This window comes from Lepidothrix coronata, unplaced genomic scaffold, assembly GCF_001604755.1.
Source record: "Lepidothrix coronata isolate B3197 unplaced genomic scaffold, Lepidothrix_coronata-1.0 Scaffold310, whole genome shotgun sequence".
Classification (NCBI taxonomy): Eukaryota; Metazoa; Chordata; class Aves; order Passeriformes; family Pipridae; genus Lepidothrix; species Lepidothrix coronata.
The window spans coordinates 212049-354108 of NW_016690490.1; the positions used below are offsets into that span (position 1 = coordinate 212049).

Sequence of the window (142060 nt, forward strand, 5' to 3'; positions counted from 1 at the left end):
AGAATCTGACTTTGAAGTCGTAAAGAACTGCTGTTGCTGGTGTTCAAATAATGCTGAATTGCTGAGGGCTAAAGCAGAGAAGAAATAAAACCGTGTTTTTCTAAAACATCTCTCGCACTCTAGTTATCTCAAAGGGCTTTATGAAGTAATGTCAAGTAAAGGTGCACCTTTAAGCATACCAGCCATTCCATGCACAAATGTACCTTTGAATGCAGAAAATGTTGGCATTAGAGCTATCTACTCATTTAGTAGGGCTATTATGTATGTTTAATGATCACTTGCAGCACCATGAGAAATGTCCAGTAATGGTCACCGATTAAAACCATTAAGGAAAGATAAACTATGTGTATATATTAAATTCCTCCTTGGGCTGATGCTAGGTAAAAAAATGCAGCCAAGTAGATTTAAAATGAATGTGTGAATCTTTGCTACATATTCCAGTAAAGCTGCTAAACTTACAAAGTATGTAATTTGTTGGCTATTAAGTTATGTATGTATGCTAAAATTCTCCAATTACAAACTATAGTTGAATTTAAGTTTGAGCAAGAGATCTGTCTAATGCTAGCTGGCACACAGTTGATTACTACTGATCACTCCAGCTTCACTGATGCTCAGCAACAGGATGTTGCCATTTAGGAAACACAAATTCATTTCTAAGCTTTAAGCAGAAGGCAGTACGTGGGCCATATAGGATTTTCCAATCTGCATCTGTCCAGAATAGATATGATTAAGTGCATTTTTGTTTAGCTATTGATTTATTCACCTGGCTTCCTCAAATGTCAGATATATGTATGTTTCTTGTCCAAGAAAAATAGGGCTCTTTGGAGTATTGATTGCAGCAGTGGAGTCTGCAGAACACCTGCAGGTTTGGTGCACATTAAAGACATTGGACTGTTCTTTAATAAACTGTAGTGGGTTGACCTTGGCTGGATGTCAGGTGCCCACCCAGCCACTCTATCACTACCCTTCCCAGCAGGACAGGGGAGAGAGTAAGATGGAAAACAACTCATGGATTGGGATGACAGTTTAGTTGAAGCAAAAGCAAAGCGGAAGCTTGCACACGTGAAAGCAAAGCAAAAGATTACAAGATTTATTCTCTACTTCCCAGCAGCAGCAATGGTCAGCCACTCCCGAGCAGCAGGGCTTCAGCACGCATGATGGTTCCTCAGCAGGCAGCCATTGGAGACAATGAGTGCCTGCCTTCCTGCTCCTTGCCTTAGCTTTTGTATCTGAGCTTATGTCATATGGTATGGAATATCCCTTTGGTCAGTTTGGATCAGCTGGCCTGCTTGTGTCCCCTCCCAGGATCTTGCCCTTGATTGAGGAAGGAATGTCACAGTGCTGATACTGTGCTCAGCAATAGCCAAACACTGGTGTGTTATCAACACCCTACAAGGGCCCTATGAGGCCCTTTCCCTTGAGAATTTTTTCCTTCTCTGAGAACTTGGAAGGCAAAACCTTCCAGGTTATATCTTTCCCAATCTGCAAAACATTCCCTGATAATAAAAAACAAATGTTATTTGCCAAGACTCTTTGGATTTGTGATTTTCATAAACTCCAGCAGTTCTGGACTTCTTTTTCTGAAATGTGTGCTGGAGCCACAGCACTCTTACTGCAGATACTTTCCACCTCTGTGCAGTGGCACCTCTGAGTTTTGCTAGTGTCTTTGCCTATTAAGAACTCCTTTACCTTTCTTTGATTTCTTTTTGGGTCTACACTTTCTTCATATTTACTCTGGACTCTTGTTTTCATTATTTTCTCTTCATAACATACGTCTCTGGGACGTCTCCTAAATCTCATCATCAGTCTTCTTTTTCTCATGTCAAATAGAGAGATTTAACATGGAAATCTCATATACAGTTACTTCAAACACTCAGACTAGATGATCTGTCAAGTTTTGGGTGGGATGGATATGCCACGAAAGTACCTATTTATCTTTTACTGAAAAAAATACATAAAAAGTAGGTCGGATTCAGATATTTAAAGCAGGGTGAGATGCATTCCATGTTACAAGACTTCTCAGTTGCCAATGAAGTCAAAGACAAATTCTGAGTAATTTCAGTACTGAAAGATAAGGCCTAGAAAATTTTATGTCCTGTTAACAATGGTACCTGAGATGATGGTCAATGAATGCCTTCTTTTCTAGCTCAGCAGCTACTTCAGAAGACAAGTGACAATTAGTTATTACTGTCTGAAAGTAGTTTGGTAGTCTTGGAAAAATAAGAAATCCACTTGGCTCTTAATCTATGTTCTCAGAGATGGCTTCATGATAGATGTCACTCACTGAATGGTCCCAGAGACTATAATACTCTTTCTCTTCTGGAGAGAATATCTTTGGAGCTTAATCTAACTATGATAGAACAAGCGTATCAAAGAAATACTTTAAGGAGCTCATCAGCTCTGAACTGGAAGTAACTATGTAGGGAACAAGGTCTTAGGAACAGATTGTTTAACTAAAGTTAAAGCTCAACATTTTCACACTAAGAATGAGATTAAAAGCATGCAAGCAAAGAAACAAGGAGAGTAATATACATCTGATGTGACTTAAAATTTGTCAATACTAATAATGGCTAAATTGAGACAGGATGCTTTCCTAATTTGGCCCCAGAAATTATGATGACCTCTATATATACAGAAAACAAGAGTAAATGATCACAGCACTTTCTTCTGACTTTAAAAACTATGCCATATTGACAAGGTTATAAAGTTGGGTTGTACCATCACCATCCTGCAGAACTCTTTTTTTTCTGAACTCTCGATAACAGTTTCACAGCCACAACAGTTTGCTCAGTGTAGAGCCTCAAATAAGTGTTAGAAGAAGATGTGAGTTTTTATAGAAAACAAAAAACTGGATTCATCTGCTGTTGTTAACTAGGCATTTGAAACTAAGACTAAAACGCACTAAGACACTATCCTTTTTCCCTAGTATTCCAAATCACAGCAGAACTCTTGGACTTCAGAATTCCTTTTTCAGCAGGACATGATGTATAACATTCTGGAAGACATTATAGAAATGCAAACTTTGCCTGATCTTACCTGAAAAAATATAAAAATAATATTCAGAAACTCCTGACAGGTAATTTACATTTTGTATGTTGGATACACTACAGTAACTATTATATTTTGCAGGCTAATTCTGTAGTGGAAGTTTAGTCTTTTTACATTTCATCCGCTGTCACAAGTGATTAAATGACAGATAAAAAATTTACTTGATAATAATTGAGTGTGTTATCTGCTTTCAAAGGCTCACAGTTCCAAAACTGAGAAAGACTGAAAAAGGAGAAATGTATAGTGTCTCATTATACTTTATCTTTCAGGTAGCTAAATATTGTGACTAAAAGTCAGATTAGACAGCTTCATCTAGTGTCATGTTTTACAGAAGTGGAAAGACAAGTCACAGACGTGACAAAGCTTTCTTCAGTACAGACTATTGAAAAAAAATGCTTTAGTAGATCTGCTTGTAATTTTTCACGCTGTGTCCTGCTTTGGCACTGAACCATATGAAATCTACAAAAGCAACACCTGCAGCTCTCTAAATCACAGCCATTTGGAAAGCTGATGTCTACATATAACATTCTCACATTCAATCAACCTAAATATGTTAACAGTTAGGTGATTTATGGTGAATCCCTGAAGACATACGCTTGGGAAAAGATTTTCTTTGTCTCAAGATGTCTTTCTCTCTGAAGAACCTGTCATACCAGTCAGACTTTCAAACTCTGCACTATAAACACTGTGTTGTAGTGCTGAGCAACTTCCTGGAAGTTACTAAATGCTTTCAACTCATATTATCTTGTAGAAATTGAAGGAAGTTGACTATTTACAGGAAGAGCTGAGACCTTTAAAGAATAAAGTGCAAATTAATTCTATTAGCTTACATGTTTGTAGTTACTTTTAGGTATATTTTGACATTTTCTATTTTTATTTCTTGACATAAAAGTATACTTGACTAGCAAACACTTTGCTGTCACTTCCTTTAAGATTCTCACACCAGCCATCAGCTTCTTCTGTTGCTGTTGATGTTAGAAGACAAAATGTTTTGGAGGAACTTATGTGTAAAAAGCTTTAGTTCTAAAAGTTAATGTGAAGCTCCATGTATTTCAGCAGATAATTTACCTTCCTTATGCATATAAATGTACTAATGCTGTGAGCTCTTTTATATTTTTCCAAAATCATAGCAGCCAGATATCCAAAGGACCAGTTCGGTTGTGGACTTTTCTCTGAACAATCAACCTGTTTCCAGACCAGAGTTGTTGACTCCTCAATGATCTGTTGAAAGATTCAGTAGCTTTTGGCACATAGATACTTACAGCATGTCCTTTATTCTTTCTGGCATATAACAGAGTCTTCTGCTTCCTCCTGCTTCCCTGATTATCACCTTACAGTGACTGGGGAAGTAAAATAATATAATTAAAGAGAGTGTGGGTATCTCCAGGTATCATTAGAAAATCACATGGCAGTATATCATTCAGCTTTGTGCTTAGCGTGTTTAGCAGAAATATGGGTTCTGTGCTTTTTTGACATAGGTGTCACTATAATTCTTTGTGATGGGTCTTCACATTTGATGACATTGCAAAAGCAGAGTGGAATAGATTCAACCTTGAAATAAACTGCGATCTGTGAGAATAATTAAACAGTAGAGTGCTTTAACAAGGAAGTGGTAGATCATTGTAACTTAGGTTTTTTCAAAGTAGGAGTTAATATCTTTTTTACAAAATATGCTTAGATCATCTGGAAGAAACCTACAGCCCCTGTGGCTGAAGTTATCAGCTGGAGACACTGCAGTTGCTTTTGGTCTCAGGAACCATGAATCTGTGAAGCGTTTCCATTCTTTGTGGATCATGGCATAGTGAGCAAAATTGTGTCCACAGTCCTTGCTTTGCTCATATTACTTGCAGTTCTGTAATAGACCAATGTCTGTAATTAAATGTCATATCTCAGCGCTTCAGATGATTTTCTGAAGTGATTAGGAAGTCTTCTCTTCCTTGCCTCTCACTTGCCTGGGCAAAACTGGACAGTTATACTTTTATATATCTTTTCCTCCACCAAAACCATCAAAAGTGAGATGCTGGATAGCGTGGACTGGTGGCTAGAGGGGGTGAAGATTTTGGACTGGCTAGTGGAACGTCTTATTCACAAGCCAACTTTTGGCCTAGGAAGAGAGATCAGTCAGGCTTGGACCGTAAGGTGGATGTATGTGTTTATGTCAGATGGGAAGGGCTGGGGATTTATGCTTACAGCTGGGTGGAACTGTGGAGTAGATTCTGGCTGTGGATCAGCTGGTTCCAGAAATATCATTCATGATGGCACTATAAAACATTTCCATACATAACATGATAAGAAGAGAATGTTTTGTTCCTGTTTACCTGTCACTGAAAAGAAGTTTGTAACTTGACTGTAAAGACCTTCCCAGCTACTACATTTCTTGAAAGCTTAAGCAGTGTGAGGGTTAAGAGTGTGAGGGTTATATTGCCATACAAACTGAACTAGGCAGTAAAGACCTGTCCCTTATAAAACTATGTAAATTTAATTCCACCCCCAAACCTTTTTATTTATTAATATCAAACTTGGAGATTTTAGGAGAAGCACAAGGAACGACCTTGTATAAGCAGTTCTTTCTGGGCTCAATTCCAAAGTCTTTCTCCACATTCTATCTGTGGATATAGTATCTAACATTATATCCGTGGCCATTCTTAATAATTCAGTCCTGTGGATCCCAGAGGCCATGTTCATAACTTTTATTTCTTTCCCTCAAAGTTCTATACTTGTAATGCAGAGATACATATTGCAGTTCTTTTATTTCAGTGTTTTGAGAAGTGAAAGGAGGAGATACTCTTACTCCCTTCTTCAGTCTAATAACTTCCAAGAGCAGGTGCTACTCAGCATGAGGGACAACAGGAGCAATCTCACCAAGCTGAGGTGGGCATGAAATTCTGTTTTGAGACTGGACCCACATGGAAGCCCACACTCAGAGGTGGGGATATTTGAAATAGTACATTCCTAATGGCTTGAGATTTGGAATTCTAGCTTTGGATCTTTTCCCAGTGGAGATAAACATGATTATGCACCCTAGCAGTTCAAATAATCTCTAGTTACGTATGGATTCACTGCTATATATGTTTCATACTTCCTCTCATATAAAATAATAGGGATTAGTTCTCTTCACCTCCATCTATGTAACTGGCTTTTTTTCCTATAAAATTCAATAAGAAGAAAAAATCCAATGCATTTATACTCACAGAAAACCAGTCATGCAAAGCATTCATTTATGAAAGAGAGATGGTTACACTGAGTCAATACTAGTACAATTACCTACTTGAACATGCTCAGCTACACAATGCATTACCTAATTCTGCCTTTTGAGATTCTTGCTGGTTTTTTTTTCTTTTCCTGTAAGGTTCTCTTTCTGTATTCTCTTATCTTGTGTTTTCAAGAACCACCAGTAGCTGGAAATGTAGAAGTACACCCTGTTGTCATGGAAAACCTGACTTACCTAGACAGATACCTTACCATCACTGTAAACAAAAAAACAGATGCATGATTTGCAAGCTGTATTTACAGCTCTGACACACAGTAGTCTATTTGGTAGAGCTGGCTGGAAAATATTTTTTTCAGTCTGTGAAAATCCTGAAATAACCTTTTCTTATTCCAAATGAGACAGAAGTTTTCCTTATTCCAAGTGGGACAAAAGTTTCTTCTTTTTCTGATGGGCAGGGAGATGAGTGGGATGAGAATTGTCTCTGTTAAATTTTTAAATTAAAAAAAAATTATTCTAGATGACTTCCCATGTTTTACCTTACTGTATTCCAAATTTTTTGTTTCAATTTAATTTTTTTGTATGAGCTTCATCACTAAATGGCATACAGTATTGAAGTCAAACATTTCTAATTTGGAGAATACCTAAAGAGGAAGGTTTTCACTATTTCCTAATAGAAATTGCTTTGAAATTGATAATTTCACATAAACTCCCCACCTCTGTAGAAATGGTGCTTTCAAAGCAAAATTTGGAAATTGATTATATTAAAAAGTGTGACAAGTCTAGTTTGTCAGTGATTCTTTAAGGTGAAGACTTTTGGTTTGAACTCATTTCTGTGACCCTCTGAAATTAATGAGAATATTCTTCTAATGTCCACTGATTGTATTAATCATTTTTTCATAAATGTTATGTGTCAAGATCATTAAAAAAATACCCTAACAACTGGAAATAGGCTTCACTTCATCTTAGAGACCTACTGAAGCCTGCCATATCTTAACATTGTTCTCCAGCAGTGGAACAGGAGCTGATTTAAATGACTGCACAACCCTCTCTGCATCCAAGGAGTGTGGAGTTGCCTGGTTCTTCCCCTTTAGTTGTAGTTAGAGGAAAATGCTCCACTGTGCTACACCTGTATGGTTGCACTTGATCCTCCAAAAATTTACATTACCCCAGAGTATTGCACTGATCACAGTTTGAAGTCACTTCAGAAGGCACCAGAATCCAATGGTGATCCACATCAGAGAAATGAGTGGTAAAGATGCTCCTTTACCACAGCAATTCACCTTTGAGTACTGTTATGAACAAATTTAAGACTGTGTCGTACATTGCCTGCCTAGCATTCATCTTAAACTTTCAATAACATACTTACTAAATTAAAGCTCATATACTCCCTGGAGAACAGATAAGAAACCCCATCCTGTCTCTAGTGCTCACCTTAATCACTAAGTTACAAGCCATACTCTCTCAGGTCCCTGTTAATATCAGTTATTCTACATATAATGGAATAGCTTCAGCAAAGGTGGAGACATTCAGAGGGCTCTCTAACTTTGACATTATGGCACTTCCAAGGGAAAACAAGCTCAAACCTCTAAGGCAAAAGAAGCAATTGGGGCACTTCTGTCCCGGGCTGGATTCAAACTTGAATCCTTATCAGTGAGCTGTTAGGTAAAACACTTATCAGGAGCATCCAGCAGGCACAGCAGAGCTTAGCCTTGAACCTAATCTAAAGCAGTGTGTAGCAGTACAGTCATCACAAGATCATGGCTCATATTAGTATGCCTTCCTCTGGTGTTAATCGTTATTTAGAAATAATCACTGCAGTGGTTTGTGTTTTATTCATGCAGAAGGAATAAGGGTAGATCAGCCCTAACACTTTCTGTGTCGCGAGGGGAATGTGAAGCAGTAGCTCTTTAGGAAAGCATACTGCCGGAATTCTGCATCGGCTCAATCACTCTGCAGTTCACCATGGTGAAATGGTTGTTTTTGTCAAGCTTGTCAGCAATGTGCATCATTCAGTTGACAACACAGAAAGCTGGGGCTGGCTCATGCACAGCAATTTCCAGATGATGAGTGGGATCAATTGATACATCCACTTTAGGAGATACAGTAGGAATATTCTCAGTTTGAGCAAGGCTACACTGCTTGAGTATCTCCTTCATTGAAAACAGAGATGTTGCCTGCATACAAGACAGGGCATGATTAGCAGGAGGGAAAAGAAAGAGAAGTAATATGTCTTTTGGAGGGAATTGTTTCATTTATTTTTTCTTGATCTTTTTGAAGGAGATTTTTTTTCTTTTATTGTCATGTATCCCATTTGAAGCCAATGGGAGTCTATGCTTCCACCCTTTCCCCTTTTTCCACATAAACTGCATAGCCTGCACAGCTATGGGTGTAACTTAACAGTTGTGCACAGACTGTGTTTCTTCTCTAAAGAAGAGGTCCCATTACTTTGCAAATATAGAATTAAAGACCTAGGAATTAATGACTCTTTTTGAGTGTAAAAGAAGTGCAGCTGGACATAGGAGGGGATCAATCCCTATAAGGTTACAGGATACCAAGAGTAAAATAACAGGAATGATGGATCAGATGCCTAGCAGGAAGCTTCGCTCCGTTGCTTAGATTCTGAGCCTTCTGGAGCACAGCAGGTTGTTTAGGGTTTTTGTGATGTTGCATGATATAGTATAAATAAGAGCAATTCGTGGTTCAGTACTGCTCTTCGAGATAGTACCTAATCTTTTTTGGTGCAGGGAAACAATGAGCTCTTGGCTTTTTTTTTTAATTTTTTTTTTTTTTTTATATGATGTGCGTAGAAGGAATTCTTCATGTTTTATATATTCAGTTGCTGCTAGTTTTTTTCTGCCACTGGCATTCAGTCTTCTTTGTTGTTGCTACATTTGCCACAGGTCTAAATGCATCATAACAATGCAATACATATTAGCAAAAATATAGTGGTCTGTCGCTATATAACTTGCTGCTATAGCTGCTGCAAGAACAGTTTTCTCTTCCTGTTTCTGCTCTGGGAAGAAACCATTCACCAGGCCCAAGGGATTGTCCCAGATGTTGTAGCTGATGTCATCTTCCATTTGGTACAGCCCTTCCACTCTTGTATCTTCCCATTGGGACAACTCTTTGACTCTCACATCTTCTACTTTATACAGAGTTATGTGCCACCAGTAGCCTTGCAATCCTGCAGTATTAATCAAACCATCCAAACAAAGGGCTTATTTTGTTTCTAGTACAGATACAGATCCTTAATTACTCCAGTATTGTTTTAACTACCTCAGCAAATTCTTAGCTGTTTTGTTGCACTTCATTGCATATTACATATTTCCAGTTGGAGACTTGACAGGAGGCAGAAGCAATCAAACCATATTGTCTTGCATAACAGTAGGGAAACTGCCATGTCTCTCATGCGAAAGATTAATCATACACTGTGTGCTGTCTTTGTAAAACAAAAACATGTCTCGCTTAAACAGCTTAAAAGTTACGTCCTGTGTGATGCTGTCAGTGTAGGGACCAAAAGTCAGAGATCTAAAGGAGTCTAATCTTTAAGAAGCAGCTTTTTATTTTCCTTGTAAATCATACCGTAAATTCCTGCAGTTGATCTCAGAGCACGATGTTTACATGAGACTTGGTGCAGATAAGAAGGGAAGGGACAAACTGTTGCTGGGCGGATTAGTGGCGAAAGCCACAATACCACAGGTGGAGAAGGAATAGCCTGCTGTTGCCAGGCGAGGGAGCTGTTTAGGTGCAAGCTTGAATTTTAGATCCAGACATTATCTCTGGAATATAAGGAGCCAGACTGCATTACTGCTGCCCTAAAATACCTGTGAGGACCAGGCACTTAATTGCTATGTCTGACAACAGCTTGGAAAAACCTACATGGGTGCTGTCTCCCTCTTCACTGTGTTTAATCTGAGGAGGTAGGGATACGTCCAGAATTATTAACTGGAAAAAACAGGAGGAGCAGCGAGACTTTAAGAACAGGCAACAAAAGTTTGTTTGGAAGTCCTATTCACAGATCCACTAAGAAATACTTTGGAAATACATGAAGTCATTCTAGAGACTGATTTTCAGTCCACGAGTATAACTACTCCATATTGCATTTACTGCGATCCATCTTGTCATAAAGATCTGAATTGAAGGTAATGCAGCACAGAAGCACTGGATTTTATTAATCTCACCAAAGCACAGGGAAATGGCTAAACATAAAAAAAAATTGCAGGTGGTGGGGAGAAGGCAAATAGAAAGTCCCTGGTGCAGGGATTTATCCTATACTTGCAGGGAATGTATAAACTTCATTAAAAAATTCAAAGCCTGCTTGGCGTGGATCCTAGCTGTGTAGTGGTTTGTTTAGTGATGATGGAAAGCTCACTCTACAATAATTCCTAATGGTTTATTGCAAAATGTTCTGTAATGATGACGTGCTTGAGCTGTTAATTGATTATGAAATGCCTTGAGAGCTTTATGAAAAGCATAAAATAAAATTATTGTTGGATTATGCTGCTCATTAACTTTAAAGAAAATAAATGTGCTGTAATTCCAACTGGCCTGTAAATCTGTTTTGTTTGTCTTCTTTCTTTTTCCTGGTAATATCAATGTTTATTGCTTGTTTGAATGGAAGTACATGCACGGAGATTAAGGGGCCTGAACCAATCTTACTGAAGTCAACCTGAATTGTTCCCATTGACTAGAGAAGGAGTTGGAGGAGTCCTTGTTTGGTCTGTCCAAGTCCAAAATGAAAGTCTATGGAAGACCAGCCATGAGACTCTCTGAAGAGAGGGGATGTGAAAATTCTTGTTTCTCAACTGGGAGATTTACTTCATCCTACAGCTGTTTCAAGTGCCTAGACATCTTTTGTTGTCAAAATAAATTCTGCATAAATGGCAGGTATAGGAAATTGGGACCACGTTTGCAGTGATAAAGCTGTGCCCATTCATTTGGAGACTACTGCAGTACTTCTGCAAACCTCTGTCTTACAGCACTTTACATTTTGTTTTGTAAGGAACTGGGAAGGTAAATCCTGTGAGTAAGCTTAACTTGGCAGCAAGCATTTTCCTCTGTTCCTGGTCCGTGCTTTTGAAAGCTGCAAGGTCAACTAAGAGAGTGCAATTCTGAAGGATTCCAAAGGCTATTCCATTGGTTAAGCATGGGCCTGATCCTGCCATATCCCTGATTGACTTGCCAATTTATATTATGACAAGTGTCTTTCAGAAAGCAAGCTTAACAGGAGGCTGAGTGCTTTAGGTGTGGGTGAATGTAACCCTAGGGAAGGTTATTCATGCTGCAGATCTGGTCATACACTGACACTGAAAAAGAACAGTCTCTCTCCCTGTGTCTCTGTGACCAGAGTAGGGAAGAAGGCAGAGAATGGACAGAAAGTGGAATGGGGACATAACCCTCCCAATCCTCGTAAGATTACAAATCCAAGTGTAAATCATAGATTTCCCCCAGAAAGACTATATCTCGTTATCTGTATCTCTGCTTTTAGCATCTAACCCTCATTGTGTTTTACTAGTGCAATAATTAAAAAATAAAAGGGGATATGCCTTACCCTAAATAAGCAAACATCAGCCAGTGAAATAGAATTCACTTCCATGGTTATTTGATAATACATTCTGTGAACCAGAAAATTCATACGTTTCTAATGTATTGTACAGGAAGGATGTTATTACTGTTTAAAAAGGAAAAGTTTTCCCCAGAAAATATGTTAAAACTTGTCAGCATCTCTCATGCTTTCAATTGCTGCCATGGGAGACAGACAAAAATCACCCTGATGATAAACTGTACCACAAAAAAGGCATCTCTGAGGCATCTCCATACCTTTTTAAATTAAATGTTGCCTTTGATTTTTGAGATTAGTAGAGTTTTCTCAACCTCTGAGTCTTTGTAAATTTTTGGAAATGGACTACAGCCTCTAGAGTTCAGCTAAAATCTGAATGGATTTAATTTTCTGCCTCAAAGTTGGTCTTGCAAAGACTTTTACATTATTGATATTCTTATACTCTTACATTTGGAAGGAGTTCCATGTGAAAAAAAAACCAGTTTGGAAGAAATAAATGTTTTATTTGCTATTTAGATTTTCAGATTTTAAATATTTTATTATTTTAAATTTTCAGAAGATTATCAAACCCTATTGGAATATTAGTTTTAATTTCAGCAGACCAAATTCTATAAGAATTTGCATTTGTGTACTGTCAGTGATAACACTGAATTGGATAATGAAATTTAGCCTCCTTGTTGGTTTCTGACCCAGAAAGCTTTTCAGAAAGTTTTTCAGTCTGCAGATCTGATATTATTTCATCTGGAATACTCAAAATTTATTTACTGTTATCTTCTGACTTGATATCAAGGGGAATTTGAATTCTTAGGGTACCACTCAGACATGATAAGAGGACACTGGCCAGTGCATAAGGGCGAATCCGAGCAAGGAGATTAATGAGTGGGACTTTAACATTGTTCTGAGTGGAGCTTATGCATGAAGCTTGGTAGTGATGCTCTCTGTAAGGCTGAATTTCAAATTCAGTTCCCAGATTTTCAGCAAATCTATTATAAATGGGAGCTAAAAATTTTTATAATGGATATATTAGAATTAACTAGGAGAGATGAAAGTTGTATTTGTAAGTGTCTTCAAGTTATACTGCTTCAGAATTAATGCTGTTGCCACCACTTACTTGGGAGTGAACACATGTGTTGCAAAAATATTTTCTATTTTATCAGAAATAGTGTAGACCCCTAAATTCTGCAGAGCATTTTGTCTAGAGAAGTCAGCAGACTCCCATGTTACTCCAGACCTCAAATGCTGACAGGTACCACTAGATCTGGAATAACTGTAAGTTGAAAGTGAATTCTTGGTATGCATACTGATGCCTAAAAGACTGAGGGAAAAAAAACTCCAGGCCCAATTAGGTAGGAAATAAGATAAGAAAGCGGAAAGCTTTAATGAGCCTCCATGCTCCGGGAATGCAAACCGTCGCATGTGCATTTCGACTCAGGTGTTACAATTTTTATAATGATGTCCATCCAATCCCCGCTTGTCCATCCCTCGGTTCTGCCCTGTTCCGCCCCTTGGCACACCCCTTTGGGAATTGAGTCTGGGGGAGTTTGGAACCCCTCTTTCATCACCTTCCTCTTCATCAAAGCACATGCAGCCCTTGGAGGCCATTGTCCATGTTTACATGCCTGGGCAGGTTTTAGGGTGTTTTCTGCAAATCTACATTGAAAGAAGACTAAACAACTAACGGATTTAACAGAATTGATATGGGAAGGGGTTTGATATGTACAACCGTTAGGCTACTGCCGTTATTTCTACTGGAAAATACTGATAGAAGATACAACATCATGAGAAACACACTACAGCTACATTTAAAAATCTACATTCACTACGTAACTACTTCTAAAGTTTATAGAAATTTTAAAAATCAAAAAACTCTAAGGCAACAATATGTAAATCAAAGTAACTGATATCCCATTGTTCTTTTGCTTTCAATTAAAAAAAAAAATAAAAAGAGGAGAGAAAGAAAAACTAAGAACGCCTCCCAAATATAATTAAGTATTTGCATAAAAAAGACTTCTAACTTACCTTCTTTGCTCATTGGCAGCCTTTGGAAGCCCATTATTGTTTTCTGCTGTTAAATTTACCAGAAAAAAACACACTTTTGGACAAGTAGGCGTTAATAAAAAAAAATTTATTGTTGTTAATTTATTTCCATAGGATGCAGACCTTTGTAGACACAAGAATTATTTCTCGACAGAAGTAGGAGAAAAATGTAAGATTCTGCGGTGGTGTGAGGGTTTTTTAAACATCCTAGATAAAGGTTTATAGATGCTGTTTCAGTAGAAAGTCTTATTATAATAGCAAAGGAAACATGGGTATCTTCAGTTTCTTATCCTGAGTGTGCAGCTTTGTGACTAGATAACTGTGAGCAAATGACTTATTCTTTTGAGGACTTAGTTAGTCTTATTTCTACCAGTGTAATTCTGGAAAAATTCCACAGAAGTCAATGGAGTTACAATACTAATCCAGTGTTGCTTCCTCATCTGTAAAAGAGGTTAATGACATTATCCTCTCTTGGGGAATATGTCAAGGATGTTTAGTTAATGTTGACTCTGTAAAATGCTAATTAATTTTTACTGCAAAATTTGTACTGTACAGGTGAAAGAAACAGCGCACAAGGTACTCACGCTTAACCCACTCTGCTAAAGACACATCATGATATATTGGCTTTCATTATAACATCTCAAACAACTTTCCCATTATCACTTTCATTAGTGAGGGAAGACTGCTCTATTCTATTAGGAAAGCAACCAGATGCATGTAAATAAATTAACACCAAAAGGTTACCAACCGTAGCATGTGCATATGTCCTACACTGTGCAGCTTTGCTTATGTACAGGTCAAAAGAGAGCATTATAAGTTTAAAATAAGAAGTTTTGATTCTGCTAAGTAATTTGTTGTTACATATAGACTGAGAGAGAATAAAATATACTAAGACAAAACGATGGACAGATAAATAATTATTGCCTGAAGTGATCTGCAGCTTTCAGGCAATTCTTTTAACATGTTTCTATCTCATTATTTATGTATATAAATGAGAAATGTCTTTGTAAGAAGTAGCAAGGATACCAGGCATGAAATCTTTGGTATGTGTCTATCCAATGCCAGCAGGAACATAACTATAATTCTTAGTAACTCAGAATTAGCAATTTATGAAGTGATCATGGGACACTGTCACAAAGCAAGTAGAAGCATGTAAAACTGCAATAACAATAATTTCCACTCCTGTTCTGAAGTTCACGCTGGTAAGTCTTGATACATTTTTCAAAAATGGGTGCATTATTCCCATTTTGCAGATATGGAAAGTGATCACACTAGGACAGGTGCCATGCCTAAACAAAACAGCTGGTGAACGAGGTGTGAGGAAGCCACGCAGCTGAGTGCAGAGAAGAAAAGGGCAGGAGCGGGGGGTCCCATTTCCAGCAGCAGCCATCCCATGGATCTGCTCCCAATACTGCTCTCACGTTTGGAAAGAGAAACTTGGCCTACCAGCTCCCATCATCTATCCACTGACATTAGATTAAAGGTAGAAGACAGAAAGATACCACATAAAATAGTATCAGCTTGTTAGAGAACTCTTCCTTGTGAATGACTGTCTCAAGTGTTTGGATCTCCTGTTTTGTTCCAGATGCCACTCTTCTCAACAGCGTGTTAACACTGACTTTTTGCATTCCACCTTCAACTATCAACTTACCAACCTGCTTTGTTATCCCCTCTACTAGTGCTGCAATGATGAGGAGGCTAATTGAAGTCCTTTCGTGTTCTAATCTTTCCAGGGGCTCAGCTGTGATCTTTTGAATTACAGTACACAGCTTTCCACTGTGAACCAGGTCAGGTTTCTGTTCAGCTTGCAAGGACTGGTGAAATCAGACAGTAATGGTTAAAGCTTCCTTCTGTCCTAGCCAGCATGACTGTGTCCAGTGAGATAATTTTTCAAGAGAAAAACATTGCTAAACCAGTTCTATATAAACCAAGAATGTTTTTACACTGAACTCTTGAGCTGGCAGTGTAGCTAGAGTAGCTTGGGCACCACCTGACAAGTATTTACACAAGATTTCAAGCTGGCTTGTTCAATTCATGCTATGATAGCTATGTTGCTACTGGTTCCTCAGTCATCGTGCTACATAGCTTTGTTTTAACAACATGACATGAGAATATGCTAAACTTACCTTTCTCGCCAAAACATTTGCAAGAAAAAAACAAAGACATTACCACATTGGAAATCATACACTGAGAAAACATTTTATTTCCAAAATTAGGCTTTTGTATATTCACATGCTAAAAGGAAGAGACAGTATTTCCTATAAAATTTTAATTTAAGAAAAAAAATAATCAAGTAACTTTTTCCATAGCCTCTATAAATTAGCAATAGCATTGGTTTGGCCAACTTGTCCTGAAAACGAGTTCATTAAATCTAATTGCACACACTGTATAGCAAAGAATCATATGAAAAAGGAACCTATGAGTTTTATGTCCAATTAGGAAAATACTCTGTGGTGTTCAGCACTGATTCCAGTGGTGGATATCTTCCAAAATACATTTAACTAAAATTGATACATTTTAAGATAGAATCAGCCCTGACAACAGGGAAATCATCTATTAGAGGCAATAACTCAAAGATCACAGCAAAATTGCTTGTTAATAGAAATCACAAACTTTGGGAAAATGTCAGTGTTTATTAAAATTTATTATCTCTGATGGCTCAGTGGAAGAGATTAGAATATTCTTAAGATCTTGTAACTTGACTGTAGTGAATCAAAATGAATGAACATATGCCTTGCAAGTTGAAAACAGGGCTCATACCCTTCCCTACAGTCAAAGGCCAAGGGAAAATGCACATTTAAATGATGTGAGGATGAGATCCAGAGTGCCTATTTATGCATCACAAAGTCTGGGCTCAGCAGAGTGACTCAAGGAACTGAGATTATGCATGTAAGGTCCATATTCTCAAAGAAAATAATTAGACGCTTTCTGGAGTAGCCCAAAATGCCACACAATGGGCTTAGTGGCTGGCTGGTATGAGATACTGAGGATAACAGGTGTCTGAGCAGTTCTCTTTCCCTGGAGCTTGGAGCTTCTTCCTGCTCAGAATATTCAGTATCGAGCCTTCCCCCCACTGCAGTGGCCTAACTGTGCAGGCTCATTCTTTCTAGGTGAATGTAATGGCTGAAGGACAAACTTAACTTGGAGTCCCTACTCATTCATTAACTTTAAATGTTCATCTCATGATTGCCTAATGTAAAATGCAATGATAGATCAGAGCACGGCAGAGAATTCAGTCTTTGCCTGACTTCCAGATCCCCTCACCTTTCTTTCTGGGACCGCCCTGTCTGCTTTCTTTTCAGTCTCATTCCCAGATTCACAGCAGCCCAGTTGGCACAGGGTGTGACCCTAAGAGACCTTCCTAGCCTGAGACAGGGCATTTGCAAGCTAAGGGTCACCTCAAATCTCCACTGCCCTGGGCAACTGCTTTGACCGCTAAGCAACAGCACTGAAGAAGCAATAGAGGCATCACTTTTAAATGGGGCAATTGGCTGTCATGTGTTACACTGAAAAAAAACACAGTCCTTGTGTGATATATATTTAAGTTTATAGTTCACCTAGTCATTTCTGTTTGCATCATGGTGGACTTCTGTTTTCACAGAGTAGGCACCTACTTTCACAGAGAAGAGCAATAAACAGAAGTCTCATTTGAAGCATCGAGAGAGCTTCCAAGTCAGGTAAGGGCATGCCATCTCCAAGAGTAGGTTTTCTGAGAAACACAGGATTTTGAAGATTAATTTCTTATGTTCTTCCCAACTTCTTGTCTCTAGGCACCGAAGGGATGTCCCTAGAATTCCTCTGAACTGCAAGGCATGAGATGTCCTAACAGTCCGGGATTTGTTTTGCACAGACACTCAGAGTGTTGGATAGAAGGAAATGGCTACTTGAGGTCTTGGCACAGGGTAACGCACGGTGAAGTAGATCTCTCAAATGGGATAGTTGGTTGTTGTCAAGATGACAACATGAGTTGCCATTGCAAGGAGTCTTTACAAGAGCTTCATGACTGGATCATGCAATCCAGCTTATTAAACCACTGTTTTGTTCAGTTCTCAGATGATCTGACTGTCCTGTGATGCTATGTGACTATTCCAGCATGTATATGATCCATTTCTACACGTTATGTTAAACTCCAGACAAAAGATCTGCTAACTGTCATAAGTATCTACAAAGGTCCTATGTGACTGTTTTTATATCTGTAGGTAGAGTTTCTACTGCCGATTTACAAATGTCTGTGTAAAGGTGGTCAGTTCTGCAGCAAGAACCATGTAAGGGTGTCTCTTGACCAGATTCTCCACTAAGAATGTTAACGAACACACGCATATAAATTGATACAGGGACAGCAGGAGCTGTCTGGGAAAATCTCTAGAACTGTCCAAAATTCCTACCTGGAGAGCTGCTGTGAAAGTCAAAATTTTAACTGTGAAGGTGGCTGAAAGTTCAGTCAATTAATTACCTTGTCTCGAGTTGGACCATTTTTTCAAATTAATCTAAATGCTTGATGCAGGTGACTACCTGTGGAGCTCCTAGACCACCCAAGGAACTCATGACTTAAGGGCTCTGGATGTGCATAAAGGTACGACACCCAGATATAGCGCAGTTGCAGATAAAGGATAAACTTGAGTTTCATACTACAACTTCAGCTCCATAATTCTTATATTTCATTAGCTCAGTGCCCAGTCTGTATGGTCAGACATGGACAGTATTCTTCAATATACTTCCCAAATGCCTTCTTTGCTGGATCAGGATTTCTCAAAACAAAACCTCATATTAAATCTCTAGTGAGGGAACCGAGTATGTTAGAATAGAGATTAAAATACCATATCCAGTATAGAAGCTAGCAAACAAGCAGGAAATTTAACTTTTCAGTAAATCTAGATATTTGTGCATCTCCCATCACTAGAGTACCTGAAGAATTAATTGCCTTTATATATTATTAGTATTAACCTCATTTTATACTTAGGTAACAGAGACTCAGATTTTTTGGGTCCCAGTCCAGTATCTTCTAGTAGCTCAGGCATTTTGGTTTTACTTCATTATTGTTTTTTCTACTAGGGTTGCTTTTACAGATAAGAAAATCAAGAACATAAAAATTGTCTGATTCTATCTCCTTCATTCTTAAACCAGTGTTCATTTACATGGAATAAAATTTAACTTTCAGCAGAGGGCTGAGTAGTATACCTACAAATACTGACAAGCGCTGATTGGCCTTGTGTGCATAGAATTTAACCTTGGTCAATCTTTTCCATCCAAAGAATATCACTGTCTGGCACTGATTCGTGCCTATTTGTTCTTTGCCATCTGCAGTGGAATAAGATGCCTGACCAGCCAATCCACCCTGTTTGAGAGAAAGTTAACAGATAATCTGCAATAGAGCTTTATTGTTTCCCCAGTATGTGTTTACTCTGCATCACAGAGAATTCTTTTGCCAAATATTAATTGAATTCTCCAACATTTGGCATATTTGCATAACTATTATGAAACAGAGTATTATCTCCCCTGGTATTATACCCATTTCCCTTAGATGGTGACTCTTTGATCCATTAATCATGTTTCCTGTATCCTCCCACAGAAACTTAATTGCTCACATCCTGCAGAACCCACTCACAAAGAAAGAAATTAGCTCTATGTAAATCTAAGGTTATTACCTTGCCTCTATAAATATAAAACAATTAAATTATCCTCTAAAAAGGACAGTGATAAAATTCCAGATGAGCATTGATCACCCAAGGAAGCAGATTGAGGCAATTTTATTGCACCAGTGGGAAAAAAGTGTTTTTGCTCTACCAAGGACATTACTGGGGCAAATGATACTGCTGTCTGTGTCTTCCTCTACTACTGCTGCTGTCCTCTTTACTGACTTCAGTCTTACTTTAATATCTGAAACAAAGGGTTAGATTCAAGAGATATCTCCAATTTTAAGGCTGACGTAGGCTTATACTAATAGGTAAATCACTTAGGCTTTACTGGAACCTCAAGGTATGATCTGAAGATGTGAGCACACCATAAGGGAATCACATAAAGTCAAAGTTGCAGCTACCTAGCACTAGCTTATAGGAAATACTGAGAAAAGAAATATATTTTAAATTCCACCTCTCAGATCTGGAGGGATAGGATTTTCAGAAAATATTTCTTTAGCCTCAAATCTCTACTAAATATAGCAACCCACGCTAAAAAGGCTGCATGAAAAACTGGAGACTTGATCTCCAATTGCCTCTTCTCTCCAATCACAGAAGAAAACAGTAACATGTTTTATACAGAACTCTGTGCAGTTGCTGTGTTGCATATACTTTGAGTACGCTAAATGTTGACATGTATTAAAAAAAAAGTAATTCCTGGATCTTGTTCAGGTTTAGATTCTGAACCATTTCAGTCCTGTCAACATTAGAACAGTTTGAGCATGTAAAGCTCAGCAAATATAAAAGCTTAGGGATCTTTGGGATTTAAAAAATTTTAACAACTTCTAGACTTCAGTAGCTTAGTGAGGCTGTTCAGGATCAGGATTCTGGGACTAAGCCCAATTTATCAGATCAAGCCCAAAGAGACTAAGCCAATATCAAAGGGACTAAAATCTATGATCTTTTAGAAAACCAAAGGCAAGACTCCAGTTTACCAAGCTAGCATCTAAGTCATCAATATCTTCCCTTCCACATTTGTTTTGCTCAGACTTGACTCTAAGTTTACCTCTTTGCAATCACTAAAGACCCTTTGTTCTTTCATTCCTCCTTGGTTTCTATAACAGTTAGCAAAATCATGACAGAAAATGCCTCCATGTCTTTAGAGAGATTGGTTTCTGTTAAAAGGATAAAATGGGAGCAATAAGAACCAGTATATCACTGCTCCATGCTCACTGATTTCTTCTAAACTCATTTGTTCACTCTAAAGCTTTTCTGAGTTTCTCCTCTTGATGCAAATTCATTCTCACTCCTTGTAAATCTTTCTTCACCCCCCCATTCCTTTTGTAAGGTTCTCTTTGAAACATATTTCATCCATAAAGCCTTTTAATGACTTCGTCTGTATAATCAGTTTCTTTCTACTAAAGAAAACATCAAAGTTAATTTGCAGTATAATTGTAATCTGGTATATCATGTGATCTGTCTGATCATATAGTCTCTTTGATTTAGACTGTGAAGGTCTTGATAAACCAGGATCCACTCTTTTACACTGTGAACATTTTTGCTGGTATTCCATAAACTATATTAAGATATTATAACAGTTATCCAAGAATAATGGCATGTATTTTCCCAACAAGAGACCCACATCCTGTATCTTATCCTGTATTTCACCCACTGTGGAGGTAAGTTGTCAGAGAGATAGCAGAAGCCAGCACTGAGGAAAGGGAGCATCTAAGATACATTTTTAGTTGCTTTATATATAAATGATTATTAGGGAAGCAAAAAGGATTCTGAGATTCTGTGACTGAACTGGTCATTAAGTTGTCAGGACCTGAACATTTACTTCTTTATGATTTCATCCAGAACCTTAAACCTCTTCTTTGGAGACCTGTAGACTTAAAGCCTTAAGCTATTCTTCAAGATGTTTTTGCATTAATTTTATTGCTTATGGCATGGTATTTGGATGCACATCTGAGAAAAACTGAAACTTGTGAAAACTTCAGTGCCTCTTGTATTAAACATAATAAACATAAGCCATCAAATGGAGGAGGCAAACAATACAAAACAAGCCAAATCATACTGGAGAAAAAGCAATCATTTTAAAATTAAAAAGAAATTAGTTTTCTCCTTTTGTCTGTACTATGTGCTGAAAATACAATGCTTACTACTAATACAGGACTTAACTAAAAAAGCATTTTTAATCGCATAAGGAGGCCTTTTTCTACAAGGTAAAATTTGAAGCCATTTGAAGCCATTAAGAGATCTTGCTGGAGTAGAATCTGTTATTTAAAGGAAATGACAGAAAATGCAGCACTGATCTATTTTCTGCTTGAAACTACCTGCAATAAAGAAAGGAATGCTCAATATAGTTTCTGAAATTGAATAAAAGTAGTTATTACAAGAAGAAACACAGGAAGGTTAGCCAAACAAGATATGGCACAGTAGTTGAGAAAAGCTGGCAAAGCCCAGCTGTAAACTCACTGGACTGAGCATAATTGGCCTATTAGTGCACATAGTTACTATGCATATCTTTTAACAACTGGAGAAAATTCTATGTGTGGTTCCCATATATTTTAGAAGGCTGAAAGCAGGTTACAAGAATTTTACCAAATTAATGTGCACACACCAAGTTTGTGTTGTAGAATTCTAGATACACTGGTATCACTGAGTAATTAGGCAGACCAGTTCTGAGGACATACAACAGCTACATAACGCTCCTTTTTGTCTGTAAAAACCTGAATCCAGCTCAGTTCTGTTGGCTTCAAGCTTTGGGAGAGTTCATTTTTTTGAGACTTTGGGAGCCCAATCAAAATGACCTTAGGCAGCACCATGGTTCATGCATGAATAATAAGTTCTTAATCACTTGTTGCTGCTCTTACCACCTCAAGGCTGGTTGTTTTCCAGAGACCCACACCATTAAGCTGGGCTAAGGATGCTGGGAGAAGTCCCAGGAGCATTCGTGAGAGAGAATGGGCATTGCTTAAGGTTGTTGTTTGTTCCCTAATAAGAGCTTCTGGACCAATGTCATAGGACAGCATGTTTTTTTTCCGTAAGACAACACCATTTATATCTAAAACCATATCTGAATTTACAGCTATTTCTTTGTCTTTCCAGGACAATAATTTTAGGATGTCCGTTGTATTAAATTTAATTACACATAATTATCCTTTTTCCAGCTACATTTTTATGCTTCATATTTTACTTCCCTTTTTTTTTAACTATAACATCTTTTTTTATTAATAGAATCTGCACGTTGAGAATTTATACAGGCACAGCTCTGAATATAGTTGCTTTGGTACTGGAAAGCGTAGCTTAGCAGCTTTTTATTACATGACACAGAGTATAATAACAAAAGCTAGCCTTCCACATCTGTCAAGAAAATTTATCTCCAAATCAGTCTCAGGCAGAGGCTATTACAGGCTGTGCTTGCACAGGCTGACCATAGTAGATTAGTCAGTCTCAAAGAGAAAGATTAACCCTTTTTCCTTCTTAGGAAACTCCATCTATTTTTGCAAAGCTTACACATAAACGCACTTAATGCAAACTCTTTAACAAAAGCACTTTGCAGTTTTGAAAATGTATAAGCTGGAGGATCACAAACATTTGTAAAACCACATCCTGTTAGTTCCTGGCAGTCATGATAACTAGACATCAGGTGTCAGGTACTAAAAAAGAGAGAACAGCATGGGAAAAGTAATCACAGATCAAAACAAAATGAACCACAGGGAAACATTTAAAACTATATGACAGTGTGGTATGCGACACTGAGGAATACTGAATGCAGAGAAAGGCCAATTCAAACTGAGAGAAGTTCTGATTTCATTCTGATACTTCAGTTATGAGCAAGAAGGAGACAAGAAGCAGAAAACTGCAGTACTGTCTAATGAGGTGTTAGAGAACTCAGGGTGGGGGGGTTTAGTGTCTGAATATGACACTTTCTCTAAAGCTCTTCCTTCAGGGGTTTTCAAGGAGAATACTTAATTCATGCAGGGTGCCAAGTCCTGCACAAGGGTGAGCTGTCAGGTGTTTGTACTGTTCCATTACTAGACCTCAGAAAACCTATAAAACCAGTGCCTCCCTGCTGAAGATGCAGAAAAGCCTACAAGGTCATCCTTCCCTTGTACAAGTGAGAGACAGGAGTGGACAGTGAAGAATTTCTAATGAAGAAAGGAGCAAGTGCTTCTGTGTGGCAGTAGGAGGTACAGGTTGCATATGCTAGACCTGCCCATGAGACAGGAAATCTTTTCTCTCAGGCCACACAAAAGCAACTCCAGCCTCACTAATCTCATATTCAGATTAAACGGTCCCACAGAGCACACCAAGGCAACGCTCCTGTGCCAAAATCTCTTGCAATGGTTCATCTGCTGATGGAATAAACATCTTGTGATAGGGAAGTACAGACAGGACTGCTCTAAAAAGCTGCTTTCTGGAATAGCACAAGGCCTGTACTGTGATTTGAGCTCCTGGCTGCACACTGCAGGCCAATTCAGCAGCAGGCTTCACAGTCATACGACCCCTCTTCAACTTCAAATGCATGAAACTGAAATGATTTCTTCCAAATCTGTGTATTCACGTAGATTCACTCTGTGAGACATTTTTTATGTATGGAAAGCATTCTGTTCCTGAAAAGAAATTCAAATTTTCCACCAGCTATCTTGGGACTGTGTAGATAACTGCTGCAAGTATAATTCTTTTTCCCCAGGAGAAATGTGACCGGTAACTGAAGCTCAGGGGAGCCAGTACCTCCAGTTTTATATATGCCTGACTAGATGCACTGATACTGCTGCATCACTATTCACCTTTTATAAAAGGAACACCGTCTACTTCACAAGGGGAAGGAATTAATGCAGGCCTGTAATACTGTAATTCAAATGAGTGTAGTAAAAAGTAGAAAACATTACAGCATTAAAATCACTGTTTTTCAATATACGTATGTAAATTACGTGGTAGCAGAAATAATTCTGCAAGACAATGACAGAAAACACCCTTGAAACAAAACTCTTAGCCAGCACATGTAGGTTTCATAATATCCCTTTTATCCAATAGTATAATTAAGGAGCACATATTTGACCTCTTTCACATTTTATAAGTAGAGGATTCTAAAATCCATAATCTCAATTACTCCCTTAATAGACTATCTTCAGTTTTTTTTATTATCCGTTGACCTGCAGGATAAAGCTATTTAGAAGAGATGTTATTGTGGAAAGCGCTGCCATAATGAAAATGTTGAAGGACAAAAAAATCCAATAAGGAGACTGAAAAACAATTTGGAAGTGCACTTCTCAAGTTTAATTTATTCAATATGCATACTGTGAAACATCTCAGTGTCTAATCAGGTATTAACTTGGTATCAGCTATTACAGTCAGGAGGTTGCAGCAAGTTGCAAGCACTTGTCAGAAAGTAAAAGTCTGTGAACAAGAAGGCAGTTTAGCAGTGAAATGCAAAAGGTGGAGAAGAAAGCACATAAAGCTGCTGTGTTACCTCTTCTTCCTACGCTCATGTCTTTTCTTTTATACTTCTGTATTTTTTTTAGCCTATTTCCTGTGTGGCCATGCATCTGCATGCACCAAACCACTACGTTTTACCAAGTAATCTCAGCCTACTGGTTTCAATCCTGCAGGGCACAATTAAGTAGGTTACTAGGAGAGTTAGCTCCTAATACAAAATTTGTTTTTTCCTTTTTCTGTAAGAAACTGCCATAGAAAGTAGCTACATTTTGCACTCAAGTTTCAGCATGAGACAACCAATTTTCTCCTTTGTGCCTGGTTGGTTATGATTAAAAGCATTTCTTCTATTTTTGCAGCAGCAGCTCAGAGCCTGGGAAGGTGCTCTATGCAAAGAAACAGTCTAGCACAGCCTCTCTTGCTTCATCTATATGTGTGGCAGAATTATTTCTCTCAATGTGAATAACATTCACATTCTTCATAAATCAAGGATATCACACAACTCCACTTTCAAATCCCAACTGCTGCAAGTCTCACACATATGATAAATGGTCTCTTCTAGCAAGAAAAGTAAAACGTGAGGAAGAATCGTAGATTCATAGAATAGTTTGGGCTGGAAAGGGCCTTAAAGACTGTCTAGTTCCAAGCACCCTGCCACAGGCAGGGATACCTCCCACTAGACTAGGTTGCTCAAAGCCCCATCCAACTTGGCCTTGAACACTTCCAGGGATGGGGCATCCACAACTTCTCTGGGCAGTCTGTTCCAGTGCCTCACCACTCTCACAGCAAAGAACTTCCTCCTATTATTATCTGATCTAAACCTACTCTCTCAGTTTGAATCCATTCCCGCTTGTCCTGTCACTATATGCTCTTGTAAAAAGTCCCTCTCCAAAGCAAAGAAGTAAGCACAAAAGCAAGCAAGTATTGCATCATACTTACAGGGAGCAGACTTAGTTATATAATGGAAATATCAGCACTAGTTACGAGGTTGACACAGCAGCAAAGATCTGCTGATTGTAGAAGTCATATGCAAGCCTAGAAGATGGGCAGAGCAGCACTGCAAGTCCAGGGGCACTGCCATGACCTAAACAGGGTCGGAAACAGGTGATCTTCAAGGTCCACTTCCAACCTTCCAACCCAAACCATTCTATAAATTCATGATACTCCTTCTACTGATGCAATGCATCGAAAAAGTGCTGAACAGGGAAGCTACACGGAGGTAACATCAGTGAGGTAGAACTAGCAGGATTCAGTATTATTATGCTCCCTCAGCACTTCAAGCGTAGCCAGTGCCCCTCCCATGCGAACACTTGGAAACTCCGACTGCGGGCTGCTGGTGCACTGCTGTGAGACAGCCGGGGTGACTAACCCTTTCACGTACGTATTGAGATTGCACGATTAGGGGAGCGAGGCATTGCCCTGACTTACATCTGTCCAGGGAAGGGGCTGACAGGAAACAAACTGCACCAGCGGGAGGTGACAAGGGTCAAGTGCCCCCTTGCCCATAACGCCCATTTTATATTCGGCGCGCGCGGCCCCGCCGCCGCCACGAGACCCCATTGGCCACGGGGGGGAGGGGGCGGGGCTCGGGTAGCTGGGGGCGGGCGGGGCAGGCAGGTGCGCATGCGCCCTTTACTCCTGGCGGCGGGCTCGGGGTCACGCGGCGGGAGCGGCGGCCGTTGGTGCCACGGCGGCCGGGAGGGCCCAGGCGGCGGCGGCGGGTACGTGCGCGCGGCTCCGCTCCCTCCCTCACTCTCCTCGCCCGCTCCCGCCTTCTCGCGGCCGCTCTCCTTTTTCCTCCTTTCGCGCTGTGCCCCCTCAGCTCTGGTGGACCCTGCTGCGGCCCCGGCGGAGGCTCCCAGTGACCGAGCAGGCTCCGAGCCTCTCGCATGCTCCGTCCCCCGCGTTGTACTGCGGCTGAGCCGGGGCGAGCGCGGCGTTTGCACTCTGCTTTGGCTCTTGTCCTTTCGGTTTTAGATCTCGGCTTCGTGTTGGTCATCCTCTACGTTTTTCCTCTCTTTGGGAGTGTGTGTGTGAGAACCTAGCTTGCTCCTTAGTTACATTGATAAACTTCTGCTTTGTGGCTCAGGCGCTGAGTGAGGGGGGGCTGGCAGGAGCCATGGTACTTCTGTCCCTGTTGATGCTGTAACAAGCTTGGGATTCATTGCTTTAATAACCTTGTACCGAGAGTATCTTATGGATAATTACTTCGGCTTTACACCTCACCTGATTTCTTTAGAGTTTTGCTCTTTTATCTGTGATATTGTATCTATGTCTAAATATACTAAGTATATATACTTATCTTAGTATATATATCTAAATATATATACTTATCTTAGTGTATTTAGACATAGATACAATATGGTACATGATACTGAAAATAAATTTTTCCAGGTGTCACATGTTGGTTAAATCGTTAGAGCGGTGTGAATTGTTCATTAGTAAAAACCTTCTGGTTTTTTAGAATTAAACAGTGGCTTTTGAAAGTCATTGTCACAACCAAAGACTTTCAAAAGTCTTTGATTTGTTTTGTGAGAGTATTTTCAGGGTTATAAATATTTAAAGATACAATAAAGTATTGGGGAGGGGGTGTGAAATTTTGGAGTAGGCTGCATATCTGATGAAGAAGTCCTTTTTTTTTTTATTTTTGTGGAGATGAAAATTATAATAGCAGGGAAAATGGAAGCAATCCGCAGAACCAGCAGATTCTGATTTCACAGTGAAATCTACAGGGAAACAGAATTTGAAATGGCTGTGTAAGACAGCTTGAATAAAAAAATTGTCAGTAAACAATTTCAGCTTTCCAGTGAAATGCTTGGCATGCAAACTGTTAGAGTTTCACAGTCTTCAAAGCAGAAAACCTTGGACTGCAGCCAAAAACATTAACAAGCTCTGTACAAGGGCTATGAGAATATTTCAGTACAAATCACCTAGGTGACCAGTCTGCTTTATTGTGTGGTGTGCTTTTCAGTAGTTTGTGGGTTTGTTTTTTAAATCTTCCCAGGAATGGGTATGGTGTTCTCTGTTCACTTTGCAAATGTGCATGGCTGGTCCACAAAGTAGAATGTGATACTATTGCAGAGTTTGGTACATAGCTCAGAATAGCTCAGAAACAGTACGTTTTGTGACTGTGACAAAGACAGTGCCAGTGTTGTTGATTATAATTAGAATCATAGAATTGTTAAAGTTGGAAAAGACCTCCAAGATCATCAAGTCCAGCTGCGAGTTGGAACAGATGTGAACAGTTGTAGCTCACACACTTGGATACCACGATAGATTTGGCAACGTTATGGTAATGCCAGTTTTTTATAGCTGGTTTACCTATGTAATTTATGCACAATTTCTGTTTTTCTTTGTGTTGTTCTCATAGAAGTTGATTATTCATGATATCCAAAGATGAAGAGGAAAGTTACAACAGCTGGGAAATTGAGGCATAGTCCTAATGAAGAAGCCATGCTTCTGAAAGAAGAATATGAAAGAAGAAGAAAACTGAGGCTACAACAAGTATGTCTGTATTTTTCCATGGTTTGTATTTCATGTGATGCTATAACAAATAATTTAGAAAAAATCAACTGAAAAATAATTTAATGTAAGCTAAATTTCAGGGTAGTAGTATTGTAGAATCATGGAATTGCTTAGGTTGAGAAAGACCTTCCAGATCATCAAGCCAACCATTAACCCAGCACTGCCAAGTCCACCACTAAAACGTGTCAGTAAAATATTTTCTGGCCAGATGGTTAATGGAACAGTAGATGAGATGGAAAACTGGAAGGAGGGTGGACTTATGTTGTGGAAAGTCTTGCTGCAAAAAGTATTGGGGTTTTTTGAGTTGCTAACAAAACATAAATGCTATTTCTACAGGTTAGAGAGCAGCAGAAGTATATTGCCTTGCAGATAAGGCAGAAGGTAAAGCAGAGGAGAGAAGAACAATTGCATCAGTTAGAGGAGGCACTGAGAGCTCAATGGCAGAAAGCACAGGATCAAAAGATGAAAGCCCTGGAAGAACTGTATTTATCAAACTTAAGAGCAATTGGTGAGGGTCACCGACAGGCCAAGGAGAATGTAAGTAAATACAGTATTAAATTATTGTGTTATGGTTTAACCCCAGCCAGTAACCAAGCATCACATAGCTCACTCCCCCACCAGTGGGGCACAGGAGAGAACTGGAAGGGGAAAAAGGTTGAAAACTTGCAGGTTGAGATAAAGACAGTTTAACTGGGAAAGCAAAAGCTGTGCACGCGGGCAAAGTAAAACAAAACAAATTAATTCACTGCTTCCCATGGGCAGGCAGGTGTTCTGCCACCTTCAGGAGAGCAGGGCCCCATTACATGTAACAGTGACTTGGGAAGACAAACACCATCACTCCAACTCTCCTCATCTTCCTTCTCCTTCCCCGAACTTTATATACTGAAATGATGTCCTGTAGTGTGGAATATCCCTTTTGTCTGTTTGTGTCAACCTGTCCCAGCTCCGTTTCTTCTCAAATTCCTTGCCAGTGTGGCAGTACAAAAAGCAGAAAAGGTCTTGGCTCTGTGCAAGCACTGCTCAGCAATGACAAAAACATCACTGTTATCAACCCTATATTCATAACAAATCCAAAACACAGCCCCATACCTCTGCCAAAACCAGCACATGTTGTCAGAGGAATTTTTTATGTTCTTAAAATTGCAAGATTGCTGTTTAGTTTTGTTTTTTTAATAGTCTTAGTTTTAGAATCCTAATACCTAAACAGACAACTTTTTTAAGAATGAAAACTTTTTAGAAATGGTTATGTAGTTTTTTGCAGATGCCTTTTCACAAGACTGCTCTACAGGCCTATCTGCTAAGGCTTTTGCTATGCAGACTTTAAAGGTTGTTTTTTTTGCATTAGGTTGTATACATATATTATAGTGTATGTTTGTGCTTGACTAAATTGCATATGGTGACTCCTTGTCTCAATTATGGCAGTAATATACTAGCTTTTTCTCTAACCTATATCTTGTCTATGGTTAAGATAATACACTTAACATTTTTTCCCTTCAATGCTCAAGTGACATGGAAAGCCTTGGTAAGAGCTTCAGAGGTCTTTGACTAGACTGCAAAATGATGTCACTTTTTATTCTGTACCTATAAAGTGGTTTCACTTTCTTTAAAATCCTGTAACTTGTGTAGGCTCTGTTTGAGAGATCATTGTGGCTGTTGGGTAGAAATTTTGTATAGATTTGGCTCTGAACTGGGTTTATAGAAGTCAGCCAGTGGTCCCACGGATTTCTTACATGAATTTTGCAAAGTAGCTTACTTCCTGAATTGGTCAGGATCTTTAACACGAGTAAAATAGCATTATGCCTTTCCATATCTGTGTCTTTAAATCAACTTCTTTGTAAAGTCCTTTCCAATGCTAGGATGGGTGAGTTTTTGAAAGACTGTGGAAGCAGTGTCATAAAAACGGAGAACTAATGATAAAGAAATGTTTCTGTTGATACATGACTGTTGCAGTTAATGACTGAAAGGTAGTAACACACTTTTTCTACACAGTCCGCATTTGCTAAGCTGTGTATGTATGTAACTATATCTATATTATCCTCTTTATCAAACTGATGCAGAGAGAAGCTGTGGTTTCTACATCAATATTTGGTTAAATTGGCTGAGGAATGTGGCAGGTTTGCTGCTGTTGGTGGTAGAGAGGAAGAGAATAAAGATGGCAGAAAAAGAAAAGTTATTATTTTTACCCTAATACAGTTAGAAAGTCGTTTCTAGGTTGTGCTTCTTACCAGCAATACGTAATTTGAAATATCACACTGACAGTATGGGAAGTGAGTAAAATCTTGTATTAAGTGCTTACAATATTTTATTGTTAAGGAACCTGACTTAGAAGCTCTGGCAAAGCAAGCAGAAGAAAGGAAACAAAGAGCAGAGACGAGACATAGAAAAGCTCTGAAAGAGCAGAAGTGCCAGAAAGAAAAAGTTCTTCATGAGCAAGCCCGGTATGCAATAGATGTTTAGTTTTATTAAGAATGCGTTTTACAGTGTCACAAGGTGAAAGGCAAAAATTTTGATGCTTGGAGCTTTTTCATACTTGAAATTTTATGGGTTAGAGAATTAATGGTCATGGACAATGCTTGTGGATTTTGATAAGAACTGTAGCTATAAAACCAAGACAAAAATGTCTGGTATACAAGCTGGCCTTATAGACTCTCCATGAGTGGGGGAGCTTTCATCCCCGTGTTGCTATTTTCAGTCAAGCTTGTTGGCTGACAGCTGTTCAGTGACATGAAGTGAAATGTTCTCAGGCCAGTTCCTGATGAAGAATTACCCACTTGAAGAAAAAGACTTATTGCATTAGTCGTGGTCTTCCTTGTTAGGATTTTTTTATTAAGCAGATTGGACCAAAATTGAGCTGGCATGAAAAATTATCTGTGTCCTCTTGGGGATAGTTGTGCTTGAGTCGATCTGAGACCTGTTGATTAAATAGTTAATTTTGTTGAGACCTGTTGATTAAATAGTTAATTTTGTCTACATTTGAGCAGTTAAAATCTGGTGAAGTGACATGGGTGCTTCCTGCAGAAGTGGAAAACAGGGATTTTGCACTGTTCTTTAGAAGGTTGCGTGTATTAACATTTTTGCATTACTTGAAATTAATTTTTAGTGGTGCCTTCCAGCGTAAGTTCTCTTGACTTTTCAGTGTGCTTTTCCTTATGTCTCAAACATTCAGTGCAGGTACATCGAAATCTGTTTGGTTTTAGGTTTGCTTTTTATTTTGTACAGTGCTCTCACTGTTGCTTGAATATTTGAATAATTTTGCTTCTTTTTTTTTTTGGTTTGTTTGTTTTGTTTTGTTTTGGTGGGATGTTTGTTTTTTTTCCCCGAAGACGAACAGATGCGCGGAAACATGCTCTGGAAGTGGAAAGGCAAAGAGCAGCCAAAGTTGCAAGCCTACCACCCCCTCCACCACGTCCTTTTGAGGTATGTATCCGTGATGCAATAGTGATCACAATTTCAGGCTACCATGTAATGTAATGATTTGTTTACTGGTCTGACTCCTCACAGCAGGATATCTAAAATTGGTATTTGCATACTGTAAGGAGAATGGTTCAGCAAAAAACAAGAGAACTAATGAATTATGTATTAACAGACTTCATACTACTAGACTTTGGTATTTTACTTCTGATCTCTTGTTAGGTGTGATTTTTATTTCTTGTCATCTGAGATCTTATTTTTGTGGTTAACGTGTCTTTTTAAACTTTTTTCATTATCTCATTTTCACTTAGTAGCCACAGTGGTATTAACTCTACAATGATCTTTCTCAGCATGTACACACCTCCTCAGCTTTCTGTCACAATGATGCAGTAATAGCTTTTGGTTTAGTTCTGTAATAAAGACATTACTACCTTTTTAGCTGCGGGGTTTTTGTTGGTTTTTTTCGTCTCCAATTTCTTTGGTTCTTGTAGGGAATGCTAAATATAGGGTAAGCTGTTTAATTTTGATAGGAAACCAGCACTCAAGGCTATTGAGGAGGCTGTAACCTTTTTAGGGGTAACTTTGTACCTCCATCATACTGCTTTGATTTTACAGAGATTCTGCATAGGTGTAGAAGCTCCTGTAGGACTGCAGATCTGTGCTGCAGAAGGAACATTATATACATTTTTCTTTGGAGTTAACTTTTAGTAAGTTTAATATAACAGAACTTCATTAATGCAGAGTTTAAGTTGCCTTGTCTGCTGCTGTGCCCTTTCAGACCATTGGGTTCAGGGATTTTCAGACCATTGGGTTCAGGGATTTTCAGACCATTGGGTTCAGGGATTTTCAGACCATTGGGTTCAGGGATATTCAGACCATTGGATTCAGGGATATTCAGACCACTGAAAAGGAAAGGAAAGGATTGAAGTATACTTATGCCTCTCACAGCCAGTGAAGTTATCAAAACTTTTCCCAGCAACATCCAGCACTATGTACAGGTTAGGGTGCGGGATGATGGAGGTTGGTATTGTATCTGGAAAAACCAATTAAGGTTTGATACTCACAGTTTGCAGAATGTTTAGAAGGAGTATCTGTATACTTTCATTTGCATCCCTCAGTACTTGCTTTCCGTAGGTCTCCTCACTGTCTGTCCAAGGATTTTCATATTATGGAAGTTGGATATGAATGAGGATTAAAGCAAGTGTTGGAGTGGTAAAGTTTGGGGTTATTTCTGGTGAATTAAGTACATGCAATATTGAAATTTAGAACATTTGGAATAAGAACCTGTATAATACAGTTCAGGTAAATTCACACACTCCTTCATGCTGCTGTTTTCCTCTACATTGTTCCAGGTGTAGAGGAACGTTCTCCTCTGCGTTGTTCCTGTTGTATCTGCTGTAGTGCAGATGAAGTCTGTATCAATCCAAACTTTGAGTCTTTATTTCCTGCATTTCAGATGTTTCTGTTGCTCAGTTTGGCATTGTTGGAAAAGCATGAGGTGCTGCAGCATTGCTTTCTAGAAACTTTTGCAGTTTAGGATGTGTTTTATGTTGCATTCTATTTTAAAAAACCCCACAGGTAGTCACTGCAGATAACCTCCATATTTGTAGATGATGTAACAGCTAAAATGATATGGTAGTTACTATTTAATACTTTTTATCTAGCAACATCAGTAATGCATCTCTGCTTCTGTTTTATAAACACAGAATTTTCTCCTTGTTCTTTAGTCTTTTTTCACAAGGGTAGCATTAGACTTTGTTTTAGGGTTTCCCCAGGTTCTGGTACAATTGAATTTGTGATTGTGTTGGATGACAGGTCTGGGTCAGTACTCTGTTTAAGTATTGCAAAATCATAACTGCCTTTCCTAAAATCAATGTGAAAAAATTAATGCATTTCCACCTATGAGCAAATGTCATTTACTTGCCTTTTCAACAAATGTGATTTTTAACTGGTTTTAGCAGAGTTTGCAAACATCTGGATTTTCTACAATGTGTGGGTTTTGTTTCTTTTATGAAGTTCATGCTCTGATAAGGGCAAATTGAATCAGTAATTCTGCAGACATCTTGAGTTTTTGTTGAGGAAAGAGGCTGCTCTGTTTCAATATATCACAGTGTGTCAATTTGTTTCATTTAAAGACTGGCTGACTGTGAGCCTTTTTCCTAGTTATTGTATCTGTATGGATTTTAATCCTTTTGTGGTAGGCTTGTGTTGCTGGGAGGGCACAGGGTGAAGAATAAAGTTGTTTTCTTCAAAGAGTTGTTGGGTGCCATGTACTTCATGGGGTAAAATGTTAAGTAATTGAAAGATGAGAAATTTTATTCCTGTTTCTCTTTTGAGAGAGAGAAAACAAAAGATATTGACTGTTAGTTTGGGGGAGGTAAATCTGGGGCTTTATCTTGTAGATGCATTACTGAAAAGGCAGTGAATTTGAATTGCTTAACTTTACTCTAAAATTTTGTGAATTGCAGCAAATTACAGGGTCATCTGCATAACCACACTTGTTTTCTTGAATCAATTTGCATAAGGAGCTTATTGAATATAACTATAATCATAATCTGATGCTTTGTTGCAAGAAAATTGACTAAAATTTTATAAAATGGAGCTAGGGCCGTGCTGTTCATTGGATGATTACTTGGAATATAAGAAACACTTACTGAAGATACTCCTATTATTGTTACTTTGCCCAGTTACAAAAGAAGTATTTTTACTCTATTGCCATAAACAATTTTAGTTCTCAGAAAGATGGATTTCAGGAATTGAGGCCATATTTATTTAGACCAAATGAGGAGTTACTTAACTGAAGTTAAACTGTAAATACCACTTTATTAACAAGTGTCACAGAGTTCTTGTAAACTTTTTTCTTTAATATGATCTACTAGATTTTTATGTAATGAAAATAAACCCTAAAAAGTGTCACTATACTCTTATGGAGTATTCATAGCATTTGTAGAGTTGGGGTTGTGGCTTTTATTTTGGTTTTTTTCCCCCCCATTTCATGATACATTGCTGCTCCAGTTTTGCCAGATTTAAGTATGAGATTCCTTGCTTTTTGGGGGCAGTAGGGGGATAGGGGAAAGGAGGGAGGAGTTACAAAACCTTGATGCAGAGTATGGTATTTTATTCAGCCTCAGTTGCTTTTGACATTAACTAGAAAACTGTAGCCTCCAACATAATTCTCATGTCTTCTTAGCTTTTGAATAAAATTCTGAAGATTTGATTGATTACATGTAATTATTAATTATTGATTTGTTAATTTTACATTTTTAAAATAATTCAGAAGACCGGTTTAATTGTACGTTCTGAAAGTAACACAGTGCAGGGCGAGCAGGTGGTGATCTGGCTAATGAGGTTTAGGCATGGGACTTCTCTGTTTTCAGAGCTATAATCAGTATCTACAAGTGTTTTGCTTAATGTAGAACTGCTAAAATTCTATGTCTTTTATTGATTAAGAAAGTTAGCAACTATTTTTTTTCCTGCTAGAATAACATGCATTTACTTAAGGACCATAAAATAAGTTACTGAAGTTCTGCTGTCAAGGCTAAAACTAGTTTCAGCAGTTGAGGGCCCCTCACTCCATGAAAGACATTGAGGTGGTGGAGCATGTTCAGAGAAGGGCAACAGAGCTGGTGAATGGTCTGGAGCACAAGTCTGATGAGGAGCAGCTGAGGGAGCTGGGGGTGTTTAGCCTAGAGAAAAGGAGTCGCAGGGGGACCTTCTTGCTCTCTACAACTACCTCAAGGGAGGTTGTAGCCAGGTGGGAGTTGGGTTTTTCCCCCAGGTAGCAAGTGACAGGACAAGAGAAAATAGCCTCAAGTTGCACCAGGGGAAGTTTAGACTGAATATTAGGAAAAATTCCTTTACAGAAAAAGTTGTCAACCACTGTAAGAGGCTGCTCAGGCAAGTGGTAGAGTTCCTGGAGATACTTAAAAGCTGTGGTGCTCAGGGACATGGTTTGGTGGACTTGGCAGTGCTAGTTGGACTTTATGATCTTCAAGGTTCATTCCAACCTCAATGATTCTGTGATTCTTTGATTTTAATTTAAAGACTTCACTTTCTATAGTCTTTTTAAAATAGTAAGTGATAATCAATATTAAAATTTGTATGCCTAATCTTATGCAGAGATAAGTTTAAGATATTCCTGAGACTTAATGCTGCTCTTTGTGTATGTGCATTTGTTTACAGTCATGTTAGTTTTAAAACACTCAGGCTATGAAACTTGCTGTTTTAGTTAATGTGGACCAGAATCTCTTTTAGGGAAAAATCTGAGGAAGAGGAAGCTGAGAGAAAATTAATGGAGGGGATGTTAAAGAAGTACAATGGCAGGTCTGTATCAGGGCTTAATTAGATGTTGATACTTTTGGTCTGTGTTTGGCCAAGCCACCTGTGAGAGTTTATCTTTTTCCTGCCAAGTTATGAGAAAACAAGCACTGATAAATGGGAACTTCCTCCTTGAAGGAAGAGTTTGGTACAAGCTACAGTTAATTGGTGTCTTATTATTGGCTGACCGCCTTCCAGGGGCATTTGAAGGAGAAAGTGAAGAGGAGGAGGAGGATGAAGTAAGCCCCTAGACTCATTTAGAAAAGACCCCCTGAGGTATAGCACAAAAGCACGGGGGAATTCCAAAGTACACACGCATGCGCAGTAGAGGTACCACTGACATAATATTGGGAGGGACTGAAGGCCTCTAGTTGGGCGGTGCTGGCCACACCTGCCCAGGTAGACGTCACCAATTAATTGTATAAAAAGCAGATAGCTCATGCTGGGAGGGAGAAGTAAGCTTCACATCAAAGGACAATGTTACCTTTTGTGGGGACACCCGCCATCTCATGAGCCTGCCGACACTCCAAGGATGCAACTTCTGGTATGGATAGTTTTAGGCATTCTGGGGTCAGTAAGATAACTTCATAAGCAACTTCTGGGTGACTGAGGGAGTCGTAATGAGGGCTTATTTTTCTCCTTCTTCCTCTCTCCTGGGTTTTTTCGTTTTGTTGGCCACCTCTTGATGATAAATATTGTTTTTTGTTGACCTTTCAATGGTCTTTGGTTTCAATCTCGGCATCCTTCAGAACTCTCCCTGGAACACAGGTCCTACAGAATACTAAGAATACCTAACCTAGCTACCTAAGTACTGAGAACATCAGGCTGAAGCCAAAGAAGAGGGAGTGTCTCACACATCGTTCAGACTTTCAGAAAAGAGTTGAAATGTGTACCCAAAATATTAAAAAAAAACCAGCAACTTAGCATTGTATCAATTGACACTTTGCAGTGAAGTTACAGAAAATGCTCTTTGGTCAGCTGATAATTGGACATAATGGTTCTGTGTTTCCTAGAGCAAGTCTGTACTTGGGAACTGTTACTTTGCTGTTAGGTGTAATTATATTGTGGATCAGTGGTTGCCCTGCTCTTAGGTGAGTGTGACAGGTGTTGTAAGTGGGATTTTAGTGCATTAAACTCAAATGCTTTTAAGTTAGTGCTGTTGGAACGTGACACTGATGAATGTCTGTTTGTGTGGAGGAGTTTGCCTAAGACTTTTAAATGCTCTCAGTTGTTAAAGCCCTCTATATCTACCTTGTGCTGATGTGGTTTATTAATTATTACATGTATAAGTTTTAAACAAAAATATTTTCAGGAGAGAATTCGGGGGTGTGAATTTCTTTTAATAATAATATAACTTTACAGATCATGTATTTTCTGTTTAATTGCTTTGCTAGAGATACTGTTCTGTGATACAGCTGTAGTTGTACTTTTCTTCCTAGACAGTGAAAAAGGTTCCTCTGGTGAAGCCCTATGGTTCTGGCAACTTTTCTGTTACACGTTACCATATTACTGGAGCTTATGTGGACAGAGAAGTGGACGAAGAGCAGGTGATTAACTCCAAGTGTTTGTGCTACAGGCTTCCTTATACGTTGCTCTACATTGCATAATGTCTGGATATCAGCTATTTGGTTTTCTAGAACTTGTTTAAAGGTATGAAGTTATATAAAGCAGCCGCTACGCAATTCACTAAACAGAATCTTAGGGCAAACTTGTAAAGCCTGTTATGTGCTCAGTCACTTGGGGGATCACACCTGACACTCCCTCATAAACAGACCTCTGTAAGAAGGTGAGTTCACAAGACTGGCATGACATTTGAACATCCAAATTGGAAGATTTTTGGCTTACGCTGAATTAATAGTTGCGATTACCCTGCTCTTCTTTCTTCCCTTCTTCTTAGCAATGTCCTCCCAGGTTTTACCTTGTATTTGTGTTCATCTGTTCATGCAGTCAACAGTTTCAGCTTGCCTAAAAGGTAGAAGTCTAATCTGGAGAAAAGGAGCAATGAATAGATTTTTGCCAAATAGGAAAGACAAAGGCCAAAGTCTGATCAGATGAAGGGGAGGACCTGGAAGAATGAGAGATGGAGCAAGAGCTTAGCTTTTAGAGGTGATTTTTGAAAAGTAAACCAAATAACAATTTGTTTTATTAGCAATGCGAGACCATATTCTAAGTTCCTGTTCTGGATCAGCCTGTTTTAGACTAGAAAAGGTCTCAAATTTTTTTTTTTATTTTTCAGTGCATTCGTGAATTTTTAATTCATAAACTTTTAGGTTTTCTTGATATTTGAAGGAGTAGATCTAAACAATAGCAGGGGATACTGTATATTGCTCAGCTTTGTCATGAAAAATTCCAAAGTGGTAATTTTTTAGCCTTGCTTACATGGTATGATCTTTTTTTCCTTAAGTATTTTTTAATTTTCATGTTGGTAAGATTTTCCTCCTTTCAAAATTGCAGATTGTTTCTGGTTTCCTAAAAGAGTTTGAAAATGCTTCTGGATTTTTTTTCCCCTTTTTTAAAATAAAACCGTGAGGGTAGAAGTACTCAGTCTGTGTTATCGACTGTATTATTCATTTTACCATGTATTATTTATATTTACCATGTAGGAAAAATAACCACTCTACTATAACAAGTAAATTGTGCAAATGGTCGTCCCCAGTATAGCTTGAAACTGGAACAGTTGGACACCTAAACTTATGAAATATAGAAATACACATTTCTTTTCCAAAGGTAAAAAATTGATTTGGTCCTGCTTTCAACTGAGGGTTATAAACATTCAAGGGTGTTTATATGGCATTGTATGTCTTTTATAAAGTGCTTTTGCTGCGGAATTATTCATTTATTTATTGTTACATATGCTTTAAACTATCAAAGAACTTCGTGGACTAAACTATTGATTGACTGCCAGCCAGATGCTCATTTAGCTGCTGAAGAAGAAGGGAAACGTTTGGAGGAACTACATAGGGAAGCAGAGAGGGAGAGAAGAGAGCAGCTTGAAAAGGCACATCTCAGAGGAAGTCATGCCTTGAAGAAGGTCCACTTGGCCAAGGTAGGCAAAGTAGTTATGCCTGTTTTTAATGTCAAAATGACCACTGTTACGTTGTATGTAGGTGTAATAAAGGAATACATTTACAGGAGGAAAATTAAAGGACTAAATGAAGTTCGCAGAATGTCTTAGAAAAAAAAAGCAAATACTGTTTGCTTCTTTTGGCATCTGGAAGGAGTGAGAATGAAAGAACTGTAATTTTTGTTATCTGAATGTTTGACCAGCTATTAACCAATAGGTAATAATCAAGCTAAACTTTCTTAATAGGTGATGAGTTCTACTTTTCTACATCAACTTTAGTTGGAGTTAGTTATTCTGTACTTCAGGGGGGAAATAGTTTATTATTAAGGCAGTAACAGGCTTTTTTATTTTTTAAAAACTTTTCAAAGTTTTTAGTTAAAGACTGAAGTTCAGTTAACATGCAAGTCTAGAAATGTTGAAATTGTTTCCTTTAAGAAGGAAAACCTGAACTATTGGTAAAGGTCTTTGTACTGAAAACTACACTCAAAAGTTGTCTGTTACCTTCACATGTGTTTTTGGTGGCTAGAAATAGCAAAAGCTTCCTGTTTTATCAGCTGAAATATGATTGGCCTTGAATGAGTAACCAAACTAAAATGGGGAACTATGGAAATATTAATGATGCTCCTGAAGTTAAAAAAAAAAAAAGCCAAAACAAAAACCCACCAAACTTCAACTTTTTTTTTTAAAAGGTCTCATATATAATCATAGCATGCCAAAGAGTACTTAGTTCACATCTTAAAAAGTAGGAATTGCTGAAGTATATACTAACAAAAGTAACTTGCCAAGAGAAGTATTTGTTTACTTTGTAAAGTAGAAGATTTAATTTTGTTGAGGAAAGTTGGCCTACAAGCATACAGTCTGATCCTTTATTTAACATTAGATATTCTAGGTATTGATGACTCCTGTGTCTAAAGGTCAGATACAGCCTTTTCCTGAGGAAGCATTTTCTCCCTAGAATAAGATTAACTTTGAACATTAAGGATTAAACAGACATCATGGTAACCAAAGGGATGCATTTTGTCAGTCCTGATATATGACTGTCTGAATGTGAACACTAAAGGTTTATGTTATCCCTTCTTTATACTTGAAGGACAGGGAAAGGCTACTGGAAGAACTGGAGCAAATGCAGAGTATGGATCGGATGCGCAGAAGGCAGGTTGTTGCACAGATGCCACCTCAGCTTTTAGTGCCAGCATACAAACGCCTGGAAGTAAAAGCAGAATGGCAGAGAGAACTGGAGTCTGCATTTGAAGAAATGTACAGTGAAGACAGGAGTAAGTAATTTGTTGAAGATTGCTGAGTCTGGTAACCCAGTAGAGGAGAGACTGCTGCAGCTACCTGTTCCAAGGTCCAGCTGGTAGCAAGGCAGCGTGTGCGTTACAGTAGGTACACACACAAACAGGCTTTCAGTACACGCAGGCCGGCATAGATAACACAGCATTCACATTAAACACGAACAGCACGAATGCCCTCTTTCTGTTTACTGCTCTGGTTGATCAGGATGAAAGACTGTTAGTGGGATGTATGTGATATGGATCCCTCTAGCACTTAGTCTTAAACATTCAGTATATCTAGTAATTGTCCTCTGCATCCCAGATCTCTGTCTACCACACTACGGATACTCCAGTAACAGTAACTGGATAGACACCCAGTCTATCCAGTACTTCATCCTGGACCCTGTAGCCTTCCAGTTACCTCTCATATCCATGTACGCACTCAAATGCACACATGCTCAAATACGTGCTGTGGATCACTCAGTGAGTAGCTTTGGACACTCGCTCTACCTAGCAGCTGGCCCTTGATCCTTACTCTCCCAAGTTGCCAGCTCCTGGGGATGTGAATCCGCAGGGTCTGCTGCTCCACTCCAGTTGTTGCTGCACAGGCCCAGCTGAGCATGTGAACATATGCACAGACATGCACATGCTATGAATCCCTGTGGGAACTGACAGTGAAAACTCGGTCTACCCAGTAGCTGACCCTGGATCATCTTGTCTCGGAGATGCACACAAACCTGCTGACAGGTTTCTTAGGATCCCACAGTCTCCCTGGTTGCTGGCTTGAATGCTTGGATCTCCTGATCCTTCCATTTGCCAACTCCTAGATCTCCTGGCCTCTCCAATATCCAGCCCAGTCTTACGGGTGCTCCATACGTAGCTCGTAAGCCTCTTAGGATTCTTGCTGGCTAGTCTGGCTAGTGATTTGCTAGTCACTACATGCTGATACTCATACCTACATAACATTCCCTCATTATGGCCTCTGCATTTAGCAGTGCTCTAGATGCAGGTGTGCCTGTGACTTTCGGTCCCCACTCCAGTTGCTGGCCTTTACACTTCTGTGCACACACATGCATACAAAATACAGGGTTCCTCACCCAGGATAACAGCCAGAAGTGGAATTTATGGAGAAGACAGGACAGACTGTCAGGCATGGTGCATGACCAGACAGGTGCACTGACTGTCCCATTTTGTCTCCTTATTCTTGTATTTTTCACACATTTCTTCTTCCCCAGACTAACTTGATCCTTTCTTTTCCCTGCCTTTAGTTCCTCCTCTAAGTATGTATAAGCATACAATCCTGAGGTGATCTTCCCATGTATCCCACATCCCTTGTAGGCAGTAGCACCTTTAATTGGTAAGGTGATCATGGCAGAATTTCTGTTGTGTATTCTTCTGGGATTTCACACCTGGGCCATCTGATAACTCTCCAGTGGCAGCTTTGTGAGCAGATAGGTCAGGATGTGTCTTTTCCTTGATAAAGATACTGGGATCCTGTGTAATTGTTCCTGTGAGCTGTTTTTTGTGTAAAGATGAGCCTTTATCACATCAACTTTTATTTTGAAAGACTGCATATTCCAGTGGAAACCCCTATGGAGTTTCTGAATGAATAGATGGCTAATGATCTATACAGTTTTGAATCTTCTACTTTTGGGAACAAAAAAAAGGTGGATTAAATCTGTTGCGAAACAAGATAATGATATTTGAACTTCTTGGGGATTTGTATGTGAGTGTAGTGTTGCAGTCTTGTTTGCTTTGTATTCCAGTTGATCATTCTGTGTCTTTGTGTTCTTTTAATTAGACATGAAAGGAGACCTGATTTTGCATTTTGAACCACAACCTTTGCCAGTCCCTTCTGACAGAGTTCAAGATAATGATCTTGATATCTCTTTGGAGCAAGAATCTGCTTGTCACAGTCAACCAGAGCCTGCTTGTGATATTCAACTAGAATCAGAACATGTAATAGAAGAGGAGGTCCCTAGTGAATCAGAAAGTAAAACTTCTAAACTTCATATTTAAATTAAACTTCTTATATTAGAAGAGATTTAGTTCAATATATCAAATAAATAAGAGTATTAACTAAAATGTCTTAAGTAGTAAAATTTCTTACTGTGTCTGAAATACTTCAGTATCAAGTGGTTTATGATGTTTATCATGGATGATAATACCCTAATGATTATGAATTTAAAAATGAAAATGTGACTTCTTTTTCTAATATATGTCAATTTGTTAGTATACTAACAATAATTTTTAATTGTTTTAAGAACTACACTGTTAGTAGCCATAATTATTCTGATATAGTTAGTATAAATTATGGAATGATTCTGGTGTATGAATTTAAATAACTATTTTCCATTTTGTGTTTTGAAATATTTCAGAGTTTAAGCTTGACTTTGTTTGAAAGTCTACTTATTGTATGTCCTTTATGTTCAGGTTTGTGATTGAGTTGCTCCATATTGTGAGTAGGCTGCAAGAGATGCACGTGTGTGTACTGTTTGCTTGTGGCATGTGCAGAGTAATGTGATGTGAACAAGAAGTGTGTTACTGAACTTTGCTGCTTGGCCAAGCGTTTTTGCCATATCCCTTTGTTGGCACAGTCTGGTTTATGGTTTATGGTCTGTGGTGCATTGTGTTGCCAGTGCTACTACAAAGGAGAAGGCAGGAACATGAAGGCAGGTGGGGAAATACTACTGCTTGTTTCTGCAATAGTCTGACTGTGAAACACTGCAACTGGCTTAGCCTTTCTTTTTATAGCTTGCAAAGACAAATTACTGCTTCCCTCTTGCAGGTAAGAGAAAACATTGTTAAGCTTTTAAAAATATACCTGAACTATTTGTCCCACTGTGTAAGCGATAGAAAAACGTTTGGTTTTTTATGAAAATATTCATGACCTAAAACTCTTAATAGTATATTTTCTTTATAGATCAAGAAGAGGCAAAAACTTGCCAACCTCGGTCAAAACGTGCTTTAAAGAAATTGCTGAACAAGATTAGAAGCCAAAAAGAAGAGTGGACATCAAAATGTGAGAAAGAGAGTCAAAGTGAATTTGAGACTATTGAATCAGGCACAATTGCTAGCGAAGAGAGACCACTATGTGATTTAGAACTTGACAGTGAGCAACAGAAAAATACAGTATGTAAAGCCAAAGGTACGTAGTACATACTTAAGGGGGGACTGTGACAAAACTGTTTAATGCACTTTCAGTGTTAGTGTTTTGGCATGTTGACTGAAAGTACAGTTTTCTTATCTGTGCCCACAAAGCATTGTGGATTTGTTGAAACCACAAATAGGAGAGGTTTTGGTTTTTGGTCTTATGTCCAACTTGCCCTTTAAGACCTTGTGGAGAACAAATGTCCAAAATACCTTTCTGTCTTTTAAGTCTCACCCAAATTGTTGTCATACTTGGTGTTGCCCTGCTTTAATAGGTGCTTGCCTCCAGGAATAGGATTCTAAGTGCAAAACTGGGCATTGAAGCTCTATACCTGTTGAACTAAAAAAGCCAGATTCTTTGGAGAGAGTCACAGCTAGAAATGCACTAGATAAGCATGAGCTGATGTGTGTGGGTTTTTTCTGCTTCTAGGCACCATTCTGAAATGGCTTTTTGTAAAATTGGAATTTATAGCAATTAGACATTCCAATTTGTTTGGCAGCCAAATCATCTTGGAGTTACTTCCCATTTTTATCCTTTGTGCTCTTCTGGTTAGGCTAGTGCAGAGATTGGTGATCTTGTATGCCATGTGGGATTTCTGAAGTGATCAAGTTGTGGCAAGTTTTTTTTGTCTTTTTGCTCTTGTAGGGTGCTTGTTTTGTAAAACACTCTAGAGAAATTTAGTTCAATCATGTACATGGATATGCCAGCATAACACTTGGGGATTGGAGGGTGCAGCATGAGTGAAAACATGCCTTAGGGGAAAGTGTGCTGCTATTTGAAGCGAATAATACAGGATTAAGACTTGCTTTTTGTGCGATAACCAAGTGTTAGATAATTTGCCCTGAGAGTGCCAGTTTTAGACCCTCTCTGATCTAAGAGGTTAATGTGTGCTTTTGATTCTTCAGGATGATCTTGCTACCTGGGCTCCCAAGTAATCTGTTAGAAGTCATCTCCAGTCCCACTGTAGGTGGGCCATTACTGTATATTCAAGAAAGACACGTGATAAAGAGCCATTAAAGACTTAAATAATATAAAAACCTGATTTTCGAACTTATGGAGACAGGCAGAGTAGTGGGATGGAGATATTTTTAAGAGCAGCTTAAGCATTTTGTTTAGAGATATTGGATAACTGTGAAGCAAGATGTAAAGAAGATCCAAGGCTCTTTCTGACTGCCATTACAGTTAAATAACGTGTATTTTAGACTCTATGTTGGAAAATATAGTTGCAGATGAAAATTCGGTTCTAACCCATCCTCAAGAACAAGCAGCTAAAATCAGAATGGAAGAGGAAGCTAAAATTAGAATGGAAGAGGAGAGACAGAAGTGGGTAAGTGTGTCTGTACCTATTACTATCTCAGCTATAGTGTAAAAAACATGATTTACAGGAGACTTTCAAATGCTTCAGGTTATACAGCAGTGATAGCTGCTTTTAACAGTTAAAATTTTACTGTAACTTTTGCTATACTTTTTAAAAATTACGAAGCTGTAGCTGGAATTTAGAATAGAGTGGAAAACCCCAGTTTCTTAAAATCTAGCAAGTCCTATAGGCAAGATATGTAACCTTGTGGTTAATTGAGAATCCCAATTGTACATTAATACCTTTGCTTTATAAAGGGAGGATATAGTCAACAATACACAACTCAAAACTTTACTAACTCTGTGTAATACTGCAGGAAAGTCTAAGGGATTGTGTTTATACTAGCAGGAAAAACATACAAACCTTGAGTCATTTTTTTAAAAATTAACTAGGAGACAAATGCAGAAAGCTTTTTGTGTCTCTGGAAACGATACATGTATTATATTTAGAAAATAATAACTTAGGGTACTATTTCATTATATGTATCATATTTTCATTTTTGTTGTACCCGTAGAGACCTGCCAGCCACTATATGGTTGTTTATCAATTAAAAGTTGAAATTTAGGTCTTAGTGCAGAGTTAAATTGTAGAGTTTTAAGTTCAGAAGTAAAGGAAATGAAAATTTGACAAAATAGTAATATTTTGGAAAAAAAACACAACCGCAAATCCTCTATGAAACTGGCTACTTTCTTTAACATTCATTTGCTCCCCCTTTGCACCTGATCAGGTATCTTAATGTGTCCACATTAACTGTTCTCAGGTCCAGCTTTTTCCCGCATTCCTCTTCCTGATGTCCCTGTTCAGACTGGCTCGTTAAAGGCTGTTGTCCGTTTCATCTTTGCCAGTGCTTTGAAATTTTTCTTTGCTTCCACTCTAAAAGCATATATGCTGTTGCTCTGCGTGGATCTAAGTGAATTGTAGCTGATAGGTACATGGAGAGAGAATAAATAATATTCAAAATAAACAAACTACTTCAGAGGTTTATGGAGTGCTCTCAAAGCTATTTCAGAAGTTTTGTAAGGCTTGAGTTAACACACTTAAATGTGATGAAAAGCTCTGTACAATGCAAAATAAATTTCTGAAGTCAATTTAAGAAAAGGACTTCTTTTGTAGTCTCTGAAAATCATAATGTATCTTGAATGGTTAGATTCTGATTTTATCCATTCTGTTAATTTGAGGATTCAGGGACCGTTAAAAATATTGAGCCAGTAAAATAAAATAATTCTTGTAAACTTTGGAACTACTTTTAAAGGCCTCTTGCAATTTGGAAATGCCTTTCACAAGCAATAGGATTTCTGTTGTAATTTGGAACAAAGTTGTGCGTGATGATGTGTATGAGGGGTCTGATTTCTTTGTCATTCTGTTCTAGAGATTCACCCTCGTTTTTCTTTTCAATAGCATGAGAAAATAGAGCAACAGAAACAGGAGCAGCTGGCCTTGCTTAAACAAATAGAAGAAGAGAAAGCACGCCTGGAGGCTGATTTTCTGAAGATCCAAATGCAATCCTGCTTGGAGGAGGCTAGGAAAAAAAAAGAAGAGGAAGAGCAAGGTCAGCTGGTACAAAGCCACAGTCTCCCTTCTACAGATCAGCAAAACCAAGTGGAACATAAGGTGAAGAGTTGTAGAAAATTGTTTGTAGGTTTTTAATTATTATTGTAATAAAAATTAAGAATGCTATTTGCCAATTTTAAATTGTATCAGCTAAGAGAGTTTTTATTTCTTAGGCTGTAACAGAAATTTGTATATATTAAAGCTTCTTTTTCTAACCTAGAGGCTTGTATTTCACATAGTATCACTGGATCTGAGGGAATGGCATGAATCTGTGTCAGGGGAGGTTTAGGTTATATAGTATGAAAAATGTTCTTCACCCAGAGGGTGGTTGGGCTGGAACAGGCTCCCCAGACAAGTGGTCAGAGCACCAAGCCTGACAGTTAAGAAGCGTTTGGACAATGCTCTCAGGTACATGGTGTGACTCTTGGGGCTGTCTATCCTGTGCAGGGCCAGAAGCTGGACTTTGCTGACCTTGTGGGTCCCTTCCACTCAGGATATTTTATGATTCTTTGACTACTGTATTACCTATGCATAGTAATACAGTGTGTGTTTAAAATACCTATTAGTACAATATAAACAGAGTCACATAATAATTATGCATGTAGTCATAATCATTTTCAAGAAGGAAAAAAGAAATCGTAATGAAAGAAAAGGACTAAAAAAAGTCTATCTGTATGTTTTTGTCTGTCTAAATCTCAAGCAGATACTTATAGGAGAGGAATTTATGGAGGATGTTGAAGGTAGGTAATTTTTTTAATAGAAAAGCTTGAATCATTTGCACAACCTGTACTCCTCTGAGAACCTGATTGCCTTGGCAGTGCAGCTCTATTGGATTGTTGCTCCCTGAGTTTGCTGGATACATTTATCTCTGAGCTAAGTTGCTGCGAGCACCATTGGCTTTGATGGTGTATGCTCGACTTGCCAAGAGAGACTGTAGCTGTAGGCCATCTGTTCCAGGAACTCCTTTAGTTTCATTGCCTCAGGCTGAAATCTCACTGATTTCAAGTGGTGATACAGAGTGGCTTCTGTAAACTTAGGAGAAAGAACATACAGCTTAAGGTTGTTCCTGTAATAGACTTCTGTGAGTTAGTTGTGTATGTGCAAAATTAAATTAAAATTATAATTACTTTATTTTGATTAGACTGGAAATACTACTGTATCAGAAATTAGGAGTCCTAGAGAAGACAGCCATTTACAGATGGTTCGTAACTTTCAACAACGTCTCCTACAGCAAAATAGGTAAATAAATGCCATTATGAAATGTAAGCCTGTTTCAAAGTAATTTGAATTTCTTTAATTATTGAAATTGATGTTTCTTTTTACATCACTCTGAAAAGATTCATGTTGTCTTTCTATTGAGGCTGCACAAACAGACTATTGAAGCAGCTAGAAAGCAGCTACAGGAGTATCAGAATACACTGAAGCACAGATACTTGTCTCCTTCTGCAACACCTTCGAGCTCAATGGAAACAAAATCAATTAATTTAAAGCCTGTCTCAGAACCACTCCTACAGAGGCAAAGAGTGCCGCCAACACAGTACCAGGCATTGGAACAAGTTAATGCCCAAGAATATGCGCGGTCATTACCAGCACTTTCAGGAACATTGCATGTGTTGGAAAAACCATCTTCACGGAAACAAGAAGAGCAAACACATAATATTTGTCCTGGCAAACCTGTGCAGTTTCCAGAAGCATCAAAATTGAAGCACAGAGAGTTTCACTTGCCGTGTTACTGTCCTTCGCAGGAACAAGTGGGAATGTTCAAAACCTCCAGTAATCACATCACAGAACCATCTCAGTTCCAGTTGCCTCCAGAGTCAGTCACAAAAGATGTCAGTGCAATCAGAACACAACTAGAAGCACACCGACAACAACACGTTAGATTTTTGTTGCCTGCAGAAGGTTCCTTGGAGTCTCCAGAAACAGTACACTTAAAAGAGTCTTCTCAAAAGATACCTTATCATCAAACAGAGATAGAAGCTGGAAAAGAGCCTCCACTTAAGATACCCCTCATACCAGCAGCAAAGGGATCTTGTGTAGTTCAGACAGCCTCAGTTGATTCTTTGGCCTATCAGCAGGGATCTGTAGAGAGCACCAGCAAAACAAGCCCTGAACAACCCTTCAGTCTTTCTCAACCCATGACTTTAGCACATGACGAATCTAAAGCCCAGAGTGTTGAGGAATTCTTGATATCAAAATCGGGAGATGCATCTTTGTTAAATTACTCTAGTATATTGAATTTAAGGGACAGAGTGTTGGCCTCATCAGAAAGCATCCAAGCTCAGCAAAAGTATTTGAAAGACTTGCAAGAGAAGCTAGATGCACAAAGAGAAGCTCTTCTTTCTAGACAGAAAATGCAAGAACAAGTACTTTTACAGAAGCAAGATAAATTGAAGGAACAGATGCAGAGACAGCAAGAGGCTTTGAAAGAATTTTTGAACAAGCAGGTAAACTTTATAAATGCTTTACATGGGGAATCATCCAGTAGGTGATCAAGCTTAGGAGTGAATGCTAGCAATTAGCAAAGTATCCCATGGAGTCTTGATAGTTCTAGGTGATTTACCATAATCAAAATTTTAATTAGGACTTGTGATTTGTAATCAGTAGTTCTTCTCTGTAAGCCCCAAGAGCACAGTTTTGTTCAGTCTGACAAATACTATGAATGCCTGTGCTTGGTCTCTGAACATAACGCCTGTTGAAATTGTTAGATTGTCCGAAATATCTGCAGGTACAGTCTTCATCTCTATAAATGCAGCTCTGTGTGAAAAGCAGCTCTTGTATTAAAAATACTTAAGCAATACCTGAAAGGATATCATAAGCATCTTGAATAAATTATTTTTAAAGCTTGTCTTTGTGTGTACTTGCTAGGAAATTGGTTTGGCAGCTGCAGTCTTGACTTTGCTTTTTCTCAGTAACTGAAGAAAAGTCGAAGTTTATTTTTGAGTTTCTAGAAAGCCTCCTTTTGCCTCCCCCTGTGTTGTTTTTTTTTTAAGCAGAAGGTATTTTAGGAAAATAATTGTTCCCTGTACTTCCTGTCTTTTGATTTTTCAGTCTCCAGGCAGCTAAAATTCATGAATTTAGGAGCTGAAAAACTAAAAGCAGACTTTTCAGAAATTGTTCCTATTAAAAATGCTGAGTATTCTGATCTAACCTAACAAAGGTCTTGAAAATGAAAATAATTGTGCTTTAGCACATTAGGTTTGTAGAGCTAAGTAAAATACCTATACATCCAAATGTTTCTGTGAGCTAAGCAAATCTGTCTGGTATCTTGCATACTTGAGCTACTTTCTCAACATGTTCAATATTATTCTGCATGGAATACACACACAAGAAAATTCTTGTTTGATAAATGAATATAAATATAATCTTACATACATTTGCCTCCTGCCCTTCTAAGGTGAGACATATATGCTCAAATGAAGAAATCACAGAGGCACAAAAACCTGACTGGATTAGTAGAACTGACTTTTTCGAAGTCTCAGAAAACTACCAGCAAGAAAACTGCAGCAGGAGTAAATTTCATGGAAGTGAAATGATTTCGCAGTGCATTGGTCCAGTTGAGCAAACTGGTAAGGCTGTATGTTATATTCTATTACAATTTTTATCGCTTTACAGCTCAGATGGAGTTTTCTTCAATTTCCCCAAGTTAATTTTATATCTATCTATCTATCTATCTCTATCTATCTAATTGCAACATACAAAACTTTGTTTTACAGAACAATCTGAGAAAATTCTCTGTAGAGAACAGAAATGGAGATCTTCCAAACCACCTGTGACAAGAGTCAAGTTAGGGCTTGGTTTGGAACAACACGAACTTAGTATTATACCAGAGATAGACACACCGAAGAGTTGCAACCTTTCTTTTGCAGGTAATATATAAAATATGTAATAATCTACAAGAAGTAGATTGGAGGAATTTAATCTTTCCTGAAGAATCTGTGAAATGATTGATTATGAAATAATAGCTGAAGTTGGTGGATAGTGTTTAAAGGTTTAGCTTTTGAGCATACCAAGAAAGTGACTGTGAAGTTTTTCAAATAAGGAGTTTAGTATCAAGTTTCTACAGAAATTTTTAGACCATCTTTTTTGGTTTTGTTTGTTGTTGTTGTTGTTGTTGTGTTTTTTGTTGTTGTTATTGTTGTTTTGGGGTTTTTTTGGTTAGTTGGTTGGTTGTTTTGGGGGTTTTTTGTGTGTGCGTGTGTTTGGGGTTTTTTTTATTACAAAAAACTAAAAAATTTGGAGAGCAACTACACAAGCAATTATCATTTTATAAATATATTTGTTACAGTCTGTATGCAGTCTTTGTAATTCTTCATAAAGAACATTAATTAACGAACTGATGTTTTCTAAATGTAAACATTTATTTCTTGTTGGACCAATTTGGTATCTTGATTAGACAGCAAGCTTTGTTGGTGAAGGTTTTGATTGGAGAATATATTTATTTTCTTAAAAGCTCTTGGTTTAGTAACTTACACTTAGCAGTATAATCCCATTATCACAATCCACAGGTGATGAATTCCTATATTATCAAACCATTAGTCATGATAGGTAGTAAAAAGTTGGGATTTTTATTGGGTTGGGTGGCCAGAAAAGGGCTGTTGTGTGGTCTGGGCTGGGGAGAAAAGAAATCTTTAAACCAGAGCAGAGAAGTTCTAATACCTCTAGATTTGGAGAAGTTACTGAAAGTTTTGGTGGATTTGCTGTGTGGAAAAATTTGTTTGAATTTTTTTGGAAGAAATAATTTGGAAGAGCTAGAAATTATTTTTTGATAAGTGTATGACCTGTATAATCTTTCAGCCTGTATAATTCTTAGACTGTGATGCAAAAGTGTTTACTGACCTGATGGGGCTAATTTAGTTAAAATGGAGACCGTACAAATTCAGCTGGTTGTTTCTGTAGTGTAGAATGTGCATCTTAATGTTCCTCATTAAGTGCAAAACACTTCCTTTCTGTACCTAAACTGATTACAAATATTTTAAATCCAGATAAAGCAGATTATGCTGGTGGAGAACCTTCCCGTGTTTCAGCCATTGGGGAATTTGCTTATGTGAAGTGCTACAGTCCCACTTTTTGTGAGGGCAGGTTACCCTTGAGCATAACAAACTATGAGGAACAAACCTCTAATGGAAGTCCAAGGCAAACTAAACCATCAGGGAGATTATTACAAGAGTTGCTGATGATGGCAGCTGAAACTTCATATGATTCAGGTGAGGAAATCCTCTTCCTTCAAGGGATTACATGAATTCCTTTCAGCAGTACTGATTTTATTGCTGTTTATTTGTAGAATATGACCTGACTTAAATGACATGCAGTGCTATTTAAATGCTGTTGAATTTTAAGTGTAAAAAAGGATGTTTCAATAAGCACGTCTCAGAACGAATGAGTTTTTTATCTTTTTTACTATTTACTTTTTACCATTCTAGTAACAAGTCTGCACTGCAGTACTGTCAACAGTTTCTTATCCAAGGCATGTGCTTTTTATCTTCAACTTGTAGAATTGTCTATAAAGGTTAGCAGGTGGGAGCAGACCACACAGACCACTGGTGTTCCTGATTCAGTACCCAGTGATTCCCTGTATTGACAAAAAGGAAATTAAAGCTTAAAAAGAACTCTGGAGTGCTAACGTGATGGTGTAGATGTCCACTGAAAGATTAGTGCATATAAGAAATTACTTAAAAATACAGTTGAGACAAAAAATAGAAGACTGAGGTCATCATCAAGCTCAAAAAACAACTTTGAAAGAATAATCTATTAGGTGTGACAGACATGAAAATTGAGAATTGTAGAATATCTCAAGTTGAGAGGGACCCATAAGGATCATTGAGTCCAATTCCCTGCTCCTCACAGGATTACCTAAAACTAAACCATGTGATTAAGAGTATTGTCCCACTGCTCCTTGAACTCTGTTGGGCTTAGTGCTGGGATCAGTTCCCTGGGGAACCTGTGCTGGTGACTAGCTACCCTCTGAATGAAAAACCTGTTCCTAATGTCCAGTCTGAATGCCCTGATGCAGCTTCATTCCATTTCCTCGTGTCCTATCACCCTGCTTAGTGAGAGGTAATTGTTTTATATATGCAATTCTTGTTTTATTAGGAAGTTCTGTCTACCAACTTACAATGCATTAGTGTTGACTGTCAGCTTGTGAAAGTAGCACAGTGCTGGAGTTGAGCCAGACACTTGGAATTTTCAAGGGTCTGATCTGCCTGAATTCCAGACAAATCAATTCTGCCTTGGCTTTTCTAGTAGTCACTATACACTTTTTACATGTTCCACTGAGTATGTCAAAAGGAAAAATACTGCAATAATGTAAGGATTACTTCAACTCTGTTCTTGTCCATTTGTTCATTAAGAGCTCTTATTGGACATCACACCTTTGAGGATAGGCTGTGTCCAGCTGTGACAAAGTCTGATTCCATGAAATAAAACAGTTTGTTCAGTTATCAAGAAAGCTTTTGTTAAAGTGGTTTGGGAATGTTCAAAATAGTTTTGTTATAGGGATGTTTAAACCTACTAAACATGTTACAGGTAACTTGATTGGCTTTATGAAGGGACAAAGATGGCTAGTCTTAGGTAAACAAAGAAAACAGGCTACTAAGTTTGTCAAGAGATTGGACTAACAAGTAGATGTCAAGGTTTTTATTTCCTACTGTTTTTTCCCTGTCTATACAAATCTAGCTTGTCTCTCTGGTCTTTTAACTCAAAGGCTCCAGTACTTTCAATTGCAATGCTTCTTCAAATGCAACTTGCTTCTCTTCAAGTTTACTGCATATTGAAATGCAGTTTATTGTCACTGTAATTGAAAAATACTATGCCCGACTTGCTGGGAACTGTTAGACAAAATTTGTAAAACCCTGACTAAAGGAATTTGAAACTGAGTAAAAGGTGACAGTGTTGCATGGTCCAGGACAGTTTTCAGTATCCATTTAAAATGAATTAATGTATTACTAGAGCTGCAGAGGAGCTTTCAGAAACTTGGCAGCATTTATATGCACAGTGTTACAAGCAGTACAGCTGTGTAGTACGTCTGGTTTTGCTAGAAATTTCACCACTGCCCCTAATCTTTAACTGTTCATTTAGTTTGTGTTGAGACATCATTTCCAATTCCATCCAAGCTCATTTTCTTTCAGCTGCTTTTTTTGTTTCTCAGAATAGTCCTTTTGACGTATATCTATATTTAAACTTAAATTATCACTGAAGAATTTTGTCCTTTAACAATATTTGAAGAAAAGGCTTGTATTTTTCTGAGTAAGTTGTAGAAGTATTGCTAGAGCCGCTGTTTTTGAATTAATATAAAATATCTTGGTGTAGTGTCTTTTTATGTTAGAGAGTATTATATGACCAGTGCAATAGTTTATGTAAAAGGATAAGGAAAGTTTATTTGAACATCTATATTTAAAGAGAAAACCCCCAAAGCTTTCTGTGATTTTGTGTAAGAGGATTGTTCTCTTGAGCAGTTCAACAACCAAACTACCAGTAATATCTTTATAATTTGTAGGCTGTGAGGCTCCCTGTGATACTCTCAATAACTGTTGTGGTATTTCAGCAAGAAAATCTACAGTCCCTTGTGCTTTAAATATAAAGTTTCTGAAGGAAGAATTTAAGGTGCATTTTAGGTTGTTGTTTATGATAGTAACTTTGATTATTTTTTTATTTGGTTTTTTGAACATTTTTTTGCTACTTGATTCTAACCAGGACATGTTTGCAGTTTTCCCATGTTTTCAAGGTGTAATTGTGTCTCTAAAAGTGAGAGCAAATGAGTGCTTTGTGTGTGTGATCTTTGACCTTATTCTTTGAAGTTGTATTCTTGGTGGTTTCTACCTTTGACCACATAATGTAAGGCTCTACAACTTAGGAGTTGCACTGCTTTCATGATTACAGAACCAATAGATGTGCACAAATCCTATCACTGCTCACATGTTTTTTCAAAGTAAACATTGAAGATAAAAAGGTAAACTTGGTAAATCTTCTTGGATGCTTTATCAGCACAGGTGACTTTTCTTTGATATGAGATTGTCCTTGAATAACAGGCATTTTTTAAAGAAACTTTTATAATTACCTGTATTTCTGTCTTCCAGGAGGGAAGATAACTTCAACCCTCTAAAATTTAGATGCAGATATGTTTGAATGTAAAATGTCTTAAGGACTTTACTATGAGAATAGTGAGACATTAGAACAGGTTTTCCAGAAGAGTTGTGGATGCCCCATCCCTGGAAGTGTTCAAGACCAGGTTGGATGGGGCTTTGAGCAGCCTGGTCTAGTGGGAGGTGTCCCTGCTCATGGCAGGGGGATTTGAAACTAGATGCTCTTCAAGGTCCCTTCCAGCCCCTTAGCATTCTGTGGTTCTGTACTTCTGTGGTTAGGGAAGGATGAATCCCTGTGCTCAGTACTGAGTGGTTACAAGTGCTCCACAAAATGATCAGCTGGTTGCAGCCAGAGAGGGCAGGAAACTGCTAAAGTGATTTTGTCATAAGTGACATCAGTGAGACTAAGATCCAAACTGCTCTCTTGTACTGTGCCCCTAATGCATGATAAAATGAGTTTTTGGAACTTTGGACATTTGATATTCTTTCCAATCCAGTTTGGTTAGAACTGGCTAATAGAATCCAAATTGTAATTGGGAATTACAGAGTAACCCAGCAGATGAAATGGACAGTTTGATGGCATAAGCCTAATTTCCTTAGTAAGTGAGCCTGAAACTAGTGACTAGATTTAATACATACATCTCTTTCACAGTTCTCCTTCATTACATATCAATATGCTGGTCTCTCATTATTCATCCTTAGTGGTTCCTGTGAGCGATGTTCCAGATGTGATTATCTTCATGTCTCTGTTGCTGGCAGCCCTCTTGGAGTTGGGAGAAAACACTTCAGTTTCATTTCAGTTTCACACTTAGCACTTCTTTCTTGAAAATTATTTCTGGAAATAAGAATACATATTTTAGAGTTGTTTGTGACAATTCATCTACAATCACAGAGTTATCAGACTTTAAAGGTGCTTGTCAGCACTGAATGCAGAAATTGCATTTTTTGGGTGCTGCTCTGGTGCTTTTTTTGCACAGATACTCATATTACTTATTTTTATGTGTAAGAGTATTATGGCAAAGGTGGTTCAGTTCCGTGGTAATAGTCATGCTGTACTTCAGTAATTCAGTGTTTCTGATTTCATTGATCTACTTGGAATGTCTGCTTTTCTTTGTAATCACTGTAATAGTGTATTGTAAAGATTCCCCCCACCCTAATGAAATGATTGCAGTAACAGTAGCAAAGCCACGTTTCATTCTGCAAAGCCAGAGCATAAATTTTGAGCTCTTCTTGCCTGCTCTTCAGAGAGCAGTCTGAGTAGTTAGAAATTTTAGGAAGGCTCGTCAAGGAGAACCACAGATTTCTGCTGAAATTGGTGGTACAGTGGAGCAAAAAATGTGTTGTAGGTGAGAAGAAAGTGGTTTATGATGGCCCAAAGGGTGAGACAAGCAGCAGTGGAGTGTTACTGCCCTCTGGTGTGCCACAAAACATTGCTCACTATGAACTCAAAAGCTCTTTTTGTTCCTTATTGCTTCTGTTATGTTTGTGTTCAGCCCAGTCCCAGGATTCTCAAGTGTCTCAAGATTCACCAGTGCTTGCTGCTGAAGTTGGAGAGGGAGTTAAAACATATTCTGGACCATCAATCACACTTGATAATACGGTTGGTCATATCAATGTAATCATATAACATAACCCACTCTTTATTTTGTGATTTAATCTTTCTTTCTCATACTGGGGGGATAAGATTAGGTGCAGTGTTCTAGGTGCAGCAGCATAACAAACACCAAGTAAAGAAGGGTAGCTACTGGGATGGATCTGCTGGCTCTGTTCCTGCTCATACAGCACAAGATGCTGTCTGTTGCCCCTCTGCTGTCGGCACACCGTGGGCTTACACTCAGCTTGCTGTCTGATGAGGCTCCTGGGCCCTTTTTCACAAGGCTGCTCCTTAGATAGACCCCAGCTGGGACTGGTGCGTGAGCTTCTTTCTTCCAGGTGCTGGACTTTGCATTTGCCCTTGCTGAGTTTCACACTATTCCTGTAGGTCCAGCCTCACAAGGTGGTTCTAGATGCCAACCCTGCTGTTCAGTGTATGACTTGGTCCTCCCACCTTAGCGCATCTGGAGACCTGATTAAAGTATGGTGTCATCTCCTCTGGGTCACTGCCAAGGGTGTTACAGGGGACAGGTCCTAGGACAGAGCCTTATGTACTCCACTTGTTCCCCACCTCCACATAGAATGTAACCCTTTAATCGCTGACCTCTGAGCCTGATTATCCATCCAGTTGTTATTGTCTATCCATTCAGGTTGCCACATCCAAACTGGGACCAAAGAATATTGTGTGTTAAAAGCCTTGCCAAAATCAACACCAATCTCCTTCTGTTTCCTCACCCAAAGATCTTGTCATTTTGTCAGGAAATAAAAACAGTATTTAAAAAATGTTATGTTTTACATGTGTATATAGAAGTACGTTAAAATGTAGATGTTTTAAATGTAATATATTTTGTATAAGGTAGTATATAATGACAAATGTAGGAAAAGGGTTTCTTAGATTTTTTTTATTTTTTTAGCGCACATTTGAAGTCAGAATTTCAGAAGAACTGTTCATATCTAATTCTTCAAAATTTTTAAATACAAGAGCTCTCATTCTCTGCTTTGTGACTTTGTAGAGCTTGCCTTAAAATTAAGGAAGATGATGTTTTAGGATATTTTGTATATTTTTGGAGTAATTTCATAGAATTAAATTTCAAGTCAGTAACTTGTATGCAAAAGACTCAGTGTTGCAAGTACTTGTAAAATTCCTGAGTTTTTGATGTTTTGCTTATATGTTCCTCTGAGATCTACAATTCTACTGAAGTGGGTCTGTGATGAGAAATAGCCAAATCTGATCACCAGAAGATAAAACAATCTTCCAGGTGTCATGATTTGTATGCCGTCCTGAGAGGCTTTATAACTGTGTGTGTGTGAGTGGCTGGGTGTGTGTTGAGGGGAGGGGGCTGTTGGGAGTGATGTGTCTGGGACATGGGGTGTGAATGTGTTGTACTGAGCAAGGATGAATCTTTATTTGCCTGACTGTGCAAAACATGAAGGCTTCTACACTTGAACTGAGCTCAGAATAAAATGTGTGGGTTTAAAGCTTTAATTCTGGACATCTGAGTACTTCGTAATAGGTGTGTTATGTCATCCTAGGAAGTACTAGTTTCAGAGGCTTTCATGCAAGGAATACCCTGTGATTTAACTTCAACAATTTCCACTGGGAGCTTTTCAACTAGTGAAACATTGGATGCAAGCCCTGTTGGCCCTGGTAAGTGTTTGGGCTTTGTTGTTGTTCTTGTAAAAGGAAAATTGTGTTTTCTATTTATTTTATGGCAGAATGGGTCTAACTCACTGCAAGTTCTTCTGAAATAGGCTAGTGTCAAACTTCATTTAAGGTTTATTAATGCATCCTACAGAGTTGAGCATAACCAGAATGTTTTGTTAAGTGCTTATGATTTTTTACTTTTATTATAATTTAATATGATAATACATCTGCTTTAGCAAAGGATATTTTGAATTTTATTAAGCAACTGTAAAGCTAACAGTTTTCTAGTGGCAGTTTTTATTTTAAAATGATCTTCAAATGATACACTGATAGAAGTTTACTAATCAATACATATCATGGATTCTTACAGAGCTATGACTTCTATCTTGCTGTTAAGAAAATTATTCCAGTATCTGCTTGTCACTATAGTAATTCTTAAGCACTTACTTGTGAAAATGTCATTTGAATGCCATATTGACCTTTAATAGTTTTCTGAAAAATACATGATCTTATCCCTTTTTTTTTTTTCTGCAGTCTGCCTCTTGATCTTGTTAGCTTGTTGTAAGATCAAAAATAATTCCTTTATAATAAATATATAGTTGCTCCTGACATTATTAGTTGTGGACATGGAAGTGAGCTTGAAAGTGATTAGATAGTGACCTGTAGATTTATTTACTTTAAGGCTTAATATTGTGTTAGTCTGACATCTGATTTCTTAAGCAACCTGTGTATATATGAGTTATTCTATGTTTATAAATCAGATTTGAAGACTACAGTTTTTACAGCCTGAGATTTCGGTGTCTTATTTTAACCCTAATGATATTACATAAACTTCATAAGTCACTTGACAAATCTGTGTTTTATTGATGTAAGAAAGCAAATTCTAAGATCATTTTCTTGTAGCTTTTCTTGTCTATTGTTTCTTAGTTGTGGAAGAAAAATACCAGAAGTTTTGGGTATTCGGCTGCATGAATAAATTTTTTAAGTCTAGCTGTGTCTTCATTGTACACTCAGTGCTTAGTGATGACCTTTTCTGATAGCTTTGTGCAACAAAGAAGGGTCGGTGCGGTAACTAGGAACATGATTTTGGTTGCCTTGATCCCTCAGATTTCTTGTGTTGGTATTAAGCAATTTCTCTTTAATCATGAATAAAACTCTTGCACGGTGTCATAAAGATATTCAAGATCACATTGAAGGATTGACATGTTTATATTCAGTAGCAGGTTGTTTTATGCTAGCTAGCATAAAATAACAGTATTAAATCTTTTCTGATTTTATAATTTCAGTATTTCCTAAGTCTACATTCTGTAAAAGCGCTAAGCTGTACTGGCTGCTACCGAATTAGATCAACTCGTATTTGTGAAAGTGCGTGGTAAGATTTATAGGAGCATTGACAGGAGACAATTAAAAAAACAAAACCCTAGAACTCTTTATGAATATTTCAGGATATTAAGCAGTGTCTTTTCAGATGATGTCATGTAAGTGATTTATATGCAAAATTGTGAACGTCTAAGTTGTTATTTCAGGATTGTCTTCTGATGGTACAGAAGGTGGAATTTTGAGAGAAAGAACAAGCCGTTCTTGGAACTCCTTGCTGTCTTTTACCTTGCAACAGAGGCAAGAGAATTTGTCTGGAGCATCTGAAACTCGGCTGTCTGAAGAAGACATGCACCTTTATAAAGACAGTCAGACACAGCAGGTCTTGGGAAAACATACTGGGAACTTGAACTCAGAGGACAATACATGTTTCCAAGGTATTTCCTATTTTATAGCATTTATGTGCTGTGCTCTCATCATACAGAATGAGGAGTTAACTCAATGTTACATGTTGGTCTCTGTTATTTATGTTTGACTTACATTTTAAAGTTAATAAGGATTCTATGTGCAAGAATTTAATACTCTGATGTTCTTCATCCTTTGTTAGATATATGTTAATGAAGCATTATCTGGTGCAGAAAAGCAAGATAGTCTGATCAGGTGTCTCTCAGTTCTGTGCAGCTTCCTGCCACCATGGCTTGGCTTTTTGCTACCTGTGCCATTTTTATTACTTGTTTATGCAAAACTTTTACTTCAGGAAGATAGAAAAATAATATATAATACTTCATTATTCACATGGGGTCACAAAGTTGATGAAACACTCACTGATTAACAAATTGGTGGGGGTTCTGTGCTCTCTAGAAAAATGTAACAAAATTAAGAACATCATTGTTAGCTATCATGATGATAATGTTAGTGTTTTAATTCAAATTGCTTCCTCCTGGAATGTTTGAAAACCTGGAATCATAGAATTATAGATTAATCTAGACCAGAAGGACTTATGTTTATGTGGCCCAACTTCTCCTTCCTGCTCATAGCAGAGCCAGCTTAGGTTGCTTAAGGCATTGTCCAGGCAAGTTCTGAACATTGCCAAGGACAGAGATTCTACACCTCCCTGGGCAACATTTTAATAACTGTTCTTTTCCTCTTTTTTTTTAATTTTTTTGTTGTATCCAACCAAAATTTCCTGTGTCTGTCTCTTTTTCTTTCACTGAACATGTTCAAGCACACTAACTGCATTCTCCTTAAACTGAAGGAGGTTAAGTTTAGTTAGATATTAGGACGAAATTCATCACTCTGAGGGTGATGAGGCACTGGAGCTGGTTGCCCAGAGAAGTTGTGGATGCCCCATCCCTGGAAGTGTTCAGGGCCAGGTTGGATGGGACCCTGAGCAACCTGTGTAGTGGAAGGTGTCCTTGCCCATGGCAGGGGAATTGGAACTAGGTGATACAGCCCAAACGATTCTCTGTACTGTCTCTTAGGAGGTAGTTTTCAGCAGATATTTTTGTGCCATTTCCCCCAATTCTTCTCTTAAGATTGAACAAACTCAGTTATTCAGCTTTTCTTTGAACATCGTGTGGTACATCCACCCTTTGATCATCCTTGTGGCTCTTCATTGGTCTCGCTCTGCTGTGTCACTGATTTTTGTACTGAAAAGCCCACACTACTTCTGATGCAGTCTCACAAGTGCTGAACAGAGAACTTAAGGACTTAATCTTTTCATTAAAAAAAAAAAAAATTAATCAGTGTATCACTTTCTTACTGCTTTTTATACGTGCATTGTGTCAGAGTGGAAGAATTGAATGCTGTAAAGGTTTTGGTTTTACAAGCTACTATTTGTATACCTGCAGAATATGCTTTATTTACTGCATAAAGATACGACTGTTGTTTGGGGTTTTTTTCTTTTTTTTTTGAGGGGGGTTGTTTTGGGGGTGTGGGTGATGTGTATTTGTTTTTAAAATAACCTTTTTTCTTACAGCTCTAGCAGCTGAGCTTTGTTTTCCAGAAAGAGAGAAACATTTTCCAAACTTCCATCACCATCTCTTTCAGCCTTTGGAACCAAGTGTTGACTTTGATACATCATCATCGTGTTCTCAATATGGAATTTCACAAGACAGCAGAGAATTTAGCAAGGTACTACACAAAAACTAGTGGAGGAAATACTTTAGCATAAGGTTTTTGTAAGATTTAAATATATAATCCCTACACTGTGTTTTATCTAGAAGAAACACAGGAGTGTTTTTTGATATACGTAGAGCTTGGAAGTGGTTTTGCTGGTTGTAGCAGAAATGTGATCCAAAAATCAAATACTACCTTCAGCTTTTTATTCTTCACATTTCTGAGAATTTTTTTTTTTTTTAATGCCACTAGACTTCAAAATTTTCAACAGAAAGTCCAGACATGCTTACATTTCTAGAAGTGGGAGATGCTGGTCTGAATGTGCAAAGAAGCAGTCTGCCTTCTTATCTTGAAACAAACAGGCAAAACAACATTCCATCAGAAGAGTCCATTACAGAAAATCTTACTCCAGGTATGTACAGTGTAGTCAGATCAGTGCTTTCAGATTCAGCCTGTTGGTAATGTGTAAATACCAACCCTTAGGGTGGGTTTGCCATGTTGAAATGGGGACAGATCTCTTTGCTGTTCTCAGTCCTGCTTTGAAATGTCTTAATTCTGCTGCTGCTCTCTCACACAGTCTCTTCCACTACCTTTAATGGGTAGAACTCCTAAATTCTGTGAAGTTTATTTCCTCAGCAGTTGACTTTGGTACAAAAGCAGACCTGCTTATTCAAGTCCCTGTAATGGATATTATGTTACTTATTCCTTCTGCAGTAATTATGTTAGTGAAGAAGTATCAACTCTGGCTGAAACTGTCAGTTTAAGTCCTTTTCCAGATATTTGTTCATGCATATCCATTACTTTTTAAGTTTGAGGAAGTTAAGGAAGTTCCAAAAATTGATAAAAATTTTATGAGGTGCATGTGCTAGAGTCTCTGAACTTAATCATTTGTCTTTTATATACATTACGTTCTTCAAGGAACAACTTAATTTTCTTTTCCCACTGTTGAGTCACAGCAATGTTCTATGCACTGATTCTTGCTCTGATTATAGAATTGCTTTATCTCTCTACAAAGTAAGAGGGAGGGACAAGAAAAGAAGAAAGGAACTTTTAAGTGATAATGTTGTAATTAACTTAGTAGATTAAAAGTTTATGATTGCAGAGCAGCATTACATTAACTGTAGCTCATAGCAGGAAAAATATTTTTTTAATGTTTTGCAGTTGAATTTAACTTGGTATTTCATGTATTCTAAAGAAAAGGACCAATCTGAATTTCCAAAGGCAACTAGTAGCAAACTAAATATTTCATAAAACATTATTTGCCAAGAATCAGGTATTTTCAGTGTTTTTCACCTTTCTGTTGGAGCACCTTAAAGTAACAGCAAATGCAGCACAATATCTTAAGTAATAAATAGATGTATTTACAATGTAAACATTCCTGCTCAATTATGTTTGTGATTTGCATATATATATATACACTTAAAATTTTTGGACACACATTATTCATGTGTAAAGCTGCAAGCAAGTACTCAGTTGCTATTATGCTTTTCTTTCTCTCTAGCTGGCTGTTGCTGGTACAAGAAAAAAGGAAAGTAATAAAAGATGCTAAAAGAGGTTTACACTTAAAGACTTTGTGACTGTGGTCACAGCAACTAGGATTTAGGAAGCTCCCTTCTAACTTCAAAACACTATTTCTAAATTGCTTATAGAAAGAATCTTTGTGCTTTGAGTCTTAACTGCAATATCTCCCCATCTCTTATGTGTTTTTATAATCCCAAACTAATTACTGTTGTGCTTAAGAAGTATGGAAAAAAATAACATAAGCAACAGGCTAAGCAAGTAAAAAACATTTTGGGTTGTCAGTTCAAGGAAGGTAATTTAGGGTGCACTGCTGTATCTTGTAGGAACAGCAGTCCTTACTCCAATTTCAGTGTTGTCTTCTACTTTGAAAGTTTCCGTAATGGTGTTTTGGATTGTTTTCTTTGTGGTTTAGAGACTTTGTTGGAAGTGCAAAAGGGACTCAGAGGACTTCCACTTACAGAGTATAAGTTGTAAAATGTATGGATGTCATTATGTCACCAACATCACAAAGTCCATCCCTAAACATATTCTAAGAAGCAACAAAAAGTATTGTTTCTCAAAATTTTGTGTACAGTGATGGAATCATTTTCTCTAATGTTAATGGTACTATGCTTGAGGAAACTTAAGCAGACTTTCTTAAACATAATGGTTTTTCCTATTTAATAGACTTGTTGTACATTACTGAAAAGTCTTATTATGGGGAGACTTTTAAAGTGAAAATTCTGTTTTGTTAGCAAGCAGTTTGACTTCTGACAATTTTTGAAACAGGATCTGAAGAATCTTTTCACCCCCTTCAATTAGAATCTGCGCTGAGTGATATCTCTCAGAATGCTGATCAGCCAGTGGATTGTAGGGCTGTGTTACAGAGATCTTTTGAGCAAGCCCCTGGAACTGAAGATGGGGGCCATGAGAACTGTGTTTCGCCTGCAAGAGAATATGAAGAACTGTCAAGAAGTATGGAACGTATTAGCCTCCAGTGTTCAGTGGAAGGTCTGCAAAATGAAAGTCTGATTCCACTGGAAGAGCAAAAATCATTTTATCAAGTAGATACCACACCAGTTACAATGGATGAAACTTGTTCTCCACACTTATTAAAAGAGACTGTGTCTTCAGAAAAATTACCTTTGGAGGAATTTGATAAGAAGCATGTGAAGCTTCCTGAAAAATCAGTTCCTGTATATGAAGTAAATAATGCCGTGGAGCTGAATTCTCAGTGCAATATGAATATAAAGGAGCCAGAGCAAAGCTTTCCAGAAGGACAGGAATGTTTGAGGGTTCTCAGAGAAACCAGCTTGGAAGACTCAGACATCCATTTGCATGCTGTTGTACAACAAAACAGTTTTTTCCTGGAAAGACATGAGAAACATTCTCGTTCTGTGCCCAGAAGCTCATGTTGTATTCCAGTCTGGGTGAGTAAAACAGATTTCCAAAAGCAGGGGTTTTTGTTGTTGCACCAAGTTATTTTAGACCTTTAATATCTGAAAGCTTGGCAAATGTTGATTTTACAGTTCTGGTTTCTGTTTTCTGGACTTCTGCCCTACTACTTTCAGATCATAGCACTGAAATAATTAGCAGTAGCTAAAATGAGCTGAGTTCCCACAATGGTTTGAGGAGCTGTTTCGTCTCCCTCTCTTACTATCGGTTGGTAGAGCACATGCAGCTGGCTTTCATGTCATTGTTACCTCACTGTCCCCATTTAGAAGCCTGAAGGAGGTAAATAAATTAACCAAAGCATAAGCAAACTTCAGGAAATAGCTTTGATGTAGCATTAAAAGAAATTTGCCCTAGAACTAAGTAACTTAAACTTGAGAAGAGTGAAGGAGAGGTGGAGGTTTTTTTGTTTGCCTGCTTTGCATTATTTGTTTCAGTTTTTTGAACTCTGATAGACATGTTCTCTTTCTGTATTTCATGTATTGCTTGGGGCAGGTTTTCTTCTTCCTCTTGAATGAGCCTCTTCTTTCTAACAACAGCTGTTGCTATTGCTGGAAATATTTATTTATTTTTTTAGTTTTTCTATTTTTACATTGGTGACTTGTATATTTTCTTTTCTAGGAGACTGAGTCAGGGCGTGGTATTATGGAAGAACCAGAACTCACTCTGATAAGCTCAAATGACATCAGTACTGCAGAATCGGACATTGAACATATTAACCAACAGAAAATTGAGGATAAAATCGATAACCCAAACTGTGTGGGTCAGTCTGAATGTAATGTTTTTACTGAGGTGAGCATTATCTAATGTAATTCTAACTTAGTATTAATCATAATAAAGGAGAGGCCCCACTGGAGCAGTTAATCCACTGTTGCAAAACAAGAGAATGTTGGGTTATCCAAGCTTAGTAATTGCTTGGATCATCCTAGTTTGACATTAGGTTTTCTGGAGAGATCTAATAGATCTTAAATTTGAGCTATTCTTTAAAATTACTACCTTGTCATATTGGTGTAGACAGAGCTTGGAAGACTTGCTGCAAGAAACAAACCGTCTTGCTGGTGTTCGCAAGATTAAATTGTATCCCACTAGTTGAAAACTTGAACGAAATGAGAATGTAGGACAAAAGAAAAAGGAAAAATCCCCTACCTAGCAGATGGAACCATAGCAGGCTCACACAGCAGTTTGAGGTTTATGGGGAAAAAATAACCAGCTTGTCATTCTGCCATGCTTAGTTAGCCCATGGTGTGCTTTTTGCTGTTTGCTTATATAAAGCAAAGGCTGTAAATTGCAGAGGGGCTGGGTTTTAACGAGACAATAATTTGGGTGCTGAAGCAATAATGTAGAACCAAGTAATCTGTGTCAGTTAGATGAAATCATGCTTTAATTGCAGGAGGCATCTACAGAAGATCCTAAAAGTGTCCAAGGATGGGTCTTTATAAAGTAATTGATACGAGGGAGAAGTGAAGGTTGACAGCTGGAGGCTGTACTGCTGCAGTGGGTGTCACCCACCACTGAGAAAGAGAGAAAGAGTCAAGTGGGATGAGAGTAATGGGGGAGAACTAGAGAGAACAGTAGGAAATGAAAGCAGATGGAATTATGCTGCCCTGTATTAAGAACAACCAATTGAATCTGGTGGGCAAAAAAGTCTTCAATGGATTTTTTTTTTAAGTTTTAAAATGTTTTTAGAAAGTAGATTTTTCATAATTATTACAAAGATACATTTCTGATTTTTCTTTGCATCTGCTATAAAGGCAAAAGAATGTATTTTATTTGCATTGGGTCTAAGCTAGTGGAACAGTAGTACCGCTCCACTCAAATTGGCGGTGTATTTTAAGCATGTCCAGTCACTGATTCCTTTTGAAACAGGAGAGAGAACTTTTACCACTAGCTCCAGATGCAGATTATTCGGCATTCACAAGGCCTGACAGCTCTCCCAAAGCCCAGAGTCCCAACAACAGTCACCGTCCGTCACATCGGACTGCAGGTAATTACGTGTAACTTAAATATACTGAAGCTGAGATAGAGATAGTAAATTTTTTTATTATTAAAATAATCAGTAAAATACACCTCTCATCTGGAAAATTTTTTAGAGCTGCTTTTACTTAGGCAAATGCATCTTGCTGTTCATGCTTGGTTTGTTGTATGTTTGACCCAGGTTTAGTGTGTCTCGTATTGCTTGTCTCGTCCTGTCCCAAGTTATGAAAGTTCTACACTACACTTGTTTTTGTATTGTGACAGCTTAACTTTGAAAAATTCTGTGTTGTTTTGTGATTTGTTTTCACAGTTGCACATTCATTTATTTCTCATTTCCTGTTAGTCTCCAAAGCCCTGTAGCAAAAGAATGTTGTTTTTTGGTTTTTTCCCTATTCTGATAATAGTGTGGAACAGCAGTAAAATGCTGAAATATTTTTTGTCTAAAATGAACCACAGTAACATGAAAGACAGAAGTTGACAGAACTTAACTGTGTTAGGGACTTATTAGGTCTTTGATATGTTTTGAGGCATCAAGATGCTTTTGAGGCAGTATTTGTCTCAGCAGACCTGCTGACCATGACTGGATTTCATAGGTCTGAATTGCTGCCTGTTTTGCAAGATGCCTCATCACTCACAATGCCATTCTCCTAGTGCCATTTACAAAAGTGGTCAACTTCAGTATATTGGGAGAAGTACATTGAAATGCATGACTTACTGCTCGTTGTTAACAGTGAGAAATGTTGAGACTTTCCTTCACAGTGATGCTGCTGGAGTTTCCAGCTACATCTGGAAGTTTGCAAAAATCCTTTTTAAAAAGAAAGCAGAACTTCATCCAGGAATCTCTGAAAAGAGTAGAAGAAATAAAAAATAGAGAGAGAGAAAATGAAAAGCAGGAGGCCAGAAAGCTTCGAGGAGGAAAGTCTAAGGAGTTAAGAAGCAGACAAAAGGAGTTTTGTCTTCTCTCTGGTAGGTTTATCTGGGGACAAGACACACCATTAGGTACCCTTTTAATTGCTGTTGTGTATCCAAGAACAGAGTTTATATTTGTTATGTGTTTGCTATTGCAAACTGGGATATTCTTTGTTTTCTTGGGAATGCAGGGAGCTTCCCCCCCTCCACTGCCCTGCTGCCTCTTCAGTTCAGTGTTGTAAAGGCTTTTATGGGTGCTCTTTCACAATCAGCCCATGTTTGTTGTTATAGGTATCTTTGCAAACAATGGCTGTTTATCAAAGAACAACCACATTACTTGAACTGGTGCATCTCTAATGCCTGTTACTGGGGACTTGGAGGTCAGCTGTTGAGAGCCGTGGCTGGCTTAAAGCACAGGCAGGAGCCTAACGAGTGAGACTGTGAGGATTTATTTTAACACAAGACATCATCTCCATTGTGTCCATTCTGCTAGCTTGTTTCTTTTTTTGTCATGTCATTTAAAAATCTTTGAAAACCTGTCATGCTTTTGAGTTAGCTAAACTAGAGAGTTAAATTTAAGATATGTTTGGCTTTTTTCTTTTTTTCTCCCTAGGAAAAAATGGTGCAGTTGCCAGTCAGTTGAAAAAAGTAGGAGAAGTGAGAGTATCTTCTCCAGAGGACAGGAAGGCCGGAGAAATTGAAATGCACCAGCGTACATCCAGGTAATGCATGAACACAAGTGGGAGAAGTTTCAATTAAAACCAACAGAAGTAGTTAATCTGTGTTTTATGAAAGCTGTTGGTCAGACAAAACAGTTTGTGATCTTCCAGTTGAACCCAGTGCTGCTTAACACAGAACAGTTGGGAGAGAGGAGCCAAGAGTGTTTGATCCAGGTACCTGCTGGGAAAGGCCCTTGCATGGGTGGCAGTGAGGAACACAAGGTCAGCCTGCTGGTTTCACCAGGCTGAGGCTGCTGTGCCACTTAATGCCTGACACTAGATAAAATTTGAAGCAAAGTTCACAGTTGCACTTGGGCACTTATGAGCAGTAACATGAACCAAGTGCAGCTTCTGAACGTGGAGGGGGTTTGTTTGATACAGCTGAAGAATTTGAAGTGATTCTAGATTACTGGAGAGATGTGTCAAATTTTCCTAATTGCTAGCAAGTGAGCCAGTGTAAACCCTTAAGCTTGTTAACTTACTCCAGCTTTGCCACTTCCTTTCTGCCAGGACTCAGTTTTCTTCCTACTGTTCCCACAGACTTTATAATCAACTCGAAGAAGTAAAAATCAGAAAGGAAGAAAAAACAAGGCAAGAAACTTATGCTAAAAACAGAGAAAAAGCTAAAGAGTTTCAAAAGGTAATAGTTTGTTACACTGTCCTCCTGGCTGGTGAGTCTTATGACTTCACTGAGCTTCTAATTAGTCACTGAAGCATAGTTTGAGTGCAGTTGAAATGGAGACCATCCAACCAGTCTGGATTTTAAGTGATGGCATTGGTACATCCCACATAAGAATTTCCTTGTCAACACTATGACTGAGTGAAACTTCATCTAAAATGCATGGCTGCCTCAGGCTGAATTTTTCTGGTGATTTGAGCTTGAGCAAAAAGGCTCCAGCTGTTAGAAAATCTATATGGCAAAAGAATGGCAGGGTTTTCAGTAGTTCAAACTAGACTGAATTTCCATTATAAGGCAACTTCTAGGTTTGGTGGGTTTTGGGCTGCTTTGGCTGCTTGAGGTTAGGGTAACATTCTGAGCATGCCTGAACTTCAGGTCGCAAGAATCTTGTCTGGGTTTTCCTCCAGTTGCTGTAGAAGAGGGGTTGAACTAGAGGACTGGAGTCATTAATTCCCTGTTCTCTTGCTGGGCCTTGGACAACTGGAAGGAAGGAAATGCTTGATGATCTTGAGAGGCTGTGACTACTCCAGGGGGCTCCAGGCCAAAATCCTGCCTTTAGCACTGACCACCCCAACTTCTTTTTGGTGGAATAAATTGGTGCTCTCATTGCATTGCTTTACAGATTCCATAATTAACATAAAATAAATAAGCACACCTTCTCTCCCACCCTGCAATCTGTGGCCTTTTTGAAGCCCGGACAGTCACTGAACTCATCACTGTCTATTACTGATCTTCAGGTCAAACAGATGGGGCAGTTGTGCCCCTCTAGCTATGCTGGTTTTTAGTGTAGTTGCTTAAGCTACACTAGTCTCATGGTGTTTTTTATTTGCAGAAAATGCTGGAAAAACTACGAGCCAAGAAGTCTTGGAAAGCACTGTGACAGGCAGCAGACTTTGAACAGAAGCCTCGCTATGGTATTGGTACAACCCAGACAATGTTTAATTGCAAAGCCGTTAAGAATCCTCAGCTTTAAGCTGTAGGAAAACAGTGATTAACCCAAACCCCCTGTACTACCCTCCTGTTTAGGGAAATCACTACAGAAGCAGATGGCCTGCTGCTTTCAACATGGTTTGTCTCAGAGTAGACAGGAATGAAAGGCCTTTCTAGATATGCATTTATGTTTTAAAGGGAGATACTAACTTTTGTAATATACATGTATAAAACATTTTCAAATAAAGTTGCGTTTTAAAGATGACTTGAATCATTTTGAGGCAAGACATTTCTGTAAAGCTGGAGTTTTTATCAGTTCTTTGCACTATGATTTAAAAAGTGTGGGTTCCTGTACACATGCAGTACGTCTTTCAAGCACTTGAAGAGAATAAAAATCTTACTGTTGCTACTTCCATATTTTTATGTCCGTGTTTGATGAACTCCAATTCATAGCTAAGTAGTTAAAGCACCAGGGCAAATTATAGCAAAAATTGTGCTTTAAAATTTGAACTTGGTTATCAGCAGGTGCAGTAGCAGAGATGTTTCATTCAATCTGATCAGGGTTAAAACATACCAGTAAATCACAGAATAGGTGGGGTGCGGACCTTTAAAGGTCATCTAATGTCCAAGCCCCTGGCAATGATGTAGGTACTATAAAGGTCTCCCTGGAGACTTCTGTTCTCCAGGCTGAACCCCAGTTCTCTCAGCCTGTTTTAACAGGAAAGATGCTCCCATCCAGTGACTTTCATGGACTCCTCTGGACCTGTTCCACCAGAAAGCTTAGCTTAGTTTAGATGTACAATTAACTACACTGTACAGGTCCTTTCACTGATTTCTTTAAGTCTGGTGCAGTTGCATGTACTGGAGTAGCAAAACAATTGTTATCTCCTGCATAAGTAAAAAGCCTAAGCCAGAATCAGTTTGTTATGCCACGGAGGCCAGTGGAGGCTGTTTGCAGTGCAAATAATGAGCAGTACAGCAGGTATATGGTCTCAGCTTCACCTGGGCAGTTCTGCAATATTCTAGCTCCTTTCTGAGAATATGATCAGAAGGGAAGAGACCAAGGCTCGGGAGATCAGCTGTGAGGATTTTCTCACCCTTCTTTGAAAGCCACAGTATAGCAACAGGAAATAATCCCAGGCTGCAGCTCAGAGACAATTTTATTTAAATGCTGTGACATTCTGTACAGAATAAATACCTATCCAGGGCTTCAGTACAGTGAGAATTCAGTGACAGGGAAGTTAGGGAAAACACCCGATCAAGTTATTTTCAGTCAAATTACAACACAATATACTCAGCAGGGTCTTTTCTAACATCACACAAAGGCACCTTCGTATCTCACAGGAGGGCAAGAGGCAAGTCACAATATGCACTACTTTTAATGCCAAATAACTGCAATTAACACTTTAGGTAAGATCTTTCTCCATTTGGAACAGCTGTGTAGCTCACTGCAGCAGACTTTCAGCAGTATCACCAGAGCCTGAGAGAGAAAAAAAAAAATCTATTAGCACTTTTACTCCAAAAAAAAGCCATTTTCCCACTATCCAATCTAAATGTCCCCAGCACAACTTGAGGCCCTTTCTTCTTATCCCACAGTTTCTTAAATGGCACTGACCCCCACCACACTACAGGTAAGAGCAAGAAGGTCCTCCCTGAACCACTTCTTCTCCAGCCTCAATATCTCCAGCTCCCTCAGCTGCTCCAAAATGAACTCGTGCTCTAGACCCTTCACCAGCTCAGTTGCCCTCTTCTTGACACACAAGCAGCAACTGGGCTACAAGACTGCTCATACCACAACCCTTTTGTTCTCTAGCTTTAACTTTCCATGCTACAAATGTCAGCTGGTTTCAGAATGAAACTGAGCAGCCTTTCCTCTACATCAGCATCACAAAAACCCAAGGGCAGAAGATTAACATCCTTTTTCCCCTCAAAAGGCTTAAGGACATAAGGTGTATCTCCTCATAAATAGACCATAGCACACACTACGTGTCCACGGCATCCTGCAGAGGATTTCAATTTGCGGTCACCGCGTTAAGAGCTGCTGGTTTTTCAGCCATGCAAACCCTCTTTGAAGTGACCTTGAATCTCTTTATAGTACCAACCATTTTGGTTAAGTGCTCTTACCTTCACACTCACTTTGGTAGCACTCAGGTGGAGTTTCTCATCCCTCTGACATGCAGTAACTTGGTAGCAGACACTGGAAGTTAAAGAGTCAGGTTTGGTTAGTGTAAGGGAAGAGTTAACAACACACAAGTTGGATATAAATTGCATGGAGCAGCGTTAGTCTCTCTTTTTTGCTTCTGTTCAAAAGCACTACCTTCTCAAGAGCAGCTGTGGAGTCCAATCTACAAAGGTTCCAGCTAGAACTTTGGAGGCACCCAAGGATACCAACCACATACCTACACCTCAGCAGCAACTTCCTCCTAACAGCCAAGGGAACACTGTGTCTGTGACCTACATTGAAGCTTTATTCCCAGCAGCCTTGGTGCCACATTGTATGGCAATACAAGAGTCTGATGGACTTGCTTTATGGTCATGTCCACAGCTCACCAGAAACAGTAACATCCCAGCAGCCTTGGTAATGACCAGACACTCCTCTCACTGCCCGTACCAGGACTTCACTCTGCCCATCCTTTCCAGTGATGGACCAATTAATCCTGCCAACATTAAAGCCAATTTGTGTACCAACAAGCCTAAAATCTTTTAAAATCTTAAAGTACAGAGGAGATGTACTTGATTCCTCACAACCAACAGCAATCTAAGACACTAGTACTACAAACCACTGCACAACTGTGACAGCCATTATATACACACACAAGAATGACTCACAGATGAGTGACCTGCTCAGATACTGCCAAATCTGGAGTGATCACCACCCAGTAATCTCTGCTACTAGACAACCATTTTTATACTTCTTTCTAAAACAGTTTACTTAAGTTTAAATGTCCTAGAATCATACTAATTTAGCACACAAACTGTGTAGTGTGAGAGTAGTAACTCACTGCTTACCTATAAAACAGGTTGCTTTTATCTTCCACAGCTCATCTTTTTAATACAGGGAGGTTCACTTTGTTCAGTATCCTAAAGCACCTGTTAGAAAGAAGAAACTGAATGCACTTGCTGAGTTCCAGAAGCCAATACTCAGCTCTCACACTGGAACATGAAAATAGAAAGCAAGTACACTCAAATCACTGAAGAGGTCAAAGACTGTTTCAGAAAAAATACCAGGTTTAACAGACACAGCTGAACGAAAAACAGTGATGCCAAACACTGCACTGCTGTAGCACAGCTTTTTGCACACCTCATCAGGAGAATGCAGCTGGGTGGAAGTGCCATACAGAGAAACAGCTGCAGTTCTCCATCCATGAACAGCTCATTTTAACATTCAGCCTTCTTCCATGCACCAGTTAGTGTCTGCGAATAAGAGGTACTTGTCATTTCACAAAAGCTGCCATGCAACTGGAGAGGGAAAACAGACTCCATGAATTTTACCTAATGCTCCTTTCACCTGAACAGCAGCTGCTCAGTGTGAAACTGTGGAGCATCTCTTGACACAAAACAAACGCAGTAAGTTACTTCAAGACAGACACCACAGTGCTGTCTCTTCTTGCCTACAGCCACCACAAGAATAATTACTCCATGATTGAAGGGGGAATTGACTGTTTCAAGCCATCCAGAACACTCAAGCAGCAAAAAATAGTGTTAAAAGTCAGGTATCTACACTAAAACCTAGGTGAAGAATAAGTTCAGCCTGTGTAATTTAGTACGTTAGTTGCACCTGAAGTCCCAGAACACTCTGTATTTTGACTCTTACCAAGCTTTTCCACTTGAATAATTTTTTTCATTTCTATCAAAGAATGTCACAGTACACCTAAAGGAGAACACGGTGCATTATTACAGTTCCTAGGATGCTACATGAAGATGTCTTGCAGTTTTATCCCACAGAGCTAACAGGTAGTTCAATGGGTAAAGCGAAACCACAAGTTTATTCTGTGAGGCGTTTCCAACGACACGAACCTACAGAGAAGATCCTATCGGGATAGACCTCAGCATTCCTTGTACTATATATTAACGTGACAGATAAAAATCAAGCAGATTGGAAATATATCTGCTATATATCCCGCTAAGTGTCTTTTTTAAGTCTTTTCAAGATATTTTGGGGAAGAAGGAGAGTAAATGATTTCAACAGCTGGCACCTGGAGAAGATGAAGTAACTCCTTCATAGTAGCAACAGTTTTAACAGTAATAGTTAGTTACCTGAAAAGCAAACATCAAAGGCAGTTAACTACAAATATGTACAGAATCCTCCCTATAAATTCACTGTAAAGTGCAACTCACTTGTCCAAGCAAAACTGTCAGTTTAAGCAGTTAACCTGATCACCTCCTTTCTGAATGAGAAATTTGTATGAATGCTTTTTAGGCAAATCAAAGTTACAATAAATTGTTCCCCTAACAGAGTGAATGCTACAGTAATGCAGTGTTGAAACCAGTTCATGGAACCCTCACATAACAGTAAACTAGGTTTGATAGGACTTCCAGTCACCAGAGTCCTTCAGTCATTAAGGTATATGCAAAACTTCAAATGTCATACTAACCCTAGACAGAGCTTCGGATTGCTGTGAAATGGCATCCTGCATTTCTTCTGTTATCTTCTCTAAATACATGCCTCCTGAAAAAGCAAAGTAATGTTACAAACCAGCATGATGTTCCTACAAATCGGCAGAACCTACAACAGCATTTAGTACTTAAGTGGTTCTAACTACCACAAGCATTACTGAGAGTCTCTATTTGGAATCACATTTCAAGCAAATATAGTGTCTGAATATTATGCTATTTTACAGCTCCTTTTAATTTCCTGTTTATTTTTAAAACAAAGTCACAGTCATGATCTTTCCTCACTGAGACATTTTCATGTAAAAATAAAGTGACGTGAAGAGTACATTTATGTAGTAATTTGTTCAGAAAGGCCATTCTCACTCACTCTCTTCAGAGCAGTTGAACATTTTGCCAATCATCACAACAATTTTCTCACAACATTCTCAAGTTTGGGGTTAGATAAGCTCATATTTTCTAAAACACTGCATTTTCTCAGTAAGAAAAGAACAGCACTACAACCAGCTTACCAAGTGAAAGACAGGCAGCTGACCTGCAACAGGCAAGTGTTAAAAACCAGTCACACACACTTACCAAGACGGTAGTTCAGACTGGACTACCACGTGGGCTTCCTAAAACAAAGTAAATTGTTGCATCTGATCAATATGGCCAAGATTCTTCAGTATTTCAGTAATTTATTAGGACTTGAGTACTCTTATACTCAATATGAAGCAGGTAGACCGTGGTCTTGTTACACTGCCTGAATGCTAATGACAAAACAAAGCATTTCAGTTGAAATCAAAGCCATGGTCCAGTATACCACACAACTGCCAACAAGGTCTATCTGCAATTTAAGAAACTGGAGCACTATGGCACAGAAGGTACAACTAAGGGAGTTACCTCACAAAGAAAACACGGACACCATTTTAAGACATCTTAAAAATACGTTCTAATAAACCACGTACAAGAATTCTTCACTGCAAGTATTTTTCCTCTACCTGCTAATTCTACTTCCTTTAGTAGGTAGGATGCAGAATTCAAGCACATCGGAACAAGCGAATTGTTAGATTTGACAGTAGTTGCATTAAGTATGTTTGCAGAACTGTCCCACAAAGTAAACTGTTACAGGTCTCATTGTCACCACTGCAATTAACTTTACAGTGAGGAAAGCATAACCTGTCACTCTTCTAGCCACGTTTTTCAATTCAGACACACAGCAGGTTGTGCCTATTTGCTGAAGAACGAGGCATAATTCCACAATGGCTGTGGAATAGACTGTTTCTTAAGCCTAGCCAGTTAACTTAGAAAGAAAGCTGTTTAGTGGTCACCTGCTACTTGGATTTATGTCTCAAAATAAAATGCCTCTTTTTTTTTTCTTCAGAAAAAGGCAGCCAAAAACCTAAGACTTGAGCTTTTATGATCCTCCTCCAACTACCTCCACCAAGGAAAAAGCCAACTATTTCCTTAATACTTACACTTAAGTAGAGGCCTTCTACTGCATTCCAGACATCACAAGAATGCCCCTTAAAGAAGAAACAGTTTGGAAAAAAGGTCACTTATTTAACTATACATTAATCCCGTAACAGTTTAACAGTTTTTGAATGTATTTGACAAGCCTCCCAGTTTGGAAACACTAAACCTACTTGTTTCAACAGAAATACCAAGTTTAACAAGCACATCTGCATGAAAACCAACGATGCCAGCTGTTGAAATACTGTAGCACTGCTTTTTGAACACTCCATCAGGAAGACACTGCTGGGTGCAGATACCATACAGTGCACAAATTAGTGTGATTAACTTGCTGTGGAAACAGCATGTCTGAAGAAGTCCAATACTCATACTCTGAAGCTCAAATGAAATTCAAAGCTTACCTCTTTCACTCCCACGTTGAACAGAAATTCACTGAACTGACAGATTTGTGAATCAGCAGGCCAGCAAACAGCCATAATAAATCAAATGCTCCCCAAAAAATTAAATCTGCCCACTGCTGCAGCATTAGTGTTCTCATCTGCAAAGAAAGAGATACAACTGAGCTACCTACACTTCTACAAATCTGGTACATTAAACTCATGCCTGAGATTGATCAGTGGAGTTCATGCAAATATTGTCCCTTCATATAAGTAACACAACTAATATGTTCATCAGCTGTGGGTTGCAAAAGAAGGGTTTTTTCTAAGCACTAGGTTCCAGGTTTTTGTCTACAGACACAGACAAAACCTGATCAAGTGCTAGAACAGACTGAATGCATTTATCTTTTACTATCTTTGAAACAGCATTTGAAGCTATTTCGCAATTCACTGTAGTTACTGTTAAAAACTGTCACCTTCCACTACTATTGTGTCTTCTTATTCTAGAGACAGGTAGGTTGAACCAAAAAGCAACTGTGGCAAGGAGTTCAGCATCAGACATGCCATCCTAGAACAACCTACGCTGTGTTAAACAGCGCAGTACTCCTAACTACATCACTGGCCAAGTAAGATGCCCTGTTCCTATCCTCTTTATCCTCTTACTAAAGAATGTTCTTGTAAGGTTTCATTACTTGATCACCTTTAGCTCAGTGCTTCCCACGTTCCAGGTGTTTTCCTATGCAGTAACCTTATCTGGTGCTTTCTTCCATGCTACTTCCTACACTGTCCTGAAGCCACACAAACTTGATAACATCCTACAGTAAGAAGCTTTCACAGCTATGTACATGCAAGACTACAAGCTCCTCTCTGCTGTCCCTCCTGTTCTTGCATGGGACATGATTTAAGATGGAATTTTACCACAGGGAAGCCATCAGAAGCTGCAACTGTATGATACACCCTGGTACAGAAAGTGTGCGTGAGGCACCACGATGAGACTAAGTGTACAGTAGTTCCTCAACATCTTCAGCAGAGAAAATCCCCGGTAGTATTGTCCAAACCAGACAAAGTTGCCCTGCAGCATGCAACATCAGGTAAAAACAAAGTATTTCAATACAAAACTTCTAACAAAAACTGCACTTAACAGATATTCAAGAACTCAAGTTTTTGTTTTCATTCAAAGAGGCTAATTATGGTCAGACTGGTGAAAGAGATGTGGGACTGAACTCTAGACCTTGGAACCTTCACACACAAAAGCTGCGCAGCTGTGAAGCACTGTAATACATCCACTTCAAGTACAGAGCACTGTTTTTTCAAAACCTCTTGTGAAGTACAGCAAAAAAAGCTACCTGAAGGAAACAAAACTGAAACCAACAGCTTACCTCGTGCAGCAAGAAAACTGAGTGGTATTTCATCCTCCAAAAGCAATATAAACTAGAAGAAAAAGCAAAGTAATAAGAACTGTCATATACGGTCAAGTCAAATCAAAGCTAGGTTTCAGCAATCAATGTAACAGTTGTAATAAGTTGATTTGCACATGTACTTATCCAGTTCTAATCAGAATTAAAATTTAGTTCATTTCTGAGTCACTCAGCAGTTGAACAACAAAATTCATCACATGAACTGCAGAATGAGCAGGACTCCACATACCCCCTTCACTGTGCCTTACCAAGCAAGAACCTCACTCCTAGAGCCAGGATTGAGTCTTTCAAGCCATTGAGTATTTCTCAGGTAGACGCCTAAAGGAGTTACACCTGGCCATTAATTATGGACTATTATTAAATGTGATCTTCAAATACTGAAGAGTAATTTTTCAGTCCTAGAACCACCAAGTTGTAATTGGGAAACTTCCTTCACAAAGGTCTGGTACCTTAGTTCAAGCATGTAAATAATGCAGCTTGACTTGCTCTCAATACTGAGCACCTACTGCCAATCACCTCAGACTGCCATTAAACCAGTAGATAAAACCTGTCCTGGACAACATTCTTGTTCAGCACAGACTACTTCTACCTGCTGAACAGCTGCTAGTTGCTGACAGCAATTTGGTTAAGAGCATCTGAGGCAGGCAGATGACTGTTTGGTCTCTAAATCTTACTTATTGACAAGGAAACTTTTTAAACTTTTTTTTTTTATATTTTCAGCTACCATGACACACAGAAGGACTTGGCTGTACTCAGACCATTTCTAAACACTTACTGGTCAGTTTTCCTACTGACTAAAACACCTTAGAGAAAGTTATTTTCTGCTGGGGCAATGCCTCTTAAGAACTGTCATTATGAAGAGCTTTTATCTTCTGCTAAGTCATGTTCACATCAGAACCCATTCTGGATAGCAGAGGGCAAGAGGGGAAAAAGAATTTTTAACCCAAGATTCACTATACTGCTACAGTTATTTTTAAGATAACTTACAAATTCAGATTATTGTATTAGATTCAGGAGAATTAGTTTTCTGAAAAGTTATTCCACATGGAATAGACAACCTCAATCATACAAAATCGATTTTATGATTATTTGAATGCATTAACCATACTTTGCAATAGACTTCTGTTGAAGCTGACCAACCACTTCTGCATTTTTGTTGTTGGTACTTATTTGCATTAAGCTTCAATTCTGTCTTCAGCCTCTCAACTCTAAGTATTTTAAATCTGCACCTCTAAGCCACAGGCCATTCACAAAGAAGTCAGCTATGAAAACTGAAGAAAGGCATTTAAACTGCCCTTTTAACTTGAGCATACAGGTGTATGCATGCAACTGCATACTATTCTATACTGTGCTGCTGCTATGTTACGGTATTTGGACCTTGTTTGCCTGTTTAATTACATAAATTCTATGATCCACTGGTTAACAGAGGTCAAGTTGCAGAAGCCAGAACTTCAGCAAGATTATCAGCCATTGAACCAAGGATATTATATTCCTGATAGAGAATAGCACAGAACACACTTAAAAGCTTAACAAAACAACAGATTATACTTGCTTTGTAACTGCATCAGACACAAGCCCAATATACTCACATTACACCAGATGTGACTGGGTAGCTTGGTGGATATCTCAACATTGACTTCAGACCAATGCTTTAAACGAAGCAGGTCATGAAAAACGACCACTGACACCTCATTTGTCCCATCTGCTGTTCACAGAGGTGAACATTGCACAGGCAAGGAGTTCTCAGCACTGTCTTCGTCATCCTCTATTTCAATCACTTCAGTTGATTTTGCACGTTTTGTTTCTGGCTTTGATTTTTTCTTACTGGGAATTGTGCTGCTTATAATGAAAGAGCTGTTCTCCTAAGAAAATGGAAGACGAGTTGGGTTTTGAGATTCTTAAAATACAAGTAAATAGTAAATTTGCAAACTTCAGTAACTCTTGAGAGAACTGCAGAATTCCTACACATTTCAGCATGTTATTTAAGAGAGTGTGGACTCTCAAAATAACCTCCTTCTCCATTACAGATCGAGATTCACGGGTATCACACTGTTAACTCTGGATCTAAGCTCAAGAACTAAGTACTGAAAACATTATTATCTACTAATTCCTTATGTTTAGCAGAAAAAGGTTAGAGAGTTTCTGAAGTTAAGTATTACTTACCACTACTCTGGCATCATATTGCTCTTTATTATCAGAATTCAAGCTGTCCTCATCATCACTGAAATATAAAAAATTCAAATCAAACTCCGTACTTTTATAGCAGCTCAAAATGTGTAAACTATTTTCCTACTACAAGCCCTGTTTTCTCTTAGTGTCTTCTAAAGTGCTACAGCTTGTAGGTTAAAGATACTTCTACATAAGGTCATTCTCAAATGATAGTTTTTGACAGCAGAATGACATCCTAACTAGTAACACTAGCAGGACAGAAGGAGTGCTTAGGAGCAGAACAAAGATTTAGTAGCAGATATCAACAGCAGTATTAAGATAATTTGGATTACACTGTCAAACAGGCTAGAAAGCCAGCAAGTTGGAAAAGAAGTAGAATATAATCACAAGAACATAAGAGGATAAGCCTCAGCTAATAAGGGTACACAGCTTTCTTCCCAATATTGTAACTGAAGTTTCTCCATAGAGCCATGAAACACCAGTTATGAACTTAATTCCACTCTCATCCACAGATTTTCTCTGAAGATAGAAAGGACTCCGTAAAATCACACAAAAATCACATGCTACTACTACAAGCAACTGTACTACCTCCTGAATTCCTGAACTGTGAAGAGTGGCAGACTGTACTGGTCTGGAGCCAGTCAGCTCTCTTCACAGCACCCTGTGCCATGCTGTTTTTTGGATTTGTGACTAAGTGTTGAAACCCCACCCATACCAGCAAACTGGCTGAGGGCAGTGTGGGGTGTCATGCACCTACCTGTACACACACATTTATATTTTAGTTAAAAATAAGTCTTATAACATCTAAAAATATAAAGATCAACTTACTTTGTCTCCTGAATAGGAGAAATGGGGCCTTCATCATCTAGGTATTTGTGTTTCCGTAACACCACACATTCTTTTTCTAAGTCTTCACCAGCCTGAAGGGCTTTTAAAGCTTTTTTAAGATGTTCTTCATATTTAAGCACTTCAATGTACTTGAAATATCCCTTTGCAGCTGCTTGCTGAAAACAAAAATTTATCAGGTAAGATCTTATAAACACCACTAAAAGCATTTATATTATGAACTGAATTTTTAATATTACATTGACACTGATATATGTTCTTTCTCTGTTTGCCTTAAAGGGTATTAGACAACATGAGATGTCCTGTTTAATAGAAATAAAATCTGTTTATTTAATTGTTCTATTCAAGCACATCAGGTAGAAGCACAACACAGCCAACTTACTAAAATAGTAATACTTATCTCACAAATCAGAAGACTTACCTCATAGCCAAGAACCATCTTTAAGGGAATATGTTTCTCCCCATAATGTTTTTCGACAAAAGGGAACTGAAAACCTCTGTCCAGCAGCCTCCTCTTTTGCTCCTGAGGTGAGGCTGTCAGTGGTGGCCTCCCTGTGGGCATCCTTGTGCCCTCACATTTTTTCTTTTTCTTCCTTTTCTTCCCTGAGCCAGCTTTGTATTTTCGGTGTGCGGCGGCTTTAAACTTCTTTCCCCTGAAGTGATAGGCAAAAATGGCTTTCAAATTGAGTTTTGACTTCTGCTGCTTGGAAACTTCCGATGATTTCATTGGACTTTGGGGAGACAGAGAAGAATCTGACGAGCTTTCATTGTCAGGCACTTCTGCAACACATTCAGCTTGTTGCCTTGAAGATTGACACCTCCTTTTTTGCTTCGACGGTGCAATGGAGCACCCAGGACGGCACTCACTGCCACGAGCAAGAGAGACATCACTGAAGAAGAAAAGAGTATTTACTTTCAGAAGAATGATTACTTCTATGATATCTGACACAGGTTCTTCACAGTAAAAAATTCTAAACTAGAGGTAAAAACTCACATTTCTGAATCGCTGCTGATAAATAAAACCTCAGTTGAAGCAGCTGATGATTCACATATACTGTTAAGATGATTGGAAGACTCCCCAGGAGCAGTATTCTTCTGCCTTGACTGTGAACACTCCTTTCTTGTATTTGTCTGCCATGCATAATCCTTGCATGGCTCCTGATGACCATGTATCAGATCTTGGGCACCATGGTAATCAGAGCCAGAAGCCTGAGGCTCAGTTCGATCAGTCATGTTTCAATTTGCCCTAAAAATCAATGAGAGTTAAAGAAAATAAAGAAAATTATATGTTAATGAGGTAACAAGCTTTCCACTACTCCAGTCTCACATGATAAACTTAAAAGACCAATGCTGAGCAAACTTCAACACAGATTTTCCTATGAACCAGGAGCAAATAGATTAAACTTAAAGAGTAACAGTTAAGTCACAGCCACTTATTTCAGGATATGCACAGCATTTAGCTCAGAAAGAATTTTTACAGCTCTTTTGGTCACCAGTGGAGTTTCCCAAGGCTCAAGACTGGGGATCAAGTGCACCCTCAGTCAGTTTGGAGATGACACCAAGTTGGGCAAGAAGGATTTCCAAAGGATTTAGACAGGCTGCCATCTATGGGCTGAGGCCAACTGTATGAGATTTAACAAGGCTAAGTGCTGGGTCCTTATTTTGGGTCACAATCACCCCAGGAAGTGCTGGAAAACTGCCCCACAGAAAAGGACCTGGGGGTGCTGGTCAACAGCAGCTGAACATGAGCCAGCAGTGTGCCCAGGTGGCCAAAGGCATCCTGGCCTGTATCAGCAACAGCGTAGCCAGCAGGACCAGGGCAGTGATTGCCTCACAGTATTTGGCACTGTTGAAGCTGCACCTTGAATCCTGTGTCTAGTTCTGTGCCCCTCACTGCAAGACAGACACTGAGATGCTGTGTGTGTCCAGAGAAGGGCAACAGAGCTGAAGGATCTGAAGCACAAGTCTTAGGAGGAGCAGCTGAAGGAGCTGGGGATGTTAGCCTGGAGAAAAGGAGGCTCGGGGGGGACCTTCTCACTCTCTACAACTGCCTGAAAGGAGGCTGCAGCCAGGTGGGGGTTGGTCTCTTAAGCAGTTACAAATGACAGGACAAGAGAAAATGGCATCAGGTTGCACTGGGGACGTTTATATCATTGGAAAAGGCTACCCAGGGAAGTGGCTGAGTCACCATCCCCGAAGTGGAATGGTGTAAATATACATGTGTAAATCCAGTGCTTTGAAACTATGGTTTTGTGCTGGACTCATCAATACTAGGTTAATGCTTAGATGATTTTAAACACCTCTTCAAACCTAAACGACTCTTTAATACTATAAAAGGTAATTTTGGACAGCAGCCTGCACCTATGCCCCAGCCACACTATGCCTTACGAGGGCACACTGCTAACAGGGGTTCAACCAAGGCCTGACAAACACAATAAAGAGACAGATCAGACCAATAACAGAGCCAGGACACAGGCAGCAATGTCACTCCAACCACACAGGCTGTGGCTGGTACTCACAGATCGCAGCTCAGCATCCTTTGCGGCCTCTCCTGCAGCTCCGTCCTGGACAGCTGGAAGAGCACGCAGAGCCCCTAGGGAGAAAAACAACCAACATCTAAACTTACTGTTTCACAGAGTCACAGCATCTCGTCCCAGAAGAACCTCAGGCTGAAAGGCGCTAGGCACACCGCTCGGCCCCTCGCCAGGTTCGGCCGCCGGCATCGCGCCAGGGCCGGGGCTGCGGGAAAGCATTTTGAATGCGGGCCCCCACCAGGTCGCCACGGCCGAGGACACCCCGCGGCCCCTCGCACACTGCCGCCACACGCCCCAGTTCTCGGGGGACGGCTCAACACCGCCGGGACTGTGACCCCGCCCCCGGTTCCCTCAGTGCCCGGGTCCCCGCACCGCGGATGGCGGCGGATGCGCCGCACCCCAACCCACCTCCAGCTCCGCCGCTGCCCCACCGCAAAGGGCGCAAAATGGCCGCCCCGCGGCTTAAATAGCGCCGGGAGCTCGCGAGAGGCGCGCGGGCCGACGGGAGAGAAGGAGGGACGGGAAGGGAAGCGAAGGAGGGGCGAAGGGAAGCGAAGGAGGGGCGAAGGGAGGGATGCCAGGGGTGGCGGCAGGGTGGGCGGTCCCCGGACCGGGGCGGGGCGAGCCGAGCCGAGCCGAGTGAGCCAGCCGAGCCCGGACGCTGGGGCAGGTACGTGCGGTCTCTGCGGAGCAGGGATCGGGCAGTTCCCGGGTCCCTTCACCCGCCTCGCCCGGGACGTCCCGGATTCCCGCTCGGTGAGAGGCTGTCGTTACTGCTGTCAGGTTTCTCTCCAGGCTTCTCCGAGCTGACGGCTCCAGCCTGAGCAACCCTTTACTTCCTCTCGCAACCGTGCCAAGCGTGCTGCCAGCTTTGGTGCTTCCTCGCTCCAGAGCTCCTCGCTGCCTTTTCCTGCCGGGATGCTCTCCTTCCTAAGGACCCCAGCCTCGCCTTCCACGCCTGTTCCTGTCCCGCCGTGTCCCGTCCCTTCCTCAAATCCCAGCCGCTCAAGCAGCCCTCTGCTGTCCCGCAGCCTTCCTCTGTCCCGTACGGGGTCTCCTCGCATCGCTCCAGCCGAGCAATACGGCCTCTGCATCTATAGATGTTTTGCTTCTCTTGGTGTCATGCTGAGTTTCTCCTCTCTCACTGACTGCCATCTTCAATTTTTTCTCTTTCTGCCCCCACCAATCCCCTTCCCTGACTCTTCTCTAGCCTGCCTATAGCCTCTCCCTTTTGGCTTCAACCCTCCAAACTAGTTTTAATTCAGGTTTTGATGACAGACACCTCCCATCATTAATATAATGGTTCACATTCCATCCGCAGTCTCCAGACACTTAACTACTCTCTCTGATGCTTTCTTCCTCATTCAAAGGTAAACTTTCAGTCTTTACATGCTTGTTCTCTCCGTTCTTGTTGCACTTTCTTTGAAAGTCTTCTGTAGCAATTCAGTGACAGTGCACCCCTCTGTGATGGATCTAATTGTCTGCTGTTGTCTCCTTTCAGGTTCACCCTGTCCCACACCACCCAATTCACTCCCCTGTGAATGCTTGCAGTGCTGGCTCACGGATCTAGCCTTTTGTGTCTTTCGTGGTAAGGACTACTTTCTAGCAATCAGATTGGGTTTGACTACAGTACATCAAGCTTTTTCGCAGGCTTTCCCTCCTTTCTTGATTGCAGGGAGCTCACTACTGTCCATTACACAGCAGGTGAGGGTCTAGGTGTTATATCCAAGCCTATTTATTTGAATTGTGTCCAAGTCTTACCTCTGCCTTTTGCACAACAACAGTCCTAGGTTGTCTTCTCAGTCTCAGGGCAACCAGTGTGTTGAGTGCTGGCACAGCCTCCTTCTAGATGTGGCAAGAGGTTCCTGAGGGGATGAGAATCATCCAAAACAATGCTGCCAAAGCCATCTTGTCACTTTCTTTCTCTGGCTAATTACTCCCTTTCTTGGTGCACACTAAAAGCCTTGGGCTGTGATTCGCTCCATCTGACAGTAGGCTTTTACCAGACACCAAATCCAGCCTTTCTCCTTTGTTACTTTGTTTCTCCTCTGTTACTTTCTCCTTTTTAGCCTGAGGAGGGAGGGAGTCACCCGTGGATATGGATAAGATCAACTACAGGTTGCAGTCTTTCTTCTCTACTGCTTGCTACAGCAGTAATTTGGGGTGGCTGAACGTTGATCTCAAAGACTTCAGTTAGGTGACTCCTATAATCTCCCCACTCTTCTTATTTCTTTTTTCCCCACACTGTCTTATTTTTTTTTTCCTTTATGCAGGCTTAAGAGGCTGATTGCATAAGGACAGTTACAATTTTTGACAGTCATAAAAGGTGGGATTTTTTAAAAATAGAAGCTACAACTATACCTAAACAGCTAGCTCACACTGTAGTCCTTCCTAACAAAGGTTCTGCCATGTCTGGGAATGTAGTTAGGATTTTGGCATTTTCCTCCAACACCTGACATCTGGATAAGTGGGATTCATTTTGTTGTTTTGGGTTTTTTTTTGCTGTGCACAACAAGCATGTGCCTAAGGAGTTAATAATTGCTATAGCTGATTTTTAGGTAGTGTACAATCAGCTGTTTCTGCCCTCAGCTGGTGGTTTGCCCTAGTTACTCACTTTGCTGTTGCAAGGCTGACTGAAGTACAGTTCATTTGTGAAAGCATTCTTAAACTTATGTTCAAACAAAACTTTTTGTTACAAGCTCAGTACCCATTCAGAGGCTCATACCACAGAACTTGCTGCTGTTGTTTTCTATTTTGATTCTTGCCTTTTCCCTCTGGAAGGGAAAACGCATGCCCAGAATTAATTGGAGACCATATCATAGCTGAGGTTGAAAGTCCACTGTAGCCAATGCTGGCAAAGTAAATATTAAGGTTGAGAAGGCCTGAGCAGGCAGCTAATGTGTCAGAAAAGCCCAGTTTTCTTTCAAAACCAAATTGTGATTCCAGGCTTACAAAGGACACACAGATCTCCTGACCTGTCCCTTGAACTGAATTCAGCATAGGATGTGTTGCCTACACCCAATTGCAAGCTTTGTGTATGTTCTGAGCCAGCTATAGGTCTGACAGACATGTCTTTCAAAATCTATAAAAAGTTTAATGTTACTATTGAAGCCATTAGTCTTTCCTGATGGCAGAACTACAGTTCTACTGTTGTCTTTGCATTCTTGAGTGAAATTGAAAAATAATTCCCGTATTGAAAGGAGACTGTTTTAATTGTTAAACTATTATCCTTGTTGGCAGATCAGTTGCTCCTACAGTGTGCTGTACTGTAATTTCTTACCTCAAGAAATCAGCACCAGTTAAGAAATGACCAAAGTCGAAAGGTTTGCTTTTCACGTTCCAAGTCTGGAAGAGCTTGCTGGGGGTAAGTTATGCAGTGTGTACCTTTTAACGAACTTATAATGTACTCTTCAAACTTACATTAAAGCTCATACCAAAACCTTTCTACCGGCAGTACATGGAGAATTCCTGCTCTTAACACACTGAGATGTAAAGAACATCATTGTTTTTCTATATGTTATGCTTTTCGTAGCGCGAACAATGATATTTAAGCACACAGACAGGCTCTCAAACCCTTTAAAATTGTTTGCTGCAACTGTTTGCAAATTCGTGTACGGGTTGTGAAATTTTGACAACTATGGAGCAAACTTCTCTATGGATACAGGATCATCTGCCCTCCTCTACCCTCCAGTATTTCTTTGTTTTTCAGAACTACTCAAAACACAGCTGGCAAGATGCAGTGTAGCATGGCAGATCCTCTCGCTTGAACATAGTTGGCTCCTCTTTTGGTGATTGCCTTAGAACAGGGCTGCAGGAAATATCTTCTTTAGTTTGTTTCTTTCCAAAGTCTTCCCAAAATGTGCTCAGAGTAACACAATGGTTGAAGTTGGAAGGGTCCAACCCAGTTGCTCATGAGCTTCTTTCCTTGCACTAGTAGAAAGGTAGTCTCTCCCCTGCAGCAGGTCTACTAAAGGTTTTTATCTTTCAGATTGACCCTCAAGTTGTTTGCCACTTCCCCAAATCTGTGTCAGTTTGACGTTTCCATACATTGAGAAAGTGTGATCCCAGGATTACCCTGGGTGGTTCTCAATGCTTTTCTCACTCAGTCAGACTAGGGCAGTAGGACACAGCTGCTGTAGACCTGTGAGCTCTGGAGAAAACACCATGTACTTGCAGTAGAACAGCTTGAAAGAGTAGCAGAAAAATTTCATCATAAAGCAGAATTTTCCATTTTTCCCCCCGAGGACCTCCTGTAAGCTGCGAATTTTGTTGCTGTTCAGCTGTTGGGTATAATTTCAGGAATGCCCTTTTACTGTCCTTGTCCACTTACCAGAAGGTACTGAGATGTATTTAGAAATGTGCCAGGTACTTCTACTGACCCTTTTGGTCAACAGCTTTGTAAATCTGCTCTTGAGAAGTAAGGTATGGCTGAAATCCTAATTGGAGGAAACAAAGGCTCAGGAAAGTCTTCTGAGCAAATAAGGAACTGCCTGATTTGAGAACAGACTTGATCTTGTGTTCTTTAGTTTGAGAAATCTGTCAAAGCAGATCCCCAGGCATGACATAATATTTGACATAATATTTGAAGCAGTGTATGTGAAGACAATCCCACACTCAATTTAGGTTTGGAAGTTGTTTCCAAACAGTGCACTCACCTAATCCTCCCTGTTGTTTGAGTGACTTTGCAGGTTCTGAGCCTAAAAACCATTGATATGAAGCAAAACCAAAATTTCAGATTTGGTTCATTATCACCAGCACCATTCATTATCTGTCTTGTACTGACAGTGGCACTTGCCCCAAAATCTCCACAAGAGCATGAACATGGTAGGCAGTATGCTGTGGCGGCAGAAATTTCCAGACAGCAGAGACGGTTTGAGCTTATAATCAAGCTATTGCAAACAGTCTGGTTAATGTATATGAAGAACTGATTGTCACTCCATCTAAAACTTGCTTTCTTCTTTGCTCTTGCATCATATTTGACTGTGATCGTAATTATCTGCTCTTTGAAACAAACCCACTGCTGAATGTGATTTAAGTTTACCCATGTTACTTCACATTGTGTTGCTCCTAGTGCTACTAGAAGCAGTCAGTTATTATATTTCAATGAAAATGTTTTTAAAATACTTTAAATTAATTGATGTGGCAGACAACAATTATCTGAACAAACTTTTGCTCTTCTCTGAAGCTCTGATGCATGAAACAAGTGCCTACAGACAATTAAATCAATGGAGTTACTTAGAGTAAGGATAAGTAATGTATCTTGCTGAAATAAATCTAAACAGACATATTTATGGTTGTTAGAAACTTGTCAAACAAACTCTTGGTAATTCTTCATCGTCAATAACTTTGCTGTTATTCTTTATTACAGTTTTGCAGAAAGGGCTTAAAGAGAACTTTGCCGATGCTCAAGTCTCTGTTGTAGACTGTCCTGATCTGACTCAGGAACCCTTCAAATTTCCTGCTAAAGGTAATCTAGCATTCCCTTCTTCCACTAAGTCTTCTCCCATTCCTTCTACCTGATTCTGCTTGGTTTTGATCTTCTGAAGATGTTGGGAGAATTTAAATTGTTTTTCAGATAAAGAATATACATGAGAGGAAAGCTAAATTTTATATCTCTGGATTTGCTTTGTAGTATGATCAAGGACAAGTCATTGCTAAGTACTTGTCATAATTTTTTTTCTTAATCTATCACTGCAATACCCACTTATTTCATAAGATTTATTTAGTGTACTGAAAAGGTTTTAAAATTAAGTTTTCTTCCAGATGGGGAAATTTTTTAGATCCATGTCAATCACTATCTGAACCTAAGGTGTTGTGCTTCCATTAATTTTTAAAGTCCTGCCATTCATGTATGTCAGTGAAGTGAAACTATCTTACTCTGAATGGGATTCTGTGATGGGATTCTGGAATGTCATCTGTGCTACTCATCTGAGTTCCCTCTGGCATCAATGTAGTGAAAGAAACACTTCCAGAAGGTGATTCATCCCTTCTTAAAATACATGGTCAAGTAAGCGGGATGAATTGTCCTGAAACTCAGACAGCTTCCAGCTTTGCTAAAATTTTGCAAGGGGAGCCCCAGCAGAGATATCCACTGTGTAGTGGAGAACTGGCAAATGGAAGGTGTCGCCCACTCTACTAATTTCTTTGTGCTTAGAGAATGTTAATTTTACAACAGGTTGCATAGCACTGAATCCTACTGTGAATCATTTTAGGCCTTGGACTTCTTAATAGTGCAACACTTTATCTAAGTATTTAGAAGTTGGAGGAACCAGTTCTTTGGTGGGTTAGACTGCATGCTCATTTAGCATTAGTAGGAAAAAATATTTTACCATGCTAACTGGCTGTATTCTTCCAGGAATCTGCGGGAAGCCTAGGATAGCAGATGTGGGAGGTGTTCCTTATCTCATACCTCTCGTACAGAAAGAAAAAGTGAGTTTTTCCTGTAACTATGGGGTTTAATGTCAAAATAAAAGCATTATCTTGCTGAAATATAAACAAAACTAACAACTAAGAGATACTATAAGATTCCTCTTGTGAAAGGAACTTTTCAGTGTTTTACGAGATTGATTCTGATGTGTGTTAAACATAGACTACCTGACAACATCTTACACATTGTAGCAAAAATAGGGTGTCGTGGTTGATGGTTCATCTTCTGTTCTCAAATACAAGTTAGTTTTAGAAACATACAGTCTGTGACAGGAACCATGGAAGGAACTACTGAACAAGGGGCATGTCTGCATATTCGTGTAGGGCTTGTTTCATGCCTGCAATTTCAAGTGACAGCCACGCTTCTTTGTAAAAACTGGCTGTATTTGTGTTTTCAGGCCAACACTGGATTTGCACTACCCTCCTTTTCCAAGAATATCATGCCTTCTTGCTGACAATTCATTCAATCTGTCTCTATATGATATTTCCTTCCATTTTTTCCATGGAAATTTCAACAAGAACAATAATTCAGTTTTTGAGTATAATGACAGGGGAACATACAGGCAAAATCCACCTGTCACAAGACAAATGGACATCTACCAAATTTGTTATTACCAAATGGTTTGTTGTGTTCAGAAACTGTGTTCAGCCTAATCATCCAAAATATTAATGAGGGTGTTGTGAATTAAATGCATACAGAGGTTACAGTGAACAGAATGACAATTCCAGCTCAGGACACCACGCTAAAATCATAGAATCATAGAAAGGCTTGGGTTGGAAGGAACCTTAAAGATCATCTAATTCCAACCTCCCCTGCTATGGGCAGGAATGTCACCCACTAGATCAGATTGCTTAGGGCCCCATCCAGCCTAGCCTTGGACACTTCCAGGGATGGAAGGGTTGTTTCTATTTTGCAGGTTTACGATCTAAATACAGTTGCAAAAGACATAGAGCTGCCCGGAGCATTCATTCTTGGAGCTGGAGCTGTTTCATCTAAGATTCTTGGAGTAAATGCTGAGGTCAGTAAATAAGTGCAGTGGTTCTCCATGAATTCATGGGAGTATCATAATAATAGAGCAGTGTCATACACAGTATTTCCCATTTACCACAAAATACTTTTCATGCCACAAGCACATAAAACACATTAGAAGGAATTCAGATGAGGGCCATCCACTGAGGTGCACACTACTGAGATAATAAAGATTAATTTTTAACTTGTAATTCTTCAGGAAGCATGTGGTTGCCTTGGAGCATGCACAAAACATGATTTTTTTGAAACTAATTGACAAAGACCTGACCAGAGGTTTTAACTTCAAGATTTAGAAAAGCTTTTCAAATTTACTGGTAAATGCCTTTAAAATACTCCCTGTATTTCACCCTCTCGGATGACTTTACCACTGTAAATTTTAAGAATTCCACATACAAAATGGTGAACTGCAAGAGAGGCAGGAGATAAAAACTACTGCCTATGGAGACTGGATAATCAGAGTTATTTCAGGCATAAACCTCTGGTCTTGCCATCTCCTTTTAATGGATTTACTGGCAGGTGAGATAGCCCATCTCAACATTAAATTTGGGCCACTATTATAGTGGTTGTTACTGTACACTGACAAAGTATTACATAGAATTCCAGTACTTGAATTGGACCTCAGATACTTTTTTCCTCTTTGTTTTGTTTATTTTTTTTAACACTAGCATTCATCTTCACATGACATTAAATTTAATTGTCCAGAAAAAGAATATCTCTTTTCTGGATCTTTCATTTACATTACAATATTAGTGCATTTTTCTTACCAGTTCAAATGTAATCCTGAGAGACAGAGCTATGTGATGAAGAGGATTATTTCTTGGGTTCATGGTCCAATAAACAGTGTTTAAGTGAATTCAGTTCATTTAACTCACTCTTATGTGTTCTAATTGACTCACTTAACTCTTATATGTTCTTTTTCTCAGCTTATCCCTATTGTTCAAACTAAGAGTGAAAAAAAGCCTGCTGTAAATGGGAGCTATGTTGCTCAGATAAATCCTGCAGACAAAGGGTGCCTGCTTGAGAAGTACAGCAGTAAATATACTGACTGTGAGTTTGGACTGTTGGCCAATCTTTATGCCAGTGAGGGCCAACCTGGTAAGGTGTGTACTTGGATCAAAGGTGACTTGTTTGTAGAGCTTTGTGACTGAAGGGAAACTCATGATTTAATGTTCTACTATGTGTTTTCTGTGGTAATAGTAAAGTTGTAATTCCATGAGAGAAACATGCAACCATAAGGAACTGATGCCAATGAACAAGGGGAAGAATTGGTGGAGACCAAGAGGCATTTGAATTTTTGAGGCATAAGTATTAGCTTAATAAAACCTTTCCATCATCATAAATCATTCACCCAAATACAGTCCAAACTAGCAGTGATTTAAGGTAATGGTTGTGCAATGTACTTGTGTAAATCAGATGTGGGCACTTGTCTAGCTTTTTGTAGAAGTGCTGCCCCTGACACAAGCCAGCACAAAGACGTGTTGGCAGAGCAGTCAAAAACTGACTATTGCATGGAAACTGAAAAGTCTTCTCTGGTACCAGGAGTTTCTTGGTAACAGAGTGGAAGCCAGTTGATAGACAGAAAGGGGTTGCTCATATCACTGTCTCATGTATTGAGTAAATCTCTTGCTGCCCAGCACCCTTCACAGGCAAAGCTAGCACTGAACAGAAGTCAGGAAAAGAGAGTTGGTCAGGTACTAGAAAGAGCAGCACTCGCAGGGAATTGCATTTTCAGAAGGTAATTTTGGGTTATCAGCTTGAGAGAATTTCAGAACAGCTTTTACAGACCTTTGCAGACTGTCGCAGCAGGAGACAGCAGTGACCAATTAACTTTATTTTCCAGGTCATTGAAGTGAAAGCCAATGGAAGAACCGGGGAACTTAACTTTGTTTCCTGCCTGAGACAAACTTTAGAGAAACACTATGGAGAAAAGCCAGTTGGGATGGGTGGTACATTTATCATTCAGAAGGGGAAAGCAAAGATTCACATTATGGTACGTTGCTCTCAATTCATGTAACTTTCTTTGTCCTCCTGAAAACAGAAGTATAAATTGGGGTGTAACACCTTAGTGCCTTGACTTTGTTTAGTATTGTTAAAGGTATGCATAAACTATTAGGATAAGCACTGTATTAAAGCAAGGAGCTGACATTACAAAATTGGTGTTACAAAACTAGTGATGCTGTTTTACTTGGCCTTAATACCATCATCTCTTGAAATCCTTGGGCAGCTAAAGAATTGGAGAGCTACTGTAAAATGAATTGAAATGAAATATGTGAACTGAGATGATGTTTACAAGAAGCATTAGACTCTTTTGAAAATAACTGAGCTTCTAAAATGTACCAGGAGCAGGAGAATCTTCACTTCAGTAGTTCTTCCACTACCTGTGCTATGAAAGAAGCAATATTCTGTTCACTTCTATTTCTGGCAGAAACACAGTGATGGGCACTGGTGAGCTTCTTTTCATTGAGAAGTAAAATGAACAGAACAGTGGAAAGGGGAAAAGTGAAAGAAAATTGCTAAAGGAAAATGTATCTTGATGCAAGTGTCTTCCTTTACTTATAAAGCTTTCTTTTTTGCTCTAGCCTCCAGAATTTTCTACCTGTCCCCTGAATACTGATGAGGATGTGAATAACTGGCTCAAATTCTTTGAAATGAAGGCTCCACTGATTTGTCAGCCGGTAATAGTTTCCAGAGATCCGGTGAGTCTCCTTGTTCATTTCTAAGTGTAAACCGAGACTTGTAATGAATTTTGTCTTGGCTGTAATCTTCCTTTTAAGAACAGCAGTGTGTAAGTATTGTGTTAGACTCTTCCAGAGGCGGTGTAATGAAATAGAAGTTTCTCGTTTCTGTGACTTGTTTGAGTTGAATCTAGGTCAATCTGTTCTGAAACCTAGTTGTTGTTCATAGTGGATTGAACATAATGGTTCAGTTCCAATTGCAAGTGTGCAAGTGTTTGCATTCCAAATCCAACAGCACAGTTTGCATTCACTGCTGGCCATGCTGGAAGAAATGCCAAGAGCATGGAAGCTGGTTCAGCTGTGTGTGTTTACGTAGTTCACTTTCATAAGAACTCTCTCTGCTAATGCTGTGTTGAAATACATGAAAGCATGTGTCTTGTTGCTGATGGAAATTCAAGTCTGCAAAACCTTATGCTGGAAAGATATCTAGCATCTTTCCCAAGCACTAAATTCAACAGCAAATAATTCAGTAATTAAAACTAATCTGGTTTCAAAAACCATGAAGATACTCATCATTAGGAAATCTATTTATTTAAAGGTAAGCAGAAAACCATAGATGAAAATGACCATTTTATAAATAACAATGCAGTCATAAGTAATATAAAAACATTTTTCCAGAGTTAAATGAGACATACTGTAGGCTTAAATACATTCAAGGGTGTGAGTTTATTGTGTCATTACGGGACAGTCTTTGGCTTACGGATAAATTGTGTGCATCTTCCCAGAATAAACTGATGTGTGCTGTTCATCAGTGTTTTCTTGTAGCCCAGAAAATTCCTGGACCGCATCAAACAAAGCATGGCCAGGTCAAGGGATGTGATTCTCTCCCTTATGAGACCCCACCTGGACCACTGCACCCAGCCCAGAGGCCCCAAGAAAGATGTGGACCTGTTGGCGTGGGTCCAGAGGAGGGTCATGAAAATGATCAAAGGGCTGGAGCACCTCTCCTATGAAGACAGATTGAGAGAGCTGGGGTTTACCGTGGAGAAGAGAAGGCTCCAGGAAGACCTTATTGCAGCCTTCCAGTACCTAGAAGGAGACTTTTAGGAAAGATGGAGGAAAACTTTTTAGCAGGGCATCTTCTGACAGGAGAAGGGGCAAGAATTTAAAATTGAAAGACTTTTAAATGCTGTTCACATGAATGCCTTGTTGATCGACCTTTCTTTCTCTGGTGACAGGGCTTTGATCTGCGTGTGGAGCACACCCACTGTTTCAGCCACCACGGAGAAGGAGGGCACTACCACCAGGACACCAGCCCGGACAGTGTGCAGTACCTGGGGTACTTCCAGCCTGCCGAGCTGCTCTTCCGCATTGACAGGCCCCAGGAGACGCACCTGGTCGGGAGAGATTGAGCCTCCTGCTGGGCAGTTTAATCTTCCCGAAGTACAAATGCTGATTTTTGTAACGCTTTTAATTATGCGCACTTATCAGATTTAAGAATAAATATGAGAGCAGTAAACTGCCGACTTCTTAAGTGTGTTAAAGGGAGGAACTCGGGAGTGTACGTGTTATTGGAATTATGACCCAATTCAAACTGTAATTTCATTGCAATGTTATTGTATATTTTCCTGATGTTTGGTTGAGCTTCCTGCGTGGTCATAGCTAACGAGGGGGAACCAGAGGTGAAATTATGTTTAGAACGGGTCATTAAACCAACTTCTGGTCAAAAATAACGCTGTGAAAGAAAACCTTCAGCAGCTCAGAGCAGCAATAGTCCATACCGCCCCCTCAGGGCGCTGGCACCGCCCCTTCCCGAGCATCTCCGGAAAGGGCCGAACCCTCCCGGCGCTGGCCCCACCCCTTCGCTCCCACGCGGCGCCGGCCCCGCCCCTGCGGGCGGGAGGGCGGGGGTCGATCCAAGATGGCGGGAGTGCCGGCCGTGCGCATCAGCATCGAGTCGGCGTGCGAGAAGCAAGTGCAGGAGGTGGGGCTGGATGGCAGCGAAACCTACCTCCAGCCGCTTTCCATGTCCCAGAACCTGGCGCGCCTGGCGCAGCGCATCGACTTCAGCCAGGGCTCTGGCTCCGAGGAGGACGAGCCGGGCTCGGCGGGCCGCGCCTGGACTGAACCGGGCGAGGCGGAGGATGAAGAAGGTGAGGAGGGGCGGCGGGGCCCACGGCCCGGGCTCTCCCGCCGGGATGGAGCTAGTGTAGGCTCGCCCAGGTGTGGCGGTGCCGGGCCTGCAGCCCCGTCGGTGCTTGGGCCTGGCCTGCCTTCCCCCTGGGATTCCCACGGTTGGCTGTGGATCAGGTTAGGATAGTCATGACCAAGTCCCTGCAAGTTGTAGTGGAAAAGGATGGCTCGAGATACGTCGTGTTATATTTCATGCCGTTATGGTCTCTTCGTGGTTTAAGAATGAGTCTTAAACCATATCTTTTTAAAGTCCTTTGTTTTCCCTTTCTTTATTTTTAGGGTTGGTAAAGTTTCAGCCATCCCTCTGGCCTTGGGATTCAGTGAGGAACAACTTAAGAAGTGCCTTGACTGAGATGTGCGTGTTGTATGACGTTCTTAGCATTGTGAAGGATAAAAAGTTCATGACTCTAGATCCAGTCGTGCAGGATCCCCTTCCCCCAAAGCAGGTATGTTGTACCTAAGTTATGCACTTCGTGTAGCTTGATGCTAAAGATTTTATTTTGGTGGATTTTTTTCATGTGTGATGTGTACAAGACTTTGTAAAACTTTCCTTGTGCTAGGACAGTGCTTTGTGGGTCAGGGTAAGGCTGGGAATGGGAGGTGAGGCCAATTTCAGAGGCCTCTTTGCTGAAGTTCTAAATCAAAATGCTACCTGTGACTGTATAATGCTGATATGAAAGTAATTCCAAATCAGTGGATATCCAGCAGTAACAACTTATCAATTGCTGTCAGTTAGTTTCCATTAATAATAATAAAGAATGATTTTTTTGAGAATTCAGGTGCAAGTATCTCTGTATCTTTTTTTTTGGTGTTGTTACCAGAATCCTCAGTTTTTACAGTTGATTTCAAAAAAGAAGTCATTAGCTGGAGCAGCTCAAATCCTATTGAAAGGTGCAGAAAGATTATCCAAATCGGTTGCAGAAAACCAGGAAAACAAGCGACAAAGAGACTTCAACTCTGAACTGCTGAGACTGAGACAACACTGGAAGCTGAGAAAAGTGGGAGACAAAATTCTTGGTGATCTGAGCTACAGAAGTGCAGGTAAACAGTAGGGTCTTTTTCACAAGAATGTATATATTATGAAATTTGCTTTTTGTAACTGGAAAAAACAGATAGAATATCTAATAATAGATTATTTCAATATAAGTTTATTATAATTTTGAGAGAGGATTATAAAGGTCCTGTTTTATTATCAGGAAAAATATATTACCATCCTCAACCTAGAAAGTACTTTTAAAGGCTCACTGTGTAGGATTTTAGTAAGGATTTCTTTACGGAAACAATTTGGCATTGACAAGGTAGTTGATCAGTTGACAGGGAGACCTTGTTAAGTTTTTGGCTTTTATCTACATTTGGTCTCTAAAGCATTTAAAAAAAGATGAGAAGTGTGTTACATTTTCTTCTGAGTGAAGATCATAGAATATCTCGAGTTGGAAGGGATTATCAAGTCTAACTCCCTGCTCCTCAGAATTCAGACTAAATAAAACTAAACCATGTGACTAAAGGTTGTCATCAAAGATAGATTTATTATACCTATTATTCCTACACTTGAGAGACATGATACTGAGAATATGCCTTATTTCATGGATAAGACAGTAAGAGAGGGTGACCAGAGAGACCAGGGTTTTAAAGGCCATGATGGAGTGACAAAGTGAATACAGAATCCCATGGAATTTAAGATATAGCTACAAAGCAGGCATCAGAACTGGGTGTGTTGGGTTTCTGTTGTCATCAGTGAAGGAGGGGAAGGACAAATTTGGGGTCGTTCATGTTTCTTTTATTTTTCCTCTTTCCTTGCATCTGTTGACACCATTTTGAAACAGTTGGTTTTCCCTCGTAATTATTAAATACTCCATGCTAATTTACTGTAAAACATTACATGTCGCATACTGGAGGACTGAGATACTGATGTGCTGAAATTAGCTTTCTAATTTATCTCGGTTTTTTTAAGAAGTCATTGAGAAATATGAGTCAAGTGCACCTCGGAGGTTTGGAGACTTGGAAATACATATTCTTCCAAAATAAAGGAACGAGGTTTTTTTTATTTGCAGAAGGTGCTTTATGTTTAGTATGTATGTATTTGCCCTTCTTTTCTCAGGCTCTCTTTTTCTTCATCATGGCACATTTGAGGTGATAAAGAACACTGACATTGACCTGGATAAAAAGATACCTGAGGATTACTGTCCTTTGGATGTTCAAATTCCAAGTGATTTAGAGGGATCAGCGTATATCAAGGTTTGTCAGAGAAACTGTAATAACGTAGCATGAGTTTTGTTTCAGTATGTGTATGCTTGCAACAGAACAAACACCAAATAATGTTCTCTCTTGCCTAGGTTTCTATTCAGAAACAAGCTCCAGACATTGGTGACCTCGGGACAGTCAATCTCTTTAAAAGACCCTTGCCAAAATCAAAACCAGGTATGTTGTTTTGTGAGCATGTTCTCAAGAACTGGGTTTGAGTATGATGCTTGTTTGAAAATCACAGCATATATCTTAGGAGAAGAGTGAACAAGAATATCCTCATTTAAACTGAAATTTTCTGTTTAGGTGCTGCTTGGGCTTTGAAAACGTGATACTTTCAAAGCACGCTTCTTCAGTTTTTCAGATGTTTATTCAGTTCTGAAACAAAAGTATGGGAGTTGTATTTCAAGTATTCTGCAGCACCTTCTGTTAGTCATTAAAAGTTTGAGCACATCACCAAAATCAATCCAAGGTATTGTGTTTCAGCCAGTTACATCCCATAGTTCAGCTGAACTGTATGACTGTTCACTCTTAACTTTGCCCAAAATGCATTACTTGTGTCTATGGCTCATATGTTTTATCTGGATCTGAAACTGTGATGGCAGTCTGTGCGTTAATTACTGACAGCCCCCCTGGCAGAGAGTAAATTGATTCATTTGATATGTGCTGGTATTTGAAGTTGTAAACTGTTAGGATTAAAAATTCATCCTTTACTCTTTGGGGTTAAAAATAAAGTGGCAGGATTTCATTTCACAGTGGTCTGTGACACAGATGCTCATGCTGTCCGGAACATAGACAGAGTGCTGTACTATGGAAGTGTTCCATATGGTACTCAGGATACATTATAGAGCTTGTGTACTTACACCAGAATCTCCCAAGAATTTTAGGCCTATAAATCCTGTGAAAGCACATACACGAACTGAATATTATTTGATAGTTCATTATAGAGTTACTTTAATAAAGCTGGAAGTATCATTGAAAGTAAATTGCAACTTAGGAAGCAGAGGTTCCTAAGCAGAGTTCACAAAAGGCCTGGCAGCGTAATACGTGGTTCCAGAAGGGCCTTTCACTTTGCCACATACATATATGTTAAATTGAATGAAAATGCATTAGTGTTACCTTAAAGTGCTTGCTTAATTGAGATAAAATTCTGATAATACTCAGTTTGGCTATAAGGTACTGACTGCTTTATCTTAGCAATTGTGCCTAGCCTACTGCACAGTGTCTGGTATCTGAAAAGAAAGGTGGCTTCTCTTCACTCTTTTCTTCTGGAAACATTGATTTGTATTTTTCAGGTTCTCCACACTGGCAGACAAAGTTGGAGACTGCACAGAATGTTCTTTTGTGTAAAGAAATTTTTGCCCAGCTGTCACGAGAAGCTGTTCAAATTAAATCACAGATTCCTCACATTGTTGTGAAAAATCAGATAATCTCCCAGCCTTTCCCAGGTAGGAAACTTTCCAAGACTTTTTAGCAATTATTTGCTTAAACGTGAATTGAAATTCCTGATTGACGTGACCTTTTTTAATGCTCTGTTCTTAAAAAAACAGACTCCTTGGTTTTCAGAGGTTTTGAAAAACAGAATTTCACAGAGTTAGAATTTTGCTTACTAATTATAGAAAAATTCAACTTATGTGCTTTAGTTTCTAATTTACTCTGTTTTCCTTTGTGGTTATGTTTTTTGTCAGCAGCACTTAAAACTGTCCACTGTAATGCCATGTGCACATGCCAGTTTGGAGCCGTGCATAGGTCATTGCTCCTGGATTGCACACAAGTGAAATTTAAGGCTTGAATTAATGGGTCTTCAGAAGAACAAAGGCTAAAGCTCTTCAATGAGGATAATTAAACAGCATGAGGGTGGCTCTGAGTCAGCTGCTGTATCCTCTGTTCTTACAGGGGGTACACAACTGATTGTATCATGTGAAGAATATATTTCTGGATTGCTTAAAATGTGCATGATGGTAAATCATTCCTTCTTTGGGGAAGGAATGGGGTCCTGAGGACTTTTCTTTTTGTGTGGGATTGAGTCATAGAAATTGGTGAGAAATGCAGCTAGTGAGCTCATAGCTGGCCTGTCAACACTTCAGTGAGTAGCAAGTCTTACTTGCCTTTGGTGCTGTGCTCTCCACCATCATTCTTTGATTTTTCTGTGATACGGTGAAATCTCATTGTTAAACTACTCCTATAAAGTGTGAAGAAAAGTAGTTCTCAGTAGCAACCTTGACAATTGTCAGTGCTCTCTTTTGGTTTTTTCTTCCCATCTGTTTTGTACAGGTTTGCAGTTGTCTATCTCTCTGTGCCACTCTTCCAATGACAAAAAGTCACAAAAGGCTGCTTCTGAGAAACAGAATCCAGAGGATCATCTCTATGTTCTGGAACATAATTTGCATCAACTTATCAGAGAGGTAATAAATGCATTTATGGTCAAACACTGAACAGTTTCTGGGCATTTGTTCAGTCTTTTGCCTGGTGTGCGGCACTGATGTAACAGCCGAGTGCCGCTAGAGGCCAGTCTCTTCCCATCCATTTGTATAAGGCAACCTATGCTCGGTTTCAATGGGTGTGGGTGGTTCAGTAGTTCCACTTCATGCTTTCATGGAATGCTAGTTCTTTACTTAACCTCAGGCTTGGCTGCTCACTTCAGAATAGTCATGCAAAGCTTTTCCACTAGAGCTCATCAGTCTCCCTTTTTGTATTGTGTCTGATTAATGCTTGGCAAGCACTGTGAGGGAGCATCTAGTCAGACTGTATCCCCATGAAGGAAGAACAATCAATTATTGTAATAGCTTTGCTTCTTTTAAGATCCACTTCTCTGCTTCAGTGTTTAATATTCTTGTATAATCTAGCAAAATGACCAAGGGTAGAAGGTTGAGGTTGCGTCTGTTCAGGAAAGGAGCGCAATTTTGCATGTCTGAGCAGAGTTGAAACCATATTCCAGTGAGTGTTCATCTCTTAGAGCATGGCTCTGCAAGTCATGCAGCCATGTGGAATAGTCCAGTGTTTTAAATGCTGATTTAGGTTTCATGGACCTTTGACTCAGTGCCCAGCTCTGCTGTGAATTTCCTTTCTTTACTTTGGACAGGTTGCTAAAACTTTTTGTACCTCAGTTTTTTTTCCTCTACAATGCTTCCTTTGTTTTTACTTGACCATTCTTTCTGTCTCCAGAGATGTATTAAAGGCATGGTTCCAAATTTTGGTTAGCTAGCACTTTTCAAAAAGAAAAAAAAATCACTTTCCAGAAGTTTTGAAAGACACACATAAAGTTGGCTTTAAAATGCTGTCAAGTTTCTAAAGTTAAAATGTTGCACTGTTAAAAGTATGTAAACTTAAAAAACCTGATGTGAAGCAGCATATTGTATATGTAGTATTTCTTGCAGATACGTTATTTGGTCACTTCATTTTATAACATCTGTTTGTTTCAGTGTCACAAGCAAACCCTGAGCTCGACAGTAATGCCACATCCAGCTAGTGCACCTTTTGGCCATAAGAGAATGAGACTTGCAGGACCCCAGGCTTTTGATAAAAATGATATCAGTTGTCTACAGTCGAATGAAGGACTTCTAGAAAAGATAATAAAACAGGCAAAACATATCTTTCTGAGACGCAGGTAGGTCACATGCTCTTCTTGTTTAAAGTTACAATAAAACGTACCATTAAGTAGAATGCAATTGATCTTTTTTAAGTGTTCTTAAAATTAGGCACTGTTTCCTTCACAGTTAAAATAGTCTTTATTTGCAAGTACTAAGAAACAATAATAAACGATAAAATACAAGCAAACAACACTCAGCTAGTAAAAAAAAAAAGTCAGATTTTTTTGAGATTGCTGTGACAGTTAGGACATACGCTGCTGATAATTGTCCCTACTTATCTTAAACTGCATAAAATATCTTTTTCCATATTCTTTGCAATGCAATAGTTGATACTGAGTAATACCGCTTTAATATGGCTGCTGAATGCTTGAGAAATGTACATAATAAACAAGTGGCCTTCATTAGCACCAGAATGGTGCTGAAATAGAGCTCTGATCCACATGGTTCCCTTAAATGGAATAACCTACTCAGTTCCTTTAAACAAGAGAACAGCACAAACTGTCTAGATCATTGTGTGTGGGATATGGCTTTATCTTCTAGAACTGCTCGAACCATTGACAGTCTGGCGAGTCGTATCGAGGATCCTCAGATTCAGGCTCACTGGTCCAATATAAATGATGTTTATGAATCCAGTGTTAAAGTTCTAATAACTTCTCAAGGATATGAGCAGATCTGCAAGTAAGTATGAGAATGCATGTCTCTTTTTACTGGTAGAAGCATGCAGCAGAGAATGTGTATCCAAGTTGTGCTTTAAAGGTTTAGATTCTTCTCAGACAGACAAGTAGGAGTCCGTTATTTGTGTGTGTCTGTTTGTCTGAGTTGTGGGGTGAGCAGCCACCCTAAGAAAACTCTTCACCCACTTTGTACTTTAATGAAGAAATGTATTACATCTTTAATTAGCACACTTTCCTTTCAAAGAAGAAAATAGAAATGAGAGTGGCCATTTAAGGGGGGGATTTACTTTTGGTAGAGATGACTGAATACAAAGTATCATTTGATATGCTGGATTCTAAACTTCCAGGCTCCTTATGGAAAGCTAATCAGTCCTCAGTCCTAGCTTGGTGGTATAGGTACTGAAATGTGGAATTCATGTAATTCATGCAATTAGTTATGCACATTGGTATCAAAATAAGTAATGTCGTATTCCAGAAACAAATGTCTGGATGCTGACCAGCAGTAAATTAACTAATGCATTGACAGTGGTTTTTTACATTTGGAGCAGTGTTCTGTGTGCACAGTGTGGGGCAAACTGCTGTCACTGGTGCAATTGCCGGTCTTGGTTCCAGAATGCATATGCTGCCCAAGTCTTGGCTTAGTATAGAACACACCATTTTCCCTGCACCTCTGGAAGGAAACTTGGGCAACAGTGGCAGGCAGGGAACTGTGAGGCTTCCTTGACCTGAACAAGCAGTGGGACAGGTCTGGGAACACGCCACAGAGTATGTCCCCTGCAGTATAGAGGGAGCTGTTGTGATGAGTGATGAAACTGAAATGGTTGGAGTTGCTGTCACATTCCGTAGGCTTTGCACCATCCATCTTAAGAGTTCTTGTCAATGACTGGGGGGATTCTGTGTTCTTAGTTTCCTGTTTTCTTTAGTGTTGTAGTGCATTTTGAATAAATATGCCTCTTATCTTCAAAGATCCATTCAGCTACAGCTGAACATTGGAGTTGAACAAATCAGAGTTGTGCATAGAGACGGAAGAGTTATTACATTGTCCCATCAAGAGCAAGAACTGCAGGATTTCCTTTTATCTCAGGTAGACTCATACACATTATTCTTCCCTTTCTTGTACTGTTTGAAAAACAGAAGAATCTCACCTTTATCTGTATAGAAAATATTTAAAAACTTCAAATAAAGATAGTGAAAATGGGAAGGTGGATTACTGAATTTTCACTATGTTTGTATAGTGACTTCAGCAACTGCTACTAAAATATAATGCCAGTTTTTACTAAGGTCAGTAGTAATAATGATTTTTTCCCTCCCATTTAAAATACATTTCTTTATGCTGCTCATTATGGTAGAAGCAAGTCAGTGAGACTCATAACAAACAGTAAGGTATCCTATATGTGAAACTTATTGTAACCAAGTTCTTAATGAGCCCACAATTACTGTCATTTCAACATTGTCTGTTAGTGCTCACTTTGCATCAGTCATTACTACATCAGCTGATATTTGAATGAACTGTATTTACTTAATTGCTTAGAACAAGCTGCTGGTTTTATTCAGAAGCAACAATCTCCCTACTATGCATTATAAATAGTCAAAATACAGGTCTTTAATAATAGTGGTTGGCCTGTTGCAGTTATATAAAACTCCACGACACAGAAAACAGGTTGAAACAGATTCTGCTGAGGGCATGTCTTTTTGGGCAAGTGTTGTCAGACTTGTTCACAGAGAACTGCTGAACAGTGCTAGATAGTTCCTTGTTACAAGTGTTAAGTCATAATACAGAAAAACAGTAGCATTTAAACTCCTAAGCTGTTAAAGCTCAGTGCTTACACTTGAGCATTAATGGAGATAATCATGGATGCGAGAACCTCAACTTTTTTTTCTGAATTGTTTCTTCTGATACTTTTAAGATTTTTATATATTTTACAGCAGAAGTCTTGTTTTTATTCACAGACAGAATTGTTTAAAAATCATGTTTGAATCCCTTGAATTAGTTTTTGAGACCTAAATACAGGTATTTCTAAATTGAAAGCAATATTTAAATAAATTGCATAAACCCATATGCCTATGAAAAATTCATCTAATTGAAAAATACAGTGGTCTCCTCTATCTGCAGAGGAAGTAGTCTAAATTCAAATAACACAAAGCTCTACCAGCATACATGTAAAAAATAAAAAAGTTCCTCTAAAGTAGAGAACTTAAAATACAAAGTCACTTTTATAAATAATTATTGTATAGAAGAAAAAAGGCTTGGTAAACTCACTAAGCAATTCTTCCTGTGGTGTGCAAATACTGAACAGAAGGCGAACCTCTTGTTATCTTTCAGATGTCACAGCACCAAGTACATGCAGTTCAGCAGCTTGCAAAAGTTATGGGATGGCACGTGCTGAGTTTCAGTAATCATGTTGGTCTGGGGCCAGTGGAGAGTATTGGCAATGCGTCAGCAATAACTGTAGCATCACCAAATGGAGACTATGCCATTTCAGGTAGTATTCCTATTGCAAATGCATGCCAAGTCATAGAATTCTTAAGTGAGATCTACAGGCTTTACAAGTCTCTTTCTGAGGTTTTTTTGTGAAGCATTTTGCTATAAATTGATACTATTCTATACAAGTGTACAAACTATTTCTTTTGTGTATGGAATTGACATCTGCATAGAATCAATACTTTCCTCAGGAATCCACTTAATATAAACTTGATTTAATTTACACAAGTTTGAAAATATTTCTGACAGTTAGCATAAAACCAGGAGATTACAGAAACCATCATGACCCTGAAGGGAGGGGGAAAGGTAAACAACAGGATCACAACTCTGAACTTAAGGAGAAGAGAGTTTGGTCTCTTCAGGGATCTTTGGGAAAGAATCTTACAGGATATATGATCCTGTGGGATGGAAAGAAGAGGAGTTCAAGAGAGCTGGTTGTTTATTTTTTTCAAGGATGACTTCTTTCAAGCTCAAGAATGGTCATACCTATGTTCTGGCAGTTTTGCAAAGGTGACAGAAAATCTGTGTGTATGAACAGGGAGCTCATGACTGAACTTATGACAATAGAAAAGAAGCTGCAAGAGATTATAAGCCTGACCAGTTGACCTGGGAGAGAGAGAGGCTGTCCAAGCATGCATTGACAAGGATAGGAAAGCTAAGGTCCTGAGGGGTGTACAGGGCAACAAGAAGAGTTTGAGCAGGTACGGCAGCAGCAAAGGGAAGATTAGGGAAAATGTGGGACTCCTTTCAAATGGGCAGAGGACCTGGTGGCACGGGACATGAAGGAGGCCAAGGTACTCAGTACCTTCTTTGCTTTGGTCTTAAGACTGGCCTTTAGGAATGGGTCCATGAGACCCATGGGAAATTTTGGAGCAAAGACAGCCTCAGTAGCAGAGGAGCAAGCTAGAGAACCTTTGAACAAACTTAGACATTGACAAGTTCACGGGACCAGGTGGGATATATCCATGAGTGCCGAGGGAGCTGATTGATGTTATTTGTAAGGCCACTCCTCATCATCTTTAAAAGGCCGTGGTGATCAGGAAGGATTCCTGAGGACTGGAAGAAGGTAGATGTCACATCCTATATTCAAGAAGGAGAATGTGGGGGAACTGCAGTCTGATCGGTTTCATTGCATTACTGGGAAGATAAGGGGGGAAAACCGGTCCCAGAAGTTTCCAAACATATTCCATAGAAGGTGGTGACTGAGAGTAATTGGCATCAATTTATGAAGGAGAAATTATGTTCAATCAGCCTTACACTCATCTGTAGAAGGCTGGCTTGGTAAATGAGGGGAAAGCTAAGTGTTGCCTCCCTAACTGCTATTTAAAAAGCCAACACACACCACTACCCAGCATCAAAACACAGAAATGCATCCAACCAACAAAACACCACCACCCCTCCACCAGTCTTGCAGAATTTTGAGATTAAAAACAACAACTATGCTAGTGACTTTGTCCCTGTCCATTTGAGATAAATGCACTAGAAACAATACATTTTTGCTCACATTTTTCAAAGAATAGTTGGAATACATGCAAGGAAAGAATGAGCATAATAACCTTTGCCCTTCCTGGTATCATTAGGGAAAAAGAAATGTGGTTATAAGGTGTATGTGTGGGGGTTTTATCAAATGTATCTCTGGTTTAATCTAACCAGAATTAGATCCAGTTAAACAGTTAGTGCTAAACAACAAAATCGTAGAGAACTGGGAGATGAGAGAGAGAAAATTAAAAGAAAAAGCTTTTTAAAAAAAAAAAGAATTTTCCTTGTTTGCTTTCAGCATGCTTGGAATTGAGTAGGAGTAATGTATAGTATACACAAGAAAGAATATTTAATAGGAGGAATTCGTACAGTGTAAAAATGCTCATTAAAATCTCTGTTCATTGCAGTACGTAACGGTCCGGAAAGTGGCAGCAAAGTTATGGTTCAGTTCCCACGGAGTCAGTGCAAGGATCTCCCAAAAGGCGACGTACTGCAAGACAGCAAGTGGAATCATCTCCGAGGGCCATTCAAGGAAGTTCAGTGGAATAAAATGGAAGGGCGTAACTTTGTGTATAAAATGGAACTGCTCATGGCTGCCCTAACTCCCTGCTAATGATGCGTCGGCCTCTCTGTGGGGGCTTTGAATAGTCTCTGTGCAACAATCACTGCCCCTGCAGCAAAGGGAAATGGAAGCTATGGGCCAATACAAGAAAGCAAAACCAAATTTATTTCCTGTACAGATATGTCCATTGTGGAGTTTGTAATAAAACTTTTTTCAATGGCATATAAAATACATATAATTTTTTGAAAAAGTTCCGCTCAACTGTGTCTTTGCTGATTGCTCTGTCCAGTGTTACATAACTGAGTAACTAACGTATTTTTTGTTTATAAAATTAAATTCAGTATTCCTTTTACTACATGAAAGGTGTCTGCTTGGAATCATTCCCTTTCCTCTCATGCCCTTATTTTTTTCAATAGATCTTTGCAAGTATTTTTGAAAGATTAAAAATATTAGAACTGAATTGGGCTCTCAGTGGGCCTTTCAGTGGCTTATACCACAGAACCTGGCTATCCCTGTGGATGCTAATGGCCTTGTTTGATGAGAAGTGGGACAACAGTAGAAGCAGAGCTGTTGTGTCAAGAATTGAAGCTAAACAATACTTAAGATCAAGGTAACGTCTTCACTGTGTGGCATTCTTGAGTTGGATTGTTTGTAAATTGATGGGGATTCTGGGTGACCCATTTATTTTTGAGAAATATATTTACTTGGCAGTTAGTTTAAGTTGAGAGTGTTACTAAGTCACAGCTTGTGTTTTCTGTCTCTCTTTTTTGCAAGAATATAGAGGAAAGATCTTACTCTGCTTGCAAAATTCTGATAATTTGAGTTTGTGAGTCATTTGTGTAAATTAATGTCTGGATAGAAGGTGGTAACTCTCATGCAGTAAACCTTGGATCTCCACACGTGCTGCTGGGTTTTTATCCTGCACTCTCAATGATTATTGTCCAGGGAAACAATAATATCCTCCTGAATATCGGCTCTTTTGAGTTCTTTCAAAATAAAAAAAGTCATGGGTTTGATGGTTTTGGTTTGGTAGTTGTAGCCTTGAAGCTTCTAGTAAGGTGTTAACAAAGCTTTTATTTTGTTTGGTACTTAATTGCTAAAGGTCTTTTTGAAACCTGTCTGTATGAACTGGTTCAGATTCATTTCCATGTTGTGTTATGAGGTGTGTGTGTATATATGTATATATATATGAGAATTTCTTGCACATAAACATGTTTGAATTGAACCTCATACTTCTATGATGACAGTTATTATTTTGTTGTACTCTCAAGTAATAATGAATAGTTTTGGGAAATACATATTAAGCAACTGCTTGTGGCAAGCTGCTGCTCAGTGTGTATCCAAAGCAGCTCTTGTAGTTCTCTTGATGTTTGCCAGCATGGAGCATCTTGTTTCAGTTCCTGGATGTACTGGCTTCTGTGTAACTAATCTGTGAGAGAGAAACAGTTTTCCTTTCAGGTTCTGATGAGTTGCCCAAGACAACTGATGAAAATGAAAAATACTAGTAGAAAATAGTCTCCTGATCTTCTTGAAAAATGGGTGAATCTTATTTAACACCCATCATGTCACGTCCTGTATTGCTGGGCTAGTAGACACTGCACCACTACAGGCAGGGAGGACTTTTGTTTCTTGGTGAACAGTTCAGCCAACAGCCTGATGCATCCAACTGTATGAGGCTGTTTTGACTCCTGCCAACACAACAGATCTTTCCTTACTAATAATTAGAAGATGAGTCTATGAAACTTGAACATGTCTTTACACTTCACTGTTGTTAACCTAAATTGACAGGTCTGCATGTAGTGATAGCCTTTTCATTAGGTAAGTTCTTCATTACCATGTAATCAGATCACTACGGAGCTATTAGAATCTCATGGTTGCAGGACTTGTCTCCTGAAAAGAAATAACGGATGCAAGAGGACATCTAATGTGTTGTGGAAGTGCAAGCACCGCATGTTAGCAGTGAAAACATTTGTCAAGACTTCCACGTCTAGCTGAAAAAATAAGAATAACAACAACAACAAAAGAATTCTTAGAGACCTGGAGCATTTGTATTTTAGTGTTGAATATATAGAGATTCCTAATTTTAATGGAAAACAGACTGATTAGGCCTCTAACAGAGGGACAGTCTTGAAAATTGGTAGTGCATCTTTGAATATGAGATGAAGACAGAGAATGATTAGGACCTTTACTACTGATTGCCAAAGCAATCTTGTGAACTTGAACATCTCTTTAATTAGTTTAAAAGTAAAATGCCTTAACCCCTTTGATCATCTAGAATGCTCTAAATGTTAAATTCGCTGGTGTTCTGCAGGGAGTTTACAAGAGGAGTAACAATAGCTATTAGTTTCTGAACTTCTACTGTAACAACTTGCCATGAGGCTTTAGATGCTCCAGGGTAGCAAGAAACTGCTATAGACAGCTTAGTCTCACCTTCTGTACATAAAATAATACTGGCATTAATAATGCATATTGACAAACATAATTTTCAGAAAAATGTTAATATTTTATAAAAGACCCTACATGTGTACGGTAAGCATGTTAAATTCTGGGTAAAATTTGTGAGTGAGGAATTGTCTATAAGGAAAGCTGTACATAGGCTAACTGTACTGGATGTCATCAGTGAATGTTGAGTCCCTGTTGTTCATCTGGGATATTACTGCCTAAAAGCGAGGTTAGCACCACGGTCAACAGCCAAGAATAGGTGCCTGAAGTTGCAGTGACTTTGGCCAAGCTAAGAGAGGTAGAACAACTGTGCCAGGTGGAAACTTGTTACTGCTGTTGTAGTACATCTTAAACTGAAGAATTTTAAGTGGTCGTTTCCTACTTTCATCCTAGCTTTCAAATATTGTAGTTTACAAGTGTGCCTACAATCACAGCAATGCACTTGAAAGACGGTCATCCATGTCTGGATGTGTTTCCTGACTTCCTTTGGCAATTGGAGTGTTCAGGGCAATGTTAGCAGATAATAATGGTGTTTAAGTGCACGCTGCACTTTTTGTACTTTCTAAATAAGTCTGGCAGAGGACCTACTACATATTCAGTTCAGCCTAATAACTTCACATTCAAATTCTAAGATTTAGGGAATAAAAAAATATGGAATAGGTAAACAGAAAAAAACCCAATAATGTTTTCCATATGCTATAAGTATACTTCACCAAGTACTTCAAGCTTGGTGATTGAAACAGATGCACTTAAAGAGTTTCTCTGTTGTCAAAGCTTAGTGCACTCAAAGATACTTTAGATTGGTAATACACATTTAAAACAGAAAATTAGAACAAACTGTCAGTCATCTGTGCTGTATCTGAGATCTTTAAAATTTAATTTCTTCCCTTTTTTGACCTGTTCTCCTAAATGCAGGAAAGAACAAACAGCTGAATCTAGTACCTGAATTTATGAGTGGGAGAGAGGCCCTTGTACTACAAATGTCCAGTTCAATCTGGGGATGACTTAAAGGTATTGTGTACAGGGTGCTTTGGAAAAAAGCTTGTTTGACACCTACCTGCATCGTTTTTCACTTGGTGAGAAATTCTCTGAGAGTTTTTCCAAATGGAACCCATAGTACCTCTGCACCTGGTCATCCTAGTCCCTGACCAGAGGGGAAGCTCTGTCAGTCTGTCCTGTAAAAGGTTTTTGCAAACAAGTGAGACAAAGAGTGAGAGAGGTTGTAGGAACAGTTTGACTCAAACAGCCACATGGCAATCTACAGGCACAGACTAGTCCATGGTCTCTTACATTTTCAAAGTTTATTTCACACTGCAAAATTCTCATTACAAAAGCAAAACAAAATAACTTGAAGCTTGGTCAGTTTACTGCTTTCTCACTGACAAACGCAAATGTTATGCCACCTGCAACAGATCTGCAGGTGGAGGATCGCATTTAGTGCAATATGCACATTCAAGAAAGCATTAGTTGGATCACTTCATTTTTTCTTTGAACATGGGGAAAGCAAAGGTGGCTTCTCAACAAGAGCAATTTCAGAACTGTATTTGTAAATACTAAATTTCAAAGTAATGCTGTTCTAACTTTTCTTCTCAGACTGTTTGTCGCTGGGCTAAGTTTGCAAAGGACTGGACATCTTTCACAACAAAACTGTTTAGTACTTTGCCACCTCACTGGTGCGGTGTATCAGTATTTTGTGACCCCTCATATCTTTGTAGACAGCGTCCTCTTTAGTGCCTGCACAGGCTTCCTTGTATAACCACCTGCTCTAGTAATGTCATAAAATGTGTGTTAATATCCATTCCGGGGCAGTGTAAACAATTGCAAACATAAGCGGGAGAACTTTGACCAGCTCGGCATTCTTTCCAAGTCACTTTTGTCTTATGAAAAATTACAGTTTGTCTTCAGAGCTTCAGGAAGTTCCTTACACCTGAAAGTAGCAGCATAGCTGCAATAAACAGGATTCAATGCTTGCAATTAATTTTTAATGTAATACTGTAATTAGATATTAAATTTATTATGTTGAAGAATGCTAATGACCACTCTGTCTTAATAGGAGACTTGCTGTATCCAAAATACAGGTGTCCTTCAAGACCATGATAATTTCCTTTATGGGTTGGTCTTAGAGGCTTGGTTGCTTGGTTGGCTGGTTGTTTTTAAGAGTGGTAGAGGCTGTAGATTTTATTAGTTAGCCACAAAAACGTGTTCATGCTTAGCATGAAAGCATTCTCTTTTTTAATGTGACCTTGACTAGCAGAACCGAAAACTTAACAGGTCAAAACAGCTCCATCAGACACTGCTGATTAAATTGCAAGTCAGGATGTTTCTGCAGTAGTCACAAACATTTTACCTTCTAGGTTTGTTCTTGCTTTCTTGGTCAGTGTTTTCTCCTGAGGTAGAATCGTTATTTTTGCTATGATACAGTCCTTGGCTAACACTCAATGGTTTCCAATTCAATCTCTTCCGTTGTACTTGCTGTAAATAAAAGCATATTGTTATTGATTGGCGAATGGATTGGAAGGCCAATGTTCCAAAATTATATGTGTTGTGCTAATAGCTGAGATATTTTGAAATTTTTAATATTAGCTCAAGCCTGCTCATCTACAGTCAGGTTTTAAATACATCTTTTCAAAATATTTAACTGCATAAAGAGGCCCTCACAATCTTTAAAGTGACACTGGTTTCTTCCAGTACAAGGCTAAAGGTACTATGAACACCTAAGTCCAGAGGGCCCATCCTTATACCTCTCTTCCTAACTTCTGTAAGGAGGGCTCTTCTGAGGTGGAATTGGGGCAGAAGTTAGGTCCTTGCTTTGGACCATGTTCTGGGAGATGACACGACAAGTTTCTGGAACTGTAGTTTTCCTAACTCTGCCGAATAACTGTATTCAATTCAGCTCTGTAGAAAGATTAGCTTTAACTGAAGGAAGAGGCTTTATCCCAACAAAAGCCTATATTTTCTGGCATGATAGGAAAATTTTCAGTAGCTACAGAACCTTGTGAATGGTGTGTGTACCATGAAAACAGCAGCAGCCCTTAAGAGCTGTATGTGAGTGACAGAAAGGAATAGGCAGCTCAAGCCAAATTAATTTCTTCTTTTATCAGGTTTTGCAGAGATGACACAAAGTCTGGGCCATGAGGCTTAGGATGCTCAAGTATCTGTTAGTCTAGTAAAATCCTGATAGCTATGCTGCTTGTTGTAATGTAAAAGCTTAAGCAGCACTCATTAGAGAAGAAATACAGACCTATTACCTACAGGGCAAGAAACCACTAGTGGATCTGCACTTACAAAGTATGGAGGTAAACATCTGGAATGTTTTGAAGTTGTAAAAGAAACCTCCCATTCCAAGGATGCACCTAAAGAGCTTGATCCCAGGTCCATAGAGTGGCATCTTGTCTTGCTGCCTAGGGCAAATATCCCTGGCGGTGGCTTGGAAATTTCTTCTCTAATATGTGAATGTTCCCTTCAGTGCAGCCCTCATGTTCCCTTGACCTGCTTTTCATGACTGTTGTCTTCGGTGTGTGTCAGGAGTCTGGTTTTGATATTAGTCAGTGTTTGTTGCAGTCTGCAACAGGATCAAAGGTGAGGACAGATGAAGGGGGGGGTTGAGAGGAGTGGGAGAGGTGCAGTCCTTCATGAACTGAGGTGAGGGTCACTCCCAAGGGCTGTTTGATTATTTTCCCCTAGGACATACTCTTCTGGTGTGAACTCTGAAAGAATTGCTGATGCTCTTGACTTTGTCTCCTGCCCTCTGATAGGGGGGTTATTGCAGCTCTTGCCTTTTCTCCCCAGGTTTCGCAATCAAGCAGTGTTGGTAACTGTTTTATTATTTCTGATGTGAAGTGTATGAGGTAGATGTCCTGTGGCTTGTTCTGCAACTAAACACCTGTTATTCAGTTGCCTCAGCTAGTAAAGAGTTAGAACAGGATAACTGATTTTGAGCCCTTCAGTCTTGTTTCTCAGTGTCCCTAATTAGCACGCTTATGGCACAAATTTTAGGCTCAAACTTCAGACTTGAAACCCCTATACCTTGACTGCATTCTTAGAGAGATACCTGTGAGTTTGTGTGTCTTCTTCTGAAACAGATGCAGAGATTTATTACACAGCCACATGAAGCAGATCAGAATGGCAGATACTGCAGCGAGAAAGGCAAAGAGAACTGCTACAAAATGTAAATCTTCATAGATAATTTCTGTAGGGAGAATGGAAAAAAAATAATATTATAAAATTGATTACAAACAGATTGGTATTTAAACACAGGGTAAAGCCAAGAAGTCCCATCTAGTTTGTACCGTAAACATTGACTATGATGGTGCCGTAGGCGTTGTTTCCATACTCCTCTGTTACAGTGACAAAATAGTAGCCAGCATCTCGCATGCCCACGTTGTGAAGCTGTATAGAGCCATTTTCAAAAGTAGTCACTCTGTCCTTGTAGACTGTGGATATGTTGACATAATTCCCAATTTTCCACTCAACGATGCTGGTGGTGCCCCAGCTTGACACATGCTTCCACTCAATGGTGGCAATGCCTCTGCAAGAGTATTCAACTGAGAGGAGGATGTTTTGTGCCACTGTTGCATTGATGTTGGGTTGTGGGACAACTAACGATACTCCTCCGGGAGCTGAAAGACAAAGGAGGGTGATGAGTGTGGAGGTGATGCTGCACCAACCATCCAGGGCAGGTTGGGACCTCTGGGTGTGATTCATCCTACCTATCTCAGCGGTCGGTTTTAAGAGAGGATAGATTATGCTTTGCAGTATCTCTTTATGCTGTCTGTAAAAGTAACATACATCCTTAAACACTAAATACACATTTGCAATTGGTGATAGCAAAAATGTTTCTACTATAGAGGATAAGTAATTGTGTGTGTTTAAATGTTTTCATACCCAAATCAAAAGGAACTTTGGAAGGGTCTTTTTGGATAAGGGAGCATAACATCATCTGAAAACTGAGCAACACTTTTGTATTCATCGGTAACTGGCTTTCTTTTAAAATCCTGCATTTAGATGGAAAGTTTAATTGTCATGTCCAAGGTAACCTATTATATTAATTAATTACCATTCTCCAAAAGCAAGAACTGTAGTAGGCGTAAGTATGTGAAGACTCAGCAAGGACTTGGTCTTGTTTTCAGGATGTGTAATCAACATTTGAGACATGAGCTCCTTACAGGCAGCCAGTTATATGCCAGCACAGATAAACTGCATGTAATCAAAGGTACGCAGTTCCATGAGAAGCCAGGGACTTCACGTTCCTGATGATGTCCGGGCAAAAATGCACATTAAAGAATATTTAATTCTCATCTAGTTCCTCCTGATGTGATTACAGAGCTGTGAAACTGAACTGACCACTTAGTTTAATGTGTAACAGCAATAATTTCTGCTTGCATGTGGGTGTTTCTGCATGAAAATTTGGATGAACACCAACATCTGAGTTTCAACTGGCATACATTTTTTCTTTTTATTAGTGGCATGTTTGAGACATTTGGCTAGAGGCTGAAATCCTGTTATCTCTCCACAAAAATCAAAGCAGACAAAAGGCAGATAAAGCACAGAGTAAGGCTGAAAGCCTTTTCCTGGTTTGGCTTGGAGCAGCTCACTTACTCTCCTCTCTCGCTGTGGGAACAGCCTGACTTCAAGAGCAGAATGAAAAAGTAATGCTGACCTGCAAATGTCTGTAACCCAGTGAGGAGTGAGAATGAGACCCTTAGCTACACTGCAGGAGTGCAAAGCAGGACCCCTGGGGATGATCCTGGAGGTTCTGCAGAGTCCTCAGAGATAAGAATGATTAAAAAAGGCAAAGAAAAAAAATCTCCAAGGGAAAGAAATATATTTAAAAATCTTAAATTAAGAACCCTCCATGAGCAACCAGAAATGGAAGACATGGGTAAATTAATTACAAGCTGACTTCACTGTATTTGGGATATGTAGCAAAATTCACTAAATCTTCTGGTCAAGGTAAGGCAAGGAAGCTCAAGAAGCCATTTAGATTTCCAGGTCCTCACCTATGGGACCAGATAAGATCTAGGCTTTTCCCAAGATAACACTTTTGGGATTCTCCCTTCATGGGCTTTGTCATGATCATGCTGCCCAGTCGCTCTGCAGGAACATCATCACACTTTCTGGGCAGCCCAGTGCATCTTCTGCTGTTCAGCCTGTGTGCAGGAGAGACTAACCAGAGCTGTGAAAACGGGGTTTGTGCCAGCTACAGACACAGAACAGCCGGGAACCTCTGGTAATCGCTGCAAATTGTTCCAATTGTTTTCTGCTCCATGTGTTTATTTAAAGGCCTTTCCCACTGTTTCTGACCAGACAGGAGCTAGTGTCTGCCCTCAGTGACTCTTTTGTTTTGATAGAGGCATCTTTCCATTGAATTATTTGCAAACGTGTTCTGTCCATATCCAGCATGCAAAGCTACAAAAGGCAGTGCGATATTTAACCATTCAAAAATATTTTTAATAGGCATTGTGCTTAGATCACCTGAACTGGTCTAATCCCAGCACAGCTGCACCAGGCTGGAGAGCAAACATCACACCCACCTGCAGGGCCCTTTGCATGCCGCTCTGCTCTGCTGCTTGCAAAACCAGACCCTTCACGCCCAGTAAAACATGCACCCAGGAGAAGAGGGCACCGGTGCTGCTCAGAGCACAGTGAGTTTGCTGTCCTGGCATGCTGCTCTGCTCTGAATTATTTGCCTGGCCGAGTGTCAAAGGGGCAAGTGTGGCTCTGCGTACCAGAGTGGCCATAGCTGGGGAGTGGGTGGGAAAGGGCTGGCAGTGAGGGGCCTCCACGCAGGAGCTCTAAACTGGGGGGACAGCTCTAAAACAAAGCTCTGAAACCCTTGGGACAGTTCCTCCACCCTTTGGTGTCCTGTTTGTGCATCACATCTGATGATGGAGTGTTGTGCCATGTCCAAACCAAACTCTGGTGGCACGGACATCCCAGTCCCCAGGGGTGGGTGGGGTTGGCAGAAGTCTCCTCCAGCGCTAGCTGGAAGAGCGAGGATGGTTCTCTGAAAGTTGTCCCATCCCCACTCACCCATCCTGGGGTGCTGGGTTGGAACCCACCTTCTCTCCTCACCGCCGCGTTTCCCAGCGTGACCCGACGCCCTTCGGACTGGTTAACCGAGCTTGATTCCCCCTCCATGCCTTGTTCCCTCGGTTGCTGGAAAAGCAGGGGGCGCAGGGCGGCTGCCGGGGCCGCCCCCGTCTCCCCCGGGGCCGCCCCCGTCTCCCCCGCGGCCGCGGCTCCCGCCCGGCCTGCACCCCCGGGCCGGCCCCGCTCGGCTCCCCAGCTCCCTCCGAGCAGCAAGAGAGGGGACGAGCCTCCCCAGACCATGTACAGCCCGCAGAAAGTAGCGATGCCTGCCTGAGTCCCGGTATGTCCCGTCCCCAGCAGCTCCCGGGAGCACGGCCGGGTCGGGAACAGCGCTGGCCGCGGGCGGGGGGCGGCGGGCGCTCTGCACCGCCCCGAACAGGTGCCGGGCGCTGGGGCTGAGCTAGGGTATCGAGGCGAGGAGGAGGAAAGGAGTGGGGGAGGAAGCGGGGGGAGACAGGGACGGAGTCGGACACTTACTCTGCAGAGCCCACCCGGCGGCCAGGCAGAGGGTGACGGTCCCCACGACGACGCCCCTTCCGCGGCAGCCCTGCAGCGGTCTCATCAGCGAGAAGCCGATGCCCCAGGGGTGGCATTTAAGTGTCTGGGCCGGCCGGCGCGGCCCGCCCCCGGGGGTTGCCTGCCCCAGGCCTCTCCCTCGCTTTCCCTTCCACTTCTTCCTCCCCCTCCCGCCGCGGCGCCGGGGCTGCTCCCAGCTCCCCCCCGCACCGGCCCCAGGGCGCTCCCCCGCCTCACGCCCCGCGATCCTCCGATCCGCGCTGGAGATGCAATTGGTTGAGGAAGGGAAGGCACTGCCCGGCCGCCGGCCGTCGCCCAGCCGGGAAATGAGATTGGGCGGCCGCGGAGCCGCGCAGCCCTGCCCGGCCCTGACGCTACCCGCCGGAGCTGGGAGCCGAGAGCCGAGCCCGCGGTCGGGACACCCGGCCGAGGAGGCTGCTTTTAGGTATGACTGTGCATCTGCGCGGGAAATTTCTCTTCGAGGTGTTAAAACTAACTTTATTGCCCTGAAGAGCCTGGTGATCTTGCAAGGAAGACGGTGGGACTGGACATCAGCATCTCTGCCTCCAGGAGTCATCTTTGATGACCACGCTGGAAAATAAGACTCGTTCCCATCCCATTGTACCCAGCACATGTGCAGGTGCTCTCTCTCCCTTCATTGTTGTCAGGCGAAGGTTCCCAGACTCCCTTGTCCTCCTTTCAGAAAAGCACAGAACAGTGTGAGTTAGTGGGAAGCGTGATTAGAAAACGTGAGAGTGTCCCAATCCTGAAATTCATCCTTGCTCAGAGGCAACCTTATATATGGCTGCCAGAAGCCATATGCATCCCCAGGAGAGCCGCTCCTCTGACCAGGGAAAGAGTTACACACCAGAATGGCCCTTTTGCAGGTCTTCCATCCTCCTCTTCCTCACATTTCCTTTTCCTCAAGTTCTCTTTCTTAGATTGTGGGTGAAAGAAACACACTTCAGTGTGCTGGTCAGCAATGGCTCCTCAGGGCAGGTGGGAGAAAAGGTCAATGCCCCAGGTGAAGAGGTACAGCTGGGATCTGCCAGAGCTCTCTGTGCTGGGCAGTCACATCTGCTGCACTGCATGGACTAGTTTAGGTTTCCCCGGTACTGGTTGTCTGTGAGGATGACAGGTGAGTCCCATGGGGGTCTGGGTGGCTGAAGCACAGCTCTTGGCAGGGGGCTGAGCAGGAGTAGGGCTGGGCTTGCACAGGGATCAGCTGTGGGGGACCCGCTCCCACTGGGGCTTTCCAAGTGTGATGCTGTCATGTGCAGCCAGGTGAAAACCTCCCTATGGCATTACAGCTTCCTTCTTGCACACCTTAAAGGGGACTTCTAGGACTTAAGTGAGGGTGCAATCTGCATGGCCTCCAGGGCCCAGATTTTATTCAGGTGCAATAAAATCTCCAGCTTCCTCAAATTTTGGTGTCTCCCTTGGAGCTTCAGCAATGCGAGTCAGATAAAGGGACTGGGGGAGAGAGGCCAGTGAGGACATACTGCTCAAATATATAATCTCACATAGGTTTTTCAGCCTGCCATGGTGCTGGGGTTGCACGAAAGTGCATTTGCACTTAATCTTCAGAGGCAGGCTATGAATTGCTTACCTTCCACCCCATCTGGCATCAAGCAAAGCATCACCAGCCAGTTGAAGGAGGTGATTGTCCTGCTCTGCTCTACACTTGTGCGGCCTCACCTTGAATATGGTGTGGAGTTTTAGTCACTGCAATATAAGAAAGATATCAAGCTATTGAAGAGCATCCAAAGGAGGGCAGTGAAGATGGTGAATGGCCTTGAGGGGAAGCTGTATGCGGAGCAGCTGAGGGCACTTGGTCTGTTCAGCCTGGAGGAGAGTGAAGGGAGACCTCATTGCAGTCTACGACTTCCTTCTGAGGGGGTGAAGAAGGGCAGACACTGATCTCTTCTCTGGGGTGACCAAAAGCAAAACCCGAGGGAATGGCTTGAAGTTATGTCAGGAGAGGTATAGTTTGGATATTAAAAAAAGGTTCTTCACCCAGAGAGTGGTTGGGTGCTGGAATAGGCTCCCCGAGGAAGTGGTCACAGCACCACGCCCGCCAGAGCCCAAGAAGCATTTGAAGAAGCTTCTGTGATCTGTCTGAGCTGCTCCTGTGCTTTGCCAAATCCCCTCTGCTTCATCAGGCCAACATCATGCCCAGGTGTCACTGCTGAAAATGAAATTACATTAAAAAGTGTGTAGCCCTTCCCCTGGAAGAGATTCCCACTGGCAAAGCTTCTTCTTGATCCCATCACTTTATGGAAGTGCTTCAAAGCATTAAATAAGGTCTCATGGTGATGTGACTTAATGTGATTTTACTTTTTCATTTCTTTCAACCTCTATTTAAATTATTTTTGAACTTTTGGCCCAGTGACCTATTTTGGCAGCACAACATATGAGGCATCTGCTCATATAAAATGAATTGAACTTCACCTATTTGAAATGTATCAAACTGGTTGCATGGATTTAATCCACCCTATTGGAAAGACAGATGTGAGTCATGAAATTGAAATCTACATCTGGAGCTCTTCTCAAATGTTGAATTTTGGCTCTGCAGTATAGGTCAAATGTTCAGTCCTGGGATAAGAAATGAGTGTTTGTGTTTGGCGTCAATAATTACCAGCAAAGAGCTTTTAGATTCCTTCTTTTTAAAGGGAAAACTATAAAATATCTAGAAGTTGGTTTTTTCCAAGATAAACTGCACATCAAGAAATACAGTGACATTACAAAATGCCCAGCATTAAGAAAGCATTTAATCAAGCTATTATAAACCATATTTATTTGAAAGCTGGCTGGTTCCTTTCTCCTTGACAGTCCATTGGAAACAGTGCTCCTTTCCTCTGTGGTGCAAACATTCCCTCTGAAAGAGATAAGGCTTCTCTTAAACAGAAATACACCATTTCACCGTGTGAAATGGTGGCAGTGGGTGAGTGCTTTGGGCAGGGTGTGAGCCCAGTGGCAGGGAAGCGGAGCAGCGGAGGGCAGGGGGTATTTTCAGGGCAGGCTTCTTGCTAGCAGCCTGTGGAGGAGTGTGGCCATAACAAGCTGCACTGTGGGGGCTGGCGCTGGGGACCATGAGGTGCAGCCCCATCAACAAGTGACTACAGAGAGAATCACTTGGCTTCAAGGAATCAGAATCGTTTAGGTTGGAAAAAATCTCTGAGTTCATCGAGCTTGATTGTTATCCCAGCACTGCCAAGTCCACCACTAAACCAACCATGTCCCTAAACACCACATCTACAGTCTTTTAAATACCTGCAGAGATGGTGACTCCACCATTTTCCTGGGCAGCCTGTTCCAAAGCTCGACAACCCTTTCAGAGAAGCAATTTTTGCTAATATCCAGTCTAGACCTCCCCTGGCAAAACCTGAGGTCATTTTGTCTTGTACTGATGATAGCTGTATAATTGATTAGCAGCCAATCTAAGTTTGATGCTTGATCCCTCTGAGTTCCCTCAGCCTCTGCCTGCCTCTCAGCACCCCCAATGCAATGGGGGATGAGCCTCAGCAAGTATCTCCTGCTGTTGGGATGGAATATGAAGAGGATGTGCTGTGGATAAGCTGGTGTGTAGGTCGTGGGCTTTGGTGCTTGGGCATCAGTGCAAGGCTTCAGCAATGGAGCTGTTTCTGCCAGGTGAGAGCAAAGGCATGCATCCTGCCTGACACTTCTGCGGGATTGCTAATTTGGTAGCTAACTCAGGGTAACTTTACAGGAAGGCCAGATTGGAGTGTTATTCCTGATTTTACTTACCTTAGCATATTCATGATGTATTTTCCTAACAAAGCTTTTTATTAAAGTCCTGTCCAACCACACCCAGATGAGGCTAATGATATACTACTCCAGGTTATAGATGTTTCATCCATTAGTGCTGCTCTACTGGTTTTACTTTTCTCTGCTTGTCAAACAGCAGTTCTAGGAAACAAGGACATATCATGCAATACAATACAGACTGTAATAGATGAGTTTTTCTTTGTTTATTACCAAGTGGCCTTAAACTAGCACGCTCTGGCAATGATTTACAAGGCTTGTAAGAGATTTGGCTCACAATCTCCGCACTGCTATGGATATCTGCAGATTTTATTGCTATATGCTCAGTATTTTAAGTTTCCTTTCCCCTTCCCTTTGCTTATTTCCATTATTTTAAGCATTTTTTCCTTCCTTCTTGCTGGAAGATGTCAGATGACAGTCTCTCAACTTTGTGTGGAAGGCCTGATTTCTTTTTCTGGTGTCATTAATAATGGAACAAAACCACATTAACAATTGCAACAACAGCCAGATAGGAGCCAGAAAGCTCCTTTTGCTCTCTAATATGCTGCGTAAGTAGTCTGAAGTGCTTTATACAGAGGGCTTGCTTTTTTTTTCCCTCACCCTTTTGCATTCATATCTTTTTTCTACTTGACAAAATACTTGACCTTGTCTTTGTCTGCTTGACCAATGTCTGAAGAAAATATAAAAAACACCACAGTTAAAAATTCAAAGAGATTACAGACAGGAAATAGCCCTTTAGAGGTAATTTCATCCTGCAACAAACCATGGGAAAAAACTGAGCAAAGAAATGTTAGCAGGGGCTGCAGGACATTGCATCTGCAGGGTCAGAGGGCTCCAGAGGCTGCTCACCACTGCCTTGAGATGCTTTTGATTGATGCAGTGAGCTGGCAAACAGCTGACAGAGAGCAGGAAAGAGCTGCAGGTTTCTGAATCAGCAACAGAGATGTACACCAGGCACAGGAGTAGCCAAAAAATGGGTAACATCCTGCTGGCCCCTCTTCTTTCACATGGAGTTGGTGGTCCAGGCTTAGCTTATTCTGGTCTTCTCTAAGTGAAAAGAACATTCATCGTGAGGTCTTGGTGTATAAAAAACATTAATTCCACTTGTATAAGATGAAAAAAAGGCTTTTTCATCATCTGAAGTAGAACCTGGCCAAATCTGCACTTTGCATGTCAGTGGTTTCTTTTTGCCTTTCATTTTTTTGGCAGAGGCACAGTATGAAAAACCCTTCTCTTACCCCTAATCAGTCAGTAGCTGTAAGAGGAGAGGCCATGGTCTGTTCTGGTCTGTCAGCATTCCTCCACTTTTTAAGCTATCTGGACTGCCTGAGTCTCCTTTTGAATTTGGTCTGTGGGTTTGCAGGTTAGGAAAACAGGGGAAAAAAATCAAATGGTGGTGCAGAAATGTGTATCTGAGAATGCACAGATATTTATAGAAGGGAGACATTTGGAAACAGTTGTTATCAAATTGGAGGTACTTAAAGCACACCTTTGAGCTGGGTGATTGCATTCGTCCATGAGGTACTGCTGTGGCATTAAAACTCTTCCAAGATCATCCTCCTTCTGTTTTTATAGGGAGTGTAATATCCCCGTGTTCCTTCAATGGGAAACCAAAGGACAAAATTACTTTTTTTTCTAGGAAGTTTGTACCAAAACAGAGAAAATAAATCCTCACTGTCCTGAGTCTCTGAGGAGGTCTTTATCACACCTCTCTGGGCAACCTGTTCCAATGTTTCACCACCCTCACTATAAAAATCTCTTCCTTATATCTAATCTAAATCTAATCTCTCCTTCAGATTAAAACCATTACCCCTTTTCCTATCACTACAGTTCTAGCTGTACCTTGGCCTTCCTCACCCCATAGTTACACACCTGGGCAGTGTCCCTATACTCTTCTGGGGATACCTGTCCCTGCTTCCACTGCCTGTGTGTTTCCTTCTTGCCCTTTAGTTTGGCCAGTAGGTCTCAACTCAGCCATGCTGCTCTCTTGCCTTCCTTTTTTGATTTCTTACAGCTGGGGATCAAGAGCTCTTTTGCTCTATGGAAAATGCCCTTAAAGATCTCCCAGCTCTCTTCCACTCCCTTGTCCCTGAGGGCAGTTAGTCCTATTGACTAACTCCTTGAATGGCTGGAATTCTTCTTTCCTAAAATTCAGGGTTCTGATTTTACTCTTCACCTGACCTGTATTCCTCAGGACTGTAAACTCCACCAGTGCATTATCACTGCAGCCCAAGCTGCCTCCAGTCTTGATGTCACTGATTAACTCAACTCACGTTGTGGTAAAAATAAAGCAAAATAATAATGCCCTTCCAATTAAATAAAAATAATTATGTTCTAGTTTGGCACATTCATATAACCCTTCACCTCACATCAATGTCTGAAGTTATTGTCTGTTGCCTAGAAAAGGGCTTGGTTAGTGTTACACTGTACAAAGAATATATAAGAGGAGCCTTTATCGCATATAAGATTCATCTGACCATTTTCCGAGGTACTCTAGTTCTACTTTGCTGGCCCATGGTAATTTTCATTGTTGATCATTAGTGGTATGAATATTTTCAATTGCAGAATTCAGCAAAGCAAATGACATGTCTATCCACTATGTGCAAAATGAAAACAATCTCAAAAAGGGGCAAATGCAAAAGGGTCTCTTGTGTTTTCCCTTTTTTCCTGTGAGTTTCAATGCTGTCCTCTCCATTACCAGAATAGCACAAGCTTCCATCATCTCAAATCTTGGGATGCCCCAGGTGCTCAAGCCTGTGTTCTATGTCCAATTTGGTCACTTCCTAAGATGCAGGAGTAGTGTAATGTACAGATGGAGTGAGAAATTAAATAAAATTAAGCATGAGTAATAATTAAGCAAAGCAATGATTAGACATGATTAAGCTGGTATAGTTGAAATCAACTATAATTTAAATATTCACACTTTAGTCTCAACCGCACTTTTATATGGATCACATGAACACCTCTCCAATTCATTTGGCATAAATTTGGTGCAAAGAATTTACTTTGACCTGCCCTGTCAGCACAACAGTGTCCTCACAGGGTCTAACTGAGCTGCCAAAACCAAAACTCTCTTTTTGTACCACTGATTAGGCTCACTCTGGGTTTGCTGAAGCACTGAGCTGAGGCTTCCACAGGATCTCTCTAGAGAGCTGGGCTTGATGCCGGCTGTGTTGGTTCCTGTGTCTGGAACAATGCCTGCAAGGCAGCTGGGAATATGGAGCACCGAAGCAAATTGAGTCAAGCTCAGCTCGTCTGGCCCTGCAGAATGACTGGTGAAGCATGTTAGGCATGTGGCCTTTCAAATAATAACTATGATTGAGCAATGGTGGTATAATTATGGTGCCTCCCGTGGAAACAAGTGTGGGTAACTCAAGGCAGTCACAGCTCAGACCTCTGCACACGCATCATGGGTGGTTTCCTCCTGGAGCACCACAGACGTCAGGATGTCAATTATAGCCTTGGCCTTATGCCCCACCTCAGCCTGTGTGTGTGGAGGATTTAGGAACTGCTCCAAACATATCAGAGATGGAAACGTCATTGATATTTCACCTCTAACTTGCTGGAGTACAATGTGGGAAGGTGGCTTCTGGAGGAGGTCACAAAGCACCATCGCTGACAGCAGAAGACCTTCCAACAACTTCAACAGTGTCACGCTGTGGGTAGTGAGCTGTGACAGGCTGCAGGTGTCTTTCCAGGGCCCAAAGGCCACTGGCCACTTGGGGAAGTGTGTATCTGACTGGGAAGTGGCAGGCAATGGTGCTTGGTGGTAATCTGTGTCTCCTGGTACGGACATTTCTGGTGATACTGGGAGGGCACCACTCAGGGTGTGGGGAAGGGCGTGCTCTGCAAGGGAGGTGCTGGTCTGTGTTACTGGGGACTGAGCTTATGCAGTGCTAGAGTGTAAATATTTAAAACATCTCTGCAATTTGGGTATCTGGGTAGTGAGTTCAGCATCATTTGTCCCTAGAAAATCGTGTGAAGGATGGTGATCAGGTGGACTCAACACATCCCAATAAGGCACGTCTCATGGTATGTGCCAGGGAGCAGTGATTAAGGAAAAACCATCTTAAATTCTCTTAGCAGTTTAGTACTTTCTCAAAACTCAATTTGAAGGACAGTAGACCCTCAGGTTTTATCCACTATAATTCTGGATATGTTCTCACCACAGCAATATTTAGAATGATACAGTCCAAATAAAAATGCACAAACCGAACAGTGGCTTATGCATTCTCTTGCCTATAAAGCGTAACTGGGGGAGCAGTGAGCTCAGCCTCTGTCCTATTTCCCCTATGTCTCCCGCTAGTCCTATTTCTTCCAACTTCCCAAGAAACTTCTTTGTCCTTTCTTGTCATGTAAATCAGGGTTTTACATTGCCCAGGTTTTTGCATTGCCCAGCAAGTTTTGCCAGGGATTTTCAGTGATGAAGAATCTAGCTCAGTCCTTGGCAGATTGTTCTAACATTTAATGGATCTTACATTTAAGATGCTGAACCTTGTTTGTAGTCTGAATTTGTCTAGTTTTAACATCCAGGCACTGCATGTTGTCATAAGCCCTGCCTGTGAGAAAAAAAAAAAAAATATAAAGTAGCAGAAGCATGCTCTGGGTAAGATTGATCTCCTTTGAATCTCCACATTACAGTGCATAGAGTCACTTGGACCTTCTTTTTAGAACAACACAGCCAATAGCTGGGTTTAGACTGTGATACACCTGATCTGTCTATAGACACCTGCATTAGATTGTCCGTGAGCCCATACTGACCTGCAGCTCATTTGACCAGCTGAGCACACAGTGAGGACTGGTCCTCATTGCCTACCCAGTCACTGGTTAAGTGCAGTAAAATTGCACGATGCCAAGACCCAACCTCGCTAGAGGTTCAGATACCGGATGATAATTTCCTACTTGTGATTAGATTTCAAACCTGTCAGTTAGCCAGCTGTTAATCTACCTAATGTACGTGGCATTGATTTGGTGTTGTTTTTCTTTCATAATCAAATTTCTGTCTGATACCATCTCAGATGCTCTGCAGATGAACTATAAAAATGTCGAGGAAAACCAAGACAATGGAAGCCTCAGGGTAACTCGGTGGATCCTGCCAGCCCAGGCAACAACAGAATGCTGCACAGATGCTGGTGTTTGGTGCTTTAAGTCTGTCTACTGCAAATATTTAATCCTTTCAGTTCAGTCCCAGGTCCCAGACCATTCATTGTCCATTTTGTGTGAATGTTAGTGCATTCTCTGGACCTTTTTTGAGTGAACCAACTGGTTTACTTGAAATGAAAACTCAACTGCTATTCTGGAGACAGTTCACTTCAGATGACTCCAGAGAACAGAGATTGGACAAGATTTGGTTCCTCCAGCTTCTATAATCTTCCACTTCTATTCCAGCAGACTTTGCATCCCCACCTGATTACATTAACTCTACAATTTGGTTTAGGGCCAGGGATGCTCTATCATGCAGAAGCATTTAGTCATGTAGACATAACCTTTGAGTCCACTGGGTCCTCTCCCTGCCTCATGGAGTGACCCTGTCCAAGCAGCGTCCAAGAGGCTTTTCATCTTGTTTGAGGTAGCAGACTAAAATCCAGTCCAAACACTCTTTTAGGCTGGAAGCATCTTTTCCCCATTTTCGGAATCTTTCTCCTCATTGTTATGCATAAACTACAATGACACTAGAAGCATTGAAGAGTTCTTATCACACCCATATCCACAGAAATGATCCAGACCTTTCTGGCCTTTTTATCCCAGCTTTTGTTAGTTTTTCATACAGCCAGCTAAGCTAGACTTGTGTTATTGTGGACAATTTTAGGTCCAGACCACTGTATGACAATAAAAAAAAATAGCTTTATGATAACTTTAAATAAAACCTTTCAAAGATGGAACTGTTTGTTATTGCCAGTGGCTAAAGTGAGAACATATCTAAAAGTCGTCCCAGCCCAGCCCACCAAAGGGATGCTGCCACTGAAGGCATTTACATTGTGCCACGAGACTGTCATTGTATTCTTCCAGGGTCACAAAATCACACAAAGACTGAGGTGAGAAGGCATCTCTGGAGATTCTTTAGTCCAAGCTCCTGTTCAGAGCAGGGTCAGTGAAAGTAGGTTGCTCAGACCTGTGTCCAGTTGACTTTGGATATCTCCAAGGGTGGAGACGGCTCAGACTCTCTGAGTGACCTCTTCCAGTGCCTGACCACATTTATAGTGAAAAAGGCATTTCTTATGGATTATCTTGGTTTTCAGTTTGTGCCCATTGCCTCTTGTCCTCTCACTGGGCACCACAGAGAACAGTCTGGCTTTTCTTCCCCCAGCCCTGCCTCTCTGCACCCCCCAGAAATTTAAATGCATTGGTGAGATCTGCCTGAGCCTTTTCTTCTCCAGGCTGAACAGTCCCAGCTCTCTCAGCCTCTCATTGTATGACATATGGTCCGAATCCTTAATGACCTCTGTAGTCCTTCACTCAACTCTCTCACCAGGGCTGAGCAGAGGGGAAGAGTCATCTCCTGCTGGCAGTGCTCTGCCTTATGCAGCCCAGGAGGCTGTTGGTGTTTTTTCTCACTAGAACACATTGCTAGCTTGGCTCCCAACCTTAGTGCCTGGTTGGTTCCTCCCCGGCTGCAGGACTTGGCACTTAACTTTGCTGCAATTCATGAGGTTCCTGTCAATCAGTTTCTCCAGCCTGTTCAGGTTCCTGTGGATGGCAGCACATCCATCTCTTGTATCAGCCACTCATCCTTGTTTTGTATGATCTGCAAACTCACTGAGTCTGCTGTGCCCCAACACTGAGGCCGTTAGTGAAGATGCTAAACAGTAGTGGGCCCAGCATTAAACCCTGGGTCACACTAGGTTTTGGCATCCAAAACCATTGCTGTAGATCACAGATCTCTGAGCCTGGCAGTTCAGCCACTTTTCAGTCCACCTCACTGTCCACTTATCTAACCTGTAATTTATCAGCTTGCCTTTGAAGATTTTGTTAGAGACAGTGTTAAAAGTCTTGCTAAAGTAAAGATAAATAACTTCTACTGGTCTAGTGTGGGGATTAAACTGACAGGGAAAACTGCCCTCCAGCTCTGGACAGAAATTCTCACATGATGCAAAAAGACTGTTCACCATATGTAGCAGAGCATTCTTCCAAAGATCTCAAAATCCTTCTCAGAATGAATTAAAATGCTGTCCCTCTTCAAGGGACTGGGTAAGCAAAGCACGAGTCAATCAAGTGTGTTGCTTAAAGGAGATCTGTGAAGTTGAACTCGTGCAACAGTACCTCAGGGTCAGGTAAGACAGCTGGTGGAGGAAAACTGAGGAGGGAAGGAGGAAAATGGACACCTCTGCCGAGACAGGTACTGCAAGAGATCTGCCAAAAAATTTTTTAAAAAAACACAACCATTTGCCATTTTGGCCGAAGAACTGAGACTGTTTGTTCTTGAGGTTGTTTGATGTTGAAGAAAGACATTTCCCAGCAGAATTCAGGAAAACTTTATCTGTATATCTTTTGGGATGTTCATGCTTTTGTGTCTGATAGTATAAACCTTACTCTAGTTCATGTTATTCTACTTCTTTTGGTTATTCCAGACAGCCCAAATTCTAGACACAAAGGTGATCCTGTCCCTACTTGGGGGCTCTGCCATGCAGCAGCATTCCCATCCCTGGGGATGATGAATCATCTTTAAGTTTTAAGGATCAGCAAAGAAATCTGTTTTTTTTTAACATATTTACAATTGCTTTGCTGTGGGAGATTAATGCCTTTCAATTCTTCTTTTCTTAGAAGAGCACAAAAGTCAGTGGTAGTCTAGAGCAGGAAAAGTTATTAGAAGACTAAAAAGCTTTGCTAACTGAGGTGATGTTTTCTGCAGCAGAGGTTTTAGCAAAGTCTAAGAACTGCAAGGCAAGACTGGTGTGTGGCATGTGGGGAAAAGCCAGAGAGCACAGAATTTGGAAACAATGAGGGGTTCATCCTGGGCCCATGCAGCTCATAGTTCACCTGGAAGTATCTCCCTGGCAGTGCTAGAAATGTCTGGCAAACCTGCATGTGTTTGTTTGCTTTCTTGCTGGATGCAATTGTTATTCCATTGAGGACACATTTAGGAAATCCTAAAAATTAATAAGTGAAAAAGGGAAGAGATGCAGATTTCCCTTCAGTAGTGTTATCTTCCTGATTTTTTTGTCTACATAAATAAGACATCTGAAGATGCCTGGTGAGGATCTGATGAGATGCCAGGAACTCATAGTAAACCAAATGCTTCCGAAATTGCAGGTTGGGTTGGTTTTTGTTTTGGTTTGGTTGGGTTTGTTTGTTTGGTTTTTGGTTGTTGGGGTTTTTTTGTTTGTTTTGTGGTTTTTTTTTTGGTTTTTTTTTTTTAGTTAAACATGACAGATAGGGTATTATTAAAGTCAGAAAACATCAAAAATACCAAAACCAGGTAGCAGCTGTCTAGGCTGAGGAAAGTTTATGAAAACTGAAACTGAATAGAGAAATTGGCATGGACACATCTAAGGGTCAAAGGAGATAAATCCATATGTGGAGAAGTAAACTGAGGCCCTCCAGTAACCAAATGAGTTTTTTATAAAGAGGGAGAAAGAAAAATAAAGGAATACTGAACAGGATGCAGTTCCTATGAGAGGAAGACTTTCCTGGGAGCTGGGTCGTTTTCCCCCATCCAACACCTCAAGGACTTTGGGTGTGCTGGACTGGAACAACTAGGCATTTGGTCATTAAGTATAGGTTAGAATTACTTTTATATTTATTTTACTTGCAGCTAATTGCTTTCAAAACTTTGTCTGACCTTGATTAATGTTTTCTTTTTAAGCTTGATGGGGGATGTTCTGAGGAGGGAGTCATAAAAGGATGGAAAATGGTAAACATTCAGGAGAGCTACAGTAATTGTGTATTTGCCATTTTCCTCTCTTCACACAAAGCCGAGCATTTTTAGTGGTATGAAATTTAGGGAGGCTTTGAAAGGGCAGAGTATGGCTGAGTATGCCCCCTTACAGTGCTGAGATGTTCCTATTTGAAGTCTCTGTGAGTTTCTGTGGTGACGCTGGGTGGTAACATGCTGGGTGGTGGTGATGCTCTTCAGCAGTGTCCTTTGACGCTCTCTCGGGAAGCTGTGGATCTACTGTCCACCACGCCAAGCATGTTAGCACAAAAAGGCTTTAATGTCAGACTTTGGGACTCTGTGGGGAAGCAGCCAGAGAAGTTGAGCATAACAGTGTAGAGAAAAAGTATCTCAAGATGTAGGCATTTGCCTTTCAGAGCTGCTGCGTGGGATGGCTCCTGGGCTGCATCAAAAGAGATGTGGCCAGAAGGTCAAGGGAGGTGATTCTGCTCCTCTACTCTGTTTTTGTGAGACCCTACCTGGAGTGCTGCATCCCGGTCTGGGGTTATCAGCTCAGGTAGGACATGGAACTGTTGAAGTGGGTTCAGAGGAGGCCACAAAGATGACCAGAGGACTGGAACACCTCTCCTATGAAGACAGACTGAGAGAGTTGGGGTTGTTCAGCCTGGAAAAGAGAAGGCTCCAGAGAGATGTTATTGTGGCCTTCCAGTACCTAAAGAGGGCTTGTAAAAATGAGGGAGAGGGATTTTTTTATATGGGCAGATAGTGACAGGACAAGGGACAATGTTTTTAAACTGAAAGAGAGTACGTTTATGTTAGATATTAGGAAGAAATTCTTTACTCAGTGGGCAGTGAGGCACTGGAAGAAGTTGCCCAGCTGTGGCTGCCCCATCTTTGGAAGTGTCCAAGGCCAGGTTGGATGGGGCTTTGAGCAACCTAGTCTAGTGGCAGGTGTCCCTGCTTATGGCAGGAGGGTTGGAACTAGATGATCTTTAAGATCCCTTCCAACCCTAACCATAGTATGATTCTGTGGTCAGGGAGCAGGATGCTGACCTTGGCATGAGGACATCAGTTTCACTCTCAGCTGGGCCATGCAGCAAATCTGTGCCCTGGTTCAAGTTCAGCATGTCAGCTTTGGTCTGCTCCATGCAAGGGGAGGTACAGGTCCCCAGACTAGGTCAGCCCTATATCTTACAGGGGAGTATGATTGAATCAGCATACAGCAACTGCGATTTAACAAGAGCCCTGTTCTTCTGGTGCTAAGATAATGATAGCTTTGATGTCTCCCTTAGCTAAGCACAACCTCACATGCTCCCACTCAAATCACTGGGGTGTGGAAGATTTCAGTGGGTGACCACCTAGGGCCATAGTAAATGATAATGCTTTTAATTTTCAAAACAAGTTTTTTTCCCATTTTCTAGACACGTTATAATTAATATTTCATGGCAGTCTCTAGAGACATAGGAAAGAATTTCTGGTCTTGGTTTAATAAAGCATATAAACAAGACTGCTGTGCATGGGGAGCTAAGTGTTTCCAGGTGTTCACTAACACTAGGGCAAAGCATAAGGTTGTGTGATATTTATCTGATGGGGAGCAGAATCTCTACCTTACTGAGGATGAATATTTTAAAGGAGATGAATGCTCCCCATGGGGAGCAGAGTCATCAAAGCCATATCTACAGCAAAGAGCTGTCAGTCCTCCTCCTGAGCCATAACACTTGCCTTGGTATAGTTCAGAGTGACTTGTGGCTCCTTGCTGAACTTGGTGCAGCTGTGCGTCGTGGCACCAGTGGAGTTTCTCTCCTTGTGCATACACATGCTGGAAGCAATTCATGGAACAGCATATTGTTTTCACCCTCAGCAGCTCAGTTGGCTGTGAGGGTTGCTCTGCTGTAGGGTATTTTGGTTATGCCAGTAAATATCTTCCCTCCAACAGTGCAGGTGTTTCCATGCACAGCAGCTTCCACAACCACTTTGTAAGGGTATTGTGAGCATGATTCCTGCTGACTGATTGCAACTGATCCCTGGTGAGCTGCTGCACAGCTGCTGAGGGAAGTATAAAATGACAGCTGTCTGTGAGCAGCTGCTGCAGGATCCTCCTGAATCTTTAATTCATCTCACATCTTAATGGCCTATCCCACTGTGGGATGTTCTTAGTCCATCAGACTTCAGACTAGAGGCCAAACTCACTACTTAGCTGAGTTCCTTCTCTTCCGAGCCATTGAGAATTTATGCAAACAAGGTATCAGGGGCTTTTTGTACTGACCTGTGGCTTGAATCTTTTGGGATCTTGTCCTTGGGATTTCATGTCTCTGCAGAAAGGTTCAGGATTAGTTTCTAGCACCTTTCTGTCATCACAGTCCTTTGAGTTCTCACACAGCGGTCTGTGTGTGTGTCCCTTGCCATCCTATCACTGTGCTAGAGTAACACCTTCACATGAGTGATTTGCCAGGTGTTTTAGAGAAAACTTACCTGAGAGTCTCTCTGGCACCTCTATTTTTTCCATCTGGTTTGATGCCAAAAAATTGAAGAAGTCAATGAGTCTCTAGACTCATTTAGAGCATAGAAAAAGCACACATGTTTATTGCAGCACCGGGTGCATTGAAAAAAATCCCAAAGAACGCACCACAAATCACACAGATTTTATAACTTTATACCATCCTCTAATTACAGATTCAAGGTTTACCTCACCCATTCCACCTCATTTTCCCCCACAGTACACCCCCCTCAAATCACTTGTTTTTCTCTTGACTCCTTGGTTCTGGCATGGTTTCCTGCCTTCTGGACCTGGCTCAAGGCCTAAATCCTGTTTCATCTTCTTTCTCACTTTTATCAGTCTCTTCACAGGTGCAAGGAACCATCTCTGTTTTATCGGAATTTTTGCTTGTAACAAATCTTCACAAGAAATTACGAACTACGCACTTTCCCTTGAGAACTTCTACCCTTACTAAGATACATGAATTCTAAGGCTAACACTCTCCTTTTAAAATGCTTAGTCTAAAATACATAAATTCTATGGCTAACAATTTCTAATAAAGTACTTAATTTTACAGCTACAGATTAAATTTTTGAGATAGTGGCTTATTGAATAATTAAGAGCTGTTGCTTCATCTTGCACATCTGCTTCCGCCTTTTCAGGTCATATGAGAGACGGCGTCTCGCACATCCCCAGGCTGTGGGATCCACACTGGCTGTGTGGCCTGGTACCACAGTGGGGAGAGGCGTAAGCAAAAGTTTTTGCTGTATCAAGGAAAGCTTTGTAAAGCATACAAGGAATGGTGCAGAGCTGATATTACTGCTGGACTACTGTGGTGGTTGCACTGCTTTCAGTAATCTGTGTTTTTATAGGTCTGATATTCTCCCCAGGGATGGTTATGCTAAACCTCTAACTGTGTAATGGAAACAAGTTTGCCCACCTTTTTTTTTTAAATCAAGAATATCCAATCTGTTAAACATTAATTTGTCTCCTTTGTGGTGAGAAAAGTATGTGACTTGGGAATGCCCTAAATGTTGGAGCATGATTTGTAGCTTTGCTTTCAGATGGGGTACCCGGAGCACCTCGAAGCAACCACTGCCGGGGCCCAAGGTGCCCGCCCTGTGGTCACCACCACAGGATTGTGCTCCATCACCATGTGACTTTAATCACTGCAGACTTCAAGCTCACATGTAAACAGAATTTCGTTTTATTGCTCTGTGAGGACTTTAAATAATTCATACCAGAGAGAGCAAAGGGAAGAGCTATGCTGTTTGTGCCATACTCTAACTGCTGAATGCACAGTGGCCTTTCAAATGAAGCCCCACGTTTAGCCACGGTTCTCTTCTAGTACAACAGTTGGTGAACCCCTCTGTTTCTCCATCTGCTGCAGGAGGATGAGGGTGCCAGTTCCCCCTATGATATTGCAAACATCCCACCTGTGGGGAAGGAGATTTCTCTGAAATAAAATCTTGGCCAGGTATGAAACAGCAAGGATCGTGCTGAAGGTGAGAAGCATGGTGAATGTTTTAAAAGGGAAGACCTGGCTGTAGATCCCGTTCACCAGGGAGCAGACTGGGTAGCAGATGACAGGGGGGATACTCAGGGCAGGCTCCCCTGATAGTAGCCTCAGCGGGAGCCCAACCAAGAATCCAGCAGCTGAGCCATAGGTTTTGGTGCTGGGAGCGAAGAGGGCACAGCAGAACTGGGGGAAGAGGAGGGCATGCACCAGCTCCCTGCTGAGGAACCAGAGGTCATGGACAGAGCTGGAGTAAAAAGCCAGACTGGCAGCCCCAGCCCCAAACACCAACATGGAGGTCCTCATAGCCCATAACACCTCTATCTCTGTAGCCTGTAAAACAGAGATTGTAGCGTTAAAGTCATGCCATTTACTGGTGGGATGGCCAGCACTGCCCTGTCTTGGGCTGGTGCTCACCAAACCCTTGATGCTTTCAGGCACTACTTGCTACCAGCAGCCACCCAAGGCAGGCACCCCTGGTGATGGAGCTGCCTTCTGGACTTTTAAGGTCCTCGTTTTATGCTTTTTCCATTAAGACGTTAATCCAAATTTTATACCAGTCATATTAGAATGAGCAAAGCTCACCAGTATGGATATTGGTACCCCTACCAAGGATATGAACACCCTTGACTTATGCTTGGAGCTCTAGCTCCAGGAATTAGTTCAGCAGCTGAAGGACTGATACCTCCAATCACGGACTGGATTAGAAATAGTCTTGAAACAAGACTGTCTTTCCTGACACCAAAACTGCTGAATGCTGCAACCAAGTACCTTTTTCCTTAGGATTTTCCTGTAGATATTGTGAGCGAACACGGAGCCAGCAGAGAGAAGAGATGAATCTGCAGAAGACATTGTGGCAGCAGCAATGGCTCCCAAGCCAGCAATGGAGATATATGCTGGGCAGAGATAGTGCAAAACAAGTGGTAGTATCATTGCCGATTCCCCTCTCTCAGACTTGGAAGATTACAGCTTGTCTGATTCCAGTCTTTTAAACAAAACAAGGAAAAGTCACAATAATTCCTTCATGGACATTTCTGTTGCCTTTGAAATTGCCTTATCACAGGGACCAGTCACAGCAGGGCTAAGAACTGAGACCCACTTGGTATTTTAGGACTTAGATTAATTTTTTTGGTTCTTTTGTGATCTCTTGGGATTCCCCTTAGCATACTGCAGCTCTCACTAGATCAAAGATTTTCCTTTTCCTTTGCAGCATCTCTAGATACAGCTGTGCTTTATGTGTTTCCAGAATTGGGATAGTTAAAGGTCAACCTCTAGACCCAGCTCACAGGAGAAGGGTGTTTTGCTCTGATATCCCTAGTGACAGATGAACTCGCGACTTCAACTTGTTTCCTTAAATGTTCAGCGATATGTCTGTTCTTCAACCCTTGCTCACCAACACAGGACTGATCCCCTGGGTGGAGGCTGTGAGTTTACAGGACTGAACTTCTTGCTTCCTTCAAGCGAGTTTTCTTCAGAATCTTGTTAACAATCTGTAGTAATATTGCTGGGTCTTACGTGCAAAAGGCATTAACAGAAGGAAGCCTAAACTTTCTTCTAAAGTAGGATTATACAGGGTTTTACAACTTTACACAAAGTCCGTGAAAATCATATCATCATAATGAAATAGCTTTAAACAGGTCTTGGGGCTGTTTAAATGTCTTTAGGTAGTTGTGCACTGAACCTCAGAGGGCTCCATATTTCTGGTAGAGATCACTCATCTTGGTGGCCAGGGCCACAGGACTAGGTAACTTGAAGTCTAAATCACGACTTCTTTGGATCCCATTTTAATCACTTTTGACAAAAGCATGTTAATTACTCAGAGACAACAATTAGTTTTACTTGTTGATGCTGTGACTGCACCAATGAGCACAGAGAGGATGGCCGTTGCAAAGCACCTGAATCCTGAGATGTAGGAGATGAGCCTTGTCTGTCCTGTCGAGGCAGCAGAGAGCACCCTTTGGAAGTAGGTTTACCATGGGATGCTTCCAAGCACCTGAAATATTCAGATGTTACCAGTGGTACTCATCAGGCTGTAGGGCATCATCCATCCATCCAGATGGATAATAATCTTTAGTGTTATAAAATTTTCATTTCAAATGCATAAATGTTGCCCAGCTCTAACTCTTGAGGATGGTATTTCTTATGGTTGAGGATGTCCTTTTGTTTTCATTGTGATGAATGTAAAATTTTAATGAAAACAGGTTAATGGTTTGGCAGACTGAGAAAGCTGAAAAATAGGTTGCTTGCAATAGTGAATCAGGTGCTTGGAATAGTGAATCAGGCACAGAAGAAGGGAAAGTGAATTTTTTTCAGGAACGCCACTTTTGTAAATAAATCTACACAAACTTAGCTAGATTATACTCTAAAATGAAAAACAGAGTAGAGACCTCCCATAACACTAAAGTGTGACAGTGCATGCTGAGACAATGATAGTCAAAGAGCCTTCAATATCCAAGATGACCCTCATTGTTACTCCTGCAGAGAAGAACGGCAGTCAAGTGTTTTAAGACAGATTTAATATGTGCAGAATACAGAATAAATATGGTTATGTTATTCTTTTGATGCCAGCACACCACACTACATAAGAAAGGCGGTCTACAGAGAGTGCAATGAGTGAGAACTTGGGAGAGCTCATGTTCCCTTTCTGCTCTTGCTGGTACATTGCTGCGTGGCGTTTGCCAAGGCACTTTGCCTCTTTTGGTCTGCTCTCCCACAGGCAAGAAGAAGGTACAAACTCGTACTGCCAGACCTCTCTATTATAATATAACGAATATATACTACTGTCATTTGTTTTAAACCTAAAAATATATTTTCCAGGAATAAGAAATGATTGTTTCTCTCACAAAAGGAGACATGAAGCACAACTTTCCACAGCTTAATCCGACATAATTCCCAAATGTGTTTTATACTCTGACAGTTGTGCCACGCTAACAAATATAACAGGAAAGTAAGTATTTACCCAGAGATGCCAGGATAGCTGCAAACCAGAACACCTTTCTTAGCACTGGTGGAATGAAGAGTAAGCTTCCCATCATGTTCCCGTAAGTTTCTTGTATGGGGTCCATCACTGTCACGTAATTCTTGGATCTCATTGGATTTACAAAGAAGTAACCACTTATCAGAAGTGATGACATGTTTTATATTCCAGGAAAAAAAAGTAAGAATAATATGATATTTGTGTATCAGACCCATATAGTGAGAGTGGAATTCATATATAATGGACCTTAGAGAATGATGCAGCCAACTAGACACCAGGGCCTAAATTCACTTGCCTAAACATGAGGGTTTGTCCATCTGGGAGTCCCAGATTATAAAGATATTCGCTTACAGCTGACAGATACAACCATCCACTTTGGCACATCTACATCTTTCTGGAGGCCTGGTAGGACCCTCTAGGGCACCCCAAATGGCATAAGACATCTATGTGACTGTAACAGGAACTTAGCTCAGAGGATACCCACATATAACCTTCTCCCCATCCCCAATGACCTACCAACATGAGACAAAGTTTTCTGAACTGCATTCTGTGGAAACCATCATTAGGCAGAGACTCATATTTGGCTAAAAAAGAGACAAACTTTTGTCCTTGGCCATATGAGGCAGCATGTTGATATATGTTCCTTTTCTGATTACATTTTCGTTTTGGTGGCTTCATTGCCTTTTCCCAGAACTATATTGTTTTAATCTGTGCATTGAGCTGAGTCCCACCCACCTTCATCTAAATATTAGACTTCAGATGTGCAGCCATCTCATTTAAACCAAAGAATACGTATAGTGCCTAACCCTGAAGCCAACAGGACTGCTTGTCTGGGCACTGCTGACCTGAGCAAAGATTGCAGGATCAGACCTGCACTCCTCAATTTCATTAGTAAGAATTACTCACATTAGCAATGCTTGCAATATATTTCCAAGCCTGATTCATATTCACGTCAGTTGGACTCCTTTCTTTGACTTGAGAATAAAGGTCATTGTTATTTTAGAAATTCCTATGTAAGGTCCGAACAGGTCTCCTTGCTTTCATCATACTGTGTCCCTAGAGAGTTATGGTATAACACAGTGTGGCCTGAAAGAAATTTTATTCTTGCAAGACAGCTGAACCTCAGTGTGAGTTCAATAATTCTCAGAGTTAGAAACGTCAACTCAGATATAGAACACTGCACGTTTAACTTAGTTACAACACAGTAGTGACCAGCTGTGAAGTGGGATAAGCTGGATGCACTACACATTTGTGATAGTTTTCACCCTAGGCCTTCCTGGAAACCAGCTTGTAACCAGGAAGGAACTAGGAAAGTGACCAAGGAAGTATTCCATGTTATTCCTTTACATAACCCGAGGTATAAATAAGCCGACTGGAGAGACCTCGCTCTCTTCTTTTCTGGCAAGGTTCGAGAACAGTAGATCCCTACGTGGTCTTGCTTATCTGAAGTTGAGGCCTGTATTGACTGCTGTTGTCTGCCGCTGCGGGAGGGGAGAGTGCTGGGCCGCGGTCTGGCTGTCCTGCTTTTCTCAAGGGAATTGGTAAGATTTTGCCAGTTCTTTAGTTTGCTGGTTATCAGGTTTTTAGATTGTGCATACATGTTTTGTTTCTGTCCCTTTTTGTCCTTTTCTTGTCCTTTTTCCCTTCTCCTCTTCCCTTTTAGAAAGCTATTTGGGGTGTCTGGGGTTATATGTATATAGTATTCTCACTGTATAGATATGTTTTATATGTAAAATATGTATTTTTTGCTATAGCTTTGGCTGTTCGGTTTTTTTCCTTCCCTCTCTGGGAAGCAGTCTCTGTCGTTGAGTTTCGGAGACTTGGCGGGAAGCCAGATCGAAACTTGTACAACATTGGTCCTGAGATGACACTACTCAGAAGAACGTACTTTAGAAGAAAAATCATGATAGTGTTATTTCATCCCACAGAAATTTCAAAAAAAAAATAAAAGATAACAATATTCTCAATAGACTGTAAGTAAGAGATAATGTTAAAAAAGCAATTTGCACATAGCCACACTCTTCTAAACTTGCCAGATAAGATTTTTGTCCTGTAAGTTTCTCCAAGCAGGCAAAACTCTACACTAGCGGCAAGCTACCCTAACTTGTTGTGCTTCAGTTTAGAGGATAGCATTATAAATGCTTATTCTGGCTCTATGGGAAACTGAAGAATCAAACCCACCTTTAAAATGTACTTTATACTCTGTTAGATATCTTAATATACTCATATGACATATTTTTAAAGCTTATGCATCCTAATTGCATGAATTATTTACCAACAACAAGGGACAAGGCAAATCCCACAGGTGCCTGGACCCACAATAATCCTTTTGAAGGCAGGTAGAAGATTTCAGCTGTGCCATTGATATATGCTCCTCCAACCTGGGTGGCTGTAAATGTGGAAGACGAGAAGATGAGAATGGCAACACATATTCTCAACTAGTCTTGTAGAACAAAGTGAGAGCTTGTAAACCTTTTTCTCATACAAATATTTAATCGCACTTCTATTTTCTTTTTTTCTCTCATGCTGAGATGTGCTGCTGAGTTTAAACATTTAGAGGCAATTTTAATATATTAATTTTTAATTTAATTTTTTTTTCTCAGAGGAAGGCTTTTGCTACAGCAAACAGAATTGCCTTTGTTATTCTGCCATGACTGATTGATCATCCTTCATGAGCATCTCTTACATGGTCTAAGAAAATGGACAAGCAGACATTGCAGTCAGAAAACAAACCTACAACACTGGCTGAAGTGTCTTAGACAAATACCATTTGGGAATGCCGTCACAAAAAAACAGGTCAGGGAAGCAAATTTCATATGACGCCATGCAGCGAAGAGAGTAAAGGGGAGCAGAGGGCAGCAGTCAGTGGGGAAACATTTTTTCTTTAGGAGAGAGTCCAGTGGTCACCAGGAGTGGCAATTTATTCCACACAGACCTAGACTGTTCCAGGAGTAATATTGTTCTGTAATGCTGGATAACAGAAACTGGTTCAAGAATAAGACCACAGTTGTCCTTAATGAAAAGTGTCATATTCTTCAGTCACTCTTAAATTAAACTCTTTAACTCTTAACTAAACTCTTAAATGAATCTCTTTAATTTAAAAGCATCTACATAAACATTAGGTTCTGCTCAGTGCGAAAAGGTTTGGAAGAATCCATCCCAAAATGATTCATGAAGCTGTAGCCTTTCAAAGTCACACTTAGGTAAAATCTTCCCTGACATTAAAGAAGTTAACTTGCTTTGAAAGAGAAATCACCCAGTTCTATATAATACAAGTGCTTTAAGAAGAAATCTGAAAAGAAAAGAAAACTTACCAGTTGCAGTAAAAAATCCAGTGAAAACATTTATATTCTGGCCTCCAACTATGGCCATTTCTGTTGTGTTCCTGTTCTGCTGATCCCTTTTGCTTTTCCAAGAAGCCCAAATTCTAGCAGCTAAAGTTAATATAAAAAAACCACTCGTAGATACTAAGCCTGGTATATTTAGAGGCATTTTCTGTTACTCAATTTATATCAGAGAGAGGAATAATGTCATGATGATAATATTCTTTGAGTCCACAATCAGAAAAATATAGAAAAAAATCAATAAGAATAGTGCTGCCTTGTAAAGAAACTGCTGAGTATTTGCTGTACTTTGCAAAGGAAGATGCAGTATGAAACGGAGCAATAAGCCCTAAAGTCCTGAGAACTTGATGCAGTGTCTCTGTCTTTGGAGGAGTATTGACAGTTCTGCAGTCTTCCCCCTTTTTCACAAGATATGCAATCTTATGTTGTTGGGAGCAGAGTTAAGAGCGTAGTAATTAGTGTTTATAAAAGTCGTGGAACACTGATGTGAGGGTTAATAATAACTTGTCTTAAAGTGGGGGAAATGGTATGTTTTGTATTGTATGAAAATAATGCATATTTCTCTAGGTTCTAGACACAAGGGTGATGTAGAATTTAGGGCTAAGAATTTATCTGTTTAAAGTTGAGTGAACTACAGTCTCAGTAAATAAACCCAGGAAACAGTAAACAATTTACCACTGACCAATGGAAGGAGCTGCATGCTGATACTCAAAGCAAGCATGTTATCATTCCTTTGCTGGAAACCAGTAAGAAAGCAAGGTGATGATGTACTCCCCAGTGAAGCTATAGGAAGGATACAGACTTTTAAACTACTTTTTGAAGCTCCCTTCAAACAGACATAATTCTGAAAAAAAGCCTCATATGTGCATTAAGGAATTAAATTAGTTACATTTATTATAGAGTAGCCATACCAATATCCTTTTAGTTGCTCTGTGAACCATTATTATCTGTCGAAGTATAGTTCTTCATAACCGATTCTATGTAAAAACTGCCGTATTTAGGGCACATGTATGGCTTTTCTGGATACCTGCATTCACCTGTGGAGTGGGGGACATCACAGATTTCTTCTTCACAGACGCACTCTGAGTGAAAGGCCAAACCTTTAGAAAGGTTTTCTGCAGTGTGTCATCTCCTGCAGACATCCAGGAGTAGCTGTGCATAGAAATGTCAGTGGCAAAGGCTAAGCATGTCTCATGAGCAGGACATGGTAGGAAAACGCAGGCACATCAGTGATGGCTGTGAGAAATGAGGAAAAGTGCGGGAACCCCATGGTGTCTGTGACACCTTTCTGTACAAGGGGAAATAAGGGTTTTGGTAAGATTATGCAGTGGTCTGGTTGGAAGTGTTTACAAAGAAGAGAAAATTAAAAGACATGAAAAAGCCTGGCAACCTTATTTATCCTGCCTTACAAGAAATATTCCTTTATATTTATAACCAAATGCTATTTTAACTGAGTAATGGTTTTTAACATTGACCCAATTATCTAAGTACAAAAAGGGACACTGTGGTGCATTTTTCTGGGTGGTAATTAGAAACACTCCCTTCCACCCTAAATGAACCTGCTACAAGGTCCTAGAAACTGCATCTGTCGGTGGCAATGGAATCATTGGTTTCTCTGGTCTACCTTCCTTTATCAAAATGGACGTTTCAAAAACTTTTAAAACATTGTTTACACACAGACACATGCTAAGCTTTTCTTCTACGAGCAAATGTTTTACAGCATATTTCCTAGGGAGGCAAAGGATAGGGCTGAGAGTGCATGTGGCTGAAGGTGCACTCAGCCCGGTCTCGGCCTGCTCTGCAGTCAGCCACTCCTAGGAGGACATACCTGACATTGCACTCCTCATGTGGGGGTCTACTAAATTCAACATGTCCAAAGCAAGATTTGAATTTGTTCTTTGACATCTGCAAAGATTGTCTGCTTTTTTTTTCACGTCTTGGGGGAAAAAAAAATAAAAAAATAGTGGCAGGCAGGGAAATTTCATTTAAAGACCGAGGGGTGGAGGGCAGATGTAGTGGGACAAAATGTAAGTAAAAACATTGCACAATGGGATGAAGGAGACTTAGAGAAAAAGTATGTGTGACGTAGTTCATCTGAATCTGGAATGTTTTTGATGATATACAGTGCATGGAAGGATTAAAAAAGCACAGGCTTATACCAACAAGACCAGTTCCTTGATGAATCTGTTGTTGTACTCTTTTGCCATTAAATGACTCTCAGATAAGGAAAAAAATGAAGAAATCTCATCAATTAAGAGTTTTTTGAGGTGGGCTTCACCTTCCTGCTCATGATGGGGGGCTGCAGCTTATTATGCCAGCTGCTGCACCGCTTGCTTCATGCTCCTTGAGTAACCCATGGGGAGAAATATGCAATTTTAGGGTGTGATTTACTGACCTGTTTAGGTCTTGTGAGGCAGGACAGGGTGAGGGCAGGTCTCAGATTGCTGAACTCAGGGCTGCTTTTAAGAGCAGTGTCACTATACACATTAGATGTTTCAGAGCTTGATTTGAATTTTCACATAGAAATGAGCTTGTGTCACCTGAGATGCTCTAAAGCCACTGGGATGTCCACATGGGCAAGCTGATGTTTCACAGTCCCTGTGGGAGACGCATGCCCCTCTGGAACAGCAGCTGGGATATTCTGGTGTATCTCCAATAGTTCTGAGAACTTACTTGCGGGATACAAGTTCCTGTCAGTACCTGAAGGGGCTACAGGAAAGATGACAAGGGACTTTTTACAAGGGTCTGTAGTGATAGGACAAGAGGTAGGGGCTTTAAACTGAAAGAAGGTGGGTTTAGATTAGATATTACAAAGAAATTCTTTACTACGAGGTGGCGA

At 40.2% G+C, this 142060-nt stretch overlaps 6 protein-coding genes across 25 annotated transcripts; 3 read left to right on the forward strand and 3 right to left on the reverse strand.

Moving 5' to 3' along the window:
- The first annotated feature begins 26585 nt into the window (after positions 1-26585).
- CEP295 (centrosomal protein 295) lies at positions 26586-69893 on the forward strand. 12 transcript variants are annotated; one of them, XM_017837807.1, is made up of 30 exons: positions 26602-26634; positions 28284-28417; positions 28775-28975; positions 30752-30876; positions 31762-31855; positions 37606-37713; positions 39072-39212; positions 40321-40504; positions 42306-42497; positions 43428-43652; positions 44858-44982; positions 46411-46623; positions 47705-47802; positions 47924-49010; positions 49961-50132; positions 50280-50432; positions 51549-51770; positions 56138-56244; positions 57771-57885; positions 59409-59636; positions 61178-61332; positions 61570-61729; positions 63607-64247; positions 64891-65061; positions 66136-66253; positions 67003-67209; positions 67766-67874; positions 68412-68511; positions 69383-69464; positions 69577-69893. In XM_017837807.1, exons 2-29 carry the CDS (start codon positions 28310-28312, stop codon positions 69428-69430), a joined length of 5607 nt encoding a protein of 1868 aa, XP_017693296.1. In that variant the 5' UTR covers positions 26602-26634; positions 28284-28309; the 3' UTR covers positions 69431-69464; positions 69577-69893. The 12 variants fall into 12 exon arrangements, with proteins under 12 accessions (XP_017693292.1, XP_017693296.1, XP_017693291.1 ...); XM_017837803.1 differs by having other exon boundaries at positions 26586-26630; positions 28283-28417; positions 69383-69893; XM_017837802.1 differs by having other exon boundaries at positions 69383-69893.
- A 729-nt stretch (positions 69894-70622) lies between these two features.
- Positions 70623-83352, reverse strand: TAF1D (TATA-box binding protein associated factor, RNA polymerase I subunit D). Of its 4 annotated transcripts, none has more exons than XM_017837787.1 (15): positions 83296-83352; positions 82873-82946; positions 81348-81599; positions 80775-81265; positions 80336-80511; positions 79502-79559; positions 78928-79200; positions 77300-77351; positions 75945-76081; positions 75549-75596; positions 74668-74705; positions 74076-74149; positions 72490-72570; positions 71605-71677; positions 70623-70960 (listed from the first exon to the last, which is right to left on the reverse strand). In XM_017837787.1, exons 3-7 carry the CDS (start codon positions 81520-81522, stop codon positions 79048-79050), a joined length of 1053 nt encoding a protein of 350 aa, XP_017693276.1. In that variant the 5' UTR covers positions 81523-81599; positions 82873-82946; positions 83296-83352; the 3' UTR covers positions 70623-70960; positions 71605-71677; positions 72490-72570; positions 74076-74149; positions 74668-74705; positions 75549-75596; positions 75945-76081; positions 77300-77351; positions 78928-79047. The 4 variants fall into 4 exon arrangements, with proteins under 4 accessions (XP_017693276.1, XP_017693273.1, XP_017693274.1 ...); XM_017837784.1 differs by having other exon boundaries at positions 80775-81243; positions 83296-83350; XM_017837785.1 differs by having other exon boundaries at positions 73295-74149; positions 80775-81243; positions 83296-83350.
- A 100-nt stretch (positions 83353-83452) lies between these two features.
- On the forward strand, positions 83453-94629 carry CUNH11orf54 (chromosome unknown C11orf54 homolog). 3 transcript variants are annotated; one of them, XM_017837790.1, is made up of 11 exons: positions 83453-83557; positions 84389-84475; positions 85161-85213; positions 86128-86251; positions 88256-88354; positions 89243-89316; positions 90231-90332; positions 91267-91443; positions 92184-92333; positions 92923-93039; positions 94257-94629. In XM_017837790.1, the coding sequence occupies exons 4-11, from the start codon at positions 86194-86196 to the stop codon at positions 94428-94430; spliced, it is 951 nt and encodes a 316-aa protein (XP_017693279.1). In that variant the 5' UTR covers positions 83453-83557; positions 84389-84475; positions 85161-85213; positions 86128-86193; the 3' UTR covers positions 94431-94629. The 3 variants fall into 3 exon arrangements, with proteins under 3 accessions (XP_017693279.1, XP_017693277.1, XP_017693278.1); XM_017837788.1 differs by lacking the exon at positions 85161-85213; XM_017837789.1 differs by lacking the exon at positions 85161-85213 and having other exon boundaries at positions 83531-83643.
- A 274-nt stretch (positions 94630-94903) lies between these two features.
- Positions 94904-107464, forward strand: MED17 (mediator complex subunit 17). The gene is made up of 12 exons (XM_017837783.1): positions 94904-95171; positions 95491-95657; positions 96033-96252; positions 97310-97446; positions 97545-97629; positions 98748-98900; positions 99727-99857; positions 100875-101059; positions 101583-101720; positions 102683-102800; positions 104040-104199; positions 106085-107464. Exons 1-12 carry the CDS (start codon positions 94940-94942, stop codon positions 106288-106290), a joined length of 1932 nt encoding a protein of 643 aa, XP_017693272.1. The 5' UTR covers positions 94904-94939; the 3' UTR covers positions 106291-107464.
- VSTM5 (V-set and transmembrane domain containing 5) lies at positions 102729-116335 on the reverse strand. 4 transcript variants are annotated; one of them, XM_017837793.1, is made up of 6 exons: positions 116251-116335; positions 112971-113300; positions 112733-112870; positions 111029-111153; positions 109739-109856; positions 102729-102835 (listed from the first exon to the last, which is right to left on the reverse strand). In XM_017837793.1, the coding sequence occupies exons 1-4, from the start codon at positions 116333-116335 to the stop codon at positions 111110-111112; spliced, it is 597 nt and encodes a 198-aa protein (XP_017693282.1). In that variant the 3' UTR covers positions 102729-102835; positions 109739-109856; positions 111029-111109. The 4 variants fall into 4 exon arrangements, with proteins under 4 accessions (XP_017693282.1, XP_017693281.1, XP_017693284.1 ...); XM_017837792.1 differs by lacking the exon at positions 102729-102835 and adding an exon at positions 104820-106167; XM_017837795.1 differs by lacking the exons at positions 102729-102835; positions 116251-116335 and adding exons at positions 104820-106167; positions 115743-115834.
- Positions 116336-131575: 15240 nt separating this feature from the next.
- On the reverse strand, positions 131576-139369 carry LOC108508734 (high affinity choline transporter 1-like). The gene is given in 10 exon segments (XM_017837779.1): positions 131576-133233; positions 133672-133853; positions 133856-133885; positions 134740-134893; positions 135262-135304; positions 135306-135375; positions 135860-136014; positions 137976-137980; positions 138157-138266; positions 139192-139369. Coding segments are annotated over 10 exon segments (1449 nt in total). The 3' UTR covers positions 131576-132711.
- Positions 139370-142060: the final 2691 nt, after the last annotated feature.

Bases quoted from the DNA above. Each gene is read 5' to 3' on its own strand.
- CEP295 (XM_017837803.1), top strand. From the start codon at position 28,310: ATGAAGAGGAAAGTTACAACAGCTGGGAAATTGAGGCATAGTCCTAAT. The intron at 43,653-44,857 runs GTACGTAGTACA...CGTGTATTTTAG, and splicing joins TACAGTATGTAAAGCCAAAG to ACTCTATGTTGGAAAATATA. The intron at 46,624-47,704 runs GTGAAGAGTTGT...TATTTTGATTAG, and splicing joins AAAACCAAGTGGAACATAAG to ACTGGAAATACTACTGTATC.
- TAF1D (XM_017837784.1), bottom strand. From the start codon at position 81,586: ATGACTGATCGAACTGAGCCTCAGGCTTCTGGCTCTGATTACCATGGT. The intron at 81,244-81,347 runs GTGAGTTTTTAC...TTTCTTCTTCAG, and splicing joins ATCAGCAGCGATTCAGAAAT to TGATGTCTCTCTTGCTCGTG. The intron at 80,512-80,774 runs GTAAGTCTTCTG...TTTTGTTTTCAG, and splicing joins AGATGGTTCTTGGCTATGAG to CAAGCAGCTGCAAAGGGATA.
- CUNH11orf54 (XM_017837790.1), top strand. From the start codon at position 86,194: ATGACCAAAGTCGAAAGGTTTGCTTTTCACGTTCCAAGTCTGGAAGAG. The intron at 86,252-88,255 runs GTAAGTTATGCA...TCTTTATTACAG, and splicing joins TCTGGAAGAGCTTGCTGGGG to TTTTGCAGAAAGGGCTTAAA. The intron at 88,355-89,242 runs GTAATCTAGCAT...GTATTCTTCCAG, and splicing joins CTTCAAATTTCCTGCTAAAG to GAATCTGCGGGAAGCCTAGG.
- MED17 (XM_017837783.1), top strand. From the start codon at position 94,940: ATGGCGGGAGTGCCGGCCGTGCGCATCAGCATCGAGTCGGCGTGCGAG. The intron at 97,447-97,544 runs GTTTGTCAGAGA...TCTCTTGCCTAG, and splicing joins AGGGATCAGCGTATATCAAG to GTTTCTATTCAGAAACAAGC. The intron at 97,630-98,747 runs GTATGTTGTTTT...TGTATTTTTCAG, and splicing joins CTTGCCAAAATCAAAACCAG to GTTCTCCACACTGGCAGACA.
- VSTM5 (XM_017837793.1), bottom strand. From the start codon at position 116,335: ATGAGACCGCTGCAGGGCTGCCGCGGAAGGGGCGTCGTCGTGGGGACC. The intron at 113,301-116,250 runs GTAAGTGTCCGA...TTTGTCTTTCAG, and splicing joins CGCCGGGTGGGCTCTGCAGA to CTCCCGGAGGAGTATCGTTA. The intron at 111,154-112,732 runs GTATCTCTCTAA...TTTTATTTACAG, and splicing joins GAAGACACACAAACTCACAG to CAAGTACAACGGAAGAGATT.